The sequence below is a fragment of the Nicotiana tabacum genome, chromosome 20 (genome assembly GCF_000715075.1).
Source record: "Nicotiana tabacum cultivar K326 chromosome 20, ASM71507v2, whole genome shotgun sequence".
NCBI lineage: Eukaryota > Viridiplantae > Streptophyta > Magnoliopsida > Solanales > Solanaceae > Nicotiana > Nicotiana tabacum.
In genome coordinates, this window is record NC_134099.1 from 2,509,895 (window position 1) to 2,654,073 (window position 144,179).

General features: G+C 35.1%; 11 protein-coding genes across 26 annotated transcripts in view; 6 read left to right on the top strand and 5 right to left on the bottom strand.

Moving 5' to 3' along the window:
- Positions 1-4,815: 4,815 nt before the first annotated feature.
- LOC107765710 (nicotinamide adenine dinucleotide transporter 1, chloroplastic-like) lies at positions 4,816-10,792 on the bottom strand. Its single transcript, XM_016584384.2, has 9 exons — positions 10,464-10,792; positions 9,589-9,684; positions 7,770-7,876; positions 6,910-6,958; positions 6,622-6,734; positions 5,896-5,990; positions 5,615-5,703; positions 5,428-5,522; positions 4,816-5,342 (listed from the first exon to the last, which is right to left on the bottom strand). The coding sequence occupies exons 1-9, from the start codon at positions 10,531-10,533 to the stop codon at positions 4,962-4,964; spliced, it is 1,095 nt and encodes a 364-aa protein (XP_016439870.2). The 5' UTR covers positions 10,534-10,792; the 3' UTR covers positions 4,816-4,961.
- Positions 10,793-18,711: 7,919 nt separating this feature from the next.
- Positions 18,712-29,375, bottom strand: LOC107796110 (uncharacterized). The gene is given in 7 exon segments (XM_016618839.2): positions 18,712-19,920; positions 20,888-20,923; positions 21,014-21,763; positions 24,902-24,976; positions 25,022-26,125; positions 26,655-26,687; positions 28,347-29,375. Coding segments are annotated over 7 exon segments (4,002 nt in total). The 5' UTR covers positions 29,233-29,375; the 3' UTR covers positions 18,712-18,802.
- Positions 29,376-40,535: 11,160 nt separating this feature from the next.
- Positions 40,536-45,158, top strand: LOC107796113 (putative protein phosphatase 2C 3). Of its 7 annotated transcripts, none has more exons than XM_016618845.2 (10): positions 40,536-40,599; positions 40,874-40,945; positions 41,388-41,789; positions 42,160-42,331; positions 42,441-42,594; positions 42,677-42,740; positions 42,833-42,940; positions 43,029-43,154; positions 43,515-43,747; positions 44,724-45,158. In XM_016618845.2, exons 3-10 carry the CDS (start codon positions 41,577-41,579, stop codon positions 44,941-44,943), a joined length of 1,290 nt encoding a protein of 429 aa, XP_016474331.1. In that variant the 5' UTR covers positions 40,536-40,599; positions 40,874-40,945; positions 41,388-41,576; the 3' UTR covers positions 44,944-45,158. The 7 variants fall into 7 exon arrangements, with proteins under 7 accessions (XP_016474331.1, XP_075096735.1, XP_016474327.1 ...); XM_075240634.1 differs by having other exon boundaries at positions 40,550-40,599; positions 41,175-41,789; XM_016618841.2 differs by lacking the exon at positions 40,536-40,599 and having other exon boundaries at positions 40,630-40,945; positions 41,053-41,789.
- Positions 45,159-45,659: 501 nt separating this feature from the next.
- On the top strand, positions 45,660-55,296 carry LOC107796112 (LEAF RUST 10 DISEASE-RESISTANCE LOCUS RECEPTOR-LIKE PROTEIN KINASE-like 1.1). Of its 4 annotated transcripts, none has more exons than XM_075240640.1 (3): positions 45,660-46,513; positions 47,229-47,329; positions 53,818-55,296. In XM_075240640.1, the coding sequence occupies exons 1-3, from the start codon at positions 45,790-45,792 to the stop codon at positions 53,836-53,838; spliced, it is 846 nt and encodes a 281-aa protein (XP_075096741.1). In that variant the 5' UTR covers positions 45,660-45,789; the 3' UTR covers positions 53,839-55,296. The 4 variants fall into 4 exon arrangements, with proteins under 4 accessions (XP_075096741.1, XP_075096740.1, XP_075096738.1 ...); XM_075240639.1 differs by having other exon boundaries at positions 53,831-55,296; XM_075240637.1 differs by lacking the exon at positions 53,818-55,296 and having other exon boundaries at positions 47,229-47,851.
- On the top strand, positions 54,190-54,882 carry LOC142174886 (rust resistance kinase Lr10-like). The gene has a single exon (XM_075241276.1). It carries the CDS (start codon positions 54,190-54,192, stop codon positions 54,880-54,882), a length of 693 nt encoding a protein of 230 aa, XP_075097377.1.
- Positions 55,297-58,696: 3,400 nt separating the features above from the next.
- LOC107796115 (rust resistance kinase Lr10-like) lies at positions 58,697-62,581 on the top strand. 2 transcript variants are annotated; one of them, XM_016618848.2, is made up of 3 exons: positions 58,697-60,211; positions 61,124-61,198; positions 61,402-62,581. In XM_016618848.2, the coding sequence occupies exons 1-3, from the start codon at positions 59,479-59,481 to the stop codon at positions 62,556-62,558; spliced, it is 1,965 nt and encodes a 654-aa protein (XP_016474334.1). In that variant the 5' UTR covers positions 58,697-59,478; the 3' UTR covers positions 62,559-62,581. The 2 variants fall into 2 exon arrangements, with proteins under 2 accessions (XP_016474334.1, XP_075097520.1); XM_075241419.1 differs by having other exon boundaries at positions 58,697-60,082.
- A 20,561-nt stretch (positions 62,582-83,142) lies between these two features.
- LOC107766951 (putative leucine-rich repeat receptor-like protein kinase At1g68400) lies at positions 83,143-87,262 on the top strand. The gene is made up of 2 exons (XM_016585866.2): positions 83,143-84,584; positions 86,399-87,262. The coding sequence occupies exons 1-2, from the start codon at positions 83,252-83,254 to the stop codon at positions 87,067-87,069; spliced, it is 2,004 nt and encodes a 667-aa protein (XP_016441352.1). The 5' UTR covers positions 83,143-83,251; the 3' UTR covers positions 87,070-87,262.
- A 1,355-nt stretch (positions 87,263-88,617) lies between these two features.
- LOC107766950 (glycosyltransferase BC10) lies at positions 88,618-93,551 on the bottom strand. The gene is made up of 2 exons (XM_016585865.2): positions 92,883-93,551; positions 88,618-89,397 (listed from the first exon to the last, which is right to left on the bottom strand). The coding sequence occupies exons 1-2, from the start codon at positions 93,471-93,473 to the stop codon at positions 88,753-88,755; spliced, it is 1,236 nt and encodes a 411-aa protein (XP_016441351.1). The 5' UTR covers positions 93,474-93,551; the 3' UTR covers positions 88,618-88,752.
- Positions 93,552-103,483: 9,932 nt separating this feature from the next.
- On the bottom strand, positions 103,484-107,066 carry LOC107766949 (glycosyltransferase BC10-like). Of its 3 annotated transcripts, XM_075240901.1 has the most exons (4): positions 106,938-107,013; positions 106,666-106,725; positions 105,126-105,420; positions 103,484-104,251 (listed from the first exon to the last, which is right to left on the bottom strand). In XM_075240901.1, the coding sequence occupies exons 3-4, from the start codon at positions 105,414-105,416 to the stop codon at positions 103,610-103,612; spliced, it is 933 nt and encodes a 310-aa protein (XP_075097002.1). In that variant the 5' UTR covers positions 105,417-105,420; positions 106,666-106,725; positions 106,938-107,013; the 3' UTR covers positions 103,484-103,609. The 3 variants fall into 3 exon arrangements, with proteins under 3 accessions (XP_075097002.1, XP_016441349.1, XP_075097001.1); XM_016585863.2 differs by lacking the exon at positions 106,666-106,725 and having other exon boundaries at positions 106,938-107,066; XM_075240900.1 differs by having other exon boundaries at positions 105,126-106,725; positions 106,938-107,022.
- Positions 106,730-115,596, bottom strand: LOC107766948 (uncharacterized). 3 transcript variants are annotated; one of them, XR_001643804.2, is made up of 13 exons: positions 115,147-115,596; positions 114,321-114,465; positions 113,676-113,839; positions 113,159-113,338; positions 111,887-111,962; positions 110,821-110,898; positions 110,250-110,335; positions 109,881-109,954; positions 109,556-109,601; positions 108,582-108,691; positions 108,257-108,431; positions 107,401-107,520; positions 106,730-107,237 (listed from the first exon to the last, which is right to left on the bottom strand). XR_001643804.2 is itself a non-coding variant. In XM_016585860.2 (12 exons), exons 1-12 carry the CDS (start codon positions 115,411-115,413, stop codon positions 107,043-107,045), a joined length of 1,596 nt encoding a protein of 531 aa, XP_016441346.1. In that variant the 5' UTR covers positions 115,414-115,572; the 3' UTR covers positions 106,730-107,042. The 3 variants fall into 3 exon arrangements, 1 of the variants encoding a protein (XP_016441346.1); XR_001643805.2 differs by having other exon boundaries at positions 107,105-107,237; positions 107,377-107,520; positions 115,147-115,572; XM_016585860.2 differs by lacking the exon at positions 107,401-107,520 and having other exon boundaries at positions 115,147-115,572.
- A 20,476-nt stretch (positions 115,597-136,072) lies between these two features.
- The window catches only part of LOC107766947 (zinc finger protein BRUTUS), a 12,259-nt gene continuing 4,152 nt past the window's right edge, over positions 136,073-144,179 (top strand). Inside the window, exons 1-11 of one of the 2 annotated variants that reach the window (XM_075240904.1) lie at positions 136,115-136,532; positions 136,613-136,648; positions 139,050-139,259; positions 140,496-140,690; positions 140,767-141,122; positions 141,250-141,475; positions 141,695-141,863; positions 141,970-143,181; positions 143,353-143,524; positions 143,616-143,834; positions 143,906-144,043. In XM_075240904.1, the coding sequence (XP_075097005.1) occupies positions 139,164-139,259; positions 140,496-140,690; positions 140,767-141,122; positions 141,250-141,475; positions 141,695-141,863; positions 141,970-143,181; positions 143,353-143,524; positions 143,616-143,834; positions 143,906-144,043 (2,783 nt within the window). In that variant the 5' untranslated portion in view covers positions 136,115-136,532; positions 136,613-136,648; positions 139,050-139,163. Of the gene's footprint in view, positions 136,533-136,612; positions 136,649-139,049; positions 139,260-140,495; positions 140,691-140,766; positions 141,123-141,249; positions 141,476-141,694; positions 141,864-141,969; positions 143,182-143,352; positions 143,525-143,615; positions 143,835-143,905; positions 144,044-144,179 lie in introns of both variants that reach the window. The other variant, XM_075240903.1, reaches the window with a different exon arrangement.

Sequence of the window (144,179 nt, forward strand, 5' to 3'; positions counted from 1 at the left end):
CACCTTTGTTCCTTAGTTCCTCATAAAGACGAGCAAAAGCTGTCGTCTTAGCCTTCGCCACTGCCATCTTCGCCTCCTTCCTAGCTACCTTATACTTTTGACTGTTCTCTCTCTTCTCCTCCTCGTCAGTGCTCCTTACTAACCGCAGGTAAGCCGCCTTCTTTGCTTCCACTTTACCTTGGACAACTGCATTCCACCACCAATCTCTTTTGTGGCCACCATTGTGGCCCGTAGATATCCCTAACACCTCTCTTGCCGCCTTTCTTATACAGTCCGCCGTCGTCGACCATATTGTGTTTGCGTCCCCACTACTTCTCCAAGCTCCCATTGCCGATAACCTTCCTTCCAACTCCTTAGCTTTATCCTTAGTTAAGGCGCCCCACCTAATCCTGGGGTGTCCTTGTACTGACCTCTTCTTCCTCCTTATCTTAATACAAATGTCCATCACCAAAAGCCTATGCTGCGTTGAGAGGGTCTCACCTGGGATAACCTTGCAGTCCTCGCACAACCTTCTGTCGCATCTCCTGAGGAGGAGATAGTCAATCTGAGTCTTCGCCACCGAACTTTGGTAAGTAACCAAATGTTCATCCCGCTTCGTAAAACTCGAGTACGCAATGACTAGATCGAAAGCCTTGGCAAAGTCTAACGGCGAAATGCCCCCTCCGTTCCGCTCCCCGAAACCAAAGCCGCCATGCACCTCAGTGTACCCACCTGCAGATGACCCAATATGACCATTGAAATCTCCTCCTATGAATAACCTCTCAGAAGGCGGTATACTACGAACAATCTCATCCAACCCCTCCCAAAAGCGCCTCTTAATATCCTCATCCAAGCCTGCTTGCGGTGCGTACGCGCTAACGACATTTAAAGTACCCTCACCCACCACCAACTTAATAGTCATTAGTCTATCATTCACCCGCCTGCCCTCTACCACGGACTCTCTAAGATGGCTATCTACCAGGATACCCACTCCATTCTTACCCCTTAGGACACCAGAGTACCACAACTTATACCCATCCACGTTTTTCGCCCTCGATCCGACCCACCTAGTCTCCTGGACACACGCTATATTAATCTTCCTCTTCTGCAGGATTTTCGCCAACTCTATGGATTTACTCGTTAGTGAACCTATGTTCCATGACCCGATTCTCAACTTATAGGCTCCCTTGCCCCCTCTACCTCCCTTGCTACCCGACCCACCCCCTGACCCCAACCCCACACTCTGCCCCACCCGAGGACATGCCCTTATTCTATCATCCCAGACTGCAGCCACTACACCTACAACAATCTAGAGAAGACTCGCTAGTGCACAACGGACAACAAATCAAACTAGAAGGAAACAAGTGGTAACTAGTATCCTAGTTGAAACGTTTAACTATTGCGAAGTAAAGTAACAGTAATTTAGCTAACACCACAAGGGAAACAGTAAAACAGGAGGTACCAACTCCCGATAACAAAACCTGTTGGCTGATTTGATTTGCTCGATGTAGTTGTAAGCTCACGCACCACTTCCTACCGCCCTTTGCTGACACTCGCACAGGTTGCTTTCCTTTGTCAGTGCTCGTGCGCCCAACTTGTCTCCAATACTCCGAGAATTCCTGAAAACACAGAAAATACCATGACACAAAAACCAGAAGGAGCTATCACCGCTACCACTGGTATAGCCCCAACAATATAAAATGTACCAAGAAAGGAGAAGAATAAAACGAGAATATAAGGGGGTGGGGCAGATTTGGGACGCAAAAGGACAAAACCAATAAACCTAAAAGGAATGTTAAAAATAAAAGGACAAAACAAAAATAGAAACAACAATGTACGACTAGGCTGTGGAGTAGAGAAAAAAGGGTAAAAAGAAAACGTATGAAAATAAATTCAAACCTAAAAATCAGATATCCAACAAGCAGTTATTCACTGAAATAAAGCAGTTATTCACTGAAAACTCAAAAAAAATCGTAAAATTTTAGTATTGTATTGTCTAAATAGATCCGCTATACCTGAAAACCCAAGCAGATCGAGTCAAAACCGACGAAAAATTATCGAAAGGGGCGTGAATGCGAAGCAAAAGCGAAACGATTCTGGATCTGATAAAACGGCCACGACGGGATTGAGGGTAACGACCCGGCTTCGTCGTGAATGGGCGACGCTGAATGATATAGAAAGACGAGAGCTGGAGGAAGGACCCAGAACATACGGGGCCAAATGCTATCATGCGCTGGGCGTATATAGCCCAATAATGACTTTATAATATCAATATAAGCTAAACAAATCAAACCCAATGCCTAAATATAGATTTCTAAGCTTTCCTCCCAAAATTCCAAAAAAAAAAAAAAATCGACCCCGGGCCCGCTTGGTCAAAACACGAGGTTCGGACCAAATTCATATCACCCATTCATCCACGAGCCCGAATATATAATTTGTTTTCAAATTCGACCCCAAAACGAGGTATAAATCAAAGAAAATCGAAAAACCCTAACTCTACCCTTTTCCCCCAATTTCAACCCTAGATTACATGATTTAGGTTTAGAAACTCATTAATTAATGAAGGAAGATGAAGGAAATGAGTGGGAATTTACTTACCCAAGAAGCTTTGGTGAAGAAGTGCTCAAAAATTCGCTCAAGAGCTGTGGGGAAGAAGAACTCGTGTGAAATATGGACTAAATCCCGTCACTCTTCTGTTTTGGGTATTTAAAATCACTGGGCAAAAATGCCCTATGCGATCGCGAAGAAGGTAATGCGATCGCATAGGGTAAGGAGAAGCTGGTCATTGCAATCGCTGAAGGGCTGCTGCGAACGCATAGAAGAAAAGGTTGTGCATTCCAGGTTTGGACTTAATGAAACGCGAACGCAGATTAAAAGTTGCGTTCGCATTGAAGGATCTGGCTAAGCTATGCGATCGCGGATGAATCTATGTGATCGTGTAGAACAAATGTGGGGCACCTGAAGGATTACTCTATGCGATCGCAATGCTACCTATGCGATCGCATAGAACTGGATACCAGAACATCAGAACTGAAACTTCTGCAATTTTTCTAAGGCCAAAACCACTCTGAAACACTCCCGAGGCCTCGGGGCTCCTAACCAAACACACACACTAGCTCAACAACATCCTACGAACTTAACCATGCGATTAAATCACCAAAATAACATCATAAACGAGGAATCAAACCTCAAAATCATCACTTTTTCATCAAACTTCATAAACTTTCAAACTTAGAGTTTTAGGTCCGAAACACGTCAAATGACGTCCGATTTCAACCAAATTTCACAGAAACATCTTAATACACATATAAGACCTGTACCGGGCACCGGAACCAAAATACGGGCCCGATACCAACACGTTCTAATAAATCTTCATTTCAAATTTTCATATTAAATTTCAGAAAACAATTTCTTTCAAAAATTCATTTCTCGGGCTCGGGACCTCGGATTTCGATTCCGGGAATACGCCCGAGTCCCATATTTTTCTACGGGCCCTCCGGGACCGTCAAATCACGGGTCCGGGTCCGTTTACCCAAAATCTTGACCAAAGTCAACTTTTAACCCTTTTAAAGCCACAATTTATCAAATTTCACATAATTTAACACATAAGCTTTTCCGGCTACGCGCCCGGACTGCGCACGCAAATCAAGGCAACTACAGGTGAGATTTTTAAGGCCTCGAAAACACGATAAAAGGGAGAAAACCAGTGATGACCCATTTGGGTCGTCACACAAACTATGACTGATTCTTTTCCCCTAAGAAAAAGACCTGCTATAAAATCTTCCTCAAAAAATTTTAAGTATCATTGTCTGCGGACAATTCCTTTATTAGAAATTGCATTCAAGACTGAGTCAATAATCAAGATTCAGCTAAGTATATTAGAAGGATAAAAAAGGACCTCAATTGAGTAGCCTTCACCAGTCACAATTCACTACTCTTGTTTTACAAAGAAAACAAGAGATTTTGTAAAAAAACTAAGGCTTTAAGACATGATTTCTCTACATCTCAAAAGAACTCAAAGGACTTTCAACAAGTTTTCATTGAAAGATTAACTATAGGAAGAGACTTTTTTTTGCATGTGTGAGAGAGGAGCCTTGGTGTAACTGGTAAAGTTGTTGTCATGTGACCAGGAGGTCACGGCTCAAGCCGTGGAAATAGCCTCCTGCAAAAATGCAGGGTAAGAGTGCGTACAATAGACCCTTGTGATCTGATCCTTCCCCGGACCCCGCGCATAGCGGAAGCTTAGTGCAATGGACTGCCCTTTTTGTGTGTGTGAGAGAGAGAGAGGTAAGAAAAAACATTTGCAAGTCTTCATAGGACAAGAAGAGCAGTAAACAGGGTCGTTTGGTAGGATGTATAAGGAAAAATAATACATGTATTAACTTTGATATTATTAATCTCTTATTTGGTAGCGTTTTTCAACCTATGTATAACTAATACTATTAGTTATACACTCTATTCAAGACTATTCTTATACATAGTAAACCATGGGATTAGCAATATTATGATTTTTAATACATGGATAAGCATGTATAAAGACATAATTGTCCATTCAATGCCTTTTTCAAATTCTTTCCAATATTTTTGGAGAGTATTTTTGTAAACAAATAATTTTAAAAAAAAATTACATTAATGCATGTTATTAATACACCAACCAAATGGTCGATAAGAACTAATCTCAGCATAACTAATACACCAAATTCAGTACTATTCTTATATACCCTACCAAACGACCCCTACATGTGCTACTTAATTTCTAACAATACTTTTCAAGGGCAGAATTTACAGTCGTAGTAGTAGTAGAACAAATAATCAAAGATGTTGAAGAATTCAGAATTATCAGAAAACTATGGCACCTTTCTTTATTAGATTGAAATGTAACACTTCCTTGAGTAAAAATACAAGTTACAAAAAGAAAATTTATGCAACAGCAAACACTTGTTGCAAATTGCCTCAGGCAACAAAAAGAAAAACATCTCTAATCAATGTCTAGCAGTTAGATTATCAGAGTTACTCAATGGAATTAAAGGAGTTCTCTTATTCAATGTGCTTTCTGATTGTTGTAAATTTTCGTCATTGTCTCCATGTTCTTCGGCTACCTTATGAGGGGATTCACGTCTCGGATTTGCTTTTGAATGCTCCTCTGGAAGTATAGCTCGCTGAAATAACCTATGAATCATTTCGTAACTGGTAAATGTAATAACAGCAGAGGGAGTCGTCCGTAGAAGATTGGTTCCACAACCTCGGTAGAATCCGGTCAGACGTTCCTGTCTGAAGATCTTCTTTACACAATCAACAACCCCATTATATGCTTTCTCCGAGTTTCTTACTTGCCCTTGTTCTTGTAGTTTAGAACGCACGACCTGGTAAAAAACTACGGATTAATAGGTAGGTCATAGTGATTCCATGAAAGGAACCAAAAATAATCTTGGTCCATTTTCCTCTTACCTCGTGTGGATAAGTCATTACAGAGGCAACTACTTTGGCCATCGAAGAGGCGATCGCTACTTCACCAGGGCTCAGTTCATTGGTTTGCTTATTGGCTGGCAGTTTGAGAAAGACATCATGTGATCAATCAGATAGGAACAAATGGGTAACGAACTTCCACAAACGACTACAGAAAACAGTTTCTCACCCCTTTTTGCTAAGTATGATTTCAGCTTTTCATATGCTGGAAATTGGATAGCAACATGACTTATCCCAGCCAAAGAAGGCAAGAGGCCACTGCAACCCAAAGGAAACGGAACAATTACAAAAAAACTAGTATAGAGGGTAATTGCTTTTTTTTTCCTCCTTTTGATAAGGATAAGTGCTTATTCTTCTATGAGGACGTTTCCAGCTTCACGAGCCTCTCTATAAAGGATGAAACACATAAAGATAAAGTTTGTATATGATTATGTTCACTATATAACTAACCTGTACCATCCTCGGATCCCTTCTTCATGTGCTATTCGTATTAAAGCAGACAATATACCTTTATAAGGAACTACACCCTCCCTTATTCCCTGTGTCTAAGAAAAATGAGGGGAAAAAAAATATCAGGAACAAGATACAGAAACAAATGCAAGTTGTTATTCCAATACATTTAATTAAGGTAAACCTAACAATAGACACTATGATATTGGAAACTTGTGCTTCCGTGTTAGCCTATGTCACGCCCATGTAACATAAACTCTTAACAGGCTCCATGCTGACAAAACCAAATTTCCAAAATGACACCTTTTAAATAGGCCGGGAAGCCAACTTAATCAGATTGGAAATCTATTATACTTCTTTGCACTTACACACTTTCCTTAAGGCACAATAAGTGTGTAGATGGAATTTTGTTGATAACCAAGGAAATCCCCCGGTGCCAGTTGCGCATAGTTCGAAACTCGGAGGATAATGGGCCCACCCCTCTACCCTTCTCCGCTTAAATACCATGCTTTTGTCTGCGGCAGGGTTTGAACCCATGACATATGCCTAACCCACACATCACAAGCTACGCTCTTACCACTGGACCAAGCCCGGAGGGCTAAGAGTGTAGATGGAATATTAACGGGCACCGAGTGTACTAGACTCCGTTCTTCGAACTTATGATTAATGGATATGTTAAAGTTGAAGAATACATCAATTTTAACTATATGAGAACACCGAACCTACTTGGAGACGGGTCTTAACAACCCACAATGGATTTGTAGTAATGGCTGTTGCGGCCCCCGCTCCTGCAGCAGCAATCATGTTTGCACCAATTGTAAGCTGCCCACAGCTATCCACTGCATTTATCACACAAGAAAATTCTTTTGGTAAAGATAAGTGTTAAGTTTGCTACCGTCTTCAAGCAACTTCCAAACACTAAAGGATTAAATAATGTGATGCCATTCAAACAAAGATATAAAAAAAGAAACGATAAAAGCCAGCAGCCAAATAACCAATAGAGCAAAAGTTTACCATGAGAATGCAATGAATCCTTGAGATGTCCATAAACTGTAAAGTACACCTGCAGAGGATGAACGTTTTCTCTCAAAATGGTTTCTTATGCGGACATTTCAGCAAAAAAGGGTGAATAGATTCAGCATTTCAGCATGTACAGAAAATATATGCCAACATGGAGTCAGTTATGAAAAAAGCCAATAAGATTGCCAAGAACATGGTAAATCAACTTGTTGTTTCCATAAAGAAAAGCTATCCAGGTGTCCAATATGCATCACCCCCCCCCCCCACCCCCCCACCCCCACACACAAAAACAAAAACAAAAAAAAAAACTTATTCATTTTGAAAGGTAAGTTCTAGAGAAGAGCTATAAGACCGACAATTTTATATGGTAGTGAATGTTGAGCTGCTAAAATCCAACATATCCACAAGAGGAATGTTGCAGAGATGCAGATGCTAAGACAAATGTGCGCTCCTACAAGATTAGAGAAGATTAAAAATGACCACATTTGCCAGAAGGAGCAAGTAGCATACATTGAAGATAAAATGAGAGAAGGTCGCTTGAGATGGTTTGGTCATGTCTTGCGTCATCCTCCAGAGAGGCACCGGTCCATAGGTGTGAAATGATGGTGAGTGAAGGTGTGGAAGGAAGGCTTAATCATTTTCAATCTTTATCAGCAATAACATTAGGCATTTGGCGGTACGTGGAAGGAAGACTTAATCATTGCGTTATCACAAGAACAAAAGGAATTCAGTTCCGCAAGAGACCAAAGAGAAAATCTGGATATTATCTCATTCAATTTTAATGACTCATTTCATGAAGGAATTCCAACTAATTTCAATCCACAGAAATAGAAATTAAACAAAACAATGCTTACCGCCCAGTTTGGAAGAAGAGCTGCTAATGTTGGTGAAAGGCCTCGATAAAGTCCCCTGAAACCTTCAGTTCTTAGTATATTTTGTAAGCTTGTGACAATGACGCTACCTGCTTGTTGCCCAAAAAATTTAAAGGAAAATAAATGTGCCAGTAATATGGATTTGGATTTTTCTTTATTCTTTACTTCCTTCATTAGTTATCACTATCAAGAAGGCCAAACAACAATTTTCTTATTCCAAGACAGAAAACATGAAAGACAATTATCAGCTCTTCAAATAAACACTTGTTTGGAACTCTTGCACATAACTTAGCTCTAGAAACCTTCATGAAAAAGTTGACAGCACCTCTCTAAAACTCACTAAATTATATTCACTGTCAAAGGCGATTTCTCATAGAGACACGATGAGCATAGTGCGCACAAAGTTCAGAATTTTGGAAGTCCATTTAAAAAATGACTACATCAAATATGGAAAGCAGAAAGCAAAGAAAAAGACAGAGAACAGCACATTGGACATCCTATGTTAGAGAAAATGGAAATGAGAGGAAGCAGCGGAAGCTGAACGAACAAAAAGACAGAAAAATCACGACAAATAGCTCTTCATCCACTAAGGTGGATCCAAGAGAGAAAATTCCTAAATCCACATTGAGAAGAAATTTAAATTGTTTTTGCTATTTAGGAGCTCACAACAGATCCTACCAGTACATATTGGTTGAATATATGTTTTTGTAGTGACATCTTTGTTTAGGATGAGCCGATGAGGGTTGTACAATCCTACTGTACATGACTCCCCTACTTTTCTGTTAACAAATACCCTAAAGAATTTTAAAAAATACATAGATAAATAAATGAGAAGGACAGGGTGCGAGATACGGATAAATTGCGGCACTATAAAGCAGTCAATCAGAATATACTTAATACTTCTATTGTGCCTGAGAAGATTGGTAAGAATTTAAACGAACAACAAATATTCTTTCATCTACATTATACTAGGACTGGAAGAACTTTGAAATTGATGTACTGTGTACAATCTGGGTAAAAGTTGCCTTTAGATTTTGACAGTTCGTGTTAAATCCAAGATAACTAGGAACACGGAACAGAACCTGAAACGGTATGTCTTTGCAAATGAGGAATGCTCAGGTCTGTCATTTAAGTTTCATTGGATCAGATAAACATTAACGATTGAGAATAAACATTAACCTGTGAATAAGAAGCATGCTCTTACCTGCTATATGTAGGATATGATTGATGTATAATAAAGGGATACGGATCATTATTACAACAACAACAACAACTAGTATGCCTCAGTCCCAAACAAGTCAGGGTTGGCTATATGAATCCTCACTGACCATATTACTCCATTTAAACTCATTGTATGCCAATATCATGCAAATACAAATAAAAAGTACCATTAAAGTTCTCTATATTTTCTACATATAAATCTCTGAAAGGCTAAACCACTCCTAGAAAGCATAGAACCCACATTACAAGTGCTATCACGTCTAAAGTATATGCTCAACTAATAGGTATCTCCTATATAAACGAATCTTTTTTTTCTTTCTTTCTATTGTGCTTATCTTTAGCTAAGTCTACATGATCCCCCGAGATTATAGGTCATTCGAGATAACTACTGATCATTAGTAAAACTATGAAATAATCCAATTAGAAAATCATGTAAATCCTAATAACATCAATTTTCATTTGTTCACACGGAAGCACTATGGCACAGGATAGCAGTTCTCATCAACAGAGACAATGTGAAAAAGAAAAATAAGAAACAGTCCACCATTTTCCAATAAAAGAGAGGATGATAAGCACAAACCTTGACGACCAGACTGAGACATCTGAGGCAGACCATGAATTATTAGTCTTGTCTTAATAACATCCAATGGACACATAAATGTAGCAGCAATAGCACCTAAAAATACCACCCAAAGAACAAAAACAAAAATATTTACGCCCCCAATTAACTCAAAATCACATTCAAATAGCTCAAAACTCAAAGATCAAAAAGTAACAAAAAAAGAATAAATCTTTATCATCTTTAACAGTAAAACCACACATAAAAGTAGCAGCAATAACACTGAAAGATTAAAAAGTAACAAAAAAAAGAATAAATCTTTATCTTCTTTAGCAGTAAAACCCCAGATGAATATAGCAGCAATAGAACCTAAAAACCACCCAAAAATACAAAAGGAAAGATTTTTGCACCCCCAATTAACTCAAAATCACATCCAAATAGCTCAAAAACTCAAAGATTATAAACTAAACAAAGAATTAAATCTTCATCTTCTTTAACAGTAAACCCCAGATAGCAGCAATAGCACCTAAAAAACCACCCAAAGATATAAAAAAATAAAACGGAAAGATTTTTACACCCCCAAGTAACTCAAGATCACATTCAAACAGCTCAAATATCAAAAAGTAACAAAAAGAATTAATCTTATCTTCGTTAGTACTAAAACCCCAGATAACAATTATTTAATAAATAAAAAAACAAAAACAAAAAATAAACATAAATGTAGCAGCAATAGCACCTAAAGATACAAAAGCAAAGATTTTTACACCCACAATTACCTCAAACTCACGTTCAAATAGCTCAAAAAAATTTAAAAAGTAACACAAAGAATAAATCTTTTATCTTCTTTACCAGTAATAAAAAAAATGGACAAAAATAAAAGAGGTCAAATTATAAACCTGCAGAGGCACCAGCACCAGCATCACAAATAATATCTCTAACACTTCTATGGTTTGCAACAGTAGCCATTCTTTAAAGATTTTTGGAGAAAAGTTTGTTTCCCAAGAATACAAATAACAATGAAATTAAAAGGGTAATTGCTTTTTTTTTTCAAGAAGTGATGAAAATAAAAGAAAAAGAAAACTTTAGCAAGAATTAGCAAAAACCCAGGTGTGTTACATCATGTAGAAATACTACCCTTTTGGGTTTTCAGATCGGTGGACTTAGAATTGGACCAGTTCACTGACGTGGTTAAGGGTTGTGATTTTAGGCTAGACTAGATATTAACTCGGTACTGGGTATGAATTCTGATTCTTTATTACCGTGTGGAAAATAGTGGCTTTTTGAATTGGTAAAATAAAATAAAAAATTGGTATGGGAAAAAATATTTTCTAAGGCAATTATATTCTGATGGTTGGTCACTTTCAATTATGGATAGATTCACTCATAAGGTAAAAATAACTATATTAGCACATCAATTTTATCTGTTTTAGCATGTTATTTAATTTAAAAATCACTAATTTCATTATAAATAATATTTTATTTATACTATTGGTGTATAGATTAACTTTTATGAATAGTTTATATTAAAACAAAATATGACTTCTGTCAGTGATATCATTTTATTTTACTAGTATTTCAACTCGGTATTTCATACTTTATTACTTATTTCAGTTAATGCTTAAACATTATTGTTAAAATTGGATTCAAAAGAATTACTAGAACACCATTGAGTAACGATACAAGAAATGATTTTGGTCTCAGAAGGGTAGTGTACTAGTGTGTTTACAGACCTTACCCCTATTCTGGAATAGAGATGTTGTTTCCGATAGACCCTCGGCATTTCGAGCTCCAAGAACTCTCCACCTTGCTCTTGGGGTGACTCGAACTCACAACTTCTTGGTTGGAAGTGGAGGGTGCTAACTAATAGAGCACCTCACTCTTGTCTAGAACACTATGATAAAACCTTATTATTAAAAGTAGTGCGGGTTAGCCAGTTTTCGGACTTGTAATTAAAAAATAATCAGCATTTGCAAAGTCATTAAAAAATAATCACTATTTTTCTACAACACAAAAAGTTCCAACATAGTATACTGGAGGATGGTGCATGTGTGTATGAACTATTATGCTGGGACTCCAGCACACGGAAAGTTCCAGCATAATATAATGGAGATTGGAGCACCTATGTATGAACTTACGCTGGAAGTTCACATGTAAAAAATTCAAACTTCAGTATATTATGCTGGAATATTTGTCGGATTTTGAACAATGTTTTCGTTCAAATTTATCTTTATATGAAATGTGGCTAAATTTCAATTACCTTTGAACCTATTATTATTTTTCAATTACACTTGGCTATTTTTTAATTTTACCATATTATTAGCCTTGTACGATTACTAGTACTATATGTTGTCAACTTTCATAACAGACCAATTACCAAACATTGAGTAACGATTTAAGAAATAATTTACAGTGTAAAACATTTTTCATGGAAATGGAAAAATATTTCCTCAATCTTCAAAATAGTTCTTTTCTTTTTCTTTTTCTTTTTCTTTTAAAAGGACTATGTACATAATTTGTATGGATATTAGGGTTTTAAAAAAGTGTATTGTATCCCATCACAATATATAATTTTCGTCAGAATGATGCTCGGAAGAGTTTTCAAAAAGATTCATTGTGATTAGCCAACACATTGATGTGTTCTTTCTTTTGATAGAACATGTCAAAAATAGACTTTAGGATAATAATAAAGTCAATATATTAACGATTATATAATAAGCAAAAAAACATATTACTAATATATATATATATGACATCAAATAAAATAACAATAACAAATTCAGTATAATCCCATAAAGTGGGCTCTAGGAATACCGTATACGCAAACCTTACCCTCTACTTTGTAAAGGTATAAAGATATGTTTCCTATAGACATCGACTCAAGAAAAGATAAAAAGATAAAAAGAAAAAAAAAACAGTAACAAGTAACAACAAGAAGAAAATATGATAAATCGAAGCGAAAGAAATAACATATAGTAATAGATTTCTATCGATAAGAAAATATGAGACTAATACGAATATTATTAGCATGAAAAAAAGACACGTTATTTACTAACCTTCTACCCTAAAATATATGACCTCAAATGCGAGCTGAAAATGTTAGGAGTATTCAGCAAAATAAGTTATCACTATATTTGATTCCTTTTTATTTATTGTTTTCCTTATTTCATTCAATTATCTTTAATTAATTATATCCAGTTTCATCTATCGCCATCCAAGAAAAAGACAATTAATTTGAACTATAATTGGAAGGAATCAGTTCTTTGTTGTCTTCTCGTTTATCAGTAAGGGCAAATTCTCTCATAGCCATTTATGTTGACGTTAGGGGAATCATAACTACGTAATCTTGTTGCCTTTGGCCAAATTTTCTAGGATTTTTCTTGTATCCCATGTGATAAATTTTTTATTTGAAGCCATTTTTTATAGGGGGTAATTACGCTCCTTGTCAATTGACTCAACGGTCCATCAAAAAATGGTCTACGTTTGAAGTCCTTACCTGATATGGTCAGGTTGTACATAATCTGAAAATTATTTTTCACCAGTTAGCCTACCCTATTTAATTATTTTTTCTTTTCTTCGTTCTTCTGATCTCCTCTTTCACGACTTTGCACCCCAAAATTTCTCTACCATTATATATATTCTTCAATTCTCCTTCCAGATTCAAAGTTGATAATCACTATTAAGATGAGGAGAAAAAATACCACTTAAGAGAATTATTATTTTTGGAGTCACCATTAAAGGTCATTCGAAGCTTCAATTTCAGAAATTGGATTTTTCGATTTTGTTAGTTGTTTGAATTGGGTGTTGGCCCAATTGATTGGAATCGTCAAGGGGAGTTCAAAACTCAAATTTGAAGTGATTTGGAGCAGATTTGAGGTAAATTTGAGTTGAATTTCAGAAAATGCCCAAAGAAGAAGAAGAACCAGTGAAGCTCCATTAATAGGATTCATTTGTATAATAGTATATAATAGTGTATAATAGTATATAATAGTGTATAATATTGTATAATAGTATATAAACACCTCTTATACATTATTTTATACAAGGTTGATACATTATTTACATGTATTTGGTGGATTTCTCACATTTCTTCTTCTTCTTCTTCTTCTTCTTCTTCTTCTTCTTCTTCTTCTTCTTCTTCTTCTTCTTCTTCAACTGCTACACCTATATACATGGTGTATCACTAACATTTTCACTATTGTGCTTATACATTTTTATACACTTTTATACAACTATATATATAATATACCTCTTTGTATAAAAATGTATAATATTGTATAAAAGTGTATAAGCATCTCTGACGAATTTTTTGTACGATTTTGTATAAAAGTGTATAAGCATCTCTAACGAATTTTTTGTACGATTTTCACTTGCAATTCTTGATTAAGACTATTCCAAATCTCCACTAAATGACTTCAAACTTTGTATACAGTCTACTTAGACTAATTTTAATAAGTTCAAACAATACCCACTCCAAATTTCTCACAAAATCATATTCAAAAACTAATAAGATTAGCATTAAAGAAGATGAGATTTTAGATTTCTCGCGTCTGTTTGTGAATTTTCGTAGTTGTGATAGGTATGTAGAAACTTGAGGAAAAAGGAGAATGGAAATATTTCACGCTTGAAAATATAGAGAATAAAAAAACTGAATTTTTTTTCCGATCTAAACTTATTGATATTTGGTTACACATTTGCAAACTTGTAAGTGAGCTAAAATAATGCAAGGTCAACTTATGAAGTGCATTATTATATAATTTTGTCTTTTTTATATAGTCACACATGCATGTTTATATCAAATTAATAAACATAACTTGTGCCTTTTTATGCACCTTTTTTCTGCACCATGATTAAGTAATATACACTACTAGAAATTCGGCCAAAATCGACCACGATCGACCGACCGATTTCGATTGATTTTTCAAAAAAAAATTAATTTTTTTTTACGAAACCGACCAAATTCGGTCAGCTTGTTTGGCGCAAAAATACAGAAAACTATTTTTGCATCAGACGAAATTTATTTTTCAAGAAACCAACCAATTAACTTTTCACTAAAATAAATTGAAATTAAAATTCTAAAAATCGACCGAAACCAACCAAACGATTCTTTAAAGTTTATCACTATTTTAACTTAGCTATTTTTTGTTTGGAGACAAGAGGGGTTGCTCCGATGGTAAGCAACCCCCACTTCCAACCGAGAGGTTGTGAGTTCGAGTCTCCCCAAGAGCAAGGTGGGAAGTTCTTGGAGGGAAGGATGTCGCCCCTCCCTAGTCCCCACTAAGTGGGATTACACTGGGTTGTTGTTGTTGTATTTTTTGTTTGGAGTGATACAATTAGCTCGAAATCATTCATTTTTAGAACTCAACACAATTTTCTAGTGAAATTAACCCTAAGCATTTTGGACATTTGTTGTTTCACCTCTTATTCGGAGAAAAATAAGAGGTGAAATTTTAAGAACTCTTAAAATATGAGATTAACTAATATCCAATTTGGACATTCTCATGGACCTAGCCAATTTGATTTATCGATTTCCTGTAAACACCGTCATGTAACCAAATTAATATTTTTAACGGCAAAAGGCCAAATATACCCTTGTACTATGAGAAAAGATTTAAATATACTCTTTGATATATTTTGGGTCCAAATATACCTCTGCCGTAATACTATTGGTTCAAATATACCATTCTTCTGTTAAGTTTATTCAAAGTGGACATCCAATCCTACGTGACAGTAATATTTGATGAGGTAGATGCCACATGGCATGCCACCTCAGCGCCCCTAATACATATATTAAAGACTACAATTTGAAATACAATATTTTTTATGGTAGCGGTAATGATGGCAATAGTGGTGGAAGGGAAGAAAATTTTAGTGGTGGAAAAAAAATATAATGGAGGGGTAAAATGGGATTCGGGACGCTGAGATGACATGTCATATAGCATCCACCTCATCAAATATCAGTGCCACGTAGGATTGGATGTCCATTTTGGACAAACTTAACGAAAAAAGGGGTATATTTGAACCAATAATATAACGACAGAGATATATTTGGACTCAGAGTATAACGATTAAACTTTTTTTGATAGTACAGGGGTATATTTGGACTCAAAGTATAACGATTAAACTTTTTCTGATAGTACAGAGATATATTTGGACTCAAAGTATAACGAGAGTACATTTAAACGTTTTCTGATAGTACAGAGGTATATTTGGACTCAAAGTATAACGGGGGTATATTTAAACTAGGGTGTGCATTCGATTTTTCGATTTGATTTTGACCCTTATCGATAATTACTTATCGATTATCGATTTGTACATATGTTTATCGTTATCGTTTCAATAAGGTTTCGATTTTTTCGATTTCGATTTATCGATTTTTGGGGCTTATCGATTCGGTTATCGATTACACCAATAAGAAAATTTGCGGGATTCCACGGAAAGTATATCGCTATAAACACGTCTAACTAATATGGACAAAAAGAAGCTAAAATAAGACGAACACCGTTATAACATAAAAATTGTGTCAACAAGCACATGCAACGAAACTAAAGTAAGGGATCAAATGTATGCCACCAACACTCCAACAGTATATAAAAAAATACATCATCACGGCTAATTCTATTTTTCATTAATTTGAACTTCATTCCCTTGAGCTTTAAATATGATCATTCCTTAAATATGGTAGATGAAATAATAGGGTTAGAGACTTAGGGTAAAGGAAAGAGTATTATAGAATAAAGGTAAAAAAAAATTATAGTATATCTTATCGGTTTATCGATAAACCGATAACCGAAGAGGACAAAATCGAAATCGAAATCGAAATCGGTAACTCGATAAGGAAAATTTCGAAATCGAAATCGAAATGATAAAATCGATAAACTGATAACAAATAATCGATTCGATTTATCGATAAACCGATTTGAATGCACACCCCTAATTTAATTTTTTTCTGATAGTACAAAGGTATATTTAGACTCAAAGTATAACGAAGGGTACATTTAAACCTTTTCTAATAATATAATGCAATATTTGGCCCTTTTCCGTATTTTTAATGTGTCATAAAAATCGATCTTCTAAACCAAAGACATTAATAAGAATTCCCAAAAAAAAAAAACGCACACCAATTGCACCGCCAGATTGCACGTTCCCAACACTTAAGTCGCATTCTTAAACAAATGTAACCACAAAAAATTAATATAAGACAATTAATCAGTAAATTGATGGCATCCATGTCATGTTATGTTTCATTTCATATACATGTTACAATTACAAATGATCACCAACGTAAAAAAATAAATACATAGTTGATTATAAATGTCATGAACACCCTGATTATAAAAAGAATCTTTGTTGGCTAATTGATATGGCATGGAATTAAAAATATTTACGTGCCTCCATAAAGCTTGGTTGAAGACGGACGTCTTTTTTTGACTCCCTAAATAGTAATATCGCCATATAAATTGGAACAACAGATCGAGGGAGTACTTATTTCTGATACGTTAATTGAAATTAAACCTTGTTCGCGCAAGGTGGAGGACTAAAGTTTGGAAATACAAATTTACCATTGTTATGGCACATATCGTAGCATTCTTTTTCTGCATATAATGGACTACCTTCACCAGCAAAAATACCTTGATAACATTTTTGATAACATAATTCATGTCCTGGTTCTATTTTTAACCTCTGTCCTGCATATTCATATACTGGCCCTTCAGAACCCTGGGGTTGTGGGTGGGGGTGGGGTTGAGGTTGGGGGTGAGGTTGGGGTTGGGGGTGGGTGTTGGGGTGAGGGTGAGGGTTGGGGTTGGGTGTGGGGGTGAGGTTGGGGTTGGGGGTGGGGGTGAGGTTGGGGTTGAACATGGGGATGAATTTCCTCATGTGCCCATGCAAATTTGCTTGAAGCAAAGATAGTGAAAATTATGGCAATGAAAAGTATAGTTGTCATCTTGATATTAGCCATTATTTCTTTTAATTTCCCTATGTTCTTTCTTGTTGTTTGTTTTTTTAATGAAAAAGTTAAAAGGGAAATAAAAAAGAGAATATGAGAATGATAGGCAAAAGGGTGGATTTTATAGATGGGAGAATAATAATTTTAGTGGATGTCCATGAAAACTAAGGTAGTAGAAGGGATGTCCATAAAAAATCTAATGTGGTCAAGAGAAAAATAAGGGAGGAAATAAGTGAAATTAGAAATTTTTGACGAGTTTTAGTTTTATATATTGATCGTATAAAAAATACTTATAGAATCGGATCATTTGTAATGTAATTACAACTAAATTTCAATAAAAAATATTTATAGGCAACATGATAAAAATGATAATTTGATTTGATCGTAGGTTAAAATACGTTCTCAGCATGATTTTTTTATACGATCAGTATATATACTAAATTCATTTTTGAGTTAAAATTTTTCATGTCTTTTTATAATTTATTGTTTCTAATAATGGATAACAACTTTTTTTTAGAGCTGATATTCAATTTGCTTTAAGATATTCCCTTAGTCCAAAAAGGATTGCTACATTTGAATTTTTTGAGTCGGACAGTAAACTTCTAAATAAGTAGTTTTTGTTTTTATTGAATGTGACATAAATAACAACTTATAAGTAACATCTTTTTGTTCGGTAAATCCTTTAAATTCACCGTCAACCATGTTTCAACCTCGGATTGTTGGTAAGAAATATTATGAAATCGCCCAAAGAGATAAGCAAACTTTACAACGTTATAGGGGAAGAGGAAGTTGAAATGGGTTTCAAGAAGACCACACAGTTGCAGGGCACGAGCTTAGCTTTTGGGATGGCTGTAATTTATTGCTAAAATGGCTTTAAATTCATTTAGGAGGATAAATATACAATGTCATTAGATCCTATCCAACAGTTCTTAACTTTAAAAAAGGGCACTCCGTTGTACTAAGTTTCCGCTATGCACGGGGTCCGAGTAAGGGCCGAACCACAAGGATCTATTGTACGCAGCCTTACCCTGCATTTCTGCAAGAGGCTATTTCCACGGCTCGAACGCGTATCACAGGGCAGCAACTTTACTAGCTACGGCTTACGCCAAGGTTCCCCTTCCGGCAGTTCTGAAATTACTTTAGGCAAGAACATCTAAGTATATTGTTTAATAACAAACCTGCCACCATCTTCCAAGGAGAAAAACAGAAACAAACAGTACCAGCTTTTGCTAAAATTCCATAACAGAACAAGACTACACAGATAATAGTTGACATATCAACAAACAAAGATTATCTCAGTTCTGCTACTGATGATGAGTCTTCCTCTGATATTGAGGAAGAGTATAGGTAAGGCTTGGGAGGTATTTGCAAAGAGTAGTCTTGGTTTCCTTCTAAAATTTCCACAACTTTGCTCATCGATGGTCGATTCGAGGGATCAGTTTGTATGCACCATAAACTCATTATCACCATCTTTTTTGCACATTCTTTCTCCTCTTCGTTCATTATCCCGATTAGTTGAAGCTCTTCGTCTAGTTCAATTCGTCGATAGAGCCAATGTGGAAAGTAGATTTCACTTGTGCGATCAACTCCAACATCAACATTCTTCCTTCCTCCAACCATCTCTAGGACCATCATTCCGTAGCTATAGACGTCAGACTTGTGAGAGACACCTCCCAAGTTTCTGCATACTATTTCTGGAGCTATATAACCGATAGTCCCTCGTGCACCTAGCATCGACACAACGCTCTCCTTTTTCACACAGAGTTTTGCAAGACCAAAGTCGGAGATCTTAGGACAAAAATCATCATCAAGTAGGATATTATGAGGCTTTATATCAAAATGCAAAATCCGAGTGTTGCAACCACGATGCAAGTACTCCAATCCTCGAGCAATGCCTAGTGCAATTTTGTACAATATTGGCCAGCCCAATTTGCGAACATTGTCAGATCTTTCCTCATAGATAAACTTTTCTAGAGATCCATTTGGCATGAATTCATAAATGAGTGCTCTTTTGCGACCCTCAAAACAAAATCCCACAAGGCTCACGACGTTAACATGTGATGTCCTGCTAATACTTGACACCTCGTTAATGAATTCTTCACCACTTCCTTTTAGTTCATTCAGGACCTTCACTGCCACATGACTTCCATTGGGAAGAGTTCCTTTGTATACAGAACCAAATCCTCCTTGACCTAGTTTGTTTTTGAAGCGGCTGGTGATTCTTTTGACCTCTGAATAGTTGTATCTCTTTGGAGCATATGATCCATAGTTCTTCAGAAATGCTTCAATATTTCTGTGATCCTCAGCATTAGATTCCCAAAACCTGATGTACTTGTTCCATACAATCTTTTTTCTGAAGCAGAAGAGCAAAATCAAGATTCCAGTGCAGGAGATCAAGAAACTTGCGACTGTGGGAAAAAAAAAAATGAAGTCACATACCAGGAAGAGTCTGTTATTGGGGCAATTCATCTAGTACAGTAGTTATTTACAAAAGAAAGATTTTGAAAGAGCGAAATGGAAAGAAGTATTTAGCTTTGTCTATCTTCGCTGAAATAGATGTGTGGGCATACAGGAGAGTTTATATTAGGAATGATGATTTTCGGGTCAAGGTGACAGTGGTCCTCATGGAGGATAAAATGCAAGAAGCTAGGCTAAGATGGTACGGGCACGTGAAGAGGAGGAGCGTAGATGCCTCGGTGGGAGGTGCGAGGGGTTGCCTATGGGGGTTGAGAAGACCTAAAAAGTCTTGGGGAGAGGTGATTAGGCGGGACATGATGTAGCTCCAGCTTACTGAGTGCGTGACCCTTGATAGGAGGGTCTGGAGGTTGAGGATTATGGTAGAAGGTTAGTGTGTAGGCGGGCATGTTTCCTTTTCATGCTGGTTGCATTAGTATTAGTCTCGTATGTCCATATCTACTTCTCTTGGGGAGAGGTGATTAGGTAGGATATGCTCCAACTTACCGAGGACATGATCTTTGATAGGAGGATTTGGAGGTTGGGGATTAGGGTAGAAGGTTAGTCCGTAGGCGGGCGTGTTTCCTTTTCATGCAGGTTGCATTAGTATTAATATCGTATGTCCATATCTGCTTGTCTACAGATTTCTTTTACTAGTTGTTGGTTTGTTTTCTTCGATTACTCTATCTCCTTATCACTTTATCACTGTTGTTCCAATTGTTATTTTTGCTTCTTTTTTTTTTTGTTGAGCCGAGGTCTATCTGAAACAGTCTCTCTACCCTCCCCAAATTTTACTTTGTCGGATTACACTGAGTTTGTTGTTATTGTTATCTTTGCTATTGAAGAAATAAAACTATAAAGGCTAAAATCATGTGATGGACAACAAAAAAACTGTAGATAAATGGTAGTATAGATAAGTACCTGCAACAATCACTTTCCCTTTTATATTTCCTGCAACTGTAGTAAACAATGCAAATGTAAGCTAAACCAAGGTTTATAAAAGAGAACCAAAATCATTAATGTGAACCATGACAAAAGTTCTTTTACCTTTGGTATTATAACAAAGAAATTTGTTAGTAGTTTTATCAGTTTGACACTGGCCTCCTCTGTAATAACACTGATTACACTCATCAGACACAATCCATACTAGTACAACTTCATCAGTTAACATATCAAATAGGCCATTGTTTTCTGATTTTGATTCTGAATTCGATGGCACAGGCAGCCGAATAAAGGAACAGCTACTAGGAAGAGGAAATCCTGGATAGTAATCCATTGAGAGGTTATAGTATAATATGAAACTTTCACAGCTATTGTAGCTGTGATATCTTGTGGAAGTGAAAACTTCTTCATGTATCTTTTGGCTATTATTGCATTTGAACAAAGTGAGAAAGGAGCTGATTCTATATTTGATTGAAGGAGAGATTGGTAGAGACAGATTTCTATCAAAAGATAGGCAACTCTTGTTTCCCAAAAGGTTTCCAAGAATAGTGTCCTTAATTTTGATGAAACTTTCCTGTTTTTCAAGAGCTTGATATTTCACTCCATCCAATTCAATTATGGGATTTGGAGTAGCTTCACAATTCACTTTACACAAACCACAATCAAGTTGTGTGGATTTGTAGAAAGGAAAGCTCAAATTTCCTAAGTTTCCACATTGGAATTCTTTAGTGCAACTTGAGAAGGATGTGTTCTGTCCTTGAGCTGAATCAAAGCACCAAAATTGAAACAAAATGGAAATAAAAAACCAAGAAAATAAATCCATGATATACCCTTTTGGATTAAAAAAAAGGAAAAACCATCAACAGCAACAATAAGATTAACAAGACTAACCAAGAATGTTTTTAAAAAAAATGAAGTTTGTAGAGTTTCTTTTATTGTTTAATTTTGCTTGGCTATAGGATTTGCAATAATATTTGTTGTCTTTTGGACACGTTAAGTTGACTTAAACATGTGGAAGCAAGACTTTGAAGAAAGACTGTCTGATGGAAGATTGGCTAAAATGGAGTGTGGGCTTTTACTGTTTTACACAATGGATAATTTTCTATTAATCCTCCTCCTATCGATTGAAGCCGCCGCAAATGATTCCGTACACAGTGAAAATTTTAAGGGATAATTTCACATGAGAACAATTGGGCTTCCCATTTTTAAATTTTATAGATTATATTTCAATTTACAACCCACTAGCCCAAAAATAATAGGCTAAGATTCAACATCCAACTCTAATAGGTTCTCGAAATTACCATTTAATTTTAAAAGGATTGCTCAAGCTTTTAAGTTAACTTTCGAATTAGTAATTGTGACTCAAATATTAGTTCAACAAACCAAATCCATTTGGGTGGTGAAAATTAAATTTTTAACAAGCTTAAATATGTGGGTTTAAATTCCGAATTTGATTTTGTGAGAAATTTGGAGTGGGTGTTATTTAGACTTGTTAGAAATAGTATAAGGAGGTTGTATATAAAATTTGAAGTCATTTAATGGAGATTTGGACTGGTTTTGAATAGGAATTGCAACTGAAAATCGTGAAAGAAGTTCGTCTACAGACGTTTGTATAAAGGTGTATAAAAGTGTATAATAGTGTATACGATGAGTTTATACACTCATATACACTATTATACGAGATTATACATAATTATACAAAAAACTGACTTCGTCTTCTTCCTTGCTTTTTTTCTGAAATTTAACTCAAATCTTGCTCAAATCTACTCCAAATCACTTCAAATTTAAACTTTGAACTCCTTTTGATATTTTCAATCAATTGGAACAACACCCAATCCAAACAACTAATAATTACAAGAAATTCTATTTTTTAAAGCAAAGCTTTCAATGCCCTTTAATGGTGGACTTCTACTCTTCAATTTTTTTACGTTACAACCAGGTGCTATAGGGGGAGAAGCAGTAATGGCGGATGGCCCCTTGAAGCATATGTAAAAAAAAGTGAGAAGAAGAGAGAGTGAAAATAATGGTTGTGAGAACACAGATTTAACTTCATAGCTTTTAGAAGCAATGGTTATAAGAACACATATTTTGAATTTTCAAGAGTTAGTGTTTTCAAAATATGTACAATATAGGCTAGGTGGGATAAAACTTAAAAACATGGGCCATTTTTTGTTATGGTGTGAAGTCATGTGTATTTTCTTGTAATTCTTTCAAATTTTAACAGATCAATATAAATTCTAAATTCAAGATAATTTTTAAAATATTAGGAGTCTATTAGGTAAGGTCTGCGTACATATTACCCTCCCCAGACCCCACTTGTGGGAATATACTGGGTTGTTGTTGTTGTTGTAGGAGTCTATTAGGGTTACTTGGTGGCTATTCCAACCAAATCCTAATTCATGCCTATAAATAAGGCTACATATGTCCTTCAAAGACGATCTCAGTCATTCCATAAACTCTCGGAATATGCACAAAGAGATCAAATATGAGACGAAATTCCATAAAACTTTTGGAATATTCATTAAGAGATCAAAGGCATGTATATCAAATATGTCTTGCTAAAAGTCCTACGTTCGAGAAATACGCCATGAAACTTTTGGAATATTCTTTAAGAGATCAAAGACATGTCAAATTATCTTGCTAAAAGTCCTACGTTCGAGAAATACGCCATGAAACTCTTGAAATATTCATTAAGAGATTAAAGTTCTAAAAGTCCTACGTTCGAGAAATATGCCGCTAAGGCCTTCGAATCACGTAGAATTAATCGGAGGGAAGAATCAAGGGATAAACAGAGTTGTAACCTGCTATGTTCATCAATAAAATCAAGGGATAAACAGAGCTGATAATACGTTAAAACACGTTTTCAGCATAATTTTTTTATACGAACTGTATATATACTTAATCCATTTTTGACTTAGGGTTAAATTTGTTCATGTCTTTTTCTAATGTATTGTTTCTAATAATGGACAACAACTTTTTCCAGAGCTGATATTCAATTTTCAATTTGCTTTAAGATATTCCCTTAGTCCAAAAAGCATTGCTACATTTGAATTTTTGGAGTTCAGACAGTAACTTCTAAATTTTTTAGGTGTAGTTCTTTTTTTATTGAATGTGACATAAATAACAACTTATAAGTAACATCTTTTCTACACAGTTGCAGGGCACAAGCTGAGCTTTTGGGATGGCTGTAATTTATTGCTAAAATGGCTTTAAATTCATTTAGGAGGATAAATATACAATGTCATTAGGTCCTATCCAGCAGTTCTGAAATTAAAAAGAAAAAAAAAGTACAGTCTGGTGCAGTAAGCTCTCGTTATGCTCAGTGTCCGAGGAAGGGCCGGACCACAAGGATCTATTGCACACAGTCTTACCTTGCATTTTCACAAGAGGTTGTTTCCACGACTCGAACCCGTGACCTCCTGGTCACATGGCAACAACATTAGATCCTATCCAGTAGTTCTGAATAAAAAGAGCCAGCCTAGTACACTAAGCTTCCGCTACACTCGGGGTCCGAGGAAGGGACGGACCACAAGGATCTATTGTACATAGCCTTATCCTGCATTTATGCAAGAGACTATTTTCGTGGCTCGAACCCGTGACCTCCTAGTCACATGGCAGCAACTTTACCGATTACGCCAAGACTCCCCTACCAGCAGTTCTGAAATTGCTTTAGGCAAATCACAAATATATTTACAATCACTTTTTTTTTTTTTAAAAAGCATGAAGCTACAACTTCTGCACTCAAGAACATCAAGGGCTCGTTTGGAACAAGGGATAAGAAATAATTAATCCCGAAACTAAATTTAAGAAGAGTTTATCTCATGTTTGGTTTGGAGAAAATTGCAGTATAATTAATCCAGAATTAGTTATCCCAGAATTATAGTATTTTTTATCCCCATGAAAAGGTGGAATACCTAATTCCGGAATAACTAATCCCGCAAATAATTAATCCTAGGATAACTTCTTTCCAACCAAACGACTTTAATAACAAACCTGCCACCCTCTTCCAAGGAGAGAAACGGACACAAACAGTACCAGGTTTTGCTAAAATTCCATAACAGAACAAGACTACACAAATAATAGTTGATATATCAACAAATAAAGATTATCTCAGTTCTGCTACTGATGATGAGTCTTCCTCTGATCTTGAGGAAGAGTATAGGTAAGGCTTAGGAGGTATTTGCAAAGAGTAGTCTTGGTTTCCTTCTAACATTTCCACAACTTTGCTCATCGATGGTCGATTCGAGGGATCAGTTTGTATGCACCATAAACTCATTATCACCATCTTTCTTGCACATTCTTTCTCCTCTTCATTCATTATCCCGATTAGTTGAAGCTCTTCGTCTAGTTCAATTCGTCGATAAAGCCAATGTGGAAAGTAGATTTCACTTGTGCGATCAACTCCAACATCAACATTCTTCCTTCCTCCAACCATCTCTAGGACCATCATTCCGTAGCTATAGACGTCAGACTTGTGAGAGACACCTCCCAAGTTTCTGCATACTATTTCTGGAGCTATATAACCGATAGTCCCTCGTGCACCTAGCATCGACACAACGCTCTCCTTTTTGACACAGAGTTTTGCAAGACCAAAGTCGGAGATCTTAGGACAAAAATCGTCATCAAGTAGGATATTATGAGTCTTTATATCAAAATGCAAAATCCGAGTGTTACAACCACGATGCAAGTACTCCAATCCTCGAGCAATGCCTAGTGCAATTTTGTACAATATTGGTCAACCCAATTTGCGAACATTGTCAGATCTTTCCTCATAGATAAACTTTTCTAGAGATCCATTTGGCATGAATTCATAAATGAGTGCTCTTTTGCGACCCTCAAAACAAAATCCCACAAGGCTCACGACGTTAACATGTGATGTCCTGCTAATACTTGACACCTCGTTAATGAATTCTTCACCACTTCCTTTTAGTTCATTCAGGACCTTCACTGCCACATGACTTCCATTGGGAAGAGTTCCTTTGTATACAGAACCAAATCCTCCTTGACCTAGTTTGTTTTTGAAGCGGCTGGTGATTCTTTTGACCTCTGAATAGTTGTATCTCTTTGGAGCATATGATCCATAGCTCTTCAGAAAGGCTTCAATATTTCAGTGATCCTCAGCTTCAGATTCCCAAAATCTGAAGTATTTGTGCCAGAAAATCTTTTTTCTGAAGTAGAAGAGCAAAATCAAGATTCCAGTGCAAAACATCGAGAAAACTGCAAATGTGGGAAAAAGTGAAGTCATGCCCATGTAATAAATCTCTTGGCGATTATTACAACAATGCTAAAATAGCTTTTAGCAGAAAGAAAAAACACATGCACACTTTTGACGAAAAGTGACGGGCACCAACAGGAAAGGAAGAACTTTTGGCTACTTTGCCAAGTTTCTTTCTTATTCCGTTGATCAAGGCGTTGATAGCTAGAATCAATCTCGGTATAGATATGCATAGAGCCTTCGTACCATCGAAGCTACACCTTCTCACAAGAGCTTTCTCCTAGAGTTCGTCCAAGAGATTAGAAGATAAATTTCTTACAGGTATTTATTCACACTTCCTTGTTTAGTCTAAACAAATTTTAAACACAAATAGATCTTGGTAGGACTGTTAGTTTGATTCCGCTGCATGTTTGGAACATCATTATAGAATCCTTCATTAACATAGAAAAGAATTTCAAGTTTGAGCAAAACAAAAAAGAGATTTTTGTGCAAGTCTAGAGATAGTTAAAAGTTAATGATTATAACATGTACCTGTGCCTAGAATCAGTCCCCAATTTCTTTTTGCTGTTGCAAGAACACACAAATGATAGATTAATTAGTCACAATAAGACTGAAAGCAATGCACTTCCATTCACATGATAGTATAAGCTAAGCCATCACAACTCGAGTAGTTCTCATAACTTTGAAAATAACCATCAATCTGCATACTGTTATTAGTGCATATGAAAAAAGTGATATTGTTGTCGACTCTAAACAAAACATGAGAAGAGAGGTGGGAAAATTTGGTTCCAATTCTTCCACAATCAAACTCTTTTCGACAAGATTTACTCGCTATGCACGGGGTCCGAGGAAGGGCCGAACCACAAAGGTCTAATGTACACAGTCGTACCCTGCATTTCTATTTCCACCGCTTGAACCATTGACCTCCTGGTCACATGGCAGCAACTTTAGCAGTCTTCAGAAAAGTTATAGACTAAGTACCCATTAATGTTCTCCAGTTCACTCTTAATCCCTGTTACACTTGAGACTGGACTTTCTGATCTTCTACCGATGATTCAAGAAACGGGCATGCCAAAGCATATTCATAAAGCTCAAGAGTGATCTTCCAAGAAAATACGGCGAGGCTTCTTTCTAGTAAAGGAAAGGATTCCATTCATGACTCTTGACATTAAGATTATGATCTACACAGATGTGTGAAACTTGGCAAGGCCTCTAGTCCTGTCAATCTTAACTTTGATTCTGCTAGTTGTCATTCACAAATAGTCCGAAAAAGTGCCAAAACTACCCCTATCGTTTGCTAAATACCCTCCGTCCATCTATCCGTTCAAAAAAACACACGACGTTAATTCTATTAACAAAATTACCCCCCGACTAACGGCAGAACTGGTGGATCTACATGTAATGACGTGTCATTTTTCTACTAGGCCACGTGGCAATCTCTTACTGGAACAAAATTGGCTATTATTTCGACCCACTTAGCTGACCCGACCCAATGACTTCCCCAGCTAAGTAGTTCGAAATAATATCCATTTTTGTTCCAGTCAGAGATTGCCACGTGGCCCAGTAGAAAAATGACACGTCATTACACGTAGGTCCACCAGTTCTGCCGTTAGTCGCGGGGTAATTTTGTTAATAGAATTAACGTCGTGTGTTTTTTTGAACGGATAGATGGACGGAGGGTATTTATAAACCATTTAGCAAACGATAGGGATAGTTTTGGCCCTTTTCCGCTTCTGTAACTATGAGAGTAGAAACCGACTTTTATTTCATTCACATCTATATGTTTTCGCTTTGGCCTTATGCCTTTAGAGGACCTTGAGTCTAAAGAAGGAGATTAGGTAACCTATTAGATTGAGAAAAGAACTAAAGAAGTCTTCAATTGGAATCCTGATATACATAACAAAATACTGCTGGTGAAACCAAAGGATCAACAGGACAAGAGGTCAAACCCCAAAATGCATGGATTAATAATCAGAACAAGACATGATTCAACAGAGAAAGTTATTATCAGCTATAATTCCTTGGCTGCGCAAATTTTGTGGTTTTTACACATTTTTAATCATCCACTTCCACAGCATAATCCAAATGCTTAATTCAGCTGTATCTGGATGCCAAGATCATCAAGCGACACTTTTTGTCACGAAAAAAACTTAAAGTGCAGTGCCTAATCATAGCATAAGTCTCTGCACAATTATACTGGGAATTAACAAGAGAGGGGCTTACTGGTAGGTCTGCAAGCCGCTGAATGAGGCCTGTCGGTGCAGAAACATTTGAATTGATAAGGTTTTTCATCAAATCCACAACATCCTCCACTTTCTACACACTCACTGCAGTTACTGGATGACCAGCTCAATCTAAACCCCCTTCTCAATAGCAGTTGATAGTCAAGAACTTGGTTGCTTCCCTCATCTCCAAGCATGTCTACTGGTACCATTACATGATTTTTGCACATTTCTAATGCAGACTCAAAGCCTTCATCCTCAGCAAACATAGCAACACCCCACTCATTTCTATTCTCTTCACCACAAACAGAACTAATCTTGTGCTTCAAAAGATGCTCGGGTATCGACTCATTATACTTCGACAACAAATAAATTCTTGATTCATTGACAAATTTAAAAGGGCGCTTATCGAGTGAGATGTTCTTGATCTCAGAAACACAACCATTGTTTGTAGTACTATTAAAGACTGAATTTTTCAGCTGAAAAGTATGATCTTGGTATGAAATCTTTTCAACTATATACTCATTTTCAGCAATATGTACAATAGGAAAACCTTGTTCACTACAATTTAACCCAAATCCAGGGTATCCACAATAAGATTCTTGCTCATCTTGAATATAAAATGGAAAACTTATTTTTGGACCATTTTTGCAATTTATAGGCTGACATGCTACAAACTGTGGATCTACAGCAGAACATTTACCTAGGATTAAGGAGAATATACAAAGGTTTAATGATGTTATCAAGATGTACCTGTTTTCTTGGTTCATCTGTGATCTTGAGCAGCTGAAAATATACAACCAGATAAGCAGATAATAAAAATAAGATAAGGAAGGAGGCTCGGATTTTTCCCTTTTCCCTTCTTGTTGGTAAAAAGATGGCTTCATTTGGTATACATATCTCTGCAACTAGCTCTGACAGAAGACTTTACTCTGTATCTACATCATATCTTGCAAAGTAAACTTAACTCGGGTCAAGTTTTTAATAAAAAAGTTGCATGTATTGACCACTAAACTCTTTGACTAGTGATTACTAGTATTTAGCTTGAAATTGTAATACAAATGTCTGCTTTAGAGATATAGGGCGTGTTTGGTACGAAGGAAAATATTTTCCGACCTTGACCCCAACCCCGTCATCAACAACGAACCACGATCCTGAATCCCAACCTCGATCCTGACCCCCAACCTCAAACCTAGACCCTGACCCGCATTTAGGATAAGTGATCTTTCCACACTAGTACCCGACCCAAACTCCCATATCATATTACCACGCCGCCCGTTTCTTTTCTTTATCAAATTATTCATCATCATCTTCATCTTTTCTTCTTCTTCTTTTTTTTGAATGAGATTTCGAGAAATCAATATAAGGCTATTACATTACAATATTTCTAGACTAACCACAACAACAATTAGTCTTTAGTCCCAAACAAGTTGGGGTTGGCTTAAAATATTTCTAGACTCACTGACATGTTTACTACTAAATGTTTAAATTCATCTTGAGGCCAACATTATACATTTGCTATACCCTAGACTAACGAATACTACTAACATTATAAAGTCAAAATTCAAATATGAAAATACAATGATACTAAATTAAAGCCTCAAATATGAATCATAGTAAGAGCAACAAACAAACTGTACAACACACAAACCTCCAAATCATACCAAAAGCCTTTTTTTTCTACCCTTTGTTTCCATAACATATAGAGTTCTTCTAAAGATGTCTGGACCATTGTATAGGTTCAAGAAATAGCTGTGTTTGAGGTTTAATTGAGGTTGCTGGACATGAAACAGCGCAACATGTGGAAAAAAAATGAGACTACAAAAATAATACTTGCATATCAACAATAAGAAGGGAGCCTAGTGTAAGCGGTAAAGTTGTTGCCATGTGACCAGGAGGTTACTGGTTCGAGCCGTAGAAACAACCTTTTGCGGAAATACCGGACCATTGTGGTCCCTGGTCACGGGTTCGAGCCGTGAAAATAACCTCTTGTGAAAATACAAGGTAAGGCTGCGACCTTGTGGTACGGCCCTTTTCCGGACCCGTGCATAGCGGAAGCTTACCGGGCTGCACGTATCAACAATAAAGACTAGGTCAATTCTATACTAGATCTCAGAAACACAATGCTTGTATTACTATTAAAGACTGAATTTTTCAGCTGAAAAGTATGATCTTGATATGAAATATCTTCAACTATATACTAATTTGCAACAATATGTACAACAGGAAAGCTTTTTCAGCACAATTCAGTCCAAATCCTGGGTATCCACAATAAGATTCTTGCTCATCTTGAATATAAAATGGAAAACTTATTTTTGGACCATTTCTGCAATTTATTGCTAACACGCTATAAACTGTGGATCAACAGCAGAACGTTTATCTAGGATTAAGGAGAATATACAAAGGTTTAATGATACTATAAAGATATTTGGTTCATTTGTTATCTTGAGTAAAGTCGCTAAAGGTAGAGGCGACTACTGCTGAATAATCATTTTTCCATTTAAAAAAATAATAAAATTAGCTTGGATGTGTTCCGGCAAATCAGTTTGGCCAAATTGATATGCTATCGTATTTTGTAAAAATTAAGTGGGCGTTTGGACATAAGAATTATAAATTCTGGAAAAAAAAGTGGAAAAAAAAAATTTAAGCGAAAATGATATTTGAAAATTAAAGTTGTGTTTGGACGTGAACACAATTTTGGGTTGTTTTTGAATTTTTGTGAGTGAACTAAAGTAAAATTTTGAAAAACAGCATTTTGGAGTTTTCAAATTTTCGAAAAATTCCAAATTTCATCTTCAAGTGAAAATTAAAATTTTTATGGTTAAACACTGATTTTGAAAAAATAAAAAATTCGACAAAAAGTAAAAAAAAAAAATTATGGCCAAGCGGGCCCTTACTGATTTATGTATTTTTATTCTTTTTCCTATACTCTTACTTTAAATCCGACTTCGAAAACCATCCCTAAAGGTTCTTCTACGAGCACACATCATCAGATTCTATATAGCTTGATTTTGCTATAAAAAAAAGTTTCTTTAATGATTGTGATTAATGCTGTTAATTTTTTACTGATTAATCACTTAATTATCAATGTAAACCACAATTAAGATATAGTTGATGAAGCTGAATAATTTCCTTTTAGGTCATTATTTTGGCTGACAATTGTATAGAACATTAACCTGCCATTTTGATTAATCATTTAATTATCAATGTGCACCACAGTGTTAGGGGGAATTTGGTCTTTGCTAAATAATATAACATTGATAAAATTTATATATTATTAAATCAATATGCATAAACAACTCTTATTGACATGTCAATTTTAAATGTTTTAATAGAAAGTTGAAAAGGTAAAAGAAATTAAAAGCATATTGCAAAATAAAATATAAAGAGAAAAATATAAAAAAGAGTCTCAATGGGGCAGGGTAAAATTTTGACAAAAGGCTAAACAGGGCAAGGCAGGGTCAAAATTTTAGCGGGTCAAGGCTTGCCCTGCCCCACCCACAGTGGCGGATGCACGTAGGGAGTTGTGGGTGCTTAAGCACCCATTAACTTTGATCATATTAATAAATTTATATAGGTAACCTTACAAATATTTAGATAAATATTGAGCGAGCACCCATAAGTAAATTCATTTTTCCTTTTTTTTTTGAAGTTTTTATCGGCGAGCACCCATAACTTTAAAATCCTGGATCCGCCACTGCCCACCCACCTGCCCCGCCCCATTTACATTCCTATTTTTCCGGTATTGCTACCTATTTTACATCTTTCTTTTCGAAACTTACGAGATGCTACTTTTCGAGGGAGTCTGATTCTTCAATAAATAAAAAAACACTATGTGCGAGGTTTGAATCTTAATCATTCAGATCTCAAATATTAAGTGCGTTTATTTTTAAAGTCTGAATCTTAATTATTCAGATCTTAATCATTAAGTATTTTTTTTTTACTTCACAGTCACTTATTGGGTCTGAATAGGTTTATATGATTAAGATCTATTTCATTAAGATGCTATCACATATTCATTATTAGTTGTCGTCACCGCCTACAATTATCAATTACCACCATGTCACCACCACCTCTACCATCACCATGCCACCATCATCTTCAATCATAGCCGCCACTATTATCGACCATCGCCACCCACTATCCCCACCACTCCGACCACCATAATCATTCTCATCTACAATCAACACTCATCACCTCAACTACCACAACTGACCACCCCATCACCATCAACAATCACAGCCGGCATTGTCCATCATTATAACCTACCACCACCAACCAACCACCTTCATCAGTCACAATTGCTACCACCATCCACCATTATTAACTATCACCACCCACCACCACCATCCTCAATCATAATCGCCACCACTACCAATCACTACTAGCTACTAGCATGAACCACCATCATCAACCAAAACTACCATCAACCACCACCTCTAGTCGGCATTCACCCGTTAGCCATCACCACCAACAACTATTGTACTTTTAAAAAACTATATATTTTATTGATAGAATTTTAGATTAATTAGTATTTCATTTGAATTTTATGTTTATATTCAAATAAAGATAAATTTTATACATTCAGATGTTAAAAATCAAACAGTCTTAATTATTGTTGTTCAGATCTTAACATACATCTTAAAATATTCAGATGTTTATTAGATTACAGATGTGTATTAGATTCAGATGTCTTAATCTTAATGCACATCTTGATATTCAGATGTGTATTCAGATTTAGACGTCTTAATCATATGATATTATAAGCAAAAAGCCTCAAAGATAAAGTTAAATTACTAAATTACTCATTAAAAGTTAAGCGACTAATTTACCCTTCAATTAAACAATTACTTTTATATTTTTTAGTACTAAAAAGTAAATTTACCTTTCAATTAATTGTAATATTATATTAAAATAAAATAAGATAAATAAATCCATACATGGTCGGCTGCAATTCTCACTTATTACGCCCTATTCAAGGTGTTGGAATTCCTTTCCTATTCCAATACTTACTGCAACCTTTAGAATGCCTACTTAATATTTTGGAGTTAACTTTCAACAATAATTACAAACTTTAAACTAATATTATTGGGGAAGTTGAAGTAACTCTATACAATTTACATCAACCATTTTTCATCATTTATTTATTTGTTAAGTTAAATCATGTTCAAATATAAAAAATGGAGAACTAAGTCAATTAAGCAATTGTTCCTCCTATCAAGCCATTATCATTTTAACAAAAATAGTTCTTCAAATTTGGCATATCTTTTCATCATCTGAAAAACACAAAACCAAAATATAAGAGCCAAATCAGGTAAATTTATTTCTTTTTCAGATACTTTTATTAGTGTTTTGCTAATTCTATAGTTTATTAAGATATTTTACCTTGTCATGCTTCTGTGTAAAAATTCCTAAATAATTCAAATAATAAAAGATTTTTTTGTGAAATCCATGAAACATTCACCATAAAAAAAATTATTTTGTTTGTGATGCCGTTTCTATCAGTTCTTTAAACCTTACTAACTATATTAGTTACAAAATATCCTTCATTTTCTGTTTCATTCCCTTTCCTCTTTTGCTTTTTTATTTTTCATTTTATGATATGATAGCAATATTTTTATTTTGTTACTTTTTGAGATGTATGGATACATCATCTTCGATTGCATTTTTCATGTTCCTTTAGCACAATTTCTAAATGATCGCGTGATAAATTATCATTTAAGGTAATTTTTCTGGTGCCTTAACATACATGCAAGAACTTACATTTCATTAGTTTTTAGTAAAACTTTACATATAGTATTGCATCCAGAAATCTTTATCTAATTATATAGTAATCTGAAGTAATATAATTATTTCTTATTCTAATAATACGTTAATTAATTAAATGTTTATTATGCATTCTAGATTACTGTTGTGGTTCTTTATTTAAAACCTTCATTTTTTTCTTTCATTTTTACGATCATCTTTATGAATTCTTAGACAGATGAAAGCCAAATAAGTCAGCTCACCGAGTAGATAACGAATTTATCAAGACTCATTTACTCTTTCATAGCGAATTTCAATAACATAATTTCAATCCCATCTTTAACAAAATGTTTATGGAATTGAATATTCACTCTTTCTTATTTTCTTTCTTGAACTTTTTTTTTTTCTTTCAGAAGAAAAATATTTTAACCTTTTATTAATCATATGATTATTAATTTTTTTGTTTTATAGTCATTTTTATAATTCACCTTAGACAAAAGTTTGAAATACAGATCAATTTTGAGAGAATTCCAACAAATAATATACCGAGTATTCATAATATTTTATGATTGACAGTGCTCTTCCTCAGAACTGAACTAATTAAAGTTTTTTTTTTTTTTTTTGTAGATCAAATTAGTTGAATAGGTTCACCACTGATGAACTTGAACTTATATTCTTCCTTTTTAAAATTCGGTATTATTAATTTGAGCTTTTTTTTTTTTTTTAAAGATTAAATCGGTCGAATAGGTTAACCAACAATCAATCAATTTGAGCTTATATTATTCCTTTTAAAATTTCATGTCACGTCCTTTTGGAATGATGGTAAGCAACCCCCACTTCCAACCGAGAGATTGTGAGTTCGAGTCTTCCCAAGAGCAAGGTGGGAAGTTCTTGGAGGGAAGGATGCCGGGGGTCTATTTGGAAACAGTCTCTCTACCCTAGGGTAGGGGTAAAGTCTGCGTACACACCAAGTGGGATTATACTGGGTTGTTGTTGTTGTCCTTTTAAATTTTATAATTTGTTTTCCTATTCAAAGAAGCCACTAATATGCTGCATGTTTTTTCTTGGGAGGACCAATTTACAAATATAAATACCTTTTGGTGCTATAAATCCACAAACTTTACCATTATTGCTAGTGGGCTGGACCATTTATTTGCTTATCTTGGTATGTGGAACAAATGGGCCCAGACATGTAGGGCCCAAATACATACCTTTAACAGCCTGTTCAGAGTTATTGGAATCAACAGGGTGCAGAAGTGGATAATTTCTAGGATTTATTGTTATGGGAAAAAAATAATAAGTTTTTAATAAATCCAAGAAAAATTTCCTTCCTAAAAACTTTTTTCTTCTTATTTTCTATGAGGTTGGAAGATACTTGTAAGAAAAAGGGAGTATATTGGCATGACGAGAGCCGAATTCTTGTACAGTCAAACCTCTTTATAACAGTCTCGTTTGTTTCAATATTTTTTGGCAACTATAATAAAGTGTTGTTATAGAGGATATATATTACAATATAATATAAAAATCAATTTCGAGATTTTATATAGGAAATATTATAGAAATGTCCGACTGTATTTATATTTTATAATAAGAATAAGATAACTACTCTTATATCAGTGAGCTGTCATTTAATTCTTCATTCCTATATGATCGAAGAGTATATTATTCTTATCTTGACATCTTTGAAAAGTTGCCCCCGCTCTTGTTAAGTGGTTAGGACATCGTCTTTCTATCCCGCTTTCACTTAGTGTTCATTAATAAGTGATCGCTCGCTATCTAGCTAAAAAATGGTCCAGAAGCTCTCTCTCTCTCTCTCTCAACAAGCAAGACAAGATCACCACTTCATTCAGTACTAAACTTCCTTTACTTTGAAACGATCAATAAAATACAACATAGAAGATCAGTAAATAAAATACATGAGGCCTTTGCAAGATTATTTTCTTCTATTTAAGTTGTAAGTAGATACTGACGATCATCCCCGGACGAATAATATCATACTAACATCATACACCACTGACGATCATCCCCGAACGAATAATATCATACTAACGTCATACACCACTAAATTATGGACCCTAGTTTATGTGTATAGAAACTAGGTAGAGGTCTATTTTGATATATAAATGTTTCAATGTACTGAAGCACTTGATACCACACTATCACCTAGTTGATTCACAGTATCAATGGTCTATAGGCAAAGTCATCTCAAGTCATTTTCATAATACTGTAATACTCTTTGTCACAATCAAACCTTATTGTTATTTTTCCAACTGAAATCCACTCACCTGTTTTTCATTAATGCATTGAAGTAAATGCTTGTTACATCAAATCATGTTTGGGTCTTGACATCTTAGGATTCTTGTTCAATTTCTAAGTACTTACATAATTTCGGATAGGTTATTTATTACTTGAGACCATTAGTCCATTGGAGTGAGGTTTTGCATTATTTTCTGAAAAGCATTGATATCTATTTTGGATTTGTTTGCTTTGTTGGTCATATATGACATTTGATAGGAGGACGTGGAAGTCGAGAATTAGAGTGTTCTTTTTTTTTCATACTAGTAGTGTTAGTACATATTATCGTACGTCTTATTCTTAGATTCTATTACTACTTGTTGTTTCTTTTATTTCGGTCATCTTATTATCTAACTGTTGTTATTGCTTCTTTTTCATGGCTTCTACACTACTATATTTTTTCTCATTACTATTGTGCTTATGTTTTTCTTGAGCCGAGAATCTATTAGAAACAACATCTCTATCTTCACAAAGCGGGGGTAAAGTCTGCGTACACACTACCCTCCCAGATCCCACTATGTGGGATTGCACTAGTAGGTATGTTATTGTTGTTGTTATTTGTTTTCTCATTCAGTATCAAGTACCCGTTTTAAGGTCCGACTAATCTGAATCCGTACTCATAAGTGTCTCAATATCAACGTACTACAAATTCACCAATACGTTTTTTTTTTGTGTGTATTTGCATTTGCGATTCATTAAAATTTGTAGTTCAGCTTCAAGAACTCCTATGTCATGTCATCATGTGACCAGAATAAAATATAAAAAACATTACTTTTTGAAGAAAAACAGAGAGGAAAGAATCATTTAAAATAACTCTATCAAGATTCTTTTCACAAGAGAAATTGCTTAATCAAAATGGTTTTCCTCTATAAAGTTCAGTTAACGTAAAACAAGGCTTAGTGAAAACTTTAATCTTCTCCCTAATGAAAACTTTTATCTTCTCACGTGACACTAATATATTTTCATATTTTCAGACAAAAAATAATAATTGTTAGATAACTATAATTCGTTAGTTTCTTAGCATTTTTTTCATCAATTAAATATTTTCACCGCTTAAACGTCAAAAACTAGTAAAGATCAACACCCTAATCGGTTATTTGAGTAAGTTATTTTAACATCGACCGAAATCAATCGGTTATTTCAGTTAGTCATTTTAAAAAACCGACCGGCTTCTGTCAGTAATTTTATATTTTTAACAAAACAACCGACTTTGATTGGTTATTTTCGTGCGAAAATACAATTAAAGAGTACAAATAAAAGAAAAGAAAATCTTAAACAAAAATGTATTAATGGTCTAGTAGTAGAATAGTATCCTGCCATAGTATAGACTCTGGCTCGATTCGGTCGGTTTTTTCGATAGATTTTTTCTTTTTGGGTCGTTTGTGAAATTTAATTGACTGACCAAAATCGGTCGAAAATTGCAATCGACTTCGGTCGTTATTTATTACCAACCAGTCTAATTTCGACGGATTAAAGTCGATCGGAAATTGGTCATTTTTTTTAGTTTTTCCACCGATTTCGATCAATATTTCTGACAATTTTAGGCAGTTTTTCAGTAGTGAATCCTTTCACCAATTCCAACTTAAGCTGTAAATGATGAATTATGTCAAAAACTCAACCCAAAAAAAAGAGAGGGAACAATTGGTTAGAATCTTCTGCATACTTTAGTTTTCTCGTTTGGTACTAAAGTATCTCCTTTAATTTGCTTATTTTCGAAGCACGAAATATATTTATCACAAATATATTTAGTTTTGTCGGGTGTTTACATCAATTTAATAAATATATGATACATATTTATTACAAATATATTTATTACTAAATCATATAGTTATTTAATATTATAATTTTAAATTTATCACTTAATCCTAATAAATTAGTATAATTTTGTGTAAACACTCTATATGAATAAATTTTTACAATAATTATTCCTATATTGAAAGATTCCCCTTGAAGAAAATAGAGTATACTTAAAAAGTATTCACATATCATTGCTCAATGATTCTTACCATGAGTAGCAAATAATAGGTTTCAACTTTCAATTTGATATCTTAATTGGAAACCATAATTATTGCATTAGTTTTGTGAAATAAATTCTATATATGGCTCATTATTTGATGCTGAAATTTCAACTCATGCTTTATTGAAATATTTTGAGAAACTTTTGTTTTTATTGGATGCCCACTGCTTTAAATCATATTCCTTAGAATTTAATTAACCTAAGAATCTTTTAACATTCCCTTGGTCCCATTGAATTCATTTTTTAATATCTTACCAGTTTAATTTATTAAGGCAAACTACAACCCATTATTACAAATTTACAATTATGAGGAATTTTCATTACTTTCTTTTTTTGCTCCATTTCCAGAATAAAGTTCTAACTTAAAAAAGTAAATGAGCTAATAAATACGCTTAAATGAAGTTTTGAAAATTAATTTGTAAATTATATTATGCTAGAGCTAGACTGATTTAAAAAAAATGGTACATACTTATTCTGATATAAGTGAACATGCGTCATTTTTAATTGTTTACTACTGAAAGAGCTAAAGGCAACTTTTGTGTGTAACACATCTTTTGATTAGTAATATATATTTATATATTTTTTTTAAAATAGTTTCTGAAAAGTAAGTAATTTTTTGGCATTTGGTAACCAGATATTTTCCAAGGAAATTATTTTGTACTAAAAGAGGAAAATAGTTTGGTTCACTTTTGGGTGGAAGTTAATTTTCTTCACAATTATCTCAACTTTTAATTTCTTAATCGCAACAAGATAGGATACATAATCGAAGCACGATTCAATTTAATAGCATTAATAAATATTTTTTATTTCAAAAAATTAATTTCACTCGTCAAACAAACACATGAAACTATATTTAAAGATGAGTACTTTTTTCATAAAATATTTTTCTAAAAATACCAAGCGCACTAATAAAAATATCAATATTTCATTATGTTCTCCTCAAGTTATTGCTTTTTCAAAATAAAAAAATAAATAAAAATTGGATTGTACTAAGGGAAGCACATGGCAAAAGGTGTCTGATGTTTGATATCACATGCCTTTACCAATAGTCTAGCTAGTATCCTATGGCATTAATATTTGATCTTTTGCATCTTCTAAGAAAAAAAACATGACTTTAATACTTATTATTCAATTCAACAAAGATTAATGACTTGCTAATTAAGTTATTTCAATTTTGTTATTAGCATGATGTTGTTAACGCTTCTTTCCTCATGTTCTTCGCTATCGTATTTCCTTTAAACTGCTAGTTTTTGTCCTTCTTGAGCTGATGGTATATCCGAAACAACATCTCTACCTGCACAAGGTAAGAGTAAGGTTAACGTATATACTATCCTCACTAAACTCCGCTTATGGGATTATATTAGGTATATTATAATTTTAAAAAACGGCTCTTGTTGATATTAGTTGCTACAAGTTACAAAAATTAAGGAGAAACAATTCTATAATTTTATCCAAATAAGTTTATTCCATTTCTACTCAAAAAGATAGTAGTGTAATTTGGTGTAAACACCTAATCTTTTTATATTAGTGATGTAAACTATCCAATGTTGGTGAGAGCGAGTCGTGAAATAAATTGTAAGAACTCTTGGAGCTAGATCCAGAATTAACAAAAATATAAACTTATTTAGAAAAGATAAATGACTATCCCAAAGCATTTAAAAGAAAAATCCCGCATTTAACACATTTTAAAATAATTTAAGAGTTTTAAAAATAAGCAAATGTCTATTGATATATCTTTCTCCCCAATCCTTATAAGTCATAAGTAACATTTAAATGGTTAAAAAAAGAAAAAAGATCATTATCATTAAACAAGGAAAAAAAAAAGGACAAAAGATGAAATATCTTTTTTTTTTTTTTGTCAAATCCCTATAAGTAATATTTAATGGGAAAAAAGATAATTATAAAAAAAAAAATACACAAAGATAAAGCTTAGCTGTACCAGAAAGTCGGTAAAAACAGAAAGCACAAAAGTAGTTCAAAGTCTATCAAAGTCAGCTCTTTCACTTTCCATCTTCTTTCTTCAAACAAACTAACAGGTCAGCTTTCTGTTTTTATTTTTTAATTTACATTTTTATGTAATTTCCTTTTTAATTACACTATAAAAAAAAACAATATCTATGTTTATTTTGTTGTTGTAATTATGAAGTTGGCTGTTGTTTTCTTTCTTGCTGACCTGTTATTATATACCTTACACTAAGTAAAATACTAAAATTCATATCATTTGTTTATTTATGTGGGATTTACGTGTATATTATTATTATGTCTCTCTCGTTCAAGAATGTTTGTTTATTTGCCCATTTATTTTGAGTGAAAAAAATAAATTTTTAAGTAATGGGTATTTGATGATTGGTTCATTACAGTTCATATCTTGTCAGCAACCCGCGTTTCTGTTTCCGTGTTGATTTTGTTCCCTTTTTATTAGTTTTTTTAAATAAATTTGTTAACTTGGAATTAAATTCTTGGTTCTGCAGTCACTATCAGATCTGCATTTTGGCTTTGTTTGTGGGGGAAAACATAGTACTTAAAAAGCCTTGTTTAATGAGGTAATATTCTTACGTTATTTTAGCAAAAGTCAAGTGATGGAATGAATTTTTGAGGAGATTCTTGAATATTCATGTTCTTTATGTGTTTGTTCTTGTGTTTTTTGTAGTGTGTGATTGGATTTGGAGATAAAGTTTGAAACTTTGAGAGAATTCTTATTTTGGAATTAAATTGTTAGGAGATTCTTGAAGTTTCATGTTGTTTTATGTGTTCATTGTTGTGTTTTTGTAGTGTGTGATTGGATTTGGAGATAAAGTTTGAAACTTTATGAGAGCTCTTATTTGGGAATATTGAGGTTGTCAGGGAGTAAATGTTGATTTGGTTGAACAAAGGCGGATTCAGGATTTGAACTTTTTGGGATAAGTCCGGGAATTCTATTTGATTTACTGGGTTCGAAATCTCTTATCTGTACCTTTTGAGTAAAAAAATTTGACACATATGCAGGGTCTGAGCTAAAGCTACTGGTTCAGATGAACTCATGTGTCGCATACTAGATCCGCCCGACGTTGAATAGTCTGATAAGGAGAACGCGAGAAGTTCATATTCTCTAGATTCGACTATAAGCAAAGGATTAGTCGTCAAGTTGTGGAGAAATTAGTGGGGTTTAGCTTGGATTAATTGGTAGGAGGAGAAATGGGGTCAAGAGAAGAGAGGCATAGGTTAAATCATGATCTTGTGCCATTAGCAGCACTGATTAGCAGAGAACTGAGGAATGAAAAAATGGAGAAGCCAACTGTTAGATATGGATGTGCAGCTCAGTCCAAGAAAGGTGAGGATTATTTTCTGATGAAAACAGATTGCCAGAGAGTTCAAGGCAATCCTTCTTCCTCCTTCTCCGTGTTTGCGGTATGTATTTCTCCATTTTTTCAGTAAATTTCCATCTTCCTCCTTGAAAGGGAGCCTTGGCATAACTGGTAAAGTTGTTGTCATGTGACCAAGAGGTCACGAGTTCGAGCCGTGGAAATAGCCTCTTGCAGAAATGCAGGGTAAGGCTGCGTACAGTAGACCCTTGTTGTCCGGCCCTCCCCGGGATCCCGCACATAGCGGGAGCTTAGTGCACCGGGTTACCCTTTCTCCAAATTAGCTGGAGTCCACATATGAATCTTTTGTATCAATTTTGCTCTATTCAGGTTCATTTCGTCGCGATATTTCTCCATTTCTCCATCTTACTATAAAGATAAAATTGTTCATCAGATTGTACTTTCTCTTTTTTTAGATCTTTGATGGACATAATGGGACTGCAGCCGCAGTCTTCTCTAAGGATCATTTACTAAATCATGTTTTGAGTGCCATTCCTCATGGACTAGGGAGGGATGAGTGGCTACACGCTTTGCCTCGTGCACTAGTTGCAGGTTTTGTGAAAACTGATAAGGAGTTCCAGAGGAAAGGCATGAAATTTGTGTTTTCGGCATCTCTTTCTTATAGTTAATTGTCTCAACTCTTAAGTCCATGCTTCAGTAGTGCTAATTCTATATATGCCTTCATTTGTCACTGCAGGGCAAACATCTGGAACCACAGCTACATTTGTGATTCTAGATGGATGGACTGTGACAGTTGCGTGTGTTGGAGATTCGCGTTGCATTTTGGATACTCAGGGTGGTGCTGTTTCAGAATTAACTGTAGACCATAGGCTTGAAGAAAATGCGGAGGAGTAAGTCTCTATCTCTATCTAAATCTTCCTTTCTGGTTAACCGTTGATATGAAAATGTTCATCGTCTCTTGATTATTCGCAGAAGGGAGCGTGTCACAGCAAGTGGTGGTGAAGTAGGAAGACTTAGTATATTTGCTGGTACTGAGGTGAGTTGTAAAATTTGTGTCTGATCGAGCATAGGAAAATCGTTCTGGCATCATATTACTGGTGTAAAACAAGCTTTTGCTAATATCTGCAGGTTGGTCCACTTCGTTGTTGGCCAGGAGGTTTATGTCTTTCAAGATCAATCGGAGATATGGATGTAGGGGAATTCATTGTTCCAATACCATATGTCAAACAAGTAAAAGTAATAACTCTCGTCTTTCTTACACTCTTGTATTCGTTTCAGTTCTATGTCTGTTGTCTTAGGCCTTAACTTTTTCAATATTTTGAAGCTATCAACTGCAGGTGGAAGGCTAATCATTGCATCTGATGGAATTTGGGACGCCTTATCGTCAGACATGGCTGCAAAATCTTGTCGCGGCTTGCCTGCTGAGCTTGCTGCTAGGCAAGTTGTGAAGGTAGTGGTGTTCACACGAATTCCTTGCATGCATAATTATCTCTCCGTCCCGATTTATGTGGTAGTTTTTGACTCGACACCGAATTTAAGAAAGAAAGACTTTTGAAACTTGTAGTCTATAACAAGCCATAGATATTTGTGTGACTGTAAATCATTTCATTAAAGGTAAAGTATAAATTTAAAGTTAAATTGTTGCCAAATAAGGATGTATGACATTATTTTTTTAGGACGGACTAAAATGGAAAGTATGACACATAAATTGGGACAAGGGGAGTAAGTATTTTGGATGACAGATTTTAAGGGATTTAAGCTTTTTGATTGAGAAATAGTTAAATTTATGGTCAATTTGCTGATTGTTTAGGAAGCTTTGAGGACGCGTGGGCTGAAGGATGACACGACGTGCATAGTAGTTGACATAATTCCTCCCGATAGCACTATACGGCCTGCAACTCCGCCCAAGAAATATAACAAACTCCAATCCCTTTTCTTCAGAAGAAAGTCACAGAAATCTACTGCTAAACTATCGAAAAAGCTGTCAGCTATAGGCATTGTAGAGGAATTGTTTGAAGAAGGCTCAGCAATGCTTGCTGAAAGGTTAGAATTCTCCAAAACTTTGAAACCTTAAATTAATAGTTTGATATTTCATGAAGCTTTTTTTATTTCTGTTGAAGTTGGATGGAGTAATTAGACAAGATTGGTTGATAAGTATAAGATACCAAGATGCTTATTCACATATAGCCTTTTCACGCTGATATCATTTAAGTAGCTTGGTATTATATTTTGACTTGAGTAGATTCTACACTGTTGTGGTTGGTGGGTATATGATGATATATCACTATATACTAGTCAACAACAACAACAAACCCAGTTTGATCCCAACATGTGGAGTCTGGGAAATCACTATATACTGGTCAGATTCTTCAAAATCATTCAGTTTTTAGAAATGCAACATGTTGTAGCCTATGTTGTCCGGAATCTGAAAAATGTTTTTGCATGCGTGTCGGATACTCCAAAAGTAGTGCAGTTTTATAGGATACTATACGAGTGCGGTATCATTTTGGAGAGTCCGCGCAACATAGGTTGTAGTTTTGTCACATGTGTAATGGTACGAGTCAATTGACAAAGAGATCATCATATATGGATTTTAGTTAACAACAAGAGTTGTTTGGGAATCAATGCATTAAGAGTGCACTAAGGGGTTGTTTGGTACAATGGTGGGATATCCCCTGGCGTGGGATATCTCATGGGATTAGTTATTCCACGTTCTATATGAGATAACTAATCCTACCATTTTGGTGTAAAAGTTTCCCCGAATTAGCTAATACCTCAAACAAAACATAGGATAAAGTTAATATCAAACTTTATTGCGTGATTATTATCCTTATCCTTATCCCATGTACCAAACGATCCCTAATCAGGACTAACATTCCAGAATGTAAAAAAAAAGGAACAAGGCTGGTTATTATTAGACTTGGAATTCAGTACTCTTGAATTTATGTTCTCATTTTTTTCCATGACTTATATCTCCAAGAAGAGAACTTTGATCATTTTATTTTTATGTGGACTGCAGATTAGGGAATGAAGATTCAAATGGTCCATCAATGTCCGGTTTCTTCATCTGTGCTGTTTGCCAAGTTGATCTTGCTGCAAGCGAAGGCATATCAGTACATGCAGGTTCAATTTTCTCGACGAGCTCAAAGCCTTGGCAAGGTCCGTTCCTATGTGCTGACTGTCGTGATAAGAAGGACGCCATGGAAGGAAAACGACCAAGTGGAGTCAAAGTCGCTTAACTCGTGCATCATTGCCAAGTGTGTCAACAATTTTGTTATAATTCTTTCTGATTTATGCTTCATATCTTAGTTCAGATGATTTATTGAACGTTGGCATCAGAGTATACTATATGTCAGCCAATAATGTAAATAGGTTCTATCACAAGAACTACTTATTTTGTACTTAAGATAGTAAATGAAAATGAGCTTGGAATCTCAGTTGGTACTGAAGCAAATTTAGTCTCTGAGTCAATTGTTGCCTCTGCATTTTATTTCTTTTTATGGAAGAGAAGAGACAATTGCTCATCCAATATTACAAGCTCAATAAATATACTACAAGTTGTAATATGTCATATCAGACAAAGAAAATACTACCAGAAAGGGAAATAACATCATTTCACAGTGTTTTGAATTTGTATCTTCATTAGTCTAGCTTTCTGAGAACATTTCCATATCTACTAAAAACCTTGACCTCGAATAAGCAGCCTAAAATTGACTGGAAAATAATAATCACAAAAAAGAATTCCACAGGAAAATCAAGTCGATAACTACTCCTTCATCCCAGTTAGCTTGTCTTGTTTGCGAAGAAGGAATATCTTAAAATGAAGTCGTCCCAGAAATATCAAGTCAGCCTCTTCACTAGGCTTGACAATGAAGTCTAATTATTGATGGAAGACTTCCAAGTCTTTCCAGTGAAAAGTAAGTAATTTGAAAATTCCGTAACAGCACATAATATACGTTTCTGCCAACTTTTCCAAAGACACTGTACTTTTAAACACAAGTGTAGTTAACAACTGAGTTCATATCTAGTCTTCCTCTTCTTGAGATAGGAAACTGTTAATTGTTTGATCAGTAGGAGGATTCTATATGGATATCACTTCATTTGTAAGCTTCCTTCTATCTCTTCTTCTGATCTTAGTTCAGGCAAATGGCAGAAACGATTCTAGTTGTCCAAAGTCCTTTTCTTGTGGGAATCTTACTGACCTGAGCTTTCCTTTCTCTCTTTCCACACAACCTGATTGTGGAATAATCCCTATATCTGGTTGTGATGCTAAACCTTATCCCAGAATCCGTCTGCTTCCCGGAGGTGATTGGTACTATGCTTTAGAGAAGCAATATTCATCAATTTGGCTTGGGGACGCGGAGTTTCAAACGACATTGAATCAACACAAGTGCCAGGCTTTTAACAAAGATTTCTTCCTTCCAATCTCTCCTTCTGTTTCTTTCCCAATACTTAATACTTACAACTTCTTCAAATGCAACAGCACCAATAATAATACCCCGAACATTACCCAGAAGAAGAACAATCATTTTGCTGGTTATAAAATGTACAATGGCTGTAAAGGCTTCAGCATATACTACAAGCTTCCCGGAGATGATAATGTTAAAGACATTCCAGCAGACAATCTTCCTACCAACTGTTCACTTATCAGATTGCCATTTCACTCTGTATCGGGAGATGGTGATTTGTTTGACTTGTTAGGTCCCGAAATTCAAGTAGAATGGAAACTCTCTGAGGACTGTAACCGATGCCACTATGGTGGAGGTCAATGCCAGACTGATACAACCAACAAATTTTATTGTCAGGATGGTAAGACATTTCCATATAATACACTCCATTCTCAAATTAAAACATTTCTTAAGGCACTTTCTTATTCCATATCACAAATCCATAATATGTCATAAGTAGATAACATTATTCCATGTTTTTAAATAGTAGAAATAACACAGAAAATGTTCTAAGTCATGGGACTTGATATAGTCTGGTGAGCTGGAGCAAAAATTGACAAACCTCAGCTAGCTTACCTCATCTGCATTAGGATTCAATATGACTTTTGTTTTATAATTTTATTTGCTTCTTCCTGTGTCGGTATCTTTTCACCTTAGTTCAGGCCGCAGAATGGAGTCTATTTGTCCAAAACAATTTCACCAAGTAATGTGCTGCTTGTAAAATTGTGCTGAAGCTGAGGCTTTAATTATAACCTGCATGGGCACCCTAAGATTCAGCCACTTTTTGGAATGTATTTCAAGGCTACAAATTATCTCCCTCTTGAACAGTTCTAAGAAGATCAATGGTTTTTTAACTTTTTTCTGTTTATGAAATCTACAACAGGTGTAAAGGCTTCAACATTTACTACTATTATCTGGAATTCGCCATAACTGAAATAATTGACGATTTAAACTATCTAGTCTTGTGAACTAAAAGGAAACAACTAAAAAGAGAAGAGAAGGCAAGAGAAAGAAAACAAAACGATCCTTAACCAGAGGTGTTATTATTGTGAAACTTACAAGTGGTTGTCTTGCAGATCTCAGCATTCTGACAACAACAGGAACATCAAAAACAGGCCACCGTCGGAGAATCTGGCTCATACTAACCACAGGTACCTCATCTTCTTTTTTCTTCTCTGTAGCTGCCAAGAAAATTTCCTTACCTTCTTTCCCTTCGCTCTTTCGAACTTCTTATTCCTTTTCGAACATCCCATGCTTGCTTGGAGGTTGTCGCATTTGCAACCTTCTTGAACATCTTGTCATCCAAACCTTGATGGATGAGAGTGAGTGCCTTTTGATCTTTCTTATTTGTGGCTGCGGCATCTTCCGCTTCATCAACTCCAGACTCTACCGGTTCCCAAACATCATAGGCACCAAGCAAGGCCTTCATTCGAATACACCAATTCCCATAGTTCTCTTTTGTGAGCATAGGAACTTGGAATGGTGTTCCATTAGTGTTTGTCATCTTTTCTCCAAGTTTGGTTGTCTCTCAACACACCGGCTCTGATACCAAATGTTAGAAATTTTTGGGAGAGCAAGACAACTAAACAAACACTCAAAACTCACTATTAGAGAGGTGGAGGAAAGGATGATTTCTATTCAACTTCACTTGCCCCAAATGGCTAGTATACATGGGTATTTGTAGTAGAACTCCTACATGTATCTAGCCTAAACTTCATGTGTACATATTAATTAAGTCCACACATGTACACACTAGTCCATACATACCTACACTAGTTCACATAAGTTCACACAAATTCACACATGTCCACACCTCACTCTTTTCTAACTATATGTATGAAAACATTAAATTAATGTAAACAAATCTAAATAATGTGGACAAATGGAAACTGTTATAAATATATTATATTATGGATGTTCATTTAGTACTCCGTTGTAAATAAGTTTCCTGAAGAAGCTTATCCATATGGGACTCCACCGTAAATATGTTTATCTATTTAGTACTATATTGGAAATAAGCTTCCTGAAGAAGCTTATCACTTCGGTACCCGGTTATGGATAAACATTACCCCCAGTATAAGTTTATCCATACCGGGTATAATAGGCTTATCTTTTCAGTACCCAGTTATGGATAAACATTACCCCCGGTAAAAGATTATCCATACCGGGTATAATAAGCTTATCCATTCAGTACTCCGTTATGGATAAATATTGCTCTCAGTAGAAGATTATCCATATCTGGTATAGCAGCAGCTTACACAGCAGCTTGTAGCAGCTTACACAGCAGCTTGTAGTAGCAGCTTACACAGCAGCTTATAGTAGCTTACACTGCAGCTTGTAGTAGCAGCTTACACAGCAGCTTGTAGTAGCAGCTTACGGAGCAGCTTCCTTTCTTCTATAAATAGAAGAGATTTCAGTTCATTATGTACATCAGTTTGAATTCGAATAATATATCAGTTTCTCTATATACTTGTCTTTACTTTATAGTCTTTATTTTATAACACGTTATCAGCACGAAGCTCTACCATCTCGAGCAAATATTTTGAAAGTATCTGAGGTAAGAACTTTCTTTTCCTAAATAATGTCAAATCTTTCTAAACTTGAATTTGTAGCCCTGGATATATCGGGCAAAAGCTACATGTCTTGGGTACTTGATGCTGATATTCATCTTGATGCGATGGGTCTGGCAGACACCATCAAGGATAAAAACCAGGCATCAAACCAAGATCGTGCCAAAGCAATGATATTCCTACGCCATCACCTTGATGAGGGCCTGAAAATGGAATATCTCACTATTAAAGATCCAGTCATACTGTGGAATAATTTGAAAGATAGATATGACCACCTTAAGATGGTCGTTCTTCCACAGTCACGTTATGATTGGACTCATCTAAGGCTACAAGATTTTAAATCTATCAGTGAGTATAAATCTGCTATGTTCAGAATTATTTCCCAATTAAAATTATGTGGTGATAATATTACTGATCATGATATGTTGGAGAAAACTTTCACCACTTTTCATGCCTCGAATATGCTCCTGCAGCAGCAATATCGAGAGATGGGATTTAAAAAGTATTCTGAACTTATCTCACATCTTCTTATAGCAGAGCAACATAATGGGCTATTAATGAAAAATCATGAAAGCCGACCTATTGGTTCTTGTCCATTCCCTGAAGTGAATGAGACGAACTTCCACCAAGCTAAACGTGGAAGAGGTCGTGGCCCCAGTCGTGGTCATGGCCGTGGTCGGGGAAGAAACCCCAATCATGGTAATAATAATGCACCAAAGAAGCCTCCTCACCACCAGCAGTGGAAAAGGAAGGAACAAAAGCATGAAGCGGTGCAAGCGCCAAATGCAGAAAATGCATGCTATAGATGTGGAGGAAAAGGGCACTGGTCACGTACTTGTCGTACACCAAAGCATCTGGTTGAGCTTTATCAAGCCTCCCTGAAGAAGACAGAGAAAAATGCCGAAGCAAATTTTATTTCTGAAGATAATTTATACTCCATGCATTTGGATGTAGCTGATTACTTTGCACTCCCAGAAGGAGAAATAAGTCATGTAATCGGTAGTGAATCTGTAGAAATGTAAATATTTTAATTTGTGTTGTTTGTAATAAATAGTATGGTTATGTAATTATTGTACATAAATAAAAGTTATGTTTTGATAATGATATTTACTATAATATATCTTATTTATGTCATTTTAAAGAATATGGATAATATTATTAGATCAACTTAAACTCTAGCAGAGTTTGCAAGAAATATACAACCACCAGAAGTAGTTATATTTCATATATCTCATTGTAATTATATTTTGTTAACCACCAGAAGTGGTATATGTCTATGATCACCAGAAGTGATAATTTAGGCTTTCTATAGTTACAATTGAAGATAAGCTACATAAATATTCTCTATATTAAATGCACGCCTCGATTTGCTCCTGAAGTAGTAAATATTTTAAAAGAGGTTGAGGCATCACAATTTGATGTGATTAATGCGCATTCAGATAATTATGTTCGATTTCCTGAAGGATGAGAACTTTTGATAATATTAATCCATTCCCTGAAGTGAATGTGACAATACTAATAAGTCGGGTAAATATGAATGCGCTCTTGATGTGAATACATTACAATTCACCTCCAGAAGAGTTAATATAATTAAGAGAATATATACTCAATATTTCGTGTTTTAAATTTGCTCCTGAAGAAGTAACACAGTTGAAATTGCCTCCTGAAGTGGAAAAATATTATAAAGAAGAGTTTTCGTGTGCTTAAACAATTGTTTTACATTGTTTATTTGATTGTGATTTTCTCTCATGACACCAGCAGTGTCTGAGCAATATTTGATAGTATAAAATGTATCAATAACTCCTGAAGAGCTAAATGTTTGCCTAAAGAATACATGACACCAGTAGTGCCAGATAAATATTAGATTGTGGATAATAAATTAAGGCTCTCGAAGAGCTTATATACAAATATGTCATTCATATTATATGATTATGGTCAAAACATATGTTGTAGTAAACCTGAAGTTTACTAATACAAATGGCTATCATATTGAGACTACAAATGATTGGAAGATTGATTATCTTCATGTTTCCACAATCATAGGGGGTAAAATAATATGTATGTGAGAAGTTACCTGCCTTATTCTTTAATTTGTACTATATCATGTATCACAGTAAACCAGAAGTTTACTAAAGCAAAAGTTTATGCCATTCTGGTTTACTAAGAGATAACACATGACATGATAAACTTGAAGTTTTTATTTGCCATTTTTAAATGAGCTATTTGAGAATTCAGATAAGCATATACTAAAGAACTAGAAGATTCTTCAGGAATTCTCATGTGTTGCTTGTTCTCATAATGAATTGATTATACCAGTTAAAGTTGGGACTAAGACCCCTGATTCTGAAATATATAAAAGGTGAATATGGGCCCGTTCACCTATCATGTGAACCACTTATAGGTACATATATGAGATGGTTACATGTGTAATTATTGTCAACCTGCAGTTTGACATTTGGAATTGCTTTTCTCAATTAAGAGCATAATTTTCAGATTATGAAATCAAGACAGTTCATCTTGATAATGCTGGTTTATATCCAAGCTGGTTTAGCATTGAATACCTCCTATTAATGTCTAAACCATTGCTTATGAGAACAAAGCTTCATGTGTTGGTCCAAGATTTTTTAAATTGCATATAGCAGCACTTGTATGCATCATATCAACAATATATGATAAGTCCTCCCTTCACAATTGGTTTAGGATCAGAAACCAAATATTTTTACTATCTTTTGTTTCGTGGTATATGATTAATTTCTCTACCATAATACACAAAGATATGTTTCCCAAAGATGATTGGGGATATATGTTAGTTTTTCTAACATTTGGGGGATGGAATAAACAGTTGAAAAATATGCTATATGAAACGAATTATCATGATCCTCACTTAGAAGATAATTCAAGTCGAATGCCAGAAGCATTTGCTAATCCAAAATTAAATATCATATTTCAGCTGCAAATGCTCCTATTAAAATTAAAGTCCCTGAAGGATAGAGTTTACTGTACGCATGAAGCATGGTAGACCAATCGGTTCCAAAGGTAACAATCCTTAAAAAATAGTAGGAGCTAATGATCATAATGAGGAGGAAATATGCTCTAGAAGAGCCCACGACATAACATTTCATGAAACTCCCGGAAAAGTTCAGGTACCTGAAAATAAAGAAAGTGATGAGATCTCCACAAGTTATGTCACTTCGGAACTGACACAAAATGATCGTCGACGATACATTTAATACAATATAGTGCACAATATTGTAAACGATTGTGAGGATCGGACTAGCAGTCCAGACATTTGAAGATGTCGTACCATTTAGATACAAGTCTTAACCTATATGACTTATTTGGCTAAATCTATATGAAGATCCTTGAAGGATTGAAAATGCCCGAAGCATATAATTCAAAGTCTTGAGAAATGTACTCGATCAAATTATAAAGATCTTTGTACGATTTAAAGCAATCTGGGCGCTTGTGGTATAATCGCCTTAGTGAATATTTGCTGAAAGAAGGTTACATAAATTATGTTATTTGTCCATGTATTTTTATAAAGAAAATGTCATCAGACTTTATTACACTTGCTGTTTATGTTGGTGACATAAATTGGAACTCCAGAAGAGCTCCAAGAGGGTCTTAAAAATGCTTTTACATGGACAAAGTGTACCCATTAAGTACACCATTGGATATTCAATCACTTGAAGTGAATAAGGATCTGTTCCAACCTCTAGAAGAGGATGAAGAGCTCCTTGGTCCTGAAATACTCTATCTCGGTGTAGATGTTGCACTTATTTATCTTGCTAATGCTAACAAAAGTGGTGCAGATCGTATTGATAATGCAGATGCAGGTTATTTATCCGATACCCATAAAGTTCGATCTCAAACCGGCAAGCAGGGAGTGAATATGATTGAGATCAGTGATTCATTCGAGAAATATGTGGGTTGGAATGTGAGAAAAGACCCACAATTTTATACAAAAACAATGTTGCATGCATAGCCCAATTGAAGGGAAGATTTATAAAAGGAGATAGAACGAAGCACATTTCACCAAAATTATTCTACAAACACGATCTTCAGAAAAATGGTGACATTGATGTGCAACAAATCCGTTCAAGTGATAATCCAGCAGATTTATTCACTAAATCTTTGCCAACTTCAACTTTTGAGAAGATGGTATACAAGATTGGAATGCGGAGACTCAAATATTTGAAACAAGGTTTTCATCAGGGGGAGTAAAATACGCGATGCACTCTTTTTCCCTTACTAAGGTTTTTTCCCATGGGGTTTTCCTTATAAGGTTTTTAATGAGGCACCTAACAATGCGTATTACTAAATATGTGTACTCTTTTTCCTTCACTAGAATTTTTTTTTCCCACGTGGTTTTTCCTAGTGAGGTTTTAATGAGACACATGATCTTTTAATGAACATCCAAGGGGGAGTGTTATAAATATATTATATTATGGATGTTCATTTAGTACTCCGTTGTAAATAAGCTTCCTGAAGAAGCTTATCACTTCGGTACCCGGTTATGGATAAACATTACCCCCAGTATAAGTTTATCCATACCGGGTATAATAGGCTTATCTTTTCAGTACCCAGTTATGGATAAACATTACCCCGGTAAAAGATTATCCATACCGGGTATAATAAGTTTATCCATTCAGTACTCCGTTATGGATAAATATTGCTCTCAGTAGAAGATTATCCATATCTGGTATAGCAGCAGCTTACATAGCAGCTTGTAGCAGCTTACACAGCAGCTTGTAGTAGCAGCTTACACAGCAGCTTATAGTAGCTTACACTGCAGCTTGTAGTAGCAGCTTACACAGCAGCTTGTAGTAGCAGCTTACGGAGCAGCTTCCTTTCTTCTATAAATAGAAGAGATTTCAGTTCATTATGTACATCAGTTTGAATTCGAATAATATATCAGTTTCTCTATATACTTGTCTTTACTTTATAGTCTTTATTTTATAACACGTTATCAGCACGAAGCTCTACCATCTCGAGCAAATATTTTGAAAGTATCTGAGGTAAGAACTTTCTTTTCCTAAATAATGTCAAATCTTTCTAAACTTGAATTTGTAGCCCTGGATATATCGGGCAAAAGCTACATGTCTTAGGTGCTTGATGGTACAAGTACATCAGGTTTTGGGAATCTAATGCTGAGGATCACAAAAATATTGAAGCGTTTTTAAAGAACTATGGGTCATATACTCCAAAGAGATACAGCTATTCAGAGGTCAAAAGAATCACCAGTGGCTTCAAAAACAAACTAGGTCAAGGAGGATGTGGTTCTGTATACAAAGGGAGTCTGCATAATGGAAGTCACGTAGCTGTGAAGGTCCTGAATAGGCTAAAAGACAGTGGTGAAGAATTCATTAACGAGGTGGCAATTATTAGCAGGACATCACATGTTAACATCGTGAACCTTGTGGGATTTTGTTTCGAGGGTCGCAAGAGAGCACTCATTTATGAATTCATGTCAAATGGATCTCTTGAAAAGTTTATCTATGAGGAAAGATCCGACGGGGTTCGCCAATTGGGCTGGCCAATATTGTATAAAATTGCACTAGGCATTGCTCGAGGATTGGAGTACTTGCATCGTGGTTGTAATACTCGGATTTTGCATTTTGATATAAAGCCTCACAACATCCTGCTTGATGACGATTTTTGTCCTAAGATTTCTGACTTTGGTCTTGCCAAACTTTGTATGAAAAAGGAGAGCATTGTGTCAATGTTAGGTGCACGAGGGACTATGGGTTATATCGCTCCAGAAATTGTTTGCAGAAACTTGGGAGGTGTCTCTCACAAATCTGACGTCTATAGCTACGGAATGATGGTCCTAGAGATGGTTGGAGGAAGAAAAAATATTGATGTTGAAGTTGACCGTACAAGTGAAATCTACTTTCCACACTGGCTCTATGGACGAATTGAACTAGACGAAGAGCTTCAGTTAATTGGAATAATGAATGAAGAGGAGAAAGAATGTGCAAGAAAGATGGTGATGGTGAGTTTATGGTGCATACAAACTGATCCCTCGAATCGACCATCTATGACTAAGGCTGTAGAAATGTTAGAAGGGAACCTAGAGCTTTTGCAGATTCCTCCCAAGCCTTACTCATATTCTCCCTCAAGATCAGAGGTAGATTCATCAATAGTAGAATTGACCTAGTCTTTGTTTGTTGATCTTTATTTTTTGTAAGGAGGAACCCGCAACTGCTACAGTCTCTGCCACAACCTCTACCCTTTGGGTGAGCACTTTATATAAACCCCCTGTGCACGAGCCTGCAAACTACACAGGGGATGTAAGCCACACTAGGCAAGCCTTGTGCGATAGGCTCAACCCAGAAGGCATTGAGGGGAGACCGATCCCTGAACCAACTGGGCATCCCCGAATGGATATTTGTTTGTTGATCTGTCAGTTGTTTTTTGTTTAGTCTTATATTGTTGTGAACTTTTAGCAAAGGCTGGTACTATTGCCCCTATTTTTCTTCGACTGTTCAATTTATTACTCCCTCTATCCCGTTGTATGAGACACTTTCGTTTTTTAGTCTATCCCAATAAGAATGACACCTTTTAATATCTAGTACTTATTTAGTACTCTCTGCATTCCTATTTATGTGATGTTGTTTGACTGGGCATTGGGTTTAAGAAAGAAATTGGGATGCATGGAGTATTTTCTTCATGCATTTCTCCTTGAAGATGTTGGCAGGTCTAGCATCCGATATACTCAGATGTCCTCAAGTGTAGGAAGCTGCAAATTCATGTCTTTTTAATGACTGATCGCTAAAGGATAAGTTATTTGTCTCCAGGAATTCAAGAACTGTCGCATAGAAAATCAGAGTGTACATTCTCCTTATATGAATTTAAGGAGAATGTAATAGATAACAAGGATGTGATGAGGACCATTTATCACTTTCAGGAAGTAAAAGATCTGCGCAGGCTGGTCGGTAAACTTGCCTGTCAGGTCGCGCAACTTCCAACCGCTTATTAGGATATGCCTTCAGAATCTGCTCCTTAATCTCTTCCTAACTGCAAGAAATAACAGAGAAAGTGGAGAACAAATTAGATATTTATCTTTGGGTGGCAGATCCTGAGCCGAGGATCTATTGGAAACAGCCTCTCTATCCTCACAAGGTAGGGGTAACCGGGTAAGGTCTGCGTACACATTACCCTCCCCAAACCTCATGGTGTGGGATAATACTGGGTATGTTGTTGTTGTTGTATCTTTGGGTGGCAGAGTAGTACTAATAAACAGTGTTTGCATTCTTTGCCAACTTATGGATGTCTGTATTTCCTATTCCAGATAAGGTGACTAAGACCTTATACAGAATTAGAAGAACATTTCTGTGGAAAGGAAATAAAGATAAAAGAGCCTTTCACTTAGCTAACTCATGCATCATTGCCAAGTATGTCAACAATTTTCTCATAATTCTTTCTCATATCTGACTCATATCTTAGTTAAGGTGATTTACTAACATTGGCATCGGAGCAGGAAGGGGAGCATTGGCGTAACTAGTAAAGTTGCTGCCATGTGACCATGGTTCGAGGCGTGGAAACAGTCTCTTGCAAAAATGCAGGGTAAGGCTACATACAATGGACCCTTGTTGTCCGGCTTTTCCCAGTACCCGCACATAGCAGCAGCTCAATGCACCGGGCTGCCCTTTTTCTGGCATCAGAGCATACTATATGTCAGCCAATAATTTGAGTAGGTTCCATCAAATGAAGAACTGTGATAGAGACATGAAATGTACACAAAGAGGATTTATTTTGTACTTACGGATAGTGAAGGAAAATATGCTTGGGATCTCAATTGGTACTGCAGCTAATATAGTCTCAGACTTCAGTTCTTGCTGCTGCATGTTATTGCATTGTATGTCAAGAATGAGAAAGTGTGAGAGAGATAAAGACATATAGGGCAGCCCGATGCACTACGCACATGCTATGCATGGTTATGTGGAAGGTTAGATTCTACTTTTAGAGAGCGCTACCTAGTTGAAAGGCTTTATACATCTGCCATTTGTAGAGGCGGATGTAGTGTTTTGTTGGCAGGTTCAACTAAACCCATAACTTTCGATGCAAAGTAAAATTTTGTATGTATAAATTCATTAAAATTGCAAAAATAGTAGATATGAACCCATAACTTTAAAACTAATGGGTTCAATGCTAAAAATCTTAAAAGTTGAACCCATAGGATTTAAATCCTTGATACTCCTCTGGCCATTTGTACGTCAATGCATTTCTTTAGGCAAAGTCATGTTATTGCCTCTTTCCGGGTGATATGATGATGGCCCAAAACAATCAAATGCAGCCCGATGCACTAAGCTCCCATTATGTGGGGGTCCACGGGAGGCCGGACCACAAGGGTCTATTGTGCATCCTTATCTTACATTTCTGCAAGAGGCTATTTCTACGGCTCAAACACGTAACCTCCTGATCACATTGCAGCAACTTTACAGTTATGCCAAGGCTCCCCTTAAAACAATCAAAAGGAGCGAATTCCAGATATAGCTTTGAGGTATTTCCTGACTGACTCTGGTCTCTGTTGGATGAGTAATACTCTTTTAAGTTCACCATAACTAGGTCAACCTTAGCTAAATCTACCATCCACACACCAAGAGTGTCCATTAAACTTGTCTCAAGAAACTATCATCTTCCATATATATGTGTAGTGTGATCATGTTACAACATAACAAAGCTCAAACAACAACAACAATCCACTAGGATCCCACTAGTGGAGTCTGGGAGGGTAGAGTGTACACAGACCTTACCCCTTATCCTGGAGAGATAGAGAGGCTGTTTTCGGGAGACCCTCGGCTCAGAGACAATAGATCCGTAATAACAAAGCTCAAACAGAAAGGAAATGCTCACGTTTGATCAACTGATATGATCACGCACATTATCTTGCATACTGAAACATACAGAGGTGATATAGGACAGGTGGTAGCTGGTTGCGCTGCTCGATTTTGTACTGTATTCAATTGAAGCTCCAAGAATCAAGTACTCCAGTTGTCCCATTTGTTTGATTCTTTGCATTTTCAGAGCTAATATTAAATAATTATATTAAATTTAAATTAAAAAATAAAAATTCAACAAATATACTACAAGTTAGTCAATGTGTCATATCAAAAGAGAAAAGACTACCAGAAAGGGAAATATAACCATCATTTTGGATCAAAGAAAATATATTTTTATGGGTTGAATTTAAGCTATTGCTATAATGACTTCTACTTCCAACTTACATAGAAGTTCCTGATTTGGAAAATTCACTCAAAGTGTTTTGAATGCTTTTTTCTCTTAGTCTTGCCTTCTGAAAAATCCACTAACAACATTTTAGGTCAAATATATGGAAAAAGAATGAAGTCCTTAGACGCTGCCCATCACCTAAGAAAGATGGGTAAATGCAGAAAATAATTGGAAATTGCTAAGTCTTGCATTGGTTGAGGAAATGGGTTGTGGTGTTCACCTCGATTTACTATTTGTATATGTTATTATGTTATTATATAAATAAAGATATCTTGTATTAATTATAATTAAATTAAGAATTTGAATTCTAATTACTAATTAATACTTAGAAATTAGATAGTATTTAGCAGGTAAATTAACACCCCAGGTCGTGAAAGAATCGTTGTATGTCGGCTCCCCTGTCATCAGGTCTCCAACTTCCTTGACCTTCCAGCACTGGGCAGACGTCAGCCCCGTACATGATCGTAATATCTTCACATGGTATTAGAGTCAGACTCGTTGATCCCTATTGTTGTGTTTGTCAATGTCAGGCCACCGTTACTCACGCATTAAGTCCTGAGTGTGTGGGGGAGACTTTTGCAATGTCAAGTCTGAGTTGTACAATTCTTGATCATCCATTTCTTTACCAGGATTTACTCTTTCTACTAGCTCTTCAATGATTCAATTACACAGAAAACAAATGATTTATTCTTCTTATCTTACTCTCTTTCCAAAAACACACAATTGTTATCCCTCATTCAAACCCGGGTATGTGAGTAAGAGCAAATGTTAAATTCATTTTGCAAATTAAGGACTCTGAAGGGGAGCCTTGGGTGACAGGATAAGACTATGTACAATAGAACTTTGTGGTCCGGCCTTTCCCGACCCCGTGCATAGCGGGAACTTAGTGCACCGGGGTTGCCCTTTACCCAAATTAAGAACTCTGAATCTTGGGCATTAACCTTTATGTAGGTGACATTCTCTGTTTTGTACAGTATCCAATTGAAGTTCCAAGAATCAAGACCCTCCTTCATCCCAATTAGCTTGTAACTTAATTTATTGAGTCTGATTAGCTATAAAAGGGCAACCCGGTGCACTAAGCTCCCGTTATGTGTGGAGTCCGGGGAGAGGTCGGACCACAAGGGTCTATTGTACGCAGTCTTACCCGGCATTTCTGCAAAAGGCTGTTTCTCTTGAATCCGGGACCTCCTGATCACATGACAGCAACTTTACCTGTTACTCCAAGGCTCCCGTATTAGCTATATAAGTTGCAATTTATCTTACATTAAGTAAAAGGAATATCAAAACAGTCTCTTCATAAGACTTGACAATGAAGACTAATTATTGCTGCAAGACTTTAAGTCTTTCCATTAACAAGAAGGTGCTTTGAAAATTCACCTCACAGCACTTAATATACATTTATCACAATTTCTCCAACTCCACTAACAACTAAAAGCAGTGAACAACTGAGTTCATATCTTGTCTTCATTTTCTTGAGCTGGGAATTTGTTTGTTTGATCAGTGGCTAGTGGGAGGATTTACTATGACTTTCACTTCTTTTGTATGCTTTATTCTGATCTGTTACTTAGTTCAGACAAAAGGCAGAAGTGATTCATCTTGTCCAAAGTCATTTTCATGTGGAAATCTTACTGACCTGAGCTTTCCATTCACTCTTTCCACACAATCTGACTGTGGATTTCTGTCCATATCTGGTTGTGATGCTAAACCATTTCCAAGAATCCAACTGCTTCCTGGAGGAGATTGGTATTATGCTTTAGGAAAGCCGTATAATTATACAGTTTGGCTTCGGGACACCAAACTTGAAGCAACATTGAGGCAACACGAATGCCAGGTTTTCGACGAAAATTTCTCCCTTACAAACTCTCCTTATATTTCTTTCAATATACTTAACCTTCACAACTTCTTCAAATGCAACAAGAGTAGTAATAATACCTTAAACGTTACGCTGAAAAGGAAAGATCATTTTACTGGTTATGAAATGTACGACGGATGTGATGCCTTCAGCATATATTACAAGCTTCATGGAGATGATGATGATGATGATGATGATCGCGACATTTCAGCAGGCAATCTTACTGCTGCTTGTTCACTTGTCAGATTGCCAATTGTATCAGTATCAAATAATGGTAATGTTTTCACAATGTTAAGTCCTGAATTTCAAGTAGAATGGAAACTGTCTGATGAGTGTTATGGCTGTCACTATAGTGGAGGTCAATGCCAGACTGATATTACCAACAAATTTCTTTGTCACACAGGTAGACATCTCCATTTTCAAGGTCAAGTTAACATTTCTTAAGGCCTTTTTCTGTTCCATATAAACAAATCCATAATATGTCATAACACTATCCCTGTATTAGGAAGGTGTGGAGGTCGAAGATTAGGATAGTAGGTTAGATAGTCTAGATTATTTATATCGGTAGTGTTAGTACGTACTCTCGTATTTGGTTGGCAGTAGGATTATTTGAATACTTGTCGTTTCTTTTTTTGTGCATTTCGATCATCTTACAATCTTGTTATATATGCTGCTTTTACATGGTTTTTCGGTATTGTCCCGTTTTGTTTTCTTGTTATTATTGGGGTACCTATGCTTGCCTGAGCCGAGGGGGAAACAATCTCTCTACCTCCATAAGGTAGGGGTAAGGTCTGCGTACACACTACCCTCCCCAGACCTCATTACAAGAGAGGTCTGGGGAGGGTAGTGTGTACGCAGACCTTACTCCTATCTTTAAAAAGGCAGAGAGGTTATTTCCGGTGGACTATCGGCTTAGGAATGATAAAAGGAAGGGCAACAACAAGCAAACCAATTAGAAAACCGAAACGAAAATACAAAACTAACACTAGGTAATGCAATCAAGCGAAAGCAACAACAAGTAATAACAGAAGTCAAGGAGTATGAAAATATACAAATGACACTAATGTACTAAAGCTACTGTTACAAACAAGGACAAGCTCGGCTACCTATACAAAGCCATATACCAAAAGAGTAGAGAACCTACATCGAAATATGATTCAATGCTTCAACCACTGTATTTGGATCAAACATACTTCCAGACTTCAAACTATCTCTTTTCCTATTAAATGTTCATTCTCTTTCGATCATTAATTGACTTTTCGCTTAACCAGACAGAAGTTTAATAATCTGAAACTCACAAGTGTTAGTATTGCAGATGTTAGCAACAAAACAGCAGCAGGTACATCAAAAAGGGGTCATCTCCGGACACCCTGGTTCATTGTAGCCACAGGTAACTCGTCTTCTTTTTTCTTCTCTCGAAGAGTGACCGCGACATTTTCTCAGAGACCTTTTTCTCCCTTTCTCCCTTTTGCTGTTTTGAATCTTTTTTCTTTTGAACATGTCTATAACACAGACTATTTCCCAAAGAGTGCTTAAGGAGTTTATGAATGAATCTATATTATCTTATGGTCATGAGTTCATTTTTGTCCACAGGTACATTCTTCTCTTGTATTGGACTGTTGGTTTTACTCTTCTACTTCAGGGAAAAGATTTTGTGGTACAAATACCTAAGATTTTGGGATTCTAATGCTGAGGATCACCGAAATATTGAAGCATTTCTAATGAATTATGGGTTATATGCTCCAAAAAGATACAGCTATTCAGAAGTCAAAAGAATCACCAGTCACTTCAAAAACAAATTAGGCCAAGGAGGATGTGGTAATGTATACAAAGGAAGATTGCATAATGGGAAGCATGTGGCAGTGAAGCTTGCAAATCGAAAAGGCACTAGTGGTGAAGAATTCATTAACGAGGTTGCAAGTATTAGCAAGACATCACATGTTAACATCGTGAGCCTTGTGGGATTTTGTTTTGAGGGTCGCAGAAGAGCTCTCATTTATGAATTCATGCCAAATGGATCTCTTGAAAAGTTTATCTATGAGGAAAGATCCAACAGAGTTCGCCAATTGAGTTGGCCAATATTATACAAAATTGCACGAGGCATTGCTCGTGGATTGGAGTACTTGCATCGTGGTTGTACCACTCGGATTTTGCATTTTGATATAAAGCCTCACAACATCCTACTTGATGACGATTTTTGTCCTAAGATTTCTGACTTTGGTCTAGCCAAACTTTGCATGAAAAAGGAGAGTGTCGTGTCAATGTTAGGTGCACGAGGGACTATTGGTTATATAGCTCCAGAAATTGTTTGCAGAAACTTGGGAGGTGTCTCTCATAAGTCTGATGTCTATAGCTACGGAATGATGGTCCTAGAGATGGTTGGAGGAAGAAAAAATGTTGATGTTGAAGTTGACCGTACAAGTGAAATCTACTTCCCACATTGGCTCTATCGGCGAATTGAACTAGACGAAGAGCTCCAACTAATCGGGATAATGAATGATTCGGAGAAAGAATGTGCAAGAAAGATGGTGTTAGTGAGTTTATGGTGCATACAGACTGATCCCTCGAATCGACCATCGATGAGCAAAGTTGTGGAAATGTTAGAAGGAAACCAAGACTACTCTTTGCAAATACCTCCCAAGCCTTACCTATATCCTGCCTCAAGATCAGAGGTAAAATCATCAGTAGTAGTAGAACCGGCCCAAGCTTTATTTGTTGATATGTCAGCTAATATTTTGTATGAAATTTAAGTAAAAGTTGATAGTGTCTTTGACTTTGATGTACAATATGTCCTGTTGTTTATGTACTTTGATTCAATACCAGCTTGATGCTGTTTATAACTAAAAACTTCAACTTTCAAATAAAAACTTAAGCTTTTAGATGAGAAAATCACATGATTCTACAAATCGTTAGTCGTTCTAAATTACATAGTTATGTAGTACCCTATGGAAATACTTTGACGATTTAGGATCATCTCATGCAAATGATGTAAAGTCTACTGCATAGTGCCATTAAGAAGATCTAAGAACTGATTGATCAAGAAGCAAGTCTTCACAGATCACAAAATTATAAGGACAATTCAACCCCCTCCCTAGAATAATTAATAGGGCAAATATCACTTTTAACCCGCGGTCGAAACTATTTACATCTGGTAGCCAAAAAAGTGTGTGTGTATATATACACACACGCACATATATATATACATATACATATATATATATATATAAACATAAATTTTCGGCTATTATTTTGAGAGCAGCTATACAATGCCATTTTTCCTAATAAATAAATATGAAAAGGACAACTAGGTGATTTGTTTTCATCTACTAAGTCTTGGTGAATAGAGTTACCCGATACTTGTGCCGACCGGAAGTAACAGATACCTGATGGAATAATCGAGGTGTGCACAAGCAGGCCACGACACCACTGTTATAAAAAAAAAAAAAAAAGGACAAAATATTCTATTTGGATGAATTCATCTGCAATTTGTAGCAGAGATAGTGTTCACAATGGCTATGATCCCCTTTTCGACTTTCATTGATCTTTGTTAGGAGTTGTTATCTAGGACTTCCAATTTTAGTTCTCTTCCAATGTAAGATCATCATGCTAAACAGAAAATAAAGGGTAGTTTACCTTGAAACCAGCTGTGAAGTTTCAGACTTTCGAGCTAGTTAAATGTAAGAAGATATTTAGTTAATTGATTGTCTTTACTCGAGATGCTAAGATATAACACATGAGATTGGTGGATAAAATTGGGAAGTGTTATGAAATACATATTATATGGATGTCCACTAATCAAATATAACTCCTATTACTGTTCTCCATTATGTAGATGATCCCCCTACTTTTTACGATTATAGTTGTAACTCCCACACCTCCGTAACTTACCCATGATCTTCCCCCATATTTTCAATAGTTAATATCATGTTCATGACATCCATTTGTATTACCTCAATGTCATTCCTATAAATATAGGGTTTGGGCATTACATTTTACACACTTGGAAAACACTTGAATACATGTAAGAAATAAGAATCTCTTATCTCTTTCTCCTTACATTCTTATCTATTTTCTTGTTTTATATTGTTACTTTAAGCTAAGTTTCTTAACATGAAATTTTATTGTCCTGTATTTTTAAATCAAACACTATATTATAGAAATCCTTCAAAAATACCCTTATGAGGCATAATTTTATTTTCTTGCAATAATTTAATATGGAAAATATATCTCATAAGGAGTGTAAGTATAGAATTATTATAGTATATGGGGGTATAAGATTTTTATTTTAAAATACAAAGGATATTAAAAAATTAAATCAAATTACAAGGGTATTTAGTGTAATTAACCTTCTTTTCTATTTATATGGGTCTTTTGATTTGGTGTTATTTGACTAAATTGGTGATTAGGGATTGTATGTGTTTGGTATTTGGAAGCTTTATTTCAAATTTGAGATCATTTGGACCAGATTTTTGTGTGATTTGATCGAAATTGAAGTTGCAAATTTAAAAAATATTTTATTAAAATAACCCAAGAAAGTATATCAATCAAATAGACGTCAAAACAACTTGGAGTAAACATAGTTTCAACTCTACCAACCCGATATAAAAATCCCTGAAGAGAAAAACTATGACAATTGGATAGACTTTGATGAACAACTTAATAGGTAGAGTTAATAATAAAATCAACTCTACCAATTCGGTAGAAAAATCCTGAAGAGCAAAAGTATGACAATTGGGTGGACTTCGATGAACAACTTAAGCCGGTAAATCCTTGAAGAGTTGTGTGTGGGTTTGGGGGTTATTTTTTGAATACCATCAATTTTTGTCACGACTCGAATTTTCCACCGTCGGGACCGTGATGGCGCCTAACATCACACTCGTTAGGCAAGCCAACGTTAGAATGTTAATCACCTTTTTTCTTTACATTTTTTAAAGTTAAAATTAATAAAGCTAAATCAAACAGAAATAAACGCGGAAGTATATATTAAACTGGTTATCTATATACTAATAACAACTCCGAAACTGTTACCACCCAGAAACTGGTGTCACAATCCACGAACATATTAAGAATATCTACAAGTATTAGTCTAGAAGAAAAGTACATCCGTCTCGAAAGAAGATAAAACATGAAAGTAGAGACATAGGAGGGGACGCCAGGGCCTGCGGACGCCTGCGGGACTACCTTGGGTCTCCTAGGTGAATGCTTGCGACGGACCTCTCGATCATCCACAACCAGCTCCAAAATCTGCACAGAAAGTGCAGAGTGCGGTATCAGTACAACCAACCCCATGTACTGGTAAGTGTCGAGCCTAACCTCGATGAGGTAGTGACAGGCTAAGGCGGGGCATTAATAATATAACTTGCATATAGTTTATAATAAAGCAAAAAAGGAAATACGGAAAGAAATGGTACAGTAACTTGCAACAAAATAAATACGGAACTCAATTGTTTTGCCAGTACTCAGTTATAACCAATCCTTAAGAGAGTTACAACGCTACAGAATAAAATCACAGCAGAGGAAGATTACATATTATCAGTAACAATATGAACATTCACCCTTATTACTCCATATCATCAGTATATGAACATTCACCCTTATTACTCATGTTGCACCGTGCAACCCGATCCCACCTATCTACCCTTATTACTCCTTAATATATCACCCTTATTCCTCATGTTGCGGCGTGCAACCCGATCCCACCTATCCACCCTTATTACTCCTGTTGCGGCACGCAACGCCATCCCACCAGACAATCATATTTCACCCTTATTCCTCCTGTTGGGGCGTATAACCTGATCCCATCATATCAGTACAATCACATAATACGAATAGAAATTTCACAGTTTAGTTTAAAAACCCTCCACAATAAAGCTTCCTACCAAATCAACAGAAGGTTATACAATTATGGAACTTCACTCCGTAAGTACTATACAACGAGACCAACCAAAATATACTATGAAATACGGGTAAACCAGCTTAAACCAATAATATAACACAATGAAAATACGGAATAACGAATACCTTCAATAGATAAAACAACATCTAACAGGAAGCAGTTAGACATGTAAGCACCAATAAGCATGAAGCAACTAAGACATGAAGACAATATATTGGGAACGGGGAAGGGAACAAGCTAAGCAAATAATTTGATGGCACATAGGTACTCGTCACCACAACTATACGACACGCACATAGAATTTCACATAACAATCAAGTCGAGGATCCCTAATCCCTCGAGTCAAAGTTAGACCAAACACTTACCTCGATCCATAGGCCAACTCAAATATCAATTATCGCTTTTCCTCTAGTTTCCACCTCCGAACCACTCGTATCTAGTCATAATTAACTTAATAACATCAATTATTGTTAAAGAAATCAATTTCAATACACAATTATAGATTTTCCAATATTTTTCCCAGAAAGTCAATAACCGACTCGGGCCTGCTTGGTCAAAACTTGAGGTTCGGACCAAAACACATTCACCCATTCCCCCACGAGCCCAAATATGTAATTAGTTTCAGAATCCGACCCCAAATCGAGTTCTAAATTCCCAAATTTGCAAAATCTCCAAATTTTCCAAAAATCCCTAATTCTACCATGAAATAACAAGATTTAGGGCTAGAAATCTTAATGGGTGTTGATGGAAATTGAAGGAAATGAGTTTAAGAACACCAACCTATGATTTGGTGTTGAAATCCCACTTCAAAATCGCTCCTAGGTCGAGTTCTAGGGAAAGAGTTATGAAATTTTTGAAGAAATCCTGTGTTAGTTCTGTTTTAAAATCACTGGACAGGCGTTAATCGTGTTCGCGAGAGGCCTGTCGCTATCGCGAAGCTTTGGTCCTATTGGCCTATGCGTTCACGAAGGCATACTCCCCCCCAGCCTCCGCGTTCGTGATCCAAGTGTCGCATTCATGATAAGTTACATTCCCCTCCCCCAGGTCCCATGTTTCGCGTTCGCGACCAGCCCTTCGCGTTCACGTAGAAGAACCTCCCCCTGACAATATTACTCTTCGCGTTCACGTGAGAAGCTTCGCGAACGCGAAGAAGGAAACCAATAAGTGTTGAAGCTGCAGAAAAACTAGAATTTCCTAAGTCCCAAACATCCCGAAGCCTATCCGAAACTCACCCGAGCCCTCGGGGCTCCAAATCAAACATGTATACAAGTATAAAAATATCATACAGACATGCTCGTACGACCAAATCGCCAAAATAACACCTAGAACTATGAATTTAGCACCAAATTTTATGAAATTTTCAAGAAAGTTTCAAAACTTCTATTTTCTCAACCCAAGGTCCGAATCACGTCAAATAAATCCAGGTTCTCACCAAATTTCACAAATAGGATACAAATATCATAACGGACCTATACCGGGGCTCCGGAACCATAATACGGGCCCGGTATCAACAAGATCAATTATTAACCAAATTCTTAAAACCTTTATAATTTCAGTTTTATAATTTTCATCAAAAAATCATTTCTTGGGTTAGAGACCTCGGAATTCGATTCCGAGCATACGCCCAGGTCCTATATTTTACTATGGACCTACGGGGAGTGTCAAAACAGGGTTCTGGGTCCATTTATCCAAAACGTTGACCGAAGTCAACTAAAATTAACTTTTTAGGCCAAAATTGTTATTTCATAAATTTTCCAAATAAAGGCTTTCCGGAATCACGCCCGTACTGCACACGCAAATCAAAGTGAGCTATAATGAGGTTTTTAAGGCCTCAAAATACGGATTCGAGTTCTAAAACAGAGGATGACCCTTTGGGTCATCACATTCTTTACCTCTAAAACAACCGTTCGTCCTCAAACGGACATAAAAAAGTACCTGAGCCGGTGAAAAGATGGGGATATATGCTCTGTATATCGGACTCGGACTCCTAGGTAGCTGCCTCAACAGGCTGACCTCTCCACTGCACACGAACCGAAGGGTAACTCTTCGATCTCAACTAACGAACCTGTCGGTCTAAAATGGTTACCGGCTCCTCCTCGTATGTCAAATTGTCCAACTGGACAGTGCTAAAGTCTAACACGTAGGATGGATCGCCGTGATAATTTTGAAGCATGGACACATAAAATACTGGATGTATCGCTGATAAACCCGATGGCAACGCAAGTCTGTAGGCCACCTCTCCTACTAGATCAAGAATCTCAAAAGGCCCGCGGCTTAACTTGCCCTTCTTCCCAAACTACATCACACCCTTCATGGGTGACACCCGAAGCAACATTCTCTCTCCGACCATGAATTCCACGTCATGAACCTTACGGTCGGCATAACTCTTTTGCCTGGACTGAGATGTACGAAGTCTATCCTGAATGATCTTAACCTTATCCAAGGCATCCTGCACTAAATCTGTACCCAACAACCAAGCCTTCCCCTGCTCAAACCATCCAACCGGAGATCGACACTATGTACCATACAACGCCTCATAGGGAGCCATCTGGATGCTTGACTTATAACTGTTGTTGTAGGCAAACTCCGCTAACAGCAAGAACTGATCCCAAGAACCTCCAAAGTCAATAGCACAGGCACGGAGCATATCCTCCAAGATTTGAATAGTATGATCGGACAGTCCGTCCCTCTGAGGATGAAATGATATGCTCAACTCGACCCGCATACCCAACTCACGATGTACTGCTCTTCAGAAATGCGAGGTAAACTGCGTACCTCGATCTAAAATGATAGACACGGGCACACCATGAAGGCGAACGATCTCATGGATATAAATCTCTGCCAATTTCTCTGAAGAATAAGAAACTGCCACGGGAATGAAATGTGCTGACTTGGTCAGCCTATCCACAATAACCCATACTGCATCGAACTTCCTCTGAGTCCGTGGGAGTCCAACAACAAAATCCATGGTGATACGCTCCCACTTCCACTCAGGAATCTCAATTTTTTGAAGCAAACCACTAGGTCTCTGATGCTCGTAATTTACTTGTTGACAATTCAAACACTAATCTACATACGCAATAATGTATTTCTTCATCCTTCTCTACCAATAATTCTATCGTAAGTCCTGATACACCTTAGCGGCGCCCGGATGAATAGAATATTGGGAACTGTGGGCCTCCTCTAGAATCAACTCACAAAGCCCGTCTACATTAGGCACACAAACACGACCCTGCATCTTCAAAACTCCATCATCTCCAACTGTAACCTGCTTGGCATTACCGTGCCGCACTATGTCCCTAAGGACAAGCAAATTAGGGTCATCATATTGTCGATCTCTGATACGCTCAAATAGACTAAGCAATTGTACAAGCTTGGACACGACTAGGCTCATAAATATCTAACCTCACGAACTGATTGGCCAAAGCCTTAACATCCAAAGCAAGCGGTCTCTCACTGACTGGAATATACACAAGGCTGCTCATACTGGCTGACTTCCTACTCAAAGCATCGGCCACCACATTGGCCTTCTAGAATGATACAAGATGGTAATATCATAGTCTTTCAACAGCTCCAACCACCTTCTCTACCTCAAATTGAGCTTCTTTTGTTTGAAAAAATACATAAAACTCTTATGATCCGTGAACATCTCACACGATACACCATATAAATAATGCCTCCAAATCTTCAACGTGTGAACAATGGCTGCTAGCTCCAAGTAATGAACTGGTTAATTCTTCTCGTGAATCTTCAACTGTTGTGAAGCATATGCAATAACCTTGCCACCCTACATCAATATTGCACCAAGTCCAATACGAGATGTGTCACAATATACTGTATAGGGCCCTGAACCTGTGGGCAACACCAACACCGGTGTCGTAGTTAAAACTGTCTTGAGCTTCTGAAAACTCACCTCATACTCGTCTGACCATCTAAATGGGGTACCCTTCTGAGTTAGCCTGGTCATCGGGGCTACTATAGATGAAAACCCTCCACAAACCGACTGTAATAACCCGCCAAATCCAAGAAACTCCGGATCTATGTAGCTTATGTGTGTCTAGGCTAGTCCTTGACTACCTCAATATTCTTAGGATCCACCTGAATACCTTCTGCTGATACAACGTGACCCAAGAAAGCAACTGAACTCAACCAAAACTCACATTTCGAAAACTTAGCATATAACTGGTTGTCCCTCAGAGTCTAAAGAACGATCCGAAGATGTTGCTCATGCTCCTCTCGACTATGGGAGTAGATCAAGATATTATCAATAAAAACAATCACAAAGGAATCCAGGTAAGGCTTAAACACCCGGTTCATCAAATCCATAAATGTTGCTAGGGCATTTGTCAACCCAAATAACATCACTAAAAATTCATAATGCCCATACTAAGTCCGAAAAGTTGTCTTAAGGACATGGATGCCCTAATCCTCAACCGATAGTAGTCAGACCTTAAATCGATCTTCGAAAACACCTTGGCACCCTGAAGTTGATCAATCCTCGACAATTGATACTTGTTCTTGATGGTGACTTTGTCCAACTGCCGATAGTCTATGCACATCCTTATCGACCCATCCTTCTTCTTTACAAACAACACCGACGCACCCTAGGGCGAGACACTAGGTCTAATAAAGCCCTTATCAAGCAAATCTTACAACTGCTCCTTCAGTTCTTTCAACTCTGGCGGGGCCATACGATATGGCAAAATAGAAATGGATGAGTGCCCGGAACCAGATCAATACAAAAGTCAATATCCCTGTCGTGTGGCATCCCCGGCAGGTCTGCAAAAAATACATCTGGAAACTCCCGAACAACTGGTACAAAATTCATAGAAGGAGCCTCCGTACTAGAATCACGAACATAAGCCAAATAATCCAAACACCCCTTCTCGACCATACGTCGAGCCTTCATATAAGAAATAACCCTGCTAGTAGAATGACCAGGAGTCCCTCTCCACTCTAATTGAGGCAACCCCGGCAAGGCTAAGGTCTTGGTCTTGGCTTGACAGTCCAATATAGCATGGTAGAGTGACAACCAATCCATCCCTAAAATGACATCGAAATCAACCATATCGAGAAATAAGAGATCTACACTGGTCTCAAGACCAACAATAATAACCACACACAAATGATAGACACGATCTACAATAATAGAATCCCCCACCGGTGTGGACACATACACGGGAGCACTCAAAGAATCACGGGGCACAACCAAATATGAAGCAAAATAAGATGACACATAGGAGTATGTAGACCCTGGATCAAATAGAATTGAAGAATCTCTACTACAAACCGAAACAGTACCTGTGATAACAGCATCGAATGCCTCAGCCTCAGGCCTGGCTGGGAAATCATAACATCGGGGCTGGGCCCCACCACTCTGAACCATATCCTTGGGACGACCTCCTGCTGGCTGGCCTCCACCTCTAGCGGATTTACCCCTACCTCTGGATCACCGACCCCTATACCTATCTGGCTGAGCAGACGGTGCCGGGCATAATGGCACGAGAACCCTATTGCTACGACTGAACACCCACTAATCTCGGATAGGTCCTCCGGATATGCCCATACTCACCACACTCAAAACATCCATCCTGATACTACGGCTGAGGAAATTGAGACTGACCCTAACGGGCTAGCTGACCGCGGTAATAACTCTGAAGATGAGGTGCTTTGATAGGAGCTGGTCGTGCACTATAAGTTGGCTGCCCTGAAGGAGGTACATAAGGACCACGACCCCCTGAAGCTGCATGGGATGTCTGAAGTGCTGAATGAAACGACCTAGGAGGATGGCCCCTAGCAAAAGTACCCCGACCTCCAAATGAGGCCCCACTGAATACACCGGAGTGACGAGGCCTCTTGTCAGACCCCTGACCACTCCCCTATGATAGAACCATCTCAACTCGTCTGGCCACATTGGCTACATCCTGGAAAGAAGTCTCACTCCCTGTCTATGCAATCTAATAGGCTAAGCAAGTTCCTCAATAAACATCCTCACCCTCTCTCTCTCGGTAGAAAGTATAAGAAGAGCATGACGGGACAAATCAACAAATCTAGTCTCGTACTGAGTGATAGTCATAGAACCCTACTGAAGGCGCTCGAACAGCCTCTCTGAGTAACAGAGGGAACTTCTCGAGAAATAGTTGTAAGAACTGGTCCCAAGTCAAAGCATGCAACTCAGCTGGTCTAGAAAAATAAAAATCCCTCCACCATTTCTTGGCAGATGGCAGATGAAAAGTAGCAAAGTCGACCCCATTGGACTCTACAATCCCCATGTTCTATAACACCTCGTGACAACTATCTAAATAGTCCTGGGGATCTTCTGAAGCTGTACCGCCATAGGTAGTGGTGAAAAGCTTGATAAACCTATCCAATATCCACAGAGCCTCAAAAGACATAGCTGATCCATCGCCGGTCTATGCTGCAACACTCGGCAGAACTACCCCAACTGGCTGAGTTGTTGCAATATGAAATTGGGGAGCCATCTGCTCTAGAGTATGAGTAACGGGAGTCTGGGCTCCTCCCCATCCTGAGAGACCTAGTGCTACAGGGAATGTGTCGGCCTGTGCAACACACCCCATAAGGCCTACTAGAAGGACCAAAGCATCCTGAAGTATCGGGGTAGCGATGAACCCCTTTGGAACCTGAGATAGCCCAGCTGGAACGGTCTGGGCTAGAGCCTCCTCATCAAACTCTACCTAAGGCTCTACCGCTAGTGTTGCTGATCGAGCTCTGGGCTGAGCCCTTCCCCTTCCTCGACCCCTAACACGGCCTCGGCTTCGTCCTCTGACCCTCATAGGAGCTGCCGCTTGGGGGCTCGGGCTGCTGATTAGCTGATGAAGCAGTACATGTTCTCGCCATCTGTGAAGGAACAAGAGTAGAGAGTTCAATTAGCATTGAGAGATCAAAAATTGCACGATATAGAAGAATAGAAGTGAAATTGTTCCTAAACTCTGTAGCCTCAGGGGGATAAGCACAAACATCTCCGTATCGATCCCTCAGACTCTACCGCTTGTTCATAAATTGTGAGACCTAGGCAACCTAGTGCTCTGATACCAACTTGTCACGACCCGAATTTCCCACCGTCGGGACCGTGATGGTGCATAACATCACACTCGCTAAGCAAGTCAACGTTAGAATCTTAATCACCTTTTTTTCTTTATATTTATTTAAAGTTAAAATTAACAAAGCTAAATCAAACAAAAATAAACGCGAAAGTACATATTAAACTGGTTATCTATATACCAATAACAACTCCGAAACTGTTACCACCCAGAAACTGGTGTCACAATCCACGAACATACTAAGAATATCTACAAGTATTAGTCTAAAAGAAAAGTACATCTGTCTCGAAAGAAGATAAAATAGGAAAGTGGAAACATAGGAGGGGACGCCTAGGCCTGCAGACACCTACAGGGCTACCTTGGGTCTCCTAGGTGAATGCTGGCAACCGGCCTCTCGATCAGCCACAACCAGCTCCAAAATCTGAACAGGAAGTGCAGAGTGCAGTATCAATACACCCGAACTCATGTACTAGTAAGTGACGAGCCTAACCTCGACGAGGTAGTGACGAGGCTAAGGCGGGGCATTTACAATATAACCTGAATACAATTTATAATAAAGCAAAAAGGAAATATGGAATGAAATGGAATAGTAACTTACAACAAAATAAATACGAAACTCAATTGTCTTGCCAGTACTCAGCTATAACCAATCCTTAAGAGAGTTATAACACTACAGAATAAAATCACAGCAGAGGAAGATTACATATTATCAGTAACAATATGAACATTCACCCTTATTACTCTTATTGCAGCGTGCAACCCGATCCCACCTATCTACCTTTATTACTCCTAAATATATCACCCTTATTCCTCATATTGCAGCGTGCAACCCGATCCCACATGTGCACCCTTATTATTCATGTTGCGGCGCACAACTCGATCCCACCAGACAATCACATTTCACCCTTATTCCTCTTGTTGCAACATGCAACCCGATATCATCATATCAGTACAAACCACATAATAAGAATAGAAATTTCATAGTTTAGTTTAAAAACACTCCACAATACTTAAACTTCCAACCAAATCAACAGAAGGCTATATAATTATGGAACTTCACATTGTAAGTACTACATGGCGAGACCAACCAAAATATACTATGAAACACCGATAAACCAGCTTAAACCAATAATATAACACAATGAAACTACATAATTACAAATACCTTCAATAGAGAAAACAACATCTAACAGGAAGCAATTAGACATGTAAGTACCAATAAGCATGAAGCAATTAAGACAGGAAGATAATATATTAGGAACGGGGAAGGGAACAAGCTAAGCAAATAATTTGGCGGCGCATAGGTACTCGTCCCACACCTATACGCCACACACATGGAATTTCATATAGCAATCAAGTCGGGGATCCCTAATCCCTCGAGTCAAAGTTAGACCAAATACTTACCTTGATCCACAAGCCAACTCAAAGCCCAATTATCATTTTTCCTCTAATTTCCACATCTGAACCACTCGTATCTAATCATAATTAACGTGATAACATCAATTATTGCTAAAGAAATCAATTCCAATACATAATTATAGATTTCCCAACATTTTCCCAAAAAGTCAAAAACCGACCCAGGGCTCGCTTGGTCAAAACTCAAGGTTCAAACCAAAACTCATTCACCCATTCCCCCATGTGCCCAAATATGTAATTAGTTTCGAAATCCGACCCCAAATCGAGGTCTAAATTCCCAAATTTGCAAAATCCCCATTTCCCCCCAAAATCCCTAATTCTACCCTGAAAAAACAAGATTTAGGGCTAGAAATCTAATGGCTATTGATGGAAATTGAAGGAAATGAGTTTAAGTACACAAACCTATGATTTGGTGTTGAAATCCCTCTTCAAAATCGCTCTTAGGTTGAGTTCTAGGGAAAGAGTTGTGAATTTTTTTAAGAAATCCCATGTTGGTTCTGTTTTAAGATCACTGGACAGGACTTAATCACGTTCGTTAGAGGCCTGTGGCGATCATGAAGCTTTGGCCCCATTGGCCTATGCGTTTGCAAGAAACCCTTTGCGTTCGCGAGCCAAGTGCTGCGTTCACGATGAGTAGCTTTCCCCTCCCCTAGGTCCCATGCTTCACATTCACGATAACCTGGACGTGTTCGCGAAGGGTATTGCCCCTAACGCTCTGCGTTCGCGACCAATGCTCGCGTTCACATAGAAGGATTTCTCCTTTAGACGAACATACTCTTCGTGTTCGCGAGAGTTCCTTCGTGAACGCGAAGAAGGACATACCAGATGACAGCAACAAGTGCTGAAGCTCTAGAAAAACCAAAATTTCCCAAGTCCAAAACATCCCGAAGCCTATCTGAAACTCACCTGAACACTCGGGCCTCCAAACCAAACATGCATACAAGTCTAAAAACATCATACGGACTTGCTCGTGCGATCAAATCGCCAAAATAATACCTAAAACTGCGAATTTAGCACCAAATTATATGAAATTTTCAAGAAAGTTTCAAAATTTCTATTTTCTCAACCCAAGGTCCGAATCACGTCAAATAAATTTCGTTTCTCACCAAATTTCACAAATAGGATACAAATATCATAACAGACCTTTATCGAGCTCCGGAACCATAATACGGGTCCGGTATCAACAAAATCAATTATTAACCAAATTCTTAAAACCTTTATAATTTCAGTTTTACAATTTTCATCAAAAATTCATTTCTCGGGCTAGGGACCTCGAAATTTGATTTCGATCATACGCCCAGGTCCCATATTTTACTACGGACCTACGGGATCGTCAAAATACGGGTCCGGGTCTGTTTACCCAATATGTTGACCAAAGTCAACTAAAATCAACTTTTTAGGCTAAAATTGTTATTTCATAAATTTTCCAAATAAAAGCTTTCCGGAATCACGCCCGGACTGCGCATGCAAATCGAGGTGAGCTACAATGAGGTTTTTAAGGCCTCGGAACACGGATTCGAGTTCTAAAACAGAAGATGACTCTTTGGGTCATCACAATTTTGGGGACATTTGGCTAAGACCAGCCCCTCGCAGAGCCGACATCTACACAAATTAATAGGTGTTTGGTGCATGTGATAAGGATAATAATCCCGAGATAAAAGTTTGTGATTAACTTTATCCTATGTTTGGTTTGGGATATTCGCTAATCCGGGGATAACTTTTATACTAAATGATGGGACTAGTTATCTCATATAAAAGGTAGAATAACTAATCACATGGGATATTTTTACTATTGTACCAAACAACCCCAAAGGTAAGAACAAATTACCATGAAAGCCTCACGTTTTTAAAGGGATTGTTACACAAATAGCCTGTTAGATTCAGTGTTTACTTTTTCAAACCGATATACATAGATTATATATCGATTATACACAGTTATACACATATTATACATGAATTACACATATATTATGCATCTGCCAGCTATTTTTAGGTGAACGGCTATTTGGGTTAATTTTTTAATTTTTTTTTGTAAAATCTCAGGCCCAAAGACATGTATGAGAGTCCAAGAACGGGTACAATTGGGCTAGCTGAGGCCTATTAATACTGTTGTCCAAGCTATGGTGTTTTCTTAAGTTCGCCAGAATATTTTCTTGCTACAAATTAGGGATTTAATGTTCTCATCATTTTACTAGGATAGGTTAAATACAAATTTATTTACTTCGAGAAAATGATCTCTCATGGCTAATTACAGTTTGAATTTTAAAAAAAATGGACCTATTAACAATCTTGTGTTTTATTTATTGATTTTTGGTGTTATTTTTTACCAATATGTGAAAAGGATAGTGTAAGAAAAAGAACATTTATAATGAACCATACAATCTCTCAGCTTCATTTTATTTTCAAATGAGAACTTGAGATTTAACGTTAAACTTCCAAGTCAAGCAAACTGATATAACACCTTTAATATCAAGATGTGTTTCGGATTTTAATTTCTAAATTAAATCGTAATTTTGCACAGACACCCTATTTGGTGCCCCCATTTAATTTGTACGCATTTTTTAAATTTCTTTAAACTTGTACCCACTGTTTAAACAACTTCAGACTTTTTTTCTCCTCCTCCTTCTTTTTCGGGTAACGGTAATTCTATATGACGTTTGTGAATATATTTTAAGGTAGTTTATGATGTTTTAGAGTGATGAGCTGTTGTGGCACTTTATTTTTGCTATTACTTAGGTTTTTTTTTCTTAATTGCAAAATAGTTCGTTAGATTTATTGTTGTTTTGACAAATTGATGATTGGGGTTTGTTCTTGATGATATTTGGAGGTTATATTTCAAAATTGAGCTCATTTTGAGTAGATTTAAGTATTAAATCGTATATTGGGGATTGTTAAAATTCGAAGAACAAATTACTGTTTCTTGACAATTTGCACTTCAGGCCTATTTTGCCTTTAAGTGCATGAAAACGTTGGTTGCACTTCAGACCTTTTGGCCTTAAGTGCATCTGAAGTACAAAATTCTCACTTTAGAGTTATTGGCCTTAAGTGTAAGAAAACGTTTGTTGCACTTAACTTTTTGGTCTTAAGTGCATCTGAAGTGCAATTTTTTACTTCGCACTTATTGGCCTTAAAGGCATGAAACCATTGGTTGCACTTCAGACCTATTTGGTCTTAAGTGCATTTGAAGTGCAATTTTTCACTTCAGACTTATTGGTCTTAAGTGTATGAAAACGTTTGTTGCACTTCAGACTTATTGGTCTTAAGTGTATGAAAACGTTTGTTGCACTTCAGACTTTTTGATCTTAAGTGCATCTGAAGTGTAATTTTTCACTTCAAACTTATTGACCTTAAATGCATGAACCATTAGTTGCACTTCAGGCCTATTAGGCCTTAAGTTCATCTGAAGTGTAATTTTTTCACTTTAGACTAATTTTTTAAACTTCAGACCCGATAAGTCTAAAGTTGATCATAAAGTGGGTAGACTTGCAATCTTTTTGCGAAGTGCGTATAGGATTAATTGTGACCCCAAAAACGGGCACAAATGCAAAACTCCCATTATAATCTCGGGTTGGCCAAAACAACTTGGGCAAAGATTATTTTTAGCCCGCGGCCGAAACTATTTATATCCGTCAACCGCAAACATGTATGTATATATACATATATATATATATATATATATATATATATGGGATATGTTTGAAAGCGACTATACAGTGTCATTTTCCCAAACAAATTAATTTTATTATCAAGACACATTTTACTAGATTTGTAAATTTTTACATTAAAGAAAATAAGATATCAGAAAATCGTGCCAAGAAGAGGTTTCATGGATATTTCCCTTTCAATTGCTTTTGCCGCTCCCCTTTAACTTTCTGGAGCTAAATTCTTGAACAGCACCATCAAAATTGATGGCTCCATTAGAATTAAAGGCTTCTTTATTCAAAGAAAAAGTGCTAAAGTATATATTAAAATAAAGTGATACATTGGAAATGTTGCATGAAATCAAGCAAATTATAGCATTGATTTGGCCCCACGTTGGAGACAAGAAGAGAAACAGAAGGTCATAATTTATTTATTCATTTCATATAAGAAAGTGTGAAAGACAAATTAAACAAATCATAAATCTAATCAAAGTCCCAAACTTTGCCTTTTGTCGTTAGACCAAATCATTAATCTTCAAACATATCTTGAACTTCCAAATAAGAGCGCTTTCTACCTTTTTTGTGCTTGATTATTGTACTTCTCTTTGTTTTGAATTTTCTTTTTTTATTTGTCACAAACTTTTCGGCTTCGTAGAATATATTTCCCATAAATAAAATAGACTTTATATTTGACAAAATAGTTATTTAACTGTTTCTCCTAATATTTAGGGATAGTCGGTTAATTATTTCCTAATATTTCAAAATAGTCATTTAATTATTTTTCTAATATTTAGGACTTAGAAATTAATTAATTTTTATATTAACATAACAATTTACCCGATTAATTCTAGATATTTTAGGTAAAGTTTCGAGCCTTTCAATTTTTAGGACTCTCCAAATTACTAAAAAGTTAGAAAATAATGTTAGTGTTTCATTTCACGAATAATTTACTTATTCAATAAAAGGTCCTTTTGTTTGTATGTATATTATGAAGAAAGTCATGAGAATGATATCGGAATTTATGTTTCTTATTTGAATTTTAGGTGAAAGTTTATGGTTTCATGTGGATTTATGATTTCTTTTGTTTGATGCATTGTGTAAATCTCCTTATTTTTCATCTTTTTTTGTTCTGATTGAAACGATACTTTTAGTTAATAAGTTAGAAAGTGGGTCTTGAATCTTTTTGTTCAATCTTTGTGATCAGTGTGTTGTTACTAAAATAAATTAAATTTGCAAAGCAGATGTATAAAATTATACAACAATGTTTAAAAAAAAATTAGAAAAATAGTTTTTGGATAAAATTTCTTTTAAAAATTTTCCTAACGCTTTTTCCTTCTCTTCAGACTTCTATTATTGCGTCCCTTTTTTTTGCTCAAAGGAAAAAATTGTCATCTTCCTATGGGAGGAATTTCTATTAATCTATCTAAAGGTCACAAGAATAAATCTGAAAGTGCTAATTTAGCGTCTGTAAAGATTGATCAATGTTATGAGGCTGAAAGTTGGTATACCTCCATGAATTTTTATTTGTCACAATCCCTGTTTGAGATGAATAAAATGCATCATATTTTTTTTTTTTTGAGTTTTTCTTTCTGCGTTCGGAAGAAGCAAACAAGAATTAGACTTCAATTGGATTTAGACTTAGACAATGTGAATATATATTTTTATTCAATGTGATTTAAACTTGAAAGATAGAGATTTCACATTGAATAAAATTATCATTTAATTGCAAAAGTCAAAAAAATTATTGATGAGAAACTTAGAGATGAAAATTTTCATAATATAAAACGTGTTACAAAATAAAATAATTATAAGGACTCCCCCCCCCCCCCCAAACATTATCAAATAATATCATTTTTATAAATGATAACATTTTTTTTAAAATATTTTCCGCATTCTTTTTAATACCGCTAAATCATGTGCTCATTGGCGAATTCTATAAATAAGAAAAAGGTCAAATTCCAAGTTTTTACATCAAGAAAATAATTAAAAATAATAAAATCATAAAACCTAATGCTAACTTAGTGATGTCCATATAATCTTAAGTTGAAAAAGGGTTGTTTGGTTGGATACAAGTTACCTCAGATTATCCCAAAATTAGTTATTCTGGGATTGTTATTCCATTATTCTATAGGAATAAAAAATCACTACAATAACTAATCATCCTATTCCTAATGGATGATTGATATATAGGATCAATATTTTTCATTTTTAGGAACTTACACTTTATTTATAACTCAAACATTAGCACCAAAAAAATTATTGTTAATATAACATTCGAATGATTTTTAAAACACTTTTTACTCATTTAGATAAGTACACGCGCAACGCGCGTATCCTAAGACTAGTATAACTTAAAAGTTAAAAATTCTAGTAAAAATACATATAAAAAATTTCACTCAATTGCTCACAAAAATTCAAAAATAACTCAAAATTATTTTCATATCCTAAAACATGTGTTTTTCAAATAAGAAAAAAAAAATTATTTTGAAATTTTACAATTTTTATGTTCAAATGCCGCTAAATTTTATGAATTCTCATTTGCCCATAAATAATTAATGGTTTTGTAAAATGTAGACAAATTATCCGTTGTTTCAAAATAGTGATAGAGGAAAAAAGACAGACAAGAGGGGTTGCTCCGATGATAAGCAACCATCACTTTCAACCGAGAAGTTGTGAGTTCGAGTCTCCCCAAGAACAAAGTGGAAAGTTGTTGGAGGGAAGAATGCCGTGTTTCTATTTAGAAACAGTCTAGGTTGTCCTTGTTGAAAAAAGGGTTCGTTCTTAGGTGACAGTAGTAGAACTGCTGTAGAAGTGACAATACAAATAGGCAAGAAATCTTTTGTACCCAAAAAGCAAAAGTGAAAAATGGAGAATTTCAAGGAGACCAAAAGAACGTTGCTTTGTTTCTTTATGGACCTTTTTTCTCATTTTCAGGACACATCTACCACTAAAGCTAAGCCCTAGCATGCACTTCCTCTATCTTTTTTTTCCCCTTTATTTTGGTTAATATCAAAATTATATATGAATTTAAGAAAGGAAAATATGCATCAACGACAGTGGCGAAGCCAGGAATTTACTCAAGGGTGTTTAAACTTGAAAGAAGTGAAAAAAATCTCCTAGAAAGAGTGTTCAATATATATTATATACCTCTAATATGTAATATTTTACTTATATACGCAATGTAATTTTCCGACAAAGGGACCACCCTTTACAACATGTAGCTTCGCCCATGATCAACGGACAAACATTTGCATAGTACAAATGTTTTAAAATATTCATCTTCTTTTAATTTTTCTTATATATTAAAGGTACATGCTAGGATTCTTTAATCTTTATTTGGTTATATATAGTTACATTTGCTATAGTGTGCATCAGTGGCGAGGCAAAAAAGTTCCGTATGTTCAAACTTGAAATAAGTAAAAGAAATCCTCGATAAAAGGTGTTCAATATATATTATATATCTTTAAAATATAATATTTACCCTATATATGCAATGTAATTTTCCAACGAATGGTAGTCAATTGATTACCCTTAGCAGTGTGTAGTTTCGCCCCTTGTGTGCATAAACGTGTGATGCATTATGTACCGAGCTGCCAATTTTTATATTTGCTATAATGTTATGGAAAAATATTTAAGTTGTGACTCGAACAAATAGCTAAATTCAACTAATAAGTTTTGTAATAAACTATAGTATAATTTATTAGTAACTTTATAAATTTTCTAGAAATACGTTATTCACCTCATGAATGGGATAAAACCTCTTCATTGATTTAAAGTCAATGACTAAAATGAGATAATTATTACTCCCTACACTTTTTATTTATTTATTTATTTATTTTTTTGAAACTGAACATCAAATATCTTACTGCTTTAAATTTCTTGTGAATTTTAAAACTAATGTTGTTTATGAGATTTTCATCCTTAGATTTAAAAAATATATATACACTACTGAATCTTTATTGTATCATGTTACACAAATACCAACGATTATGATCATTCTAATTTAGCTAGTCTTTATTTTTATTTTCTTATCATTCTAAATTAGTAACCTACAAAAGATGGTAAGTGACACATAACTAGTTTAAAATCATTTAAGCTCAAATGTATTATTAATAGTATTATTTTGGATCCATTTTAACCTCCTTCTTTCACTGGAAAGGGGACAATATGCTCTTAACAGCTTGTTTGGATAATTATTGCCTTTATATTGTATCGTATTGTTATTTTAAATATAATTTTTTTATTGTTACTTAAATTTTATTATATTATATCGTTAAATCTTTGGTTACGTAACAACTGATTTGGTGTGATCGCGTTGTTATTTTTTTTCCTCCCATCTTGCCCTTCATTATTAATAAATAATCTTATTTATCATTTCTCCTATCTTTTTATATAATAATTCTACCTCGTATCATAATTTTTTTAATAATATTACAAGTTTATTCTTCATATTGCTGGTGCGTAATATCATAAAACGATAGCAAATGATACAGTTTATCCAAATATTATATTCATCAAACGATACAGTACAATATAATATAATACGATAAGATATATTATAAATCGATATATAACAACCATCCAAACAAGCTGCAAGGAGGCTACTCAACCGATAGGAATAGGTGCTTGTTTCCACAACTGAAAGATAATCAGAAGCATGATTGGAAATAGAATAAGATTGAGGAGCGGGGTAAAACCATTCTCATAAGGTCCAAAATAAGTATTATATTAAAATAAAAAAGACATAAAATAATTTTTATAAAAATATATTCCGATTTCAAAAAATGATCTAAAAAACCTGAGTAGGGATAAAGAATAATGTGAGAAAATGTAAAGAATAACTTAGTCAAATAATACGTGTAACGAACTTATTAAATAGTTTTGTGTGATAAGACAATGGACCTTGTTATTATTTTGGAAGTTTATATTTTTATATATTAATATATAAAGTATTCTCGTCACAAGAAATGCAAAACTTTATGAAAACTCTAACATTCTTGCAGAATTTATAGTTGGGCAATTAAAGAATAAAGTTTCCTTTCGAAAAGAAGTGAAAAAGGCTATTGAGAACAAGCAGATACATTGATTATTGCTCTTATATAATTCGAGGGCATCAAAATTTGGATACTTTTAGACGAGGAATAAATTAATATATGTAGAATATATTTATTTAGCGATTATAATTATATTTGATCGAAGCAAAATATGTTAAAAGCACTTATTTTAAACATTAAAAAAAATAAAAATAAAAAGACTAGAGACTATAGTAGTAGTACTAAAATACGAGCCAGCATTAATTATCCTGAAATGTGACATTATTTTCATACATTAATTACACTCAACTCCTCCTTCCCGTTACCACCTTCTCTCTTTCCCTACTTCTTCACACTCTACACTCTCCACTCTCTCTCTCCTTCACTCTCTCTTCAATGGCTACAAAACTCCATTACACAGCTATCTCCTTCTTCTTCCTCTTCTCTTTTCTCCAATTTTCTTCTTCTCTTAACCCAGATATTCAACCATTACTAGCTTTCAAATCAGCTTGTGATTCAACCAACTCACTTTCAAACTGGAACTCAAGCACTAACCCATGTACATGGACTGGAGTTTCATGTCTAAACAACCGAGTCTCTCGTCTCGTTCTTGAAAATCTTAACCTTAAAGGGTCTTTTCAAAACCTTTCATTTTTAAAAGAACTTCGTGTACTTAGCTTAAAAAACAACCAATTTTCAGGTCCTGTTCCGAATCTTTCTAACCTTACAGCTCTTAAACTTCTGTTTCTTTCGCATAATGAGTTTTCTGGGGATTTTCCTGTGTCTTTAACGTCTCTTTTTAAGCTGTACCGGCTTGATCTGTCGTATAATAACTTTTCCGGTGAGATTCCGGCGAGTGTAAACCGTTTAACTCATTTGCTTACTCTTCGTTTAGAAGAAAATGATTTTTCCGGTGAGATTTCTGGGGTTAAGCTATCTAACCTTCAAGAGTTTAATGTTTCGGGTAATAAACTTGTTGGGGAAATACCCATTTCGCTTTCTGGTTTTCCGGTTTCTGCATTTGTTAAAAACCGGGTTCTTTGTGGTTCTCCGTTGCCAAAATGTGCGGTGAATATTCCTCGTGACCCGACAATGGCAGCTCCGGTGAGTCCAAAAAGTACTGTAGCGTCTTCTCCTAGTATATTGCCTGTGACCACAACATCCGCTAGTCCAAAAGTAACACGTCATAGCAATGGAAGTAAGATGAGTTCATTAGCAATAATTGCGATAATACTCGGGGATGTGTTTGTTCTTGTTGTTGTTTGTTTATTGCTCTACTGTTTCTTCTGCACTCGGAAAATGTCATCTCAGAAACATGGGTCACAGATTCTTGAAGGTGAGAAGATTGTGTACTCGTCGAGCCCGTATCCGAATACGGGCTCGGGTCAGGGCCAAACGGGCGGGTTCGAGAGGGGGAAGATGGTGTTTTTCGAAGGGGCGAAGAGGTTTGAGCTCGAGGATTTGTTGAGAGCTTCAGCTGAGATGTTGGGGAAAGGTGGATTTGGGACTGCTTATAAGGCAGTGTTGGATGATGGAAATGTAGTGGCTGTGAAAAGATTGAAAGAATTGAATGTTTATGGGAAAAGGGAATTTGAGCAACAAATGGAAGTTTTGGGAAGACTAAGACATCCAAATTTGGTTGGTTTGAAAGCATATTATTTTGCTAGAGATGAGAAGTTGCTGGTCTATGATTTCATGACTAATGGCAACTTGTTTTGGCTTCTTCATGGTATGTTATTTTCAACCTTTTGTTCTTCAAGAAATTGATAGTAATAAAATATTTACAGATGACTTGTTTATTTTTAATTCTTACGGTTGTATATTTTCCTATTTCTAGTTCCTTGTTATTAAACGGTGCGTCATTATTACCAGTAGTCGACACTAGTCTTGTATTACGTGTTCTTGGTTATTACTATATGTTTTGACATTTGCTTCGGCTGCCTTTTACCTTGTTGTTGCTATTATTTGGTTATTGCTTCCTTCTACTGTTTTTGAGCTGGGTCTATCGGAACTAGCCTCTTCACATTCATCCTTCATAAGGTAGATCCTTTGTAAGGTAGAGGTTAGGTCTGCATACACATTACTCTCTCCAGATCTCACTTGTGGGATTCCACTGGATTTTTTGTTGTTTATTTTAATGAAAATGTGATCTTTAGAATTGTGTTGTTGAAAAGAATATTGATTTGATTTTGTGGGGGGGGGGGGGAAAAGTTTGGCAATTAGTAGCATAAATCACATGGGGTTTGAGTCTGGCTTTTTGTCTTTAATTGCTTTTTGGTCTGCAACTGTTAATCAGGACTAGCCTCTGTTGCATAATAGGAATTGAGATGGGATGTATGATTGTCAATACTAGACAGTAATTTTGGGGGTTTTTTGATGGCCACTACTGAGAGCTTTGGTTATGGTTTGTTTAGTAGTAATTGTTTATGAAGAAAAAGTTACATAATTGAAGCCAGTCATGTGGGATTACTGAAAATCAATATAATATCATTTTAGTCCTGTTTGAGAGTTCTTTTTCTCCAATTGGAGCTTCAAAATGAGTGCTGGTGACTGACCACTTATTCAAGTTGCATTTGGGATGGGCAGTTGGGATTTGTGTAGAATTTGCATCAGATATGCATTTACATTACAATAGTGATTATGTTGTTCATTACACGATATAACTTATATAGTCAAGTATTAGAGTTTTTTTGGAAAGGTATGTTAGTAATTTACATTCTTTGTAACATAGTTTAATCTTGATAGTCGAATGCAGGGAGTTTCATATTTAAGTTCAAACTTTCTGTTAGATCCTATGTTGCGCGACTCTCCAAAATGTTGTCGTACTCGTGTCGGATCCTCCATTCAAAAATGCACTACTTTTGGAGGATCCAACACGCACCCGGTGACATTTTCGGAGAGTCCGAGCAACATAAGTCGGATCTTATTTTTAAAAAGTTTTTTAAAGAATCTAATTTACTCAAAATGGTCTTAAAGTGAGAAGATCAGATCAAAGGAAGTCTCTTACCAGCTGTATATAATGTGTTTTTCTCTCTTCTTTGGGCTAAAGCAAAAGAAGCAAAATTCCACCTTTTTAGGCAATGGATACCCTACTGTCCCATTTAGCTCTACAGCTTTTGCTTGTCTTTTTGACCTCACAAGTTTTTCACATAGTGCCATTCTGCAAATCTTGCATAAGTTGGGTAGGTAGATAATGAAATAAGCTCTTGTTCGTTTCTGCTTCAAATAGTACAGGATCAACATCTTGTTGAATTGTACCTATCACTCATGTAACAGTAGACAGCTGCTTCAGATGTGATTTTTCTCATCTTAGGAATAAGAACTGTTATGTACTATTCCATCAAAAAGTTTGTTATGTCAAATTCATACTCCTGTCCTCTCTTCCCATGTTTTTGTTCTTTTGTCTGGTTACAGTTGCCCTTTCATCTTTCAATAACAAATACTAGTACTACATTAGGCAAATAAATAGAAAAATGGAAATATTTGATCTTTGTAGTAGTTTGGGTAAATATTTTGATGGGCATGAATCTTTTTTTGCTACAGGAAACAGAGGGCCGGGAAGAACTCCTTTGGACTGGACAACAAGGTTAAAGATTGCAGCCGGAGCGGCTCGAGGGCTAGCCTTTATCCACAACTCATGCAAATCCTTGAAACTAACTCATGGAAATATCAAGTCAACTAACATCCTCATTGACAAAGGTGGCAATGCACGTGTCTCCGACTTCGGTCTAGCCATCTTCGCGACGCCATCTTCCGTCCCAAAAACCAATGGCTACCGCGCCCCTGAAGTAGCATTGGACGGTCGAAAAATAACTCAAAAATCCGACGTCTATTCCTTCGGGGTCCTACTCCTCGAGCTGCTAACAGGGAAATGCCCCTCGGTCGTGGATAACGGTGGTCTTGGGACTGGCTATGGAGGTGTCGTGGACTTGCCGAGGTGGGTGCAATCCGTGGTGAGGGAAGAGTGGACGGCGGAGGTGTTTGATTTGGAGTTGATGAGGTATAAGGACATTGAGGAAGAAATGGTGGGGTTATTGCAAATAGCAATGGCATGTACTGCAGCATCACCAGATCAAAGGCCAAAGATAAATTATGTTGTGAAAATGATAGAAGAGTTGAGAGGGGTTGAGGTTTCACCTTCTCATGACACTGCTGATTCTGTTTCTGACTCGCCTGCTGTTTCTGAAGATAATACATGTGGTGCTAGTCAGTGACCCTTAACTTAGGCTCTTAGCTAGTAAAAAGGGCAGGCTGTTACACTAAGCTCCCGCAATGCGCGCGGGGTCTGGGGAACGGCCGGACAACAAGTAGTGAAAGTTTTTGGTTTATTGTTCTGAGTTCTGTAAATTAACCTTTTAGTCTTGGTCTTTTTCCTATAAAAGAGAAATTAGGAGAACGTTTACAAGCTGAAATTATGCTTCTTTTGTCATGTTTAGATTTATTTTTCTATAAGTAAAGCTTTAATTTTTTTTTAAATAATGCTTCATTAGAAATGAAAAGGGGAGTCTTGGCGTAATTGGTAAAGTCACCTCCATGTGACCAGGAGGCCATGAGTTCAAGCCATGAAAACAACCTCTTGCAAAAATGCAAGGTAAGAGTGTGTGCAATAGATCCTTGTTTGTGGTCCGACCCTTCCCCGAACCCCGCACATAGCGGGAATTTAGTGCACAATTAAACATCAGATGGAGCTATGACTTCTAATTCCTTTGTTGAAAGTTGGCCTTTTCCCAAATAAGTAAGTACTATTTGCTGCGGACTTTCCAAAAAAATGTAAAACAATTTTCACTTGGACACAATTATTCTTAATATAATTTTAGTACTAATTAATGCAATAACAATTTTCATTTCCTCTTCTCAGTCTGTCTTCTATATAAGTTTCATACTTACCGAGTTGAGCATGCAACATAGGTCTTGAAGTTGCTAACACCATTAATATCATATTTTTAAAACAAACCAAAACAAATATATTGTTGCTGATTCCGAAAAATAGAATAACCTAATTACTTTTCCCTATATGAAACTTCCCGCTCCTAAAAAAAAAACTTGATATACTCCCTTCGTTCACTTTTATTTATCCATTATACTAATAATATTTTCACTTTTACTTGTCCATTATACTAAATCAAGAGAAAGACAATCTTTTTTTTCTTTTTCTGTTTTACCCTTATCATTAAATACTCATTCCTCAAATCATTTTCCAAAACTTTTGAAAATGATATTATTATTATTATGGGTAAAATTATAAAATATATATTTTATTTATTTTTTCTTAAAGGGATTTGATCCTTTCGCGTATCGGCCCCATACTTCTTTGAACTCCTTTCTTCTAACGTAAGAAAGTGACACAGGCAAAAGTCAAAAGTGGACAATTAAAAGTAAAGCACAAGGACAACAACAACAACAACAACAACAACAACAACAACAACAACAACAACAACAACAACAACAACAACGACCCAGTATAATCCCGCAAGTAGGATCTGGGGAGGGTAATATGTACGCAGACCTTACCCCTACCCCGAAGGGTAGAGGCTGTTTCCAGGAAAAGTGAACGGAGGGAGTACGCTAAAAATCTATTTGCATATGTATTTACATTAAATCAACAAATGCAAGATGTGTATCTTTTATAGATACATTATCCACTTAACCATAGTTAAATCTTATGTATTCTCATAGTAATTTTTAACTGCTTATGTTAAATTGCTTGATTAGTTTTGCAGATGTCTTGTCTCACTTTGAAGAACACAAATTAATGAAGACTATGATTTATTTTTTCCCATCAGACATTGTTGAACTGATGGAAAAATCAAACAATGAAAAATTATTGATCATGTGATCACTTGTTACAAAAGAATTGGTTTTTCATATACATAAAAATGTGTTAATTAATCCTATTATTATCTGTTAAAATGCATAACCTTTGGTGCAAAAATCAGAAGTCTACTCAAAGCATGAGTAGTGAACTTTCTTGCAAACAAATAACACACATTTGTCTTCTCACCATTGTACACACATTGGCTCTCACTCCTCAACTTCTCCAAAAACTCAACAGTAACATCTGACCTATGAAATCGGGCCGGGTGGGGCCCGCCTTTCGACCAATCGACCCAAGTCAAGGTCCGACCCGAATTCCTCTTCCCGAATTTCATGCTCACAAATGTCGGCAAGTAATGCTCGTCAGCATAACACGAACCTGTGCAATATTTCTGGAATAGTGGAAAATACGTCTTGTCTGAAATGACCTCGATAGCGAGATCTCTATCCATTTCGAACCATTGAGACCCTTTCATCCATTGTTGACTCTTGATTGTTGGGCTCATTTGAGGACGATATCGACCTCGGCCCACTGGGCCGGGGAGATCATACGTCTCCACGAAACTTTTCGTGGAGTTCATTACGTAAGTGTAGATTGTGGAGAAATTGAACAATGGAATGCAAGCCTCTGAAAGGAGAACAAATCTTTGGTTTGAGATATCAAGAAGAGCATTTGCTAGTAATCTTTTCTCAGCCTCTACCATGTTTACTTTGCCCCATTCCACTTCCTGCATTGGTCAAGAGAACAAATTTTAAATATGCAACATTAATATAACACTATCAAGAAACTTTATCATTGAACTTTTGCAAGAAATTAAGTAAGAAACTAATATATTTGCCAAGTACTAAATACATACATCTTGGGTTATAAATACCGGAACCAACTACGCATGTTCATTCAGAAAAAAACTTACTCGCACTCGATATTTACATCTCATATGCACTTCTATGGCTAACCATGGTTAGTGAATATGTACTTTTGCTTCAAATATCTTTTACTTAACTATGGTAAATCAATGTCGGTTTGGTGTAAACATCGTGGGTAGGTAAACTTTTTCTTGCTCTTAATTACATTAAAAGCACATTAAATACATAAGGAGAATGAAAACTGTACTACTTCACATATAAAGACTATAGATTCAATTGAAGGAATCTCTTATATGTGATTTATAAATGTAATTTGTGGTCCTAAACACATCAGAAAGGGGCCCAGAGTATTTATATGGCTATAAAACCTTCTCATTAACGGTAGAATTGAAAATTTAAGCTAAATTGTTTCCAAATTTAGAAAGAGGTCATTCTTTTTGGAACGGACTAAACAGGAAATAGGTTCACATAAAATATAACGGTGGGAGTACATTATACTACTGCATATATAGTAGGTATTTAGCCACCAAACAACTTAAAATTGTTATTTGGTTAACCTATCATAGTCTTTTCCTACGATTAATTGAAATTAACTTATACCCTAATGTACATTGTACACATAATTTTGGTTTTATGTAGATTCTATAAAAATGTATATTAACGTGAATTACATTAAAAGTTGGGTAGACACAACTTAAATTAGAAGGAAAGACAAACTGAAACATGCAGCAGTTAGGGAATAGTAATAATGCATGCAACTATGCAATAAACAAGTTAGGTCTATGCTTGAGAAACTTATAAAATTTCTCGCACTTGGCGTTTATACCAAGTCAATAAATGCAAGATACGGTATATAAACATTTTAGTCCTCACTTTATTTCACAAGTCTTAAAGTTAAATTGCATAGTAAATTTTTTCTCTTGAGAAGAGGCAAGTTAAACATTGTTTTGTTATGCTAGATTAAAGAATGTGTTTAACAATTTAGCTATTGTTTTTTTATGGTATTAGTTCATTATAGATGTATAATTGAAGAAATATGATGTAATAGTTAGCAGACAAGTAGGGAATATGAGCAAGAAAATCTATCTGTTTTTGGTAGTTAGAAGCATTAAGTTGTTACTAGAATAGGTTGGGGGTAGGACCATTTGCATTAGAGATGGCCAAATGATCTCTTGCTTTTGGCTACAAAAAGAGATATATCTTTTAATGGTTGTGAAATTTTTGGGCTCACAAATTGTTTGATCTAACAAGATTTCTATATCGGTATCCGGTATTCGCATCGGAGCCCCAATAAATCCGGATTCACTTTGAGAAGTTCTATATTGGGAGTAAAATGCTCCCTAATAAAGGCTATTCCATATCTAGAGCTCGAACGTGAGACCTCTGGTTAAAGATGAAAAAGTACTTATTGCTCCACCACTGACACTTGTTGGTGTTTGATCTAACAAGATTGTAACAAAACAAGGCCATAGAGTAGTTTGCTTCTCATTAAAGCACACATGGGTTCTACATTAACTTGCATTCCTAGCAAGTTGCACATAGAAAATTAAAACAATAGCTTTCTAATGTTGGAATTTTCAGTATGTGAAATGATTTTTTTTAAAAAATTTTCTAACCCCAAGAGTAAAAAAAAGAGAATGTTATATATAGTCAGACCTCTATAACAACCTTGCATGTTTTGATTTTTTGTGATTGTTATATTAAAGTGCTGCTATAGGAAACATATATTATAACATAATACGAATTACGAAGAATGGTGCCAAATTTAATACACATTGATCAGTAAGTAAATAACTTGTTATAAAAATTAAGTAAACGTATAACTTAAGTCGTTAATAATTTTGCAAATGCTGGCTAATTTTGAATGACCAATTTGAAAACTGGCTAGCCCATGCTATTTTTTACATTTTCCTAGGGTCTTTTTCACGTATAGCTCACGTCAAAAGTTATTTATATTCGGTAGCCGAAAAAGTATATAAAATTTGTATAACTTTTATATATAACATACAGAATATATACAAAAAATATATATTTTTCGACTATTATTTTAAGAGCGGCTATACAATATCATTTTTGTATTTTCTCCTAAGACCCAAGGGCCGGCCATGCAAATCAATTGGTCACAATGTACAAATGTAAGACATTAAAATTTTTGGGCAAAGTATAAAAATTAGTCGGTTGGCAGAAACTCATTGCATTTGCTAGTTATATATATATATATATCATTTGCTGGCTACTATTTTTGGGAGCGATTAAGAAAATACATTTCTAAAAAAAATTCTTTCATAATGAGATGGAAATTTCAACACGATATTGAGACCAAGAACAGGTCGTTTTTGCTAATAAATCCAACAACTAGGATTTCTAGAAAACCACTAGGTTTCTAATAAATCCACTTAGAAAAGTTAATCCTCGAATTCTTTTCAAAGTCGTTAATTTCTTTTAAATTTAGATCCATTTAAATCATCATTTTTGCTTTTCTTTATTGACTAATCCTTTTGGAATAGTAAAGAACGTGATGATTCTCGACTTCGTCTTGACTTTTCATAACAGAAAGAATCATAGCCCTTAGACTTCACTCCATTCTTTTCTTTACAATTCAATAACTTAAATATCCTTCATTAACTATTCTTTTTTAATTCCATTAATTTTTTAATTTGTCAGAGTCCTACACAAACTTTACTAATGTGACAAAATGGTCTACTATTTTGCCCCACTAATGACACATAAATTCCAGCGTAGCATAGTATAGTGACAAATATTATAAGCCAAAAAAAGATTTTATCCACCTTATGAATTCTAGCAGCCTTAATTGTTAAGAAAAATACTACTTTTCTACCACATTATTTATTCTTTAAAGTTTTTGCACACCCATTAACAAAAAATTTAATACTAATTTACCATAAAAAATATTTCTCTAAATAATCTCGAAGTTCAGTAGCGCAACAACAACGACAATAACATACCCCGTATAATCTCTTAAGTAGGGTCTCGGAAGAGTAGAGAGTATGCAGCCTTACTCGTACGTGTTTCAGAAAGCGCATTGTTCAAAAAAAACTCGGAAGATAACGAGTCCACATAGTGTCCTCTATCTTTCTCCACTTAAATATTACTATAGGTTATTATGTCACCGAATTAACAACAACAACAACAACAATAATATATCTAGTATATCCCATAAGTGGAATCTGGATAGGGTAGTGTGTACGCAGTCCTTACCCCTATCTTATGCAGGTGGAGAGACATGTTTTCGATAGACCCTCGGCAACAAGCTAAACTACTAATTGAAAACAATATGAAAGAAATTGAAATAAAAATGAAAAAACAAACAAACAAAGAAACTGACCTTGCTTGGAATTCTCCTGCCATGAAAAATCGGACTTTCAGGTTGTGATTGATTATAAGAAGGATCAGAATGCACATAAATGGAGTAAAACCCTTCATTTCCTTTAAAAAACATTTCCCAAAGTGGTGATAATAAAACTGGCCCTCTTGTTAAAAACATAAAAGCAACTTTTGGAACTTTTTTAAATGGAAATTCTTGAATTTTTGGTACCATAGAAGCTCTCCATAATAATTCTTCATCACTCATATCATGTTGAAGTAAACTAGGTGGTTTAATATACTCATTCAACCCTACTCGGGGTGGCGGCGACAACGGCGGCGATGACGGTGGTGGTGGTGGAGATGGTGGTGAAAAGGATTGTGAAGAAGATGAATATGATAATATTTGGCTATTAATGACTTGTAAATTGAGGCTATAAAAATTCTTGAAATAAAAAGTGAAAATAATACCACAAGTTAAACCACAAGCAAAGAAAAAGAAAGAAGAAAAAAGATTTAGAATATTTAATGGGGTGTTAAATAGCTTGATAGCCATTGCTATGGAGTTTTGATCTTGATTTTTCATTGTCTTTGGACAAAGAGAAACACACATAGAAGAGAGAAGAAGAAATAATATTTGAATGAAGAAATAAGATTTTATAGTAAATCTAGTGGCAAACTAAGTACCTATTACTAATCATATTTATAAACCAAGTATTAAATAAAGTCTAATATATATACCAAAAAAAATACCCCCAAAAAAAAATCATGCTTTTGTTACAACTTGGAATATAAGTCAACCTTCCATATATGTCATCCACGCGTGCTAAATATAGAGAGCGGTTATTTAAGCCCCTATATAATAATATAATTATAGTAAGTGTAACTTTCTATATAAAGACTATTGTAAGAATTATTTTAAGCATATAATATGAATTTAATGTGATTTAATGTAACTTGTAACTTGGGGAAGGGCTATACTGATCTTCGAGTTTTACTTTTAGGCATTAATTGTATAAAAAATATTTACATAACATAACATAATATAATAAAATATAATATAATATAATATAATATATAAAAGTGAAATTAAATTGTTTATATATAACTTAAAACCATGTTATATATTAGCCGCCAAACTGCTATAAAAGGAGGTCTGCAAACTCTAGATCGTTCAAATGAGGTGGATTTTTGGAAAGAAAATATTAATGGAAAAGTCAATTTTTTCTTTTTCAAATACTAGAAGGAAAAGGAAAGGAAATTACATGTGCCAGTAGACAAAGAGGAAAGTGGAATTGGCAATTTTTGGGGAATTAGGGACCCATTATTTTCATAAAAGTTATTTCTGACCATGCTAAGGTCCCTAATATACTTTTAAAGGCTATTTATTTCGGCACAAATTCATATGCACTCGATATTTATACCAATTTAATGTATAGATTATACGTATTTTTACGTTCATTTTCATCACAAAATCATAATTAACTAATCTATAGTTTCACCTTAATATATGACTTAACGAATATGTAAACATCGAGTGCAAAAAAGATTTTACAGTTTCGTCTCTCAAATATAAGTTATTTTTGCTAATAAATCTCTTTTAAAATATTTAGCGTTTGAAAAAATTAGAAAAAGATATTTAGTTTTTCAAATCTACCTTTGCTGCTCAAATCATTAAAGTCTTAATTTAATGAAACTTTTAAGGAAAAACTAAATAATAGTTTAAGCAAAAAAAAGTTTTATTATTAAGCTGTTAAATATTTTCTCCAAAAGGGTAAAAAATACTAAAAGGGAAATTATATAGACCGGAGAAAGTACTAAATTAATGGACAAATTTGGCCACTCAAAAATTTTCATATAATTAAATAAGGTATGGGCCTAATGGAAAAATCAAATAAAGAAACCTTCCACCTAGAAAAATAATTAAATAGTGGTGTTAGGGGGTATGTTGCTCGAAATTAAATAGGCAAATTGCCCCTTGTTTGAGGTCATCCTAAATTCCTAATACTTCCTATTTTTATTTCCTTTTTACTTTTTGTTTTTGTTGAAAATGAGCATAAAAAAGCAAGATTAAAAAAATTTGAAAATGTAGTCTAGTATTATACAATGGGTTTCAATCATCTGTCCCTTTAAACATTCTCACAAAATAATAAATTTTATAAGTTTTAGTAGCTCATCAAAATATTTATTAATCTTTTAACATTAAAATATTATCCATAGTGGATGTAGTATATACCTTGTCTTCCTCTAATTATTGTTTCTTTTATTGTCTTTTTTAGTTGGCAACTAATTTTCATTTACTTAAAAATTGCAATTTTTATAATATTATTGTGTAAAAGGAAAAGAAAATAAAAGAAGAATAAAAAAAAAACAATCACTATGAATATAGTTAGGTGGTCTAACTAACTAACATGAGGTTTATGGTATAGAGTCTCCTTTGTAAGAAAGCGTTTTACCCTCTAAAATGGGATTTTTCGGTAAGAATCTAAATTTAATCGACCCCTAATGCGGATACCGGATACTCGACTGAAACCACACAAAAAAAAGAATATAGTTAGTTGGTCTAACTAACTAACTTGAGGTCTTTGGTATGGAGTCACATTTGTTAGGGAGTGCTTTACCCTCTAAAGTGGGACTTTTCGGCCTGAATCCGGATTTAATCGGGGTCCAATGCGGGTACCGAATACCAGATGGAAACCACACAACAACAAACAACAACAACAACATACCCAGCAAAATTCCACTAGCGAGGTCTGGGGAGGAAAGGATGTACGCAGACTTTACCCCTACCCCCGAAGGGCAGAGAAGCTGTTTTCGGGAGACCCTCGGCTCAGCAAAAGAGATAATAATATCAAAAAAGAAATGCAAGAAGATATCTGTAACAACAAAAGAAGCATGAGAAGTAATAATAATATCTTAAAATATACCAAATAAGTGAAAAGGAGTGCAGTAATACAATCCTATGCAAAACAACAAAATAGCGTGTGAATACAACCTATGCCGCTACCAAACATAGGTAAAGCTCTATCAGACTACCCGGTACAAAGAGGAAAAAACTATACACTACCCCTAGCCTACAACCCTAATGCTCGATCTCCACATGTTCCTATCAAGAGCCATGTCCTCGAAAATCTGAAGATGCGTCATGTCTTGCCCGATCACCTCGCCCCAATTCTTCTTAGGCCGCCCTCTACCTCTTTTCGTACCTGCCAAAGCCAACCGTTCGCACCTCCTAACCGGGAAATCTATGGTTCTCCTCCGCACGTGTCCAAACCACCTAAGCCTCGCTTCCTGTATCTTGCCGTCTACGGGAGCAACGCCCACCTTCTCCCGAATATCTTCATTCCTTATCTTATCCAGTTTAGTATGCTCACACATCCATCTCAACATCCTCATCTCGGCTACTTTCATCTTCTGGATATGTGAATTCTTAACTGGTCAACACTCAGCCCCATATAACATAGCCAGCCTAACCACCGCTTTGTAGAACTTACCTTTGAGTTTCGGTGGTACTCTCTTGTCACACAGGACCCCAGATGCTAACCGCCATTTCATCCACCTCACCCCAATACGGTGCGTGACATCCCCGTCAATCTGCCCATCTACCTGGATAATAGACCCTAGGTACTTGACATCCCTGTCAATCTCCCCATCTCTCCGGAAACCACACAACAACAAAAGAGAATATAGTTAGTTGGTCTAACAATCTAACTAACTAACCTGAGGTCTCTGGTATGGAATCGCCTTTGTTAGGGTGCGCTTTACCCTCTAAAGTGGGACTTTCTGGTACAAATTCGGATTTAATCGGACCTAATACGAATACCGAATACCATATGGAAACCACAAAAAAAAATAGTTAGTTGGTCAAGGGGCCTCCAGTTCTAAGGCAGCCTGCAGGAAATAACAACAGAAGAAGTCCAATTTATTATGCATTAACTAGCTAGCTGCCATTGAATAACCAAGACTTTTCAAAAAGTTTTCCAAGCTGGTGGCCAAAACACAAAGACCATACAATTGACCTCTTCAACAATCCTACTATATTAATTACATGATTTTTCACTTTTTGCATTCAAATTTAGGTTAGTGTTTACACCAACTGAGTAAGTTATAGTTAATTAATACAAATTATAGAGGCAGAGCTAGGATTTGAACCTTATAGGTTCGGAATTATAATCCTTTGAAGTTACTAGGTTTTAAATTAATAATTTGTATATATTTATTGAATTTCTAAATACAAATATAGAGTTTAAACAAAAGCTATTGGGTTCGACCGCGATAAATTTTCGCTTTTGTTTATTAATATTTTGTGCGCATAATACGTTTACTTTAGTTGAAAATATATTATAGAGTTGTTAATATGTTTACTTTAGGTCCTATGCTCAGTGGCGGAGCCACCTTATAGGAAGGGGTGTCAAATTACACCCTTTCGCGAGAAAAATACACTATGTAGATAGGTAAAAAAAAATATATGTATCTTTACGATGTATTAACTCTCCTTAATATCCTGATATATTTACTTTTATATATTTTGACACACTTTAACGAAAATTATGACCTCACAATTGCCTATGCTTTCTAATACTCTTTTAGCCCTATTAGATTCTTATGCAAGCAGAAAATAATATAGAGAACTTTCAGATTTTTTATTTTTTGTATAATATTGCGCCTCATATAGTCGATTTAAATTTATTTGAGATTGAGTCGATTTAAATTTATTTGAGACTGAGACGTAGTTATTATTTTTGTAATGTGTGTTTGTAATTTTTTACCAACGTATAAACCCTTCTTTTTCTTTTTAAGTTTGACTAGCTAGTTTTTAGATGTTCCAACGCACCAAGTCGAAAAGATGCTGAGATTTTGTCAAATACCAATAAGTATATAATAAATATTTTAGGGAAACTTATACAAATGTTCCAAATAAATCTCAACTTACCAACCTCATTAGTCATAGACTTACCAAAACTAGCCAACAAAAATTGAAAAACCAAATAATAGGGTTCTTTCTATCAAAGAATCACATGCAAAAATCAGCTTCCATATTTTTAAGCGTGATTAACAACATTAGATACAAGATGGAAAGGAAATTTCATGGACGGGGTAGCAAATAAGGTGATGAAATACAAAAATCTATACAATATTCCAAAAATCTAAACAAAAAAGGAACTTTTTCAATGGGTATAGTTGAAATTCATTGAAAATATAAAGATAAGTCAATATACAAAATTTGAGGAAGATTGGAGGTGATTTGGATTGGTTTTGCATCAAAATTCGTAGTTAAATCGAGTTCAAAAAAGTCTTCTGCGACACAAGTATCAAACATGTATCACGCATGTATCTCACACACATGTATACATGGATATACATGTGATACAAATATGATACATATGTGATACACAGTGTGATACACATATCATTTTTTTTCATGTTCAGCTTTTACTTCGAATTTTCAATTCAAACCACCTCAAAACTTCACCAAATCATCCCAAAATTGAGATTCAAGCTCCTTAAGTTGTGCCCAATCTATTCTAATAACACTCGCTCAAAACAAAGCAAAAATTTGATATTTTTTTACTACAAATAGTTAATTGGCTAATTTGGCTAATATTAGTAATATTTTATCAATTGACCAATTTTTGTAATAAGCTACTTATAAATGGACATAGCCGATAATTTTCCAATATTTTACTATTATATTATCAGATCAGAATTAATTAAAGGTATTTGTCCCAATTGGAATAATGTACTAGCGTTTAACAAGTATGCATTTCGTCACGAGAAATCTTGTTAAAAGTCAAAATCTTTTATATCACTGAGAGTCAACTTTTAGAGGGGGCAAAGTATAGTACCGCAAGACAAACATGTGTGATACAAAATGACATAATCGAACATGTTTATATAAAAATGAAATTAGTCAATTATTAAAATAAAACACAGCAAATAAAAATATACAAAGATCTACTGTGATACTCGCAAATTTCACATTGATAAAATACGAAAAAGATACTAAGTATATATATAAACAAACCTTAAATCTTAGTAATACATTTTAAAGTTGTGTGGGCCCTAACTTAAAGCGGACAATATTATTGGTAGACTGAGCTTTTACTTTTAATACAACTAGTCGCTAGAGATAACACTCCAATCAACTAAAAGATATTTCGAGTTTTAAATTGTGTGTTTACAAATTCTCGGGAATTTCTCGATCGTTTACCAAAAAAATAATTGAGATTGTAACATCCAATCTGTTCGCCAAAGGAGGTGGGATGAATCGAAACTTTTGTTGCATTTACATAATATCTTTGTATGGTCGAGCTGAATGGGAGCTTTGACGTAACTAGTAAAGTTGTTGTCATGTGACCAGGAGGTCGCGGTTTCAAGCCGTGGAAACAATCTCTTGCAGATATGCAAAATAAAGCTGCGTGAATTCTGCGCATAGCGGGAACATAGTGCCAGGGGCGGCGCAAGAAAATTGGTGGCCTAAAACCAATTTTTAATGTGGGGCCTATCAGAAAGAAAAAAAATCATCTATATTTTTAATGGAAGTCTATTTTTCTATCTTTTTAAGATGTAAAGTTGTTAATAGTTTCTTTTATAAATAATTTAATCTCTCCTAAGATATTATTGATCTTAGATAATTGAACTAGATTCAAGAAGTTTATAACTTGATATCAAAATAATTTTTGATGTTCTAATATACTTGTTGAAATGCTTGAAACCTGAGGGGGGAAAAAAAGAAAAAAAAATGCGCAATATAGTTTTATTCAACGGTACTCTTCAACTTTTGTTTTTTATAGAAAAAATAAAACTCTTTTTTTCTACAGAAAACAATATAACTTCGAGAACTTAAGCTTTTTTGTAGAAATCAAGAAGAGAATATAAGAATGTAGTACCCGTTTTTTTATGAGAAAGATAAAAAATAAGACTTGGACTATTGAATTGCACTTTTTAGTGAGAAATGTAAAAAGAGAATAATAATATAGGTACCTCACTAATGATGTCAATCGTCAAATTTATATAATGAAAAGTTTTATATTCGCGAAGACGGTTTAGGGGGAGTGATTCTCTTTCTCCTATTTTTGCTTAAATGGTTACTTCAATACTAAATTAAAAGTTATATTTACTTTTTATGAAATAACTTTTTTTAAAATTTTAACATACCCAATATATTTAGACCCTACCTCTAAAGATTGTTGTGAGATGTATATGATCCAACTTACCTTATATTGGGTTCGAGTCATGTGATTGAAATAAATCCTGTTAAAACGTGTTCTTTCTTTTACTAGGCCTTATGCAATACGAATCTAGATTAATCGGGAGCTCAATACAAATACAAATAGAAAACAAAAGGAAAAATTTGGGTCCTTCAAAATTTGGGGGCCTAAAGCCTTTGCTTTAGTGGCTTGACCCTCGGGCTGCCCCTGCATAGTGCATCAGGCTGCCCCTTGTATGGTTAATCTAGCTGCGCCCATGTTTTGTATGCTAAAAAAAATGTGAGGTTATCATTTATTAACAATGACAATGCATGTGATTTACCAGTTAATGATTTGCTTTTTTGGGTAATTTCCAAATTCATTGTTTGGAAGGATCATACGATGTTCGTAGCTTCAACTTCTAAAAATAAAATAAACAAAGATTGTGGATTACTCCAATTTAGGTGAGATGTGCAATATTTCAATAAAATCCTAATTTAGAAAACGATTCTAAGAAATTGTGTTAAAAATAGTGTTATCTTTCTCTAGTACATTCACGCCTCTTGAAAGTGAATGTTAATAACCCGCTATAACATGTCAAACTATATTAATACATAATAAATTATTCTTTCCATTAATTACGTATTTTATGCCTTGTAGGAGTGATTCCGAGCTATGTAGATGTTATGGAATAAATTCAAGCTAATTGGAGCTTTGAAGTCTGAGTAAAAGCCCAAGAGATTAAGCCGAAATCACGTTTGGGGGTCGAGAACCATGTCTGGACTTAAAAAACGAAGCAAAAACACAGACTCTGAGAATCCACCACAATCGCGGCTGCCTATTTTCTGCTGCTGTCAATTTTGCACTCTCTCTGACAAACCCCGCGTGGCGTGTGCCCCATGCGGCGCACTTGTGCAATTTTTACAGAGTCCCAATCCTATTTCGTGTTGGAAAAGGTATTTTCGTCTAGGCACGACCCTACTTGGTATGAATACATGTAAAAACGTTATTTTTGGGATTTTTGATATACTTTAGACCTAGGGACACACGGGAGCATTCGGGAGCAAGGATATCTCAGATTTCTTTATCGGTTCTTAGTATTTTCAATTATCCAACACTTATGAAATTGTTTGTGTTACATCCCGTGAATTTGACAACATTAATACTGTTATATATATTTGATATGGTATTTTGAGTGGAATAATGTACTATGCGTTTAACAAGTATGCATTTCGTCACGAGGAATCTTGTTAAAAGTCAAAATCTTTTATATCACTAAGAGTCAACTTTTAGAGGGGGCAAAGTATACTACTGCAAGACAAACATGTGTGATACAAAATGACATAATCGAACATGTTTATATACAAGAAATTAGTCAATTATTAAAATAAAACATAGCAAATAAAAATATACAAAGATCTACCGCGATAACCCAAGCAAATCCTACATTAACAAAATACGAAAGAGATGCTGAGTATACATATAAACAAGCCTTAAATCTTATTGACGCATTTTAAAGTTTTGCGGACCCTAGACCTAAAGCGGATAATATTATTAGTAGACTGAGCTTTTACTTTTAATACAACTAGAGATATCACTCCAATCAACTAAAAGATATTTCGAGTTTTAAATTGTGTGTTACTAATTCTCGGGAATTTCACAAATACCAAAAAATAAAATGAGATTTTAACATCCAATAAACTTTTGTTGCTTTTACATAATATCTGTATGGTAAAGCTAGCTGCCCATGTTTTGTAAAGTAAAAATAAATGTGAATTTATCATTTATTATCAATGACAATGCATGTGATTTACCAGTTAATGATTTGCTTTCTTGGGTAATTTCCAAGTTCATTGTTTGGTAGGAACTTCCAGAAACTAAAAATAAAATAAAATAAAATTGCAGATTACTGTAATTTAGGTGAGTGCTTAATATTTCAATAAAATCCTAATTTAGAAAACGATTCTAAGAAAAAGTTTAGTATTATAAATAGTGATTTTTCTCTAGTATATTCACACCTCTTAAAAGTAAATGTTAATAACCCGCTATAACAGGTCAAACTATATTAATATTAAAGGTGTACATGGATTGGGTTGGTTCGGTTTTTATCAAAACCAAATCAAACTAACTATATCGGTTTGGATTGGTTCAGTTTTGTCGGATTTTTCGTATTTTCGGGGTTTTTTTTGTTACATGAATATTATTTCAATCTTACTTTGTTAAAATTATAAATAAAGCTTTGATAAGTGAATATATGTTTAGTAAATATGGAAAAAATTGACAAACATATGATCTATTTAAATATTCTAATGGGAGAATTTTTTTAGAAATACGTGATAGTTCTTTTCTTAGTCGTCTAACAATAATTTTTCGTTAATTTACGCTTTCAAGGTTAATACATGAGAGGATCCCAAATATTTCTATGTTTTCTAAAGAAAATTCACTATAAAGTCTTAAAAATATAAATAAAATTTATATATTTATATATCGGTTTGGTTCGGGTTTTTTATTCAATACCAAACCAAGTCAAACCAAACCTAGCCGGATTTTTTAATCGATTTGATTTAATTTTTCGATTTGGTGCGATTTTTCGGTTTGGTTTGAACACCTCTAATTAATACATAGTAAAAATATTCTTTGCACGATTAGTGTATATATATCTCTAGTGCATTCACGGTGCTTGAAAGTGAAGGGACAAAAAGAAACAAAATGGGATTAATTTTTTTTATAAGCAAAAGTCTTACGATTTTGAGACCATCAACGCAAAAGTTGATGATACTCAATTATTACAAGTGATTTGATTTTGTAAATATTTTTTATATTGTCCCTCGAAAAAATTTATAAACTCTATAAAAAACAAGGAAATAATAGGTCATCCAAAACTACGGGTGGGCGTTCGGGCAGTTCGGATTGCATATGAAATTTCGGTTTGGATTTTTGATTTTCGGATTGACAAAATGAAAATCCAAATCCAATCCAAATAAGTTCGGATTGGATCGGATTTTTTAAGTTCGGTTTCGGTTTAATCAGTTTGGATATTTTGAATTTTCGGTTTTGAGCTTATAAGTTGAAATGTCTCTTCTTTTTACAAAAATGAATATCCAAATGAAGTACTCATGTTAAATTGACTGAAAAGTTCTTCATTCTCACCACAATCATCCAAATGAAATATTAAAGTAATGAAATTATTATATAAAAAAATACAATAGAAACGTTAATACGATAGATAAGAAGTGGAAATAGTAAAATCGTGTCCAAATAGAAAGTATTCTCATAATAACTTAGTAACTAATATTGAATATATATGATAATCTCTAATGGGTAGGGTATTGAACTTATTACTATTGACATATGGATAATGGACTAAATATAAAGTATAAGAATTTCGGATTTTCGGATATCCATAAATTCGAAGTACTAAATCCAATATCCAATCCGAAATCCAAAAATTTTAAAAATTAAATCCAAAGTCCAATCCGTAATCCAAAAATCCAAACCAAAAATCCAAAAAATTTGGATTTCGATTTGAATTTCGATTTTGCCCAAAGTATGCCCACCCCTATCCAAAACCAAACAACTTTGGTCCAATCCTAAGTAAAGGTTGCAAAGTACTAGGATGAAACTTCCTCCCAAAAAGAAAACTAATTGAACTCAACTCTCCATTATAACTACAATTGGACCCATACCTAACACTATCCAAAAACTCCTCCGTTACATCTTTCCTCAAAAATGTTGTCGGGTGCGAACCGCCAGCCGACCAATCGGCCCATGTAACGCTCCAATTCGACGTTAATTTAGGACAAACTTTGTTCACTAATGTTGGCAAGTAATGTTCGTCCATATAACAAGGTGGTGTACAATAGTTCTTAAAAACAGGGTAATATGTCACGTCGGAGATAATTTTAAGGGCGAGTTCGCGATGAACTTCGAACCATTGCGACCCCTTTCGCCAATCTGAAATTGTTATGATCGGATACATACGTTTGTTGTACCTCCCGCGACCTATTTTCCTCAGATCGTCGAATAATCCGAGGAAACTTTGGTTGGATTTTGTTAGGAAAGTGTAAATTGTAGTGAAGTTGAACAAAGGAATGCATGTTTCGGAGAGTAATATGAATCTTTCGTTAGAGATGTCGAGGAGTGCATTTGCTAGAAGTCGTCTCTCTGCATCAATCATACTTGCTCTTCCCCATTGTACTTCCTGCATGAGAAATAGTACTTATCATGTTATGAGGTGCACTTTTGTATACAAAAGAAATTAACCACCCCACCCCCCACCCACCCACCCAAAAAGAAAGGCTTAAGTGAAGGGCTTTTCTCCCTATAAAGTTACTTAAAAGTTAATTACAAGTATCTGTCAGTATATAGAAGCTAAATTATTGGGATAATGACACTGTATTGCCACTCTAAAATAATAGCCGAAAAATATATACAAATTATACAAATTCGGTAGGTTGTATACAAAAATTATACAAATCATATATACTTTTTCAGCTAACAAATGTAAATAGCTTTTATCGCGAGCTAAAAGTGATAATGCCCCATAAATTATTCAGAAAATTTAGCTTAAATCATATAGACCAACTTAGGATAAAATGACTCTTTATTTCTCCCCAATTTTTGGTTCTTTATTCCTTGGCATCTATGAAATTTAATTCTGCATGGTGGCATTATGATCGCATAGGTAAAGTTATGGAGTTTTAGGAGTCGACAAGAAAGCGGAAAAATATAAGAAGAATTAACCTAAATAGTCGCACATCCAACTGCGTAAATTAAAAATAGTCGGTGAATGTATAATATATGCATAGTCCATATATAATATGTGTATAATATATATATATATATATATATATATATATATATATATATATATATATATATATATATATATATATATGTGTGTGTGTGTGTGTGTGTGTGTGTGTGTGTGTGTGTGTGTGTGTGTGTAATCTATGTATACCTGCTAAGAAAGTAAACAGTGAATCCGACCGGCTAGTTGTATAAGATTCCAAAATGTAATAGGTAAAAAACAAAATAATTAGGAAAAATTGCCTAAAAAAAAAGAGTATTTGAACCTGGCTAGGTATCCTTCTTTTATAAAACACAGATGTTGGTGGAGGCTCAAAGTTGAACTCTGGTGAAGTATGTAGATATATTGAAAACAACTCTTCATGTCCTTTAAAGAACATCTCCCAAAGTGGTGCCAATGGCAATCTTCCTCTTGTTAAGAACAAGAATGCCACTTTTGGAGTTCTATTAAAAGGGTACTCCATAATTTGAGACACCATTGAAGCTCTCCACATTAGTTCTTCGTCGTTCATCGCGTGCCAAAGATCCTTAGGAGAAAGCCAATCTTTCAACTCCATGCTACTAATGGAAGTACTAGAATTAGATGAAGAGTTACAAACAAGATGTGTCGAGACGACAGAGAGATTGTAGATTGGTGATGAGAGTGTAGTGAGTTGATGAGGAAAGTAGAAATCTTCATAAATAACAATCTTCTTGAATTGATCATTGATGAACATTCCTAATAGTAGTACAAAAAATGCCATAGACAAAGTAAAAACTATGGTGGTAATAATTTGGAATCTCATTTCCTTAACTTCTCTTTTGATGTATATATAGAGTTCTCTAACAAACATGGCTATGTACATTTCTTGTTATCTTCTATTTTGTTTAGTTTAAATATGATAACATAAGGTGTCAATTTATGATATCTATAAAGTGAGAAAATAAGGAAATGCAGCAAAAATGCGTAAAGGGAATGAATGCAAAGGAGCATGGGAAGTGTTGGCATGGGAAAGATGAAAATGTGAAATGAAAGAAGCAAGGTGTGGTTTTTGTTTTTATTGCAGTTAAAGTAAATAGTAATTATGAGCCCAGAAGAAAGAACAGTGTGAAGGAAATGAATGGTTTAGAACAAGTTTAAGTTGTATATACTGACAGTATAAACGAACGGGTTTAAATATACATCGATAGTGTAAAGACACTTTTACACTCAGTGTAATTTAACTTGTTATAACATGTTACTATATTATTTTTCGAGTTATCACATCATGCTTGTCATAAACTTGTTATTGCAGATACCTTTACCCTAATGGCATAGAAATATTAGGTTATTATTACCCACTGTTAGTGCACAACAACAACAACAACCACCAAGTGGGATCCCACAAATGGGGTCTGGGGAGGGCAATGTGTACGCAGATCTTATCCCTACCCTGGAAGGCAGAGAGTATGTGTCTGAAAGACCCTCGGCTCGAGAGGACAGAAGATAGAAAAAAAATATTGACACGGAAACAGTATATGATAAGTGATGCACAGAATTTACTTTGTTACTGCCCTTTTTACATATTTTACCATCACTTTTAACTACATTCATACCACGCGACCTGTACCATGCATGGATTCCTTGTGAACAAGAAAGGAAATGCAAAAATCCTCTGTGATTAAAATGACAAATATTGTAGCAAGCCACATGAAATGGTTAATAAAAGTTGCAAAGAAAGGAGCTGAACAACTTAATGTGCAGAATTACATCAGGAATATGCATTGATCCTAAAAAGTGAAAAGAGAAGGAAGATACTATATATAATTAGTGCGCTTGATGCTCACCATCCATGAAACAATAGGCACCGCTAATGAAAAATGCACTCGTCGATGAAATAGCAGGCACTGCTAAACAAAAGATGGTTTCTGTATTAACTGTCTCAGAAGTTTTGTGATCAATAAACAATAACCTTGTTTACTGTCTAATTAATCCAATCTCATACTTCAGCCACAAAGAAATATCAGAGATGCAGACATGCAGAAAAATTGTGGCGAGATATGCATACAACATTATCAATGTATTTTACTCCTAAAAACCGGGAATTCAAATATCTTACCCCTTCTCTTAGAACTACTGGTACATTGAGAGAGAGGATGACCTGGAGCCAGCCGGTATTAACTTCCTTAATAAACTCTGCTTTCTGGAGAAAGAATTCTTTGCATCACCTAGAAAAAGTTTGTTTCTTTGTGGAGAATGATACAGCCAAGCAACCGGTGGCCACGGCCACAGTACCAACTAGTAAAGCCGCTCTAATCGTGTGATGCTTTATTGAGAATGCACTACTTGAGTATTCGAATAGCCACCTTAAAAGGAAACGCAAACCACAAGTTGCTTGAAAATTTTGGATTGAAAAATCCTGCAAATCAATGATGGAAATAACTTTAGGCCCTTGATAATATGAAACCAAGTCACAAACAGATACAATGCTTTTGAGAAAATGATCTGTATTCAAGACTGTATCTGATGAATTTTATTTAGGCAGTACAGACTATTACAGGGAAAATAAGTAGCCGTCCAACCTAAAGGAATAAAGGTAACTGCAGGTCCTAGTGGGCAGCTTTCTGAAAGTTTCCTTATTTTTTATGCACCTTGTCAGCAAACTCAGCACAACTGCGATTGAAATTTTCTAAAGAGAAGTCCTGCACATGACACAGAAAAGTTTGGGATCCTAATCAATTAAGTTACTAAAGACATATGAATATATGGCCCAACTATTGCACTCATATCTACACTCAAAGCTAGAAACAGAGCGAATCAGCATCCAGAAGTGTTTGCATACACTATCATCGATAATTTTCTCTAGGGGCCCAAATCTAGTTTATGGATCACCAAAAGTTTCCACGAAAAGGGACTAGCAATCATATCTACTTCATGATAAAATAATTCAAGAAACATAAGCACTTGTAAAATGTTATCATTCAACCTGAAAGTTGGTAAGAAAGTGCAAAATACCACATTCCATGGACCACAACTCAACAAAACTGATAGTTTTGACAGTGAACTGAGCTCATTCATAGCCCGTAAGATAGCCATGCAATGTAGATTTTCAAAGAGGAGCATTAATTTTAGTAGCTTATTCTTTGTCCTTAATGTGACAACCTTCTTGCAGACCATTCTTCCTAGGTACGTTCAACCTGGTTAACAGGCTTCAATGAGTTGATTTTTCACTACTGGACAGTGCATCAGATGGATATTGAGACAAAACAATGAATGTGCAAATAGTTCTCCACTATAAAATGGTAGTAAATAACAACAATCAAGAAGACAGATGGAGATCACATAGAAAACTGAAAATAATTTAACTGTGATCATGAAGATGAGCTCAGACGTATAAAGAATTGAGGTTGAATCCACAAGGGAGCAAAGAAGACATACATTTGGTAACTTGTCCTGCAGTGCTAGATGATCCACGTGGAGTCTCACATTTGATGAGGCATAAAACCAGAGGCTTCGGTCAACTTCGGCATAAGTGTAAGCAACTATATCAAACAACGTTTTGGCGCCATTCTCTATGGCCTTTAAGATGGTTGATTCTCTGTATCTCCGGTTTCTGACAATCCCAGGTAACACTAAATTAGATGTGCATCAATTGAATCATATATTAATATGTCCAGTGATCTTGCCAATGGCTGATAGACAGAAAAGACACTCTAGGTATCAGCATATATGGAATAAGCCATAAGAGGTATCAGTTTCGTACTTGAGATACCCACAGAGCATGTGTTTTGGCCACATATTAATTCTTCCATGCATTGGAATCAAAGCATGAGGAGAGAGCTCAATGAATTTGTATGTTGTCTCAAAGTAATCCTGTATAGAAGAAGTTGAATTTTCAATATAGAGAATTTCGAAAAGAAGAAAAAATTATCCAAGTCATAGTTGAACCCGATGATAAAATACATATGACCACCCACTCCTTGCTTTAATCTTTATCTTATTCACTGGGGTACTACAAAATAGAGAAAAAATCCTTATCGAAAAATAAAACTAGTAAAAGTAGATAGTAATTTAGCTTTAGAGAATTCAGCTATGCGCTCTTGTTGAACACCCCACCACTAGCTACAAGAAACACATATCCACTATTTTAACAAGTTTTTAGTGGTTATTGAGTGGACATTTTCAAATTTACTAGGGGAAACCTGAACGTAGATAAAAGCACCTCTGAAAGACAATATAAGGAAAACAATGATTCCACCAGTTTAACCCTTTAAGTCCCCACAACAAACACTATACTAGAACTAGATTGTCATTCCATTCACTCAAACTGTGAAGAGCATTCTCATGGGTGTAGCTGATCCTTTTGATATAAATTAAGAACCTAAAAATTGGAAAACAAATTGCACGAGATGTTTGGACTTTGGTGGTGTAGTCTTAATTCCCTCTGCTTTGTGTAGAGACACTAGTTCACAAAAAGTTTCAAAAGTTAAAGAGAGAAAAAAAGAGCTGTTCAAGAAAATTATAGAACGCATGGAAAGGCTTGCACATTGATATGGAAACAAGTAAATGACCTTTATATGGGAAAAAGGTATGTCAGGATTTTTTGGTTGATTAAGCTTCAAGAGTCAGATCTTTTAATAGGAATAAATGAGAAACAGCAAATTATCAGCTTCTAATTAGCATTGCATGTATAACGGAGGGGCGAAAAGAAACATAGAGGTGCTGAGACGAACTTACCCTCATATTTCCACCGGACGCAATATCTAAAAGAGCACTTCCTTGGCTGAAAACCAAGGGATACATCAAATTAGCAACTATCAAGAAAGGAAGAGGAGAAGAAATGATAAAAGCTATGACAAACAAATGTAAAGTTGGCCAAACACAATCACAGACTTCTTGAACAGATTGTTTCCTATATCATTATAAAAAAAAAAAGGTAAATACTTGTTCAGAAGGAGTAGGAAGCTATATACAAACTGGTAAGCATGTCCTTAAATTATTTATCAAGTGAACATTCCAATTTGTTTAAGGAAATGGAGTTTCTTGATCAAAAATATCTTACCCCACACAATGATCCCCGACAATCAACGAGTTTGTACTAACATGAAGCAGTCCCATATGTCCATCTGTATGCCCCTGAATCACAATATTGTCACCAAGAGAATATGTTAAAGTTCAACAAAACTGATTACAGGAAAATGTCAACGTGTTACATGGAAGATAGAGTTAAAATGGAAGTAAAACTCGGAAATGACTTTAACTTGATTCGTTTCTTACAACTTCTGGTATTAAGTTTAATCACAACTTCAACAAGCTCTAGTAAAGATTTTTAATGGTCAAGAGGTCCCCTTAATCTCTGACTGACAATGCAAATTTCATTTGGGAATGTGATTCTCATCAGAGGAAACTGGAACAAAAAAATGGAGATTACCGGTGCAAAGATAACTCTTAATCTCTGACTGCCAATGCAAATTTCCTCAGATCCAGAAACTGGAACACACGGGAGAGACCAATCATCTGCACCACATGGGAATTACTTTTAAGTTACTAAATTCATTTACTTGATAAAGAATATTTCACTTTCACACGTATTGTGAGATCAATAAGACGTAAATGGTTCATGAAGTAGTTTCATGAGTATATATTCATTAAGCTCACTTGAAATAACACTAATACAGTCATAGTCAACTAGAAACTCTTCCTGTTAGTTTTAAAGGGTAGATATAGATACCCAAACAAAAAGCTTTTTTCTTTGAGCATCAAAACAAGTCCATCAAATGGCATGTCTCGTTACAAGTGCATTGTCACTGAAAGTACATTCTAACATGGAAATCAATTGTCTTTCAACAGTAGGGGACAAGCACAAAAGTCATCCTTCATTACAATGGCTCGCCATGTTCTTTCATGACCAAAAAAGGGCAGAGACCTGCAACTACTTGCTAAGGTGATGTAATTGGGAAGATAGACACTTCCTATTCTACAGAATTGAAAAAAGTTCTGACCTTTTCTAATTCGATGAATCGTATTTTCATGAGCCAAAAGACAAGCATCAGGACTGCACTTCTGCACTACTGAAAGACCTGAGCGCAACAGGAAGCACATGGAGCCCCAGATTATGTTTCAGGAATAACTTACAAAACCTCCACATTAGTTTGGTGGACAGAGAATTAAAAATAATACTTTTGACAACAAAAATAAAGAAATTATTCACCATCTTATAAAGTTTTCACTGCTTCTATTGAAATAGACATTCAATAAAGTCATGCTGCAATAAGTCAACAAACCTTTGCTGACGAACCAGATAATGCTTATACTGAAATTCCTCTAAGTTGCTCCGACACGGCAGTTTAGGTGCAGCACCCGTGTCGACATGACACTAGTATGGGTGTGGGTATGGGTTCCGTACCAGATCTAGTCAAACAACTTTGGTTACTTTGACCATGACGGACGGAAAAGTTCGAGACGAGATACAATTTGATTCCCGAAATTAGAACCAAAACTAGGGTAAACTTGAAGAAAATAGCATATCTTATCTAGGAAATCTATCCTTTTCTTATCTACAATTTGAGAACAAAAAAGAAATCCACACTTTACAGGCTATATGTAAGTATTCCACAAGATTTCTCATAATTTAGAGATATTTTTATTTTTTTAAATTATTTTTAGCCGGATCCTCGCACCCATATCCGTACTAGGATCCGTATCCCGAATCTTAGAATTTACATCTCGAAGGATCCGACCTCTAGATCTGCACCCGTGTCGGACACCCGCACCCGTGTCCGAGCAACTTAGAAATTCATAACTGCAAAAAGAACGCTATTTATTCTGATCCATAAAAAGGGACAATCAAAGAAAATGAAACTCGTGACTTACTTTACATGAAAATTAGGTTTTGGCCAGAAGGCTCAAGAAAGATACTTTGAAACAAAGGGCAAATACATAAGGATAACCTTTGATGAATACATAGGATGACATCAGTGTTGAGAAAATCAGATGATAGCATAAGGCTGTGACACTAAGCATATAATATTTCCAGGTCTGGATGTGAAACTTTCTGCAGCTACTTACCATCAACATGATCGTTATGATGATGTGTCACAAAGACGACTAACTTTCTCGGCAAAGCAGCAATGATTTCCTTGAGCTGGTAATCCAAGCATCAGGGCATCGATATGTCAGCACAGCATAAAAGACAGAATTAATTACCAGAAAAAAGAAGAAGATGAAAACAAAGAGAGAAGCATAATAAGTGTCTCAACCACTCCTAAACAAATTATCAAGATATACAGAAAAGAGAAACACGTGCAAAGACCCATTTACCGAGGTAAAGCTATCTATTTCATTGAATGTACTAACGTTGTACGAATATTCTCAGTTTTACCTCCTCTACTGCTTTTGCAATTGAAAGTGCCAGAACTAATGATATTTTCTTTTAACAAACCACATATACTATTTTTTTAATCCAAAATGTAAGCACTGGATAACCAGCAAGGAAGATCTTAGGATAAAGAACAAAGCCTTTGGCCAGAAAGGTGAATCCTTAAGGCGTTATCATAATCTATGTGGTGGTAAGCAAACATACAAGAAATGTAGCAGCACAGAAATAAAACATGACAATTGCTCAGGAACTCTGAAAGACAGATATTTGGATAGTGAAGGGGTTGCTCTGATGGTAAGCAACCTCCTCTTCCAACCAAGAGGTTGTGAGTTCGAGTCTCCCCAAGAGCAAGGTGGGAAGTTCTTGGAGGGAAGGATGTCGAGGGTCTATTTGGAAACAACCTCTCTACCCTAGAGTAGGGGTAAGGTTTGCGTACACACTACCCTCCCCAGACCCCACTAAGTGGGATTATACTGGGTTATTGTTGTTGTTGTTGTTGTTGAAGGGTCTCTTTAGTGAGCTGTTATCTACTGCCACCTTAGAAACATTTTGGCCAAATTGTTCAAAGATTCTTCAGTAGAAGCGAACCTAGCTCTTATAGCAATTGGTCAGAATTTACTCAGGCAGGTATCCCGCTAGTATTTGCCACCATTGCTTGTTTACATGATCCTTATAGAGTTATAGTCAACCAATCGCTATACAATTTGCAAAGATGCACTTAGGCCTGTGAAACTCTCACACTTTAAAAAAATGTATTAACAAGGGTACAAAAAACCAAGTACATCTATATTTAGTAAAGGAAAATTGCTACACCTGTCCGCTTAAGACCAAATTTGCGAAAACAGTTGCTTGAGAGGATTATTTTTTGTATTCTCTGGTTTAACTTCTAAGACCGACAAAATGTCATTTGTTCATTGCACATTTTAAAAAGATTACGAAGTAGATTATGTACTACCTCTAACCTGTTCATATGAAGCAGACTTGCATCCGGGGTCTACTATGAGTGCTTCCCCATGGGCAACAAAACTATCATCGCAACCACTATCATTGCCTCCAGGCAGGAAAACAATTAAGTTTGTTGTGCGAAAAGGCTTAGCTGTTCTACTTTCCATAGGTATAACTTTAACACCAGGAGGGTACTCCTGATACATGAGGAAAAAAAACATTAGTGGGCAGTATTTTGTCCTTAAGATGATAAAAAAGTCAAAGAAACAGAATTTTCCATGTTTACATTTTCACACATCAATTGATATCTGTTGCTTATCCCTTAATTTCTTTCTTGATTGCAGGTCTTTAGAAAAACCTCTGGTCAGTTCGTGAAATTTCATGTAAGAACGGTATTAATGTTTTTCAAGATACTTCTTAGGATGATTAGTCCCTAGTTGTGTATGATACCAATAGTTGTCAATCTATTCTTTCTTTCTCATTTCTAAATGACACTTTGACAGGTAAGCAAGTACAGGAAAAAAAATAACAAACCTGAAACCGCAAGGTCTGTGGAACTTTCCAAGTCTCATCAGATTTCTTTGAATCATTCAGAAGACCAACAACCACCAATGATCCTACACGGTCACTACAAGGCTTCACTTCAACAAGCATACTAACGCATTTATCGGTGCTCATCCACTTGCGGAACTCAACATCTGTTCAATATGAGTTACAATGTTACATTCTTGACAATCGTGGAGAGGAATAAAAAAAATATGGTATGTCGTATTTTGTAACTCATTAGCAATTATGGATGCCATCTCATTTGGGGAAAATGGCAAAGCAGAATAGCAGATTTATCAGTATGAAACTATGTAGAAGAGTAGTTATCATTTTATAACTGGTCCTGCAGAAGTAAAACCACTTGGCAGTACCACGCCTACACACGAACCACAAAAATTGTGGTTCGAAATTTATTTCTAATTCCAAAATAAAGACACAAGTATGGAAATTACATCTAACAAGTTAACGACCTGTGTAGCTCTTTAAGGTGGACTAAGAGCAAGCTCAAATTGGGAGGCTACAGATTCTCTTTACTAAGACTATAATGTAAGGCCAGCTGAATCACAACAGCAGTATTCATATCAATACATGAAAGAGATAATTCAAACATAAACTGAGTGAAGTCAGCCAAACCCGTCAATTTGCCATCTTTAGGACCCAAAGTTCCAGTGATGTAGACTGTCTTTACGGGCAATCCTGGTCCAAATTCAGGCTCCTGTACATACTTCAGGAACTTCCACTCAACTGTGGTATCCTCTAATTCCACTTGCTTTAGAACCTACAATAATCATCACCTACAAGCTTTAACCACTTCATATCGTAAAGTGTACATATGTATACACCACAACATCTGGAAATAAGTCTCTTTTGGCATATTTATCGCAAACATGAATCATAATTAAGGATAATGATAGTTATGATGACAACGCTAGTATAACAAAAGGCAAAAGATACATGATTAATAACAAGTTATCTCTGGGTACATCATTTCTCAATTAATTGGTCTTAAGCTATTTAATAGCCAATAAAGCTTGGGAACTTAATCGCTAGCGTCCCATTCTATGTGCCATACATTCCTTCTAAATTTGTCCAGCAAAGATTGACAATTTTCTATATTCGAAAACAATTTAACTTTAAACTTCATATTTTATCCTTAATGACAACAACAATAACAAACTCACTGTAATCCCACAAGTGGGGTCTGGGTCTAGGGAGGATAGTGTATATCTAGAGAGGTTTGTTTCTGATAGACCATTGGCTAGAAAAAAGTTAAATTATTTCTAAATATAAATAGGTGTCATTCTTTTTGGGAGATACTAAAAATGAAAGAGTATTACATAAATTGATACCAAGGGAGAAATACTGAATAGGGAAAGTATGTTTCTTACCTATGCCAATAACCGAGCAAATATAAGTAACAAATATAAAAGAAAAGTTGTGTAGAATTATTGTAGTGTACCTTAAGGAGAGCTGAATTAAGATCAAATTTAGTTAAGTCAAGCTCATGAGAACAAGATTCAGGGACTTGAATTACAATCTGATTATCAGAAGGAGAATCAAGAGGTAATAACTGTGCAGAAGGCAAATCCCAGAGAGGGGAATCCAAGAAAGAGTCATACTCAGGATCGTTGAATTTAGGAGGTGGGTTTTGTTTAACAAGTAGGAATTCGGATTCATTTGAAGGGTTTTTGATGATCAATGCCAGGCTATAGGGAGGAGTCGCCATTGAAGTAAGTAGTTTTTAAGTTTTATTAATAGGAATTTTTGTTTTGGTGCGTGGTTGTTTACTTGTTTTAGGCTTTAAAGCTGTTATTGGTAGTTGAAACTAACCATTTATCGCAATATCAATGGTGAGTAAAGTACACAGCCTTAAAGTGGATCCTCTTGAATTTTTGTCCCCCTAGCCTTTGCTCAGCTTCAAGTTAACAAGTGTTAGCCTCACTTTTGTCCTATGGGTCGTGGACAATACTTTTAACTTTTGACCTTGAAGTTCTGGCTAGGATCTAAAGTTAAACATCATCCCCAAAAAATTCACTTTTCTATAGTTTTTTGTTGATAAGTCCAAAGTTATAAATAGTTCTCGGGTTCGAGACATAGGATAAAAATTATTTTTACTAGAAAAGCTTTATATGACCCGAAGAAGATTGAGACAATTCAGAATTGGCTCAAACCTTCTATTGCTAAGGAGATCAAGAGCTTCTTGGATTTGGCAGGTTATTATCGTCGTTTCGTAAAAGTATTTTCATTTATTGCAATCCCATTGACTAAGTCGATATCGTTCAGATGATCGGATGAGTTTGGGAAAAGCTTTCGGGAGTTTGACAACGGTTCCAGCATTGGTTTTGCCTTCAGAATCGGATTCATATACAGTTTATTATGATGTTTCGAGGTTAGCATTGGGTGTGTGTTGTTGTTGGACGATAGAGTGATTGATTTAAAAATGTATCACATTCATTATTCTGAGAAAGGAAAAAAGTACCCATTATATTTGCCGGCAATAAGTAAATTGAATTATTCCTCTTATCCTATCTTAATTATAAGAAAATACCTGTTGTAACAAGTAAATATTAAAAAAGCGAGTAAAGATTAATAATTTGAAAAATATGATAAATTACCTATTATAACCCTTAAAATTATATTTTTTGAAATCTTTGCATTTCCTATGAAATTTAATCTAATTTCTTAACCGTATCATTCGCACAATCTGTTGAGTAAATGTTCTTCTATCCGCACTTACAATTTAAATGAAAGAAAATGACCTTATAAAAATTTTGTTTTATCTATATTATTATAAAAGCATGAATGCGGTGTCAGTTTATAAAAATAACCTTAGAATATTAAGCATAATAACTCATAAAAAAAGGATATAACCGAAATTCTAGTTATTAGTCTTATAATCCTATTAGTTTTAGGACATAATACTGTAGACGTATAATTTTTGACCCTTCCTAAAATTTTACACATTTTAGTGTTAAATATTTAGTTTAGGCCTAATATCGCTATTTTGACTATTTTAAACTTTTTTGCTTTATTCAATCTTAAAAATAAAAAAAACTACAAAAAATATTTTCCTTTAATTTAGTTAATTAATATTTTTGTCTAGCAAATTTTAAATATATCTTATTTGTGAAACTGAAAATCACAAAATAGTCACATGATTTGAGGTTTTACTACACTAGTATTAGCTTTATTAGTTAGTGTTATCATAAATTTTAAAAGAAAAAGAGTAAATATTTTCTTAGCCTGATTAGTTTTTTATGGGATCATTTTGAGTTATTCTTATATATCATTTCAGTTGGGAGTATTGACATATTTGGTTCTCGTTGCATTAGGCAGTATGCCTAATTGATTCTTGACTATCTTATTTTCTTTTCAGTTAGTTAGTTGGGTTCATTTGGACTCTTAAAAGTTTTCTTTACATAATTCAAAAAAAAAAAAGAGCTCATGAATTTTATCACTTTCTCTAAGGAATTACTCCTCCTCACGTTGACTTTCCTAGAATAAGACTTTCATATTCAATTTTCTTGGGCATCACCCTGGACACCTCACCTCCATATCTCACGTGACTCACAAAATCACTCATATAATACAATATCATCAGCCCACCAAAAAAAAGAAGAGAAAAAAATCCTTAGAACCCCTAAACCTAGAGAGACCTAAGCAACAGCCGCCGCATCTCCTTTCCCCACCATCTTCAAGCCAACAGTCGCCGCACCCTACCCGATCTCACCTTCTGCTTTCCACTCAACTCACCGAAAACCAGACCCTTCCCACCAAAACACGCCGGAAAATATGCACACACGCATATAGACTCAAAAGTGAGAAGTCATTTTCTAGTGATAAGAGATACTCAGTGTAGTAGTGTTATCTTCTATTGTTTCTGCCATTCCAGCTGTCTGCGTTCTTACTTGTTCTCTTAATAATAATAAGATTTGAATTGATAAATAGTAAAAAAAAAACTAAAGACAATACTGTGAGAAAATCTTAGAGTTCTAGGCAATGAATCTCCAGACCTTTCACTTTTGGTTCAAAACAATAGAAAGGGAACCCTAAGAAAGATCCTTCACCTAGACTCCTGAGCTTCAGCCACAATTCCCATTAGTAGCAGCTCGGAAGAGGCAGTGTGAGCGCGAGATGAACAACTCCAAATCTCCGGTTCTATTTCATCGAAAAGAAAATCTGAATAGCCTCTTCTGATCGTATCCCTCTTCTCTCTCTCTCTCTCTCTCTCTCTGTTATTACTCCACCATTTCAGAGCAGAGCTTTCGATTTTGTTGCCGACTAAGCCATCTCAACCGGAATTCCGAGTTCATTACTGCTTTCTTACTTTATTCCCGTTGAAATAAACTGATTTCTTTGAAGACAATTGAAATCCTGTTCTGCTAAGTTGTATTGGGGCTGGGGTGTTGAAGAAGTTTGAGGTCGTTGTTCGATGTTCCATTCGGCGTTACCGGTCGTGGTTCCTACTTTGGTGATTTCATTTTTCGGTTTTTATCAGTCGAATTTTTGGAATCGGAGTTGTTGTACCTCTTGATTTTTCTTCATTATTGAGAAGATTTTGGTTTACCATGTTTACTCTTACTTTAGTCTTCTTCGTTTTATTTAATTGATGTGAGTCTGCTCTCTGTTTTGCCTGCTCAATTTCGTTTGTTAAATATTTTGTCCATGAATGAATTCGAGCGTGAAAAATGAGTGACATAATTCTTTGTTATGCTTGAATCCTGAAATTATGCTTTGGTGAGAAATTGATTAAGTTTTTATAAGATAGTCATGTATTCAGTTATTTTGCTTAACAATCCCATTGAGATAGGTTTCAATTGATTAACTTACTGTGATATGGAATAAACAAACTACTTTAGTGCTCTGTTGGGGTTGAAAGGGAATAGAACCGAAATTTGAGTATTACATGTTCGCCACTTTATTTTATTTTTATCGCTAGGAGCACGTTTAGGCCGTCAACACTTGGGTAGGAAAACCTTAGGATTTTGTTAGTATCGAGACGAGAGGTCGTTTCCTTTAGTTTATTATCCGGGGAATGCCCGCGCAATTTGTATATATTTTTATCCGGGGTATGCCCCGAAGTATTTGTATTTGGAGGCCTAAAGTAAAACTCGTACTATTTTTATTTTTATTTTCATTTTCATTTTTATTTTTCTTATTAAGTGGGAACGACCTCGAGCCTCTTATGTGTTAATTTTTCCATTTCTGTGTTTATTACCTCAATTCGAATATTTTAAAAGCCAACTAGATCGAGTACGCAACCGTGACTTTCACAGGACTTGGGGAGTGCCTAACACCTTTTCCCCGAGTCAAAGGAACCCCCTTACCCGAATCTCTGGTGCAGATTTAGTTTTGGAGTCCAAAGTGTTTAAAAAGGAAAAATCATTTTTATAAAACGGTGACCTGACGCACCGAAACTAATGTCAGGTGGCGACTCTGAGTTATTTCCTTTTAAACACAAATTTGTCACTTTCTAATTAAAAACACTTCTTTTGAACTTCATAAATCTTTTTATTTTTTTAAGAGGGTTAGTGAGGTGATTAAAAAAGGGGTGTGACAAATACTACACAATATATTAAAGTAATACTATTTTTTTATTGTTCCTAGAGTCAACTAATATACGTAGAATCTCGATTATACATTCTAGAGTCGACTAATATTTTATAATATTCTAAAGTCGACTAATATTCAACTAGAGTCGACTTTATATTATACATTTAATATAAAGAATATTAGTCGACTTTATATTATACATAATTTAATATAAAGAATATTAGTCGACTTTAGAAGCTAATGTTTAATATTTAAGATTTTAAAATTGATAAAATTCTATTTATTAAATTCTTATTATAAATATGTAGGAAGGTTTAATATAATCAATTTCATAAAAATCATCCGTATTGGCATTACATTACCACTCCATAATATCCAATACCCACAAAAAGGTAATGTTAAATGGACTGCATAAAGAGTTAAAATTGAGAAAAAAAATACCCCCAGGATAATGTATTTTTATATTATATTTGAACTATGTTCCTACTCAAATAATATTTTTGTAATCAATTTTTCGTATAATATTAAAAAATATCCAATTATTATACAACAACTAAGAAAATATTTAAGAATATAAATATGTGAGAAAGAGACAAAAAATGGTTGGTAAGGGTCAATACCACTAATGATTATACAAACATAAAGATCTAAACGCGAAATGTCAGATCAATCTTTTAGTCTTTGAAAATAAAATTTATGGTGGATAAAATTATAATTAAGATTGAATATTCAAAACAAGAGGTGAACTAATATTAAGATCTGAATCAACATAGAATAAAATATTTTTATATTAAAACCAAATAATTAGATCTTTTAATTAATTATTTAGCAAGAGAATCCAATTCAATTATTTTTTAAATTCATGAGTAAAATTCTTCTTCGAGTTTAAATTTTTTTAAGGTACATAAATTTATTTCATAAAAAGAGCATTACAACATAAATTTAAAAGGTTAGTATATTATTAAGAATCAAAATGTTATATAAGTGTTTGAGGAAACACGATCAAAGCTAAATCCGAAACACGAATATGTTTTCAAGACTATATTATAAAGAGTCGACTCTGGTATAACAAGATTATTCTTTGTAGATGTCTCTGGTGGAATCAAAATAATATTTCTATGTCATGAATTACTTGCAAATATCATATCAAGAGACATGACACTGTTAACAATAATAGCAAGCGATGTACCAATAACGATTTTATTGTGAGACCACCCACTTTAGATTTGATATACATCTTTAAATAATTTAAGTAACCATCACAAATTTATAAGAAAAGTAAAATTGATAAAATGGGATGAACTGCGTATGGCTAAGTGTCAAACGATCGAAATAATTGCCCGGAGTTCTAGATATATATTGGATATTAATAAACCATTTGATGGAAAATTAATGGTTTAGGAGGTGATTTCTGTCAAGTACTACAAGCAGTTCCAAAATCGAAAAAAACATAGACTGTAAAAGCTAACTTGCCAAAGTTATACTTTTGGCCTTAAATGAAAAAGATTCAACTCACAAGAAATATAAAGTAAGAACATATCAAGATTCAGTGTCTTCTTGCTTCGTGTCGAAAATGAAGAAGAGCATCCAATAAAAGATGATTTGGTTCTTCCTAAACACTTGGTTATCAACTCCAATGGTAATAGTAGTGCATTTAATAAGAGAAATATTTCTATCATTAGATTAAAACACAAATTGTCCAAATCGCATGATAGAATTAAACAGATATCTTAACTAGCAGAAATGAATATGTTGATCAATTAAATAAAAGGTGGATGCAAAATTTTATAGTAAAAACAAAATATTTTTCAATTTTTGACTCAGCAAAAATGATACAAATAATTACTACCAAGAAGATTATACTTAAATACTTTAATACCAAATGGCCTTCTACCATACATGTTTGTTGTCAAGGTTAATATTTTTTTTACGTATTTTAGTGTCACCGTATATATATAATAGACTAAAAACATGCCTGTCATGTGAAAAATTTATATACTATTATATATAGGTTGATTTGAAGAAAAATATGCACGTCATGCTACTGAAAACTTAGATATGCCGAATAACTTATGTAATAACGCACAGATGGTATTTAGAAGTTTTCACAATAACGTCACATGCAAAAATTATGATACTGGTTAATGTGCTTCTAAGTATAATTTTATCCCGAATTCAACTTTCGTCTTCCGAAACTAAGGAATATCCTTTTAAATTTATGTGAAAATAATTTTTAGTATGTTTATGTTTTGCAAATATAATAAATATACAAGGACAAACATCCTAAATATTGGATAATATTTACTACAATATATTTTCTTGCAAGAACAATAGTATGTTGCACTTTCAAGAAGGATATCAAGAGTTTTGGTTTAGGCAGAGCAACCAAAACATTAGGAGGAAACATACACACAAAAAAATATTATTCACAAAGAAGCGTTCGTTAAGATACCATTACACTAAATACTTTTAAACTATAATAATAATTATCTAACATGACAAAATTGATCATTTGTGTAAGTTTTGATGCTTTCCTTTTATTTGAAATTCATGTATTATGCTAATGTAATAATATTTTTCGGCATTTAGATGATTGTTGTATTATTATACATAAAATTACTCTCATTAATTAAATTTTATTATTTTTTCATATAAATAAATGTTTAAACCATCACGTGACATTATTAACGTGCAACGCATGTTCATAGATACTAGTTATTTTTAAACATCACATGTATTATTTTTTTCTAATTCTTTAGGGGGGAAATAACATAACCAAAATAACGTGTGTATATGTTTGTTAGGTTCATCTCAGGCTCTCGGCAATTTAAGCCAATATTATTATTATTATTTTATTTTTTTATTTTTTTAACAGAAACATGATATTTTTTGGAATGGTCTTTAACTTTTGACCTGTGTTTACTGTGTGGGTAGAAATTTAAGGTCAAAGTTAAAAATGTTACACAAGAGGAAAGTGAGGGGCAACATTTATTAAACTTGAAGTTTTACCCATGGAACAAAGGTGATAAAAATTCAAGACCATCTACTTTGAGAGCTATTTGTGTAATTCGCGCAATTTAAGGTTAAAATAGCACGGTCTAGTCAGTTTTCGGACTGGTCATTTAAAAATAGCCAACGTTTGCCAAGTCATTGAAAATAGCCACTATTTTGCTGCAACAAAGACCGGTCCAGCATAAAAACTGGAGTTCGGTGCACCTGTGTATGAACTTTCAGCATATTATGCTGGACCGATATATTTTGCTGGCTCCAGTATAATATACTGGAGACTGGAGCACCGGTGCTCCAAACTCCAGTATATTATGCTGGACCGGTATATTATACTAGAACTCCAATATATTATGCTGGAGTATTTTTCCGAATTTTGAACAATGTTTTCGTTCAGATTTATCTTTACATGAAAAGTGGCTAAAGTTTGATTACTTTTGAAATTGTGGCTATTTTTGAATGATCATTTGTAAATCTGGCTATTTTTAAATTTCTCCCCAATATATGCTGAATGGAATCATGGATGGACCTCGAACCATCCAAGTGCATGGGCCTTCAAAGCCCATAGTCTTTCGTAATTCTTTTCAAGAATAGCCACTTGGATCTTTAGTCTTTGCTCGACGTCTAGAGATTAAACCCAGCCCAAATACACTAGCCCCAAAAATTAGTGAAAATAATACGGACTAGCCAGTTTTCGGATTGGTAATTAAAAAATAGCCAGTATTTGCAAAGTCATTGAAAAATAGTTATTATTTTGCTGCAACACGGAAAGTTCCAACATAATATACTGAAGATCGGTGCACATGTGTATGAACTTCCAGCATATTATGTTGGAACTCCAGCACACAGAAAGTTTCAGCAAAATATACTGGAGATTAGATCACTTGTATATGAGCTTCCAGCATATTTTGCCGGACCAGTATACTATGCTGGAACTCCAATATATTATGCTGGAATATTTTCGTTCAGATTTATTTTTACATGAAAAAGGGCTAAATTTCGATTCCATTTGAAACTGTAACTATTTTTCAACTACCACTTATAAATCTGGTTATTTTATTTCACCCCAAAAATTACCAAAAGTTTTGGAAGATATTTCTAAAATGAAATTTCATTAAAACACGATATTTTGAAGAAAGAAAAAGAACCTTTGTAGGATTTGTAGGTGTAGACAAAATGGGATGAGAAAGGTTTGGTCAGAATTAAAGTTATATTTCTGGATTGAAATTTTTTGCAATTTTATATTCCTATAGGATATTTTACAAAATAACCAGATACCAAACGAGTGCCTTCTTATTTCCAGCAAAATCCTTGGAATATTTTGTTAACCATCCGGTGCCCGAAACCATGGGCTTGATTAATTCGAATTCGTTCCATAAAAATTTTATAATTAAAGGATTTAGCAATTTCTATCAAAAGAAATTTTATTTTCAGAGCTCGAATACGATATTTTTAATTAAGATTAGAGGAGCATTTATCATTCTACCATGCCCCGTTATGATACAATAGCTTCTTCTGGACAAGTCAAGCAATCTGTACCAAAAGAAATATCATTTTCAGTACTAGAATACGATACGTGTGATTAAAGTTGGAGGAACATTTACCATTCCACCACGCCCCTTCGTGGTACAATAGCTTCTTTTGGACAAGTGTTTTTTACATTCTAGATTTGCAAATACTCAAAGTCCACTACTAGAACTAGAGATATCCTTCAATAAAAAGTTTACATATTTGCAGTGATAATTCTCTTATGGGATCTACAATGTCCAATAATTTTGTCCCCTTAGTGGTGTGAAAGGATATCCATTTACATTCTACTTTCACCTTCCTTTGCTTGGACAGTTAATGTTTTGACTCTATTTATGCTTTTTCTATAGATAGGAGAAAATATGAAAGATTAGACACTTTTAACTGCTAATAGTGCTTGATCATATATCCCTATTCTGTAGACAAAAGGTAGATAAAGAGTAGCCCGGTGCATTAAACTTCCGTTATGTGTGGAGTCCGGAAAAAAATCGGATTACAAGGGTCTATTGTATGCAATTTTACCCTGCATTTTTACAAGAGGCTATTTCCACAGCTTGAACCCGTGACCTCCTGGTCAGATAACAAAAACTTTACTAGTTACGTCAAGACTCCCTTTCTTAAAATCTATAAAATGGAGGATTTTTTTTTTATCAAAGCTTTGGATGGAAAATTGGTAGTTTGGATCAATTGAAGAAAGGAGAATTGATCATTTGAAGTTGAAAGTTTGAGGAAAAAAGGAGTCTTTTACTTTTGAAATACAAAGTTTGTGTCTTGAGTTACGTGAATTCAGATTAAAAAGTAATCTCTCCTTTAATAGGTTTTATATGATGTAATTCCGAATCAGTCGAGCCAGTAGATATTGAATTATAAAAATTAAAGTTAAAAATACCCAAATTAAATACAATTTCACTATAGATTTGGTTTCATTAATGCCTTTCTAGACTTCCACCTAGCTATATAGCTAGTTACATTTTTCTTTGACATTTAGTATGAATAATTGAAGAATCCTTGACTCTTAAAGATAAAAAAATATCCAAGGTTGGCGTGGATACCATTTTCAAATGGTATAACAATTGCAGAGTTAGTTGGTGGAGACAAACTTACTACTTATATATTACTTAATTAAAAGAGATTATCATCAAAAAGTTTCAAGATTCCTCTTTCAACTAATTTGACAAGAAAGCATGCTTTATGGTATACTTTATTTTCTTTTTGAACATTGAATTGTCCTCTTATTTAGGTTATGTACTAAATTAGAAGTTTTTCTTTACCTACTCGATATCCGTTATTCACATTGAAGCTCGACTATATTCGGATCCGTGATGCGTAGAGGCCCATTTGAGGGGAAAGAATTCCCTACTAAGGATTTTTTCATACCCAAGACTCGAATCCGAAACCTTTGGCAAAGGGAACAGCCACATCTAATGCACCATATCCTCTAGTGGTGTACTGAATTAGAAGTGGATGCACTTAGATTTAACACTTCATAGTTTTTTTTTTTGTAATTTTATTTATATCTCTCTATATATATATAAAAAAAAAATTAAACCTCTTTTTTAAATTAATGATTTTTTATAAATGATTTTCTGTAAATTCATTCCATATCAAACAAATGGAAAGAGTGGATAAAATAAAAGTAGGAAAAGGATAAGAGTGGTTTTTAAGAGACATTAGTGGGCACAATATGAATTAACTATGTGGGAGAGAAAATCACTTAGTTTAATATTTTTTTATTTCATATTTAATCGAAAAATTCAGTGGGAAACAGACAAGCTTACTACACGTTTGCAATTTTAAAATGTTAGGAGTTTGCACTTAAGCCAATGGCTAAGTCATTTGGCACCACTCAATTAAAGCCACTTTAATTTGTGTAACAATACATTTATATATTTAAATTAATGATTTGAGTAGGCTCAAGATATGAGATTAAAGGAATTTCTGTGCAAATTGGAGGATTAAAGCATAAATTAAGCCTTATTCCTAAGATAAACAATTTCAGGTTAGGTGTGAATGCCATTGTTACAGTATAAAAATTGTACTTAACTGGTGGAGGCAAATATAGTTTCTTTTCTTTTTTATTAATTTAAAGAGATTACAATAAGATTCTAAGATCCATATTCGAATATATTTGAAAAGAGCATGCTTTATACCTTATTTTTATTTAAATTTAAGGTTGAATTGTCCTCTTAAGGATTTTGAGCTTAGAAGTTCATGCACATGAATTGAACCTTAATTAGCGCTTTAATTCATCTTTTATCTTAACCTCCTAAAAGTTAATTACTTTTTTAAGATGATCTAAAATATGACATATTTATAATTATTTTCTCATATCAACAATTAATTTCTAGAATCATTTTTTCGCGTGAAATTCATTATATTACAAAAATTATTTGGTCATGTAATTTTGAAATTCGCTCTAATTATTACACCATTTCCACCAGAATTCCGAATTTAAGCAAACTAATAAGGGTTATGCTGGAGTGGTAAGTACTCCTTCATCCTTAACGAGAGATTTCGGTTTCGAGCTTTGGGTATAGAGTCATTTTTGTTAGGAAGCGTTTTACCCCAATATGGGACTTCTCGATGCGAATCCGAATTTAGTCAGACCCCGATTTGGATACCGAACAACAAGTGAGGAAAAAAAAAAAGGCTAACACTAACACTATTTTTAGAAAGTATTTGCAAAATAATGCTAACCTTCTAGTTCAACAATATAATGCAAGTGCCCAAAAAAAAAAGGAGTATTAGTTTAGAAAGGTAGAATAGTGTAAGCAAAAATTCCTAATTTCCGTTACTCTTTATAGATAAATCGAATCAATTCTAAACTAACTCAAATATGGTAGTGGATAGATGTATCTATCTCCAATTTCGTGAAAAGTATGAAGAAGGAAAATGACAAGAGTGGTATTAAGGTAGGTTAATTAATATGAATTAAGTGGAAATTAAAATAACTTAATTAAGTGAAGAAGTGGGGAAAGCTCAAGTTTACCACACGCCAGCTATATTCAAATATTGGGAGTGCGTACTTTGGTCACTGGTTAAGTCATTTGTCACCATTCAACTAATTAAAGTGACTTTTGTAAAATAATTTTTTTATTTCAATTCATGATTTGATTAGACAGAAGAGATATATGAGTTTAAGGATTTCTCTTGCGTTATTATTCTTAATAGAAAAAAATCAATTGACATTCTCTTCTTTGTTTTTGCTTATTATTATTATTATTATTATTATTATTATTATTATTATTATTATTATTATTATTAAAAATAGCAAGACAATAAAAGAACAATAATGACTACATTTCAGTTTCAAAACAAGTTAGAGATCAACTACATGAGAACCAACATTGAACATGTTTCTGTATTTAAATTATTTTAGGCCAACGTTATAAAAAATAAAAAAAATTAAGGTACTAAAAGTGCTCTATATTTTCTATTGGCGAACACTACACAATTCTATAATTTTCTTGTTTGAGCTGCAATACTTCACCACTTGTAAACTCAAATGTCTAAATACATAAGTAAAACATAAATTAAGTTTTTTCTTAATTTATTTCTCAAAATTTGTTTAAATCGATCTTGAAAACCAAAATATATCGAACTTATTAAATTACAAGTGTCAAATGAGGTCTTAGGGGGCGGATTATAATGTTTGGTATCAAATTCACGTAAATTCAGTAACTTTTAATACTTCTTTGCTCTTGTATTAGATAGTGTTGCTTTCAGTTTAACTAATTAATTAGCACTATAAAGCAACACTATCCTAATAAGCAAATGTTGTTATCACGAAGAAAGTACTATTATCATAGATAGAATGTATTGATAGCGTGACATGTAAAATCTATTTCTTTAGCAAGTTACAATAATATAACGACTTATTTAAGTATTGAAAATCGTGGTTGCTTTTGGGAATAAAACCTAACATTCATCCTAATTAAAATATGAACTACAATGTAGTACTTTATTTAGCTGTCTTATAGTCCGTTTGACCAAGCTGCAAAAATCAACTTATTTTAAGAAGTGATTTTACTAAAAAGTGCTTTTTTAAAAAGTACTTTTGGTGAGAAACAATTTGTGTTTGGCTAATTAATTTGAAAAGTACTTCTGAGCAGCAATTTGTGTTTGACCAAGCTTTTAAAAACTGCTTCTAAGTGTATTTTTCTCAAACGTGCTTTCAAAAAAGTGCTTTTGGAGAGAAGCTACTTTGTTCTGCTTCTCCAAAACTGCTTCTGTTTCTCCTCAAAAATACTTTTTTTCTTCCAAAAGCTTGGCCAAACACATCAACTTTGAAAAAAGAATACTTTTTTTTTGAAAAAAAATACTTCTAGTATTGAAAAAGCTTGGTCAAACGGGCTATTAATCAAATCTTGACTCCACTAACCATATCAACGAAATGAAATAGATAAAATTAAATAGCAACGGCTTGAATGAAATCCGTTAACTTGATTTTATTCAATGCTATAAAAGGAAAAAATTATTTATATGATCAAATCACATACTATAAGATATTTGAAGGTGTTAAAAGGAAAAAATGTAGCCGTAAAATCAGATGAAAACACTAGTTTAATTAGTTTAAAATATGGACACATTCACCACCTTCAGATAGCAGCTGATACTGGAGAAAGCTAAACTCAGTAAAATAAGGGATGGGGGAGTGGTACTCACAAGGCAGATACATTCTAAATCCTGCAGGGGAGTACTCTATTAATCACAGCTATCTTGCAATAATTGGTAGACAACAGAAGCTGGAAGTTGCAGATTTAGTATGGACAGCAGTAGCTCAACCTAAACACAGATTCATAGGTTGGCTAGCAACACTTAGGAAATTGCTGACAAAGGATAGGATGATTGGGGTGCAAATACAGGTTGAAAATGTTCACTGTATTTTGTGTAATGAGGATGCATTGGAATCTCAGGATCATTTGTTTGCTAAATGTGGATGGATAACAGCAGTAAGGCAGGAGTTGAACATATGGACAGGGCATGATGTACAATATACAGGAGTGAAGCAAATGTTGGAGCAGATCAAAAGGAAGCACTGGAAACAGTTCAAAAAAGAAATGATTGTTGCAGTGCACTTAGCGATGGTATACTATACATGGAGAGCAAGAAACACAAAAATTGGTCAAGGAAGGAAAGTAAATACCGAAGAGGTAGTTATACAAATCAAGAGAGAAGTGATAGAAAGGATATATTTACTTCAACAGTCAAAGAAAACACAGAAATGTAGGAATTTTATTAGACAGATTACTTGTAATTAGATTTTTCTGTTTGTTGAAGGCCTAATTTCTGAGTTCAGGAAAGTAGGTGCTCTATAAGTGTAATTGTTGTTGATATTAATGGTAATTTCACATTGTTACCAAAAAAAATATTAAAATACCTCAAAATCCATATAGATCTAGCAAAACATCCGTATAGGTGGTACTAACTAAGAGATTAGTGCATACTAGAAAACTCTTGGTATATTAGAGATATACCATACCAACTAGAATATATTAGAGAACTTTTAGTGTAAAATAAATTTTAAAGGGGGTATTGAAATATTAGAAACGCAAAGAAAATATTTACGATAATGAATATTTATACAGCCCCTCCCCTCTCCCCTGCCCCTCCTTGAGCCGAGGGTCTTCCGGAAATAATTTTTCTGGGTTAAGGTTTGCGTATACTCTACCCTCTCCAGGGTCAAGCGATATCAACTAATTTGGCGTTAGAGGTATAGTTGTCGTTGTCTGCAAAAATCTGTTAACTGCGTTTTGTGCTTTGAAATGAAATGCTTCACGACTTGTCAACTCGTGTAGGTGTATTCGAGGGTGTTGGTTTCAACTTTCAATTTAACAATTTAGCATTGGAAGATTAATGCTAATTTTAGATAGATTGTAGTGTAAGTATGACATGTACAATCCATTCTGGTAGCAATTTACGAAGTATAATAATTAAAGTACCGAACCAATGGCTCCTTTTGACTCGAGAAAGCCTAATACGTTTTCCCCTTAAAAGTATGAACTTAAGATAACATTAACTAGCTGTCTTAATCAAGTATTATTCCTCTAATAAGTGTTATGATTATGGTTAGGGTGTCTATTGGTCGGGTTGGTCTGGATTTTGCAATTATCAAACCAAATCAATTGTGTCGGGTTATTAAATCTAAGATTAAACCAAACCAATAAAATTCGGTTTTTTCAATCTTGATTTTTCTCGGGTTTTCGAGTTATTCGGGTTTTTCAGGGTTTTTTTCCGGTAAAATCTTCGTAGAGCAAAACATATAACTTGTGCTCAAAATATTTCTTTAATCCTAATAAGATACAACTATATAAGGTATTTCCAAGAAAATAATACAAAATATGAGATGTGTCATGTCATTATCCTAAAATATTCAACAATAAAGATAATGAAATTATGTAATATAAATATTGCTAATTAAAAAGCCATAATAAAAATAAACATACTCTAAAAGTACTAAATCATGCTAAAATAAGTAGACTAATAAGGGAGTATTATTTACGTGACTAAACGCTAAAGAAAAATAAAAATAGGTTATGCGTTTTTATCTAGATTATTGCAAAACAAAAAATAGTTATTCAATACATTGCCGTTTATAGTATTGAATTGAATGTCTTTTGTTAGCATTAGTATTGATTTGATTTTGGTTTGGGCTTTTGTTAGCATTATTTAAGTTACTAATATTAATGGTTATAAAATTTATTGGAACATTCAAAGTTCTAAGTCTTAAAAGATAAAATTATGAAATTTTTTAAGAAATATTTATAAATTACATCACAATAAGTATATTTATATATTAAATATATCTAAAATTTCTATATATGTAATGGCAGGTTGGTTGGCTTCGTTTTGACTTTCTTTAGTTAAAACCAAACCAAAACCAATTATGGTCGGGTTTTTTCCCAACATCAAACCAAACCATAGTTGTTTCGGTTTGACTCGGATTATCGGATTGGTGCGGTTTGTCGGTTTCCTTTGTACACCCCTAATTATGGTTATATTATAACTTATATAACAACAACAAACTCAGTGAGTTCCCACAAATAGAGTTTGACGAGGGTAATGTGTACGCAGACCTTATCCCTACCCTGGAGCTGAAAGGCAGGGATGTTGTTTCTGATAGACCATCGACTAGAGAACAGATGAAAAGAACCATAGGCCACAAGTAGCAACAACAACAAACGGAAATTAAAAAAATCAAAGCGAAAGATATCGATCAAACAATATGTAAAGATAGCAATCTATGAGTAAAAGGGATACCATACTAATACTATTGCTACCGATCTGAGAAAGAAAGAACAAAAACGTTCGATTATCTACTAGTTTTCTACCTTAATTCTCGACTTTTACACCCGCCTATAAAGGAACATGTCCTCGATAAGCTCCATATGTGCCATGTCTTGCCTAATATAAACGTAACTAGTTTATGTGCAATAAGATGTCTTCACAGCCAAATAAGAAAATATTTTCTTTTCCAACTAGCATTATTTAAAAGTCCAGCGATTAATGGAATTTCTCTAAGACAATTAGTCGCTTCTCAATTGGGAAGTCCATCCATAATTGTAACTTGATATAGTATAAGATAACTAATATTTAATTTTATATCGAACAGATTTTCATTATCGAACTAATAATTCCATTTTTATAAAATGTAGAGCGTAAGCAAAGACTTGCCCAATACATGATTAGGATTTAGAAGTAACATTTAAGAGTTGTCAAATGAATTTACAATTGTTTGGACAACTTCATTATTATTTTAATTATTTTTTTGGGTTAGATGCTCAAAATTTTCATATGTTTTGAATTAATTGTTTCAAAGTCTTGATTTAGTGTGTGAATCACCAGAGGTTAGGCGGGATGGATAAGATTCTTCCAAACTTAACTACGATCTCAAGTTCCAACTTTGAAAACAAAAAAAAAAGGAAAAAATTAGTGGGAGTGCTTCCCCTTTAATAAATTTTATCCGATGCAAATCTAAATTAGTCAAGACTCTAACACCTATATCAAATATTGGCTGGAAACAAAAAAAAAAAGTGCAGGCTAAGAGTAATACAATTGGTTTGGTTCGATTTTTACCTAAAAGAAAACAAAAATTAATTATATTTATTTTTTTCTTTTGGTCTTAGCTTTTGCAAAAAAAAAAGTAATATTTTTTTGCATGAAATGCAAATTCGATATATTCAAATTATTAGAGTTTATAATAAAATAATTTAAGTCAGTATATATTTATCAGGAATTAAATAAATATCTAATATATAATCTATTAAAATACTTACACCTAAGAATGTGGTCCATTAATTAATGAAGTGAGTTAAGAATTTTCTAATTTTATATTCATATTCTGGCGTAGATAAACACTCTAGGTAATTGCTTTTCATATATTAAAGTTTTGGTAGATAAAGTCACAGTAATACTTATATTGATGAAAGATAGAAAAACTATCCGGTGAAATTAGTCGAGGTATGCACAAATAAACACAAACACTAACATTATAAAACAAATGTTAACCTATTGAAATAGTACAAATAGCACGGGCTAGCCAATTTTCGAACTGGTCATTCAAAAATAGCCAGCGTTTGGTAAAGTCATTGAAAAATAGCCCTATTTTGCTGCAGCACAAAAAGTTCCAGCATAATATACTGGAGATCGGTGGACCTGTGTATGAAATTCGGACACACGGATCCAGTATATTATACTGGAGTATTTTTCTGGATTTTGAACAGTATTTTCGTTCAGATTTATCTTTACATAAAAAATGGTTAAATTTTAATTACTTTTAAAATTGTGACTATTTTTGAATAACCACTTATAAATCTGACTATTTTTTAATTTTTGCATTGAAATACTTTGAGTCTCATTCACTCAAATTAAAAGAAAAAAAGGCACTATTAAATCGGTTAGGTGTCCAAGGTCAATTTAATCATCTGCCCAAGTAGACATTTAAGAGGCGGGTCCAAAAAGTAGGCGCGAGAAAAAAAGGACGTTCATTTGACGGGGCAATTTAGACTTGTGACGACACATGCCAGCCAAATTTTGGCACGGCTTTTCCGTGTGTGCGCTCGCTATGTGCTTGACACTCTTTCTGCCTTTCGGCTTTGCTTTCACTCCCCTCCCCCCCCCACCCCCGCCCCCAAAGTAAACTACTAAGATATCATCTTTTTGAGTACTCGCACTACTATTTCCATTCTATTCTATTTTGATAAGAGATGGGTCACGTGAGGGATAAAGACCTTTTTGACCTTTATTCTTTTATTTTTTTACTAATAACGGTCAATTTACACGCATTTCAATAATTTTATCGGGTTATTTGTTACTTTCTATCAATATAAGTTTTAAATGAAAAAAATAACAAGCTATATGAAAGTTGAGGGACGAAAAAAGAGAGACGAAAAACTAAGGGTCTAAAATAATTAATTTACGAATCTTTTTATTAGATATTTGATATTTGCATTGGCCTCGACTAATTCGGATTCACTACCGTGTTTGGTAACCAAAAATTTTTCCATTCCCAATGTTCGAACTTAAGATATCTAGTAGGGGGTGTTTGACTCAAAAGATATCGAAACCTTTTTGAACAAATCAATCAAAATTGAAGGGGTAAATCTTAGCTAAGTGTAATAATCTCTAGATTGGAAGATAAGTAAGTAGAAGATGGGTAATAAGATTTCTTTATCGATCTGAATCAGTAAACTCCTTCCAAGAACACTTCTCACTCATAAGTAGAATTATAGCCGATATTCTGAATCCCCCTGTCAGAGTTTCGCCAAACTTTTTCCGCAGTACATACAACACCTGTTCCTTTGATAAATCGTTACTTTTTACTGCATTAACGTAATGGATTAAGTGATCCTCCGGGTCCATGTTGCCATCATATATTTTCAAATATGGCAACATTTTGAAGGTCTTCGGAATGGAATGGGGAGCTGCCCATTCGCTAATGGTTGTTCGATGAATTGGCCTACATCGTTTTTTGGTAACAACTTCGGAGCACCTGGTATTTTATCAACCCTTTCCTGATGTTCCTTCATCTGGTCGCAGAGTGTTTTGTTCTCGTTTTCCATCTCTTCCATTTTTTTTTAAAGATGGCCGTAAGTGCATTGGTGCCTGCATCAGCAACAGTACGGGGGTTACCTGTTCGTGCAGCGTCTGGCTCATCGGCAACAACTGCGATTTCTGCGGGTAATATGTCTTCGATATCTCTCTGAACGGGTTTCTTGAGCATGCTGCTCAAGGTGTTTGTCAGCCATTCTTCTAATAGCCTTTTCACGGCCGGTGGCGCTTCTCCTGCTGCAGATGTTGAGGTTTCCCTCTTGCACAAGATCGTTAGATCCTCGTGCGGGGAGGTGAGATCTCTCCCTCAGGTGTAACACTTGGTGTTGCATTTTCGTTGTCTTCTCCACTGGCTTCGTTGAGGGAATTCAGGAGGTTGTTTGTGACACCCACTATTGCCTTTAGCCTTGCTTCTCCCTTTTCCGCTATTGTTGGCCTTTACGAAGCTAAAGAAAAGTGATTATTTCTTTCAAGAATCTAGATGAAAACTACGATTTCAGCTATAGAAATCCCCACAGACAACGGCAAATTGTTTGACTCAAAAGATATCAAAACCTTTTTGAACAAATCAATCAAAGAAAATGAAGGGGTAAATCTTAGTCATACATAATAAATTCCAGATCAAAAAGCTAGTATTATGGATCATATGTAAGATAAAGGGAATATAAATGATCTTATTGAGATTCAATATTGCATCTCCCATCAATCGATGCAGAGACAAGTTTACATATTTTCCTAGAGATTAACTCTTCTCTATCAAGACTACTAAAAGAGAGCTTTTTAGTTTTAGAGAAAGACAAGAGGAGCAGCCCCCCATATTGCAAGCTTTCCTTTGCTATATATAGTCGTGGCACCCTTGCTCTTTGCTTGGCCCGATATCCTCTTGCCTCCGATGTGTCTTAGTCGTGCTTTTAGGCGCTGCTCTTTCCGAATGCCGGGAAAGGGATATGGAACGGGCTATACTATCTTTCGCTGCCCGGTTACTTAGACGGACGTTGGTCAGCTCGGTCGTGGCGGTCAGATTTTAACCAATACATGGGAAAATGGGGAGGGGGTGGCGAGTTGTTTTCATCCCGCAACAGTATCGACTATAATTTAAGGATCTATCTTTGTGAAACTTCAAACCAGTGAATAAAGTAGTAACAAATACAAAGTGAATAAAATAGATTGCAAATCCTACAACAACATACCCGGTATTAGAGAGACCTTATCTTTACTTTGTTAGGATAAAGAGACTGTTTCTAATAGATCTTCGGCTCAGAAAAACATAAACATCACATTAATAAAAATATAGATAAGAAGGGACAAAATTGCAAATGAGAATAAAATAAAAGCAACGGTGAGCAACTCAAATTAGATTGCAAACACAAAGTAGTAATATGTAATCTTTCTTTTACTGCAACAAGATTTTGAAATACTATTACGGTAAGAAATTACGACTAACCAAAAGTTTTATCCAAAAATGTTACCCATGATAGATACGTCCAACTTTGTACTCCAAATCATGCATCTCTTTGGAATGGGAAAAAGTATCTTAAAAAAAAGAAACTCTTCTCTTTAACTTATTAGTTTTGAAAGAAAATTAAATATAAAGAACCAACTTTAAAGAAGATTAGGAATTTAAATGTTACTTTATTAACATCTTTATATCTAAAACACAAAATTATCTTCCTTCTTTTCTTTTGAAAAAAATATTCATAACCCTCCGCCACTCACAGAGTAACATACAATACAATAAATAGTAGCCAGTTGAACACCGATTGTTAAAAAATATTTTGAATAAAAATTGTATAGTATAAGTATAAAAAGCAAATTATATATTTTATACATATATATTAAATCTTGAATATCTTTAAAATTTCTAATTTCACACTGCTCTGCACTCTCCCAGGCCCCTCGCCCTATCTCTAAATCTTTTCTATCAATCAAATTACTCAAGGACAAGTATTTTGACTGATTAGTACTTGCATATAAATTAATGTAATATGATAGAAGTTTATTTTGACTGATTAATACTTGTGTATAAACTAATATAATTTCAAGGAAATTTTTATTTTGACTGATATTTTCAACCTGTCACTATCCTTATTTTGGTGTAAGCCTAATTTTTCCAAATCCCAACCTCAATCACGCACGTGCCCTTCCTTTTCCCCACCCCACTCATCCAACACATCATTCTGCTGACGTGTCCCACATTGCCACGTGGCCAACTATATATTGCTACCTCTTTATCCGTCCGATTTAACCCCTGGTGGAAACCTATACATACACACAAATATACATACAAAAACAGTCACGCCAAAAATACATGAAAAACAGCAAATTTGCAGATTGTGAAAATCTGAATCTGAAAATCACAAAGAAAAGCTAGAGAATTTTGTGGTAATATAAATAGTTGCCGAAATGGCGACGCCATTAACGACGGGAGGAATACAAGGCGGAGGAGGAGTAGCGGTAATGGCAGGGCCGAGTGTGGGACACGTGGATCAATCAGGACCGTTGAATAATAGACCGGCGACGGGACTTAAAGGTACATCGCCTATACGGATTTTCCTTTTCTTCCATAAAGCTATACGTGCGGAGCTGGATGCATTGCATCGATCGGCGATGGCATTTGCGACGAATCGGAACAGTGAAATTAAGCCTTTTATGGAACGGTGTTACTTTTTGAGGTCGATTTATAAGCATCACTGCAATGCTGAAGATGAGGTTCGTTTATAGTAGTTTTATATATTCAGTTTTTGCTACTCGATTTTTTTTAAAATAATTTTGCAAAATTTTATATGCAGGAAGCTTCTGGTGAATAATTTTGAGCAGCTTAGCAAGTATATATCACAAAAAAATTGAAATTTCCTTTTTAGTTTTGAGTTTCTCCTGCTCTGAAATACTGTGTGGTTTTTGTATCTGGTTATGTTTAATGAACTGGATTAATTTTAGTTGCATATGTGACATTTCCAATATTTTACTGAGTTAATAGAGGATTAGTGACTTACAAATTCAAATAAATAGGATATAATTTATAATAATAAGATTGGATTGTGTTGTAGTTGGTAAAATCTGATGAGACTACGTGTTTATTGCATCTTTAGTTCAGTTTTAGTGCAAATTGTTCTGCTCGAGTTCTTTTCTGCACTGGTTTTTTAGTTGATCCACTTTGGTTAGTGTGCTTCTGCTGGTGAGAGGTAGTAGGTACCCGGTAGAATAGTCGAGTTGTGCGCAAGTTGGTTCTAGACTCCACCATCATTAAAAAGATTCCTCTTTGGTTTGTGTGGTGCATGCGAGGTGGTGGGAAGATGGATAAGTTTTGAGCTCTCTGTAGCTCAAGATTTCAATTTATTTCATGATCTTCTCTGAGATATACAGAAGGTGGTTCGCTTCTTGATTAGCTGCTAGTGCAAGTATTGGTTGTTATGGGAGCTAGAAAACAAATATCAAATGTGAAGTTGAAAGTGAAAAGAAGATCTTTAAAAACTGCTTTTGCTTCATGCCTTCTTTAGTTGGATATACAATGTAGTATGTCAGGTCTCCTGCTGGTTATATTGTTATTTTTCTGCAGAGTTACTATAACTTGAATCAGTTATAGAGCTGTCTGCTTCCTGGCAACTGATTCCCAATTTTGAATTTCTGAGGCTACTAGTTACTGTGAGCATACATATGCAAAGTCGAATTTAAATCTGAATTTTCAGTTCTCCTGCTCTTGAAATGTTTATGTTTTTTGTCTGTTTTTGAACTGGAGAAGTTCTTGCATGAAATTTCCTGATGTTTAAACGTCTTAATTTCATTTTTTTTTAGTTTATTTTAAAAGTGAGACTTAGTAAATTATAAAAAGATAAATAAATGGTCTGAGAAATTGTAACAAAAAAATTGGATTTGTGTTGTCAATTTAACTAATGCGGTTGGTAGTGTCTTAATTTGGCTTTAAATTTCCTTTTCTGTGTTGGGAATTCTTTCTAATCCTCTTTGATCAGTGGGTTGTATGGAGAGGTGGTGCAAAGAGTGCTGGTTTTAGAATTTGTTTGTAGTTCTAGCAATATCTTCTTGTTTTTGGGTTAAATTTTTCTTTATTTATTTACAAAAGAAAGGGTTTTATCCAGTGTTATCAAAGGCGAAAAGTGCAATAAAGCTCTAAGGTCCGTTGTGGCTTTAAGCGCAAATAAAATGTGGGCTTTAATGAAAAAAGGCGCAACGGGAGAAAAAGTAAAAATATGCATGTAGTCCATGACTAATCATTATAAGCATGAATAATAAATATATAGACAAAGAAATTGAAAAAAAAAATTCACGATAAAGTGAAATATCAATTGTTTAAGGTCGCCTTCTCGGGATTACACTTATTGGCAAGGACAAGTATGCCTTAGAGCTTTGATGCGACACTAAAGCGCCCATAAAGCGAGGCGAAGCGCTCAATTTGTTTTGAGCCTCGCTTCAGGGCTTAAGCGCGCCTTTGACAACACCGGTTTTATCTCAAGGATTAAAGAATCTGGTGTGCTTTTTGTGTCGACATCTTCTGCTAGTTCCAGCATTATGTTTTATAAGAGAGAGGGAGAGAGAGGGAGAGAGGGAGAGAGAGGGAGAGGCCACATTCCATATGTGAAATTGAGAGAAACAAACAGTTTTAGGAACTGTTTTTCAGTACGGTTCACAATTGTGCTTCAATCCCTCTTGGGATAACACATTTTGCTTCACTTGCGGACTATGAATTTTTGGTCCTGGTAGCTTATTGAATCTCAAGAAACTTTATTTTAACTATCTTTGATCGTTTATTTTTTGGGAACAATTTTCAGTAATGGATGTTAAAAAGTGTTTCTCGGTTTTAATCGTGGAATCTCTTTTGATGTTCGGAACCCCTATGTTTTCTTTGGATGCAAACCCCATTAAGATCCTCTAAGTATCTCCATTTTGCCCCACGAGATAAAGAGAAACATTTCCACATTTTACGCCTTAAATTAACTTCAAGGAAATCGTGCACCTAAGAGGATCTATTACTTTCTTGCATGTTGAAAATACATTGTGGATTAATTCAGGGGATTTGTGCCTTCCCTTTTGCACCCCAGCATAGGAATGTAATTTTTTCTTTTTTCTTTTTCTTCCAATGGTATGACATCTCCTTTTTTGATAAATAAATATTTCATTAGTTACAGAGAAAAAGGGCTACTTCAATACAAAATGGAGCAAACTTGGTGTACCGCTTCAAACATCATAAGCATATCTTTGTGTGAATGACAGGTTATTTTTCCAGCACTTGATATACGTGTGAAGAATGTAGCACGGACTTACTCCCTTGAGCATGAAGGAGAAGGCGTGCTTTTTGATCATCTGTTTGCGTTACTTGACTCAGATATGCAAAGTGAAGAAAGCTACCGCAGAGAGTTAGCTTCCTGTACAGGAGCTCTTCAAACATCTATTAGCCAGCACATGTCTAAGGAAGAGGAACAGGTATCCTAGCAGAGTTTTACCTTTATCTTATTTGATGGGATGTGTGATATGCCTTGTTTTTCTATGAAATTAATTATTTTGTTGGCGTGAAAGGGAAAGCCCTCGGGATGTAGATCGTATGCATATATCATTATCACTTTATATGATTTATGTTTATTATTATATTTTTCATAACTGAGAAATGCAAGAGCCAATGTCGCACAGTTCGAACTCGGTGGATAATGGGCCTGTCCCTCTACCCTTCTCCACTTAAATATTAGGCCTTTGTTGGCGGTAGGGTTCGAACCTGTGGAGTGTGCCTAAACCACATATCATGTGCTGCATCTTACCATTAAAGACCAAAGCCTTGGGCGGCAGATGTTTGTTTATATATTAGTTAGAAATAAAATTGAAGATAATCTTATCCCAGAGATAAAATTATCTAGTCTTACTTTTTCAGTTAGACATACAGTTTTAGTGGTTTCTAAAGTTCTAATTGTTCAGAATATTTGATAAATTGATTTGGTATCATAATCCCTCTCTCCAGATCCTCATCTTTTTCTCTTCTCTCTCTTCTTTTCATTATTATTCCCTCTTTTCTCCCCTTTTTATTTCTCTCCTTGCCCTTTCTCCCTTCTCCCTTGTGTTGCAACATCAATCTTAGTATCAGAAGCGCCTCCGTTCTTTGTTACTAGTGAGGTTTCTACTCTTTCAAACTCACCGTCAAGGAGTGTGGCGGATAGATGGTATCCCTCCACTTTTAACCAGAGATCTCAGATTTCAGCCCTAGGAATGGAGAAACCCCCGGTAGATAGAGCTTCCCCCTTTAATGGACTTACATGGTGAGAATCTTGATTAATCGGGCCGTGGGTACCGAATACCAGATGGTTATACCAAAAAAAAGCTCTTCAACCTCTCTTTCATTCTTTTCTTTCGATATTCTCCATATGAGTGTGACAGGTATTGCTTCCCATGCTTGTTTTTACCGTGTGATATGCCGAGTCCCCTAACAGAGGAAGGAGGGATGGGTGGGGATTTGGTGGAAGTTCAGTTAGTTAAGTTAAACTTTCTAGTGTGAAATTTATCCTTGTTATTTTATTTTCTTGATAAGTAACTTACCCTTATATTTTATTGTGATGATTGTTTCCTTTGTTGTTTATTTGATTGGTTAAAATTGTTCACTTAATAGTTTATGTTTTTCTTCTTCATTTTATTGTCACTTATATTGATATTTGTTGTTATTGTGCCATTTTGCAGGTCTTGCCGTTGCTTATGGAGAAGTTTTCATTCGAGGAGCAGGCGTCATTGGTGTGGCAGTTTCTGTGCAGCATTCCCGTGAATATGATGGCTGAATTTCTGCCTTGGCTTTCATCCTCTATTTCGGCCGATGAGTGCAAAGATATGCATAAGTTCTTACACAAAGTAATTCCGGATGAGGAGCTTCTTCAAGAGGTGAGTTAGCTTGCTTATAGATGGTAAAGACCTTTGTTAAGCATAGCATAATTGATAAAATTCCCCTTTCATGAAGATTATGTTTACCTGGATGGATGGAAAAAAGTTGACAAACAAACGCAAGGCTTGCGAAGGGAGTACAAAGCACCATACTTCAGATTCTGTTGTTAGAGGCTTAATCAGTCAGGCGGAGGATGCTCCTTGTCCTTGTGAATCTTCTAGAAGTGAATTTCTAGCCTCAAATTTCAACCTTAAAGAATCCACTTTAAATCGTCCAGTTGATGAGATACTGCATTGGCACAAGACTATTAGAAAGGAATTGAATGACATTACGGAAGCAGCTAGGGAAATCAAGTTGTCTGGGGATTTTTCTGATTTGTCTGCTTTCAACCAGAGGCTTCAATTTATTGCTGAAGTTTGTATCTTCCATAGGTACGTGACATCATTATTTTGCTTAGCCGTTTGAGGTTTTGGCTTTGAACTAATTTTGATGGATTACGATAACTGCTAGCGTGCTTGAATCTGGTTCATTCATACTGTTTGCATAATATGGCTGCAGCATTGCCGAGGACAAAGTTATATTTCCTGCAATAGATGCAGAAATATCTTTTGCCCAGGAGCATGCCGAAGAAGAAAACGAGTTTGATAAATTTAGATGCTTGATAGAAAGCGTTCAGAGTGCTGGATCCAACTCAACTTCTGTAGAATTCTATTCAAAACTGTGCTCACAAGCTGATCATATAATGGAGACAGTGGAGAGACACTTCTGTAATGAGGAGGCTCAGGTGAGTAATCTCAGAATTGCAAAGATTCTGCAAGTTCAAGGTCTCTGTCTATAAATATCTCCCCAAGTAACATAAAATAATTGTTTCTAAAGTGATGAAAGCAAGCATGGTGTCTTCTTGCTATCTGAAATACTCAGATGTCCTTGTTGCTGTTGACAACTTAAAACCCAAGAGTTAATAGTAATTGATCTTGATTATTTGGATTCTCTGTGATTCCAGGTTCTTCCACTTGCGCGAAAGCATTTTAGCCCCAAACGGCAGCGGGAACTCCTTTACCAGAGCTTGTGTGTTATGCCACTTAGACTCATCGAATGCGTCTTACCTTGGTTGGTAGGATCATTAAGTGAGGAAGAAGCAAGGTCTTTCCTTCAGAATATGCATATGGCAGGTAAAGCCTAATTTCTACTGTTTGATTTAATTAGAACTTGGTTTCAGTGTCGACAATGATGGAAAGTAGACCTGTTTACCCCATCTGATTCAGTTTTCTAATGCAGCACCAGCATCAGACACTGCTTTGGTCACACTTTTCTCAGGTTGGGCATGCAAAGGTCGTCCAGCGGACAATTGTTTTTCTTCAAGTGCAATTGGTTGCTGTCCTGCTAAAGTTTTAGCTGGGAATAAAGAGAACTTAGGTAAATGTTGTGGTATCTGCACTTCTTCAAGAACTGTCAATTGTAGCATGTCACATAGTGAGCAAAGTAATGGTGAAAGGCCAACCAAGCGTGCAAATTTAATGTCAAAGGAGAAATGCTATCGTCATGATCCTTCAGGAGGTGTAGAACTTCGGAAAGGATCCACTGGTAATCAGTCTTGTTGTGTTCCTGCATTAGGTGTCAGTGTAAATAAACTGGGAATAAATTCCCTAGCTGCAGCAAAATCATTGCGTACTTTTAGCCCAAGTGTCCCTTCTCTGAACTCCTGTCTTTTCAACTGGGATACCAGCTTGATCAATGGTGGATACGCAACACGGCCAATTGATAATATTTTTCAATTTCACAAGGCTATTCGAAAGGATTTGGAATTTCTGGACGTTGAATCTGGAAAACTCACTGATTGCGATGAGACTTTCCTGAGAAAATTTTGTGGTCGATTTCGTCTCTTGTGGGGCTTGTATAAAGCTCACAGTAATGCAGAGGATGATATAGTATTCCCAGCTTTGGAATCAAAAGAGACGCTTCATAATGTTAGCCATTCTTACACCTTGGACCACAAACAGGAAGAAAAGCTGTTCGAGGACATTTCATCTGCACTTGCTGAGCTTTCTCTGCTCCGAGAAACCTTGAATGGTGGGAATTCATTAAAAGGTCCTTGTAGAAACTCGGGTTCTTGTGACTTAAATGAATATTCAAGAAAATACAATGAGCTAGCAACTAAAGTTCAAGCTATGTGCAAATCAATAAAAGTAACCCTGGATCAACATGTTATACGGGAGGAAGTTGAGCTATGGCCGCTGTTTGACCGTCATTTTAGCATTGAAGAACAAGACAAACTAGTTGGTAGGATAATAGGAACAACTGGGGCAGAAGTACTTCAGTCAATGTTGCCCTGGGTAACTTCTGCTCTTACTCAGGAGGAACAGAATAAGATGATGGAGACATGGAAGCAAGCAACCAAAAACACAATGTTCAGTGAATGGCTCAATGAATGGTGGGAGGGAACGCCAGCTGAAACTTCCCAGACATCAAGCTCAGAGAACAGTGTACGAGGTTGTTGCCATGCTTCTCTTACTTATTAGTTTTATTCATGTCTGTTCTCCGCTCTAAAGATGTTGCATAAGATATTTACGTTAGACAAGGCTATTATTGGAACTGAATTAGCAGATCTAGAATGACTTTTTCCCGATAATCTTTTTAGCATCTAAAATTATGTCTTTTCAGGGTATGAGTTTCCTGAATCTCTAGAACATAGTGATTCCACTTTTAAACCTGGATGGAAGGACATATTTCGGATGAATCAAAATGAGCTAGAGTCAGAGATACGGAAGGTCTCCCGAGACTCTTCACTTGATCCAAGAAGAAAAGCATATCTTATTCAAAATCTTATGACCAGGTTTGTTTTCAGTGAAGCCATCATCTAAAACCTTTGTGATTGCTATCTTTGTTATTTATTCCATGTAACCTATTAAGCATCTGTTGTTCAGTCGCTGGATAGCTGCTCAGCAGGACTCTGAAGCAAGATCTGTTGAAACTCCAAATGGTCAAGATGAAATTGGATGTTCACCTTCATTCCGTGATCCAGATAAGAAAGTGTTCGGATGTGAACATTATAAAAGAAACTGCAAGCTCCGAGCTGCTTGCTGTGGCAAAATATTTCCATGCAGATTCTGTCATGACAAAGTCAGTGACCATTCTATGGATAGGTAAATCGTTGGCCTCGTATTTGTTTCTAATAAAACTCCATTCCATGTTTAATTTTTCTAGTAATTTGCAGGAAGGCGACAACTGAAATGATGTGTATGAACTGCCTGAAAATACAACCAGTTGGACCTTCTTGCACGACTCCATCCTGTAACGGCCTCTCAATGGCAAAATATTACTGCAGCAGCTGTAAATTTTTTGATGATGAAAGGTGATACTTCAGTGACCCTACTTGTTTGCTATGTTGCGCGGACTCTCCAAAATGTAGCCGCACCCGTGTCGGATCCTTCAAAAATGCACTACTTTTGGAGGATCCGACACGTATCCGGCCACATTTTCGGAGAGTC

Coding starts and splice junctions, on each gene's coding strand:
- LOC107765710 (XM_016584384.2), bottom strand. CDS start 10,533: ATGGCTACTGTTGCAAACCATAGAAGTGTTAGAGATATTATTTGTGAT. Junction 9,685..10,463: donor TGGTGCTGGTGCCTCTGCAG/GTTTATAATTTG, acceptor TGGTATTTTTAG/GTGCTATTGCTGCTACATTT. Junction 6,959..7,769: donor CTCTTCTTCCAAACTGGGCG/GTAAGCATTGTT, acceptor CATCCTCTGCAG/GTGTACTTTACAGTTTATGG.
- LOC107766951 (XM_016585866.2), top strand. CDS start 83,252: ATGGCTACAAAACTCCATTACACAGCTATCTCCTTCTTCTTCCTCTTC. Junction 84,585..86,398: donor CTTGTTTTGGCTTCTTCATG/GTATGTTATTTT, acceptor TTTTTGCTACAG/GAAACAGAGGGCCGGGAAGA.
- LOC107766949 (XM_075240900.1), bottom strand. CDS start 105,704: ATGTACATAGCCATGTTTGTTAGAGAACTCTATATATACATCAAAAGA. Junction 104,252..105,125: donor AAAGAAGGATACCTAGCCAG/GTTCAAATACTC, acceptor TTTCTCATGCAG/GAAGTACAATGGGGAAGAGC.
- LOC107796113 (XM_016618845.2), top strand. CDS start 41,577: ATGGGGTCAAGAGAAGAGAGGCATAGGTTAAATCATGATCTTGTGCCA. Junction 42,741..42,832: donor GTATATTTGCTGGTACTGAG/GTGAGTTGTAAA, acceptor TAATATCTGCAG/GTTGGTCCACTTCGTTGTTG. Junction 43,748..44,723: donor TCAGCAATGCTTGCTGAAAG/GTTAGAATTCTC, acceptor TGTGGACTGCAG/ATTAGGGAATGAAGATTCAA.
- LOC142174886 (XM_075241276.1), top strand. CDS start 54,190: ATGTCAAATGGATCTCTTGAAAAGTTTATCTATGAGGAAAGATCCGAC.
- LOC107766948 (XM_016585860.2), bottom strand. CDS start 115,413: ATGGCGACTCCTCCCTATAGCCTGGCATTGATCATCAAAAACCCTTCA. Junction 113,339..113,675: donor CACAGACCTTGCGGTTTCAG/GTTTGTTATTTT, acceptor CTCATGTATCAG/GAGTACCCTCCTGGTGTTAA. Junction 107,238..108,256: donor TGCAGGACAAGTTACCAAAT/GTATGTCTTCTT, acceptor ATTGATTTGCAG/GATTTTTCAATCCAAAATTT.
- LOC107796115 (XM_016618848.2), top strand. CDS start 59,479: ATGACTTTCACTTCTTTTGTATGCTTTATTCTGATCTGTTACTTAGTT. Junction 60,212..61,123: donor CAAATTTCTTTGTCACACAG/GTAGACATCTCC, acceptor TTAGTATTGCAG/ATGTTAGCAACAAAACAGCA. Junction 61,199..61,401: donor CTGGTTCATTGTAGCCACAG/GTAACTCGTCTT, acceptor TTTTGTCCACAG/GTACATTCTTCTCTTGTATT.
- LOC107766950 (XM_016585865.2), bottom strand. CDS start 93,473: ATGTGTGTTTCTCTTTGTCCAAAGACAATGAAAAATCAAGATCAAAAC. Junction 89,398..92,882: donor GCAGGAGAATTCCAAGCAAG/GTCAGTTTCTTT, acceptor TGACCAATGCAG/GAAGTGGAATGGGGCAAAGT.
- LOC107796112 (XM_075240637.1), top strand. CDS start 45,790: ATGGATATCACTTCATTTGTAAGCTTCCTTCTATCTCTTCTTCTGATC. Junction 46,514..47,228: donor CAAATTTTATTGTCAGGATG/GTAAGACATTTC, acceptor GTTGTCTTGCAG/ATCTCAGCATTCTGACAACA.